The 107,140-nt window shown below is 40.9% G+C and overlaps 1 protein-coding gene across 3 annotated transcripts; it reads right to left on the bottom strand.

Moving 5' to 3' along the window:
* Positions 1–1,464: 1,464 nt before the first annotated feature.
* lzts2a (leucine zipper, putative tumor suppressor 2a) lies at positions 1,465–77,991 on the bottom strand. 3 transcript variants are annotated; one of them, XM_072677859.1, is made up of 6 exons: positions 77,783–77,991; positions 40,249–40,364; positions 7,675–8,199; positions 6,850–7,422; positions 6,177–6,446; positions 1,465–5,846 (listed from the first exon to the last, which is right to left on the bottom strand). In XM_072677859.1, exons 3-6 carry the CDS (start codon positions 8,170–8,172, stop codon positions 5,100–5,102), a joined length of 2,088 nt encoding a protein of 695 aa, XP_072533960.1. In that variant the 5' UTR covers positions 8,173–8,199; positions 40,249–40,364; positions 77,783–77,991; the 3' UTR covers positions 1,465–5,099. The 3 variants fall into 3 exon arrangements, with proteins under 3 accessions (XP_072533960.1, XP_072533961.1, XP_072533959.1); XM_072677860.1 differs by lacking the exon at positions 40,249–40,364; XM_072677858.1 differs by lacking the exons at positions 40,249–40,364; positions 77,783–77,991 and adding an exon at positions 26,738–26,978.
* Between the last annotated feature and the right edge of the window lie 29,149 nt (positions 77,992–107,140).

The raw sequence follows: 107,140 nt of genomic DNA, 5'->3' as shown, positions 1-107,140 counted from the left end.
CATTCAGATTAACTCTCTGTATTATGTCAAACTTGATGGCTTGATTTAGTGAATGTCAAGCAGATTATTACAAATCACAGCCTATTTCAATCTCTCTCTGTTTTTTGTCTCTTGAGCCAATGCTTTAAAGATGTGGTGAGCAGACTTGCACAAAACTATGCATACACAAGGCTTCATCCGCCTTGGTCTGTGAGTTTTTCCAAAACTGTACACTTAGGTCATTATGAGATTATGTTCATCTTTACAGAGTGCCTTAGCCTACATCTGTGCATTAACAGGGCAGTAGACCAACAGGATCTGAAATGCTCGCAGGGTGAAAACAGATACTGAGTTTTTCCACTTATAAACATGATTAGGCCCAACCATCATTCCGAGAGGGCGCATGTTTGGCAAATGCTTTCTCAGCTGATTTTATTACAGGGGTCCTGTGTGAGTATTCCATAATAAAAACACTGAATTATCACCATTTGTCTGAGTTCTTTCAGCAATTTTCACCATAAACATGTTCTCCATTTGAGTGATGAAAGAGAAAAACTCTTATGGGTCCACAAAGAACAATGTTAGTAACAGTGATGTGTAAGTGTGAATGTTTTATCGGTTAGACCCTTGAAAGGTTCTTACACTCATCTCTAGTACAAACATGATTCTTTATGGCACCAAAAGATGTTCTTCTTAAAAAGGTGCACGTATTTGTCACTGTATTATGTACAGCGAAATGTGTCCTCTGCATTAACCCATCTGTGGTAGTGAACACACACACACACACACACACACTCTAGTGAGTACACACACCAACTCCAGAGCAGAGAGGGTGAAGGGTCTTGCTCAAGGGCCCAACAGTGGCAGCTTGCCGAGCCCGGGAATCGAACCCACAACCCTGTTATTGATAGCCATACATAAAAAATATATATACATTTTTAGGAGTGTATATACATTATGACCACCCTCCCAATATGCAGGTGGTCCTCATGTGCCACCATCACAGCACACACTACCTCTGAAGGTGTCCTGTGGTATCTGATACCAAAACATTAGTAGCGGGTCGTCTAAGTACTGTATATTGCAAGCTGGAGCCGCCATCGATTGGATCTCTTATTCCAGCACATCCCACAGGTAATGCAGGTCTTGTAGTGTGAGCTGTTATGGTAGCACATGAGGACCAGCAACATTTCGAGAAGGTGGTCATAATGTATATAGAAATAAAGGTGCTACAGAAGGTTCTTTGAGTGATGCCATAGAAGAAGAACTTTCGTTCATAAAGAACCATGTTTGTAGATGTAGCGTAGTGTGCAACACCGCTTTCTCTGTGGCTGACTTGGGTTTAGGTACCTGGCTACATTCGCCAACCTGTTCAACACGGCCCAAATATAAGTCACTGAAAGAGCGTAAGCCGTACAGTTCCGGACGTTTTGGCTCATCCGTGTAAATACCAAGTAAACGTAATGAGCAGGAATCACTCTGACGTGACTTCTTGTTTGTTTTAATTAAAAACTGTTTCTTTACAAGAAATGTACAGCATGAAATATACATGAGTGACTACAAACACTGTGGACTGACAAAGAAAACAAAAACAGATGGAGAAAAGACAGATTAAAACAAATGTTACTTTGCTTTGGTCTATTCACAGTGGCTACACCTTTGAGATAGATACTTGTCTGCATATAGACTAGAGTATGTCGCTGTATACAATGTTAGGAATATTTACATGTGTTTTAGTCATGGTCATGACATACGAGTAGCGAAGGGGAGACTATAAAACACTGAGAATGAGGAAGGACTGCTTGTTGGTATATGAGAGGGTTAACAGTCTGAGCGGTCTGATCAGGATGAGAAAAGCACCTCTATTTCTCCTCATCCATTCTCAGAGCTTCTCTGTGTGAACTGAAATACAAGCCTTAGGCAGTATGGATGCAGGGCTACATTTAGATTGTGGTTCGCACAAGAATTCACTGAATGAAAGGTTTCACGGTAAGGGTACGACTGAAACCAAAAAAAAGAGCAGACCTGCAATTCAGAGTACACTAGCAGAACAAGGACAGTCTGATTAATACTGCTGGTCTGTTTGGCTTCAGACAGTTTCTGGAACAGAGACAATACCAACATTATAACCATGATGCAAGCGGAGCAGCTATGCTAGTGGTATAAAGGAGAGTCAGTTGCAATGAGCAGTAAGGTTCAGCACAATGACTGATTCAGCGCTATTATGAGTGACAAGAAAACTATTTTCATTTTTGAATATGAATGAGACATTACTATTAAATAACTAATAAAGATCATTTCCTTTTGCTAGATGGTTGCTATAGAGTTGCTAAGCGGTTGCTACAGTGTTGCTAGACAGTTGCTATGGTATCACATTACTTTATTACTATGACACAAAATCTGTAAAAAAAAACATTACTGTACATCCGATCAAAACGCTGTATGCAATCAGAATCAACAATCACAAACTGGAGCATCGTCAATATCTCAAAAAACACGTATTAGCTGGAAAAATTCGTCAGAGCAATAAGAAGGCACCAAAAAGAGCAGAAGAATATAAAGACAAGCAATCTGCAACTATATTGTTATCCGATGTCTATTTCATAATTACTGATACTCTGAAAAAAGAAAATCCTGGCCAAAACCAACATTCAAGACATATCTAACTGGAATTGACTTTGAAATGTTTGTTTTGTTTTGCTTTTTTAATACAGTTTTATTGTTAATAAAATATGCTTACATACGCTACATAAAATAAACTCGATCAGTACAGTATGTTGGCTATGGAAAATGCCTATGGCGTCTCACAGAGAAAGGCTGGTCATCCAAGACACTGCATTAAATATTTTATACTTAAAAAATACAACATTTTGATACTATCTGTGTTTTCTGTTTTCAGTATTGTTCTAATGATTTATGATGTGTTAGAATTTGATACTTTGAAAAGTTTCAGTGGCCAAAATTTGGGTGCGTTCCAAATCCTTATCTGGGTTAAGTCAGGTAATAGATGGCATGTGCTAAGATTTAAAAGTCGAAATTTCATGATGTAATGGCAAAAATCAGTAGAGCGTAATTTATAAATTACATGTAAAGTTTACATAACGACGCTGTAAAACTGTAAAAAGTCACTGTTAAGTACCTTATTGCTGATGGCAAATGATCCCTTCACTGGATTAGTGGATAAAGGATATGAGATACACATTTGTTAAACCCACAAAGTTACCTGTGTTACCACAAAATAGCTTGAGGTGCTATATATGTTCGTATGTGTGTGTATATATATATATATATAAAAATATACATAATTTATATATATTTTCAATATCCCATTCATATTTATTTAAAAGAATTTGTTCTGTAAAAACAAGTTATATCATGTATATATATATATATATATATATATATATATATATATATATATATATATATATATATATATCCCTTCTTTTGTGACCCCATTTTTGATTAGTATTTCAGAAACTGCAGTTGATATTTACGCATACCTATGCTACTAATGAAAGCAGTGGCTCTACCCATTGTGGGTGGAGTCCCTGTGCTGACTGGAGCGTTGTGTGACTTGTGTGATCTGTGTGTCTCCACAGAGACCACTATAAGTACAACCTCCAGAAAGAATGCTACTGTATCATGCACACATGCAATTCACTTGACATTGAGTGTGCACGGCAACAATTTGCACTATTCAGCATTACATAACGTTCTGAAGAAAAGACAGGCAAAAAATATCATTTGGCTGCATATTTTAAAGATTCTACTTAGAAAAATAGTACTTCTAGATAAAGTGATTAGTATCTGGGTGTGGAGGAACCAGTGAGCATTGAGAGAACATCTGTGCTGGGCCTCTATAAGACAACAGTCATTTATAGGACACCAGAACATTTTAGATGTTAGTGATGTCTTCTCCACTGGCGAGAAAAAGCACTAGAGTGTCCTGACATGACTTGCACTCTCATGCTAGGCAAAGCAACTGGGTTTCTCCTGGCTTGACCGTGCCACTCAAAGAGTTCCATGACATCAATATTAATGCTGGTACACAGAAGTCCATTAGTGCAGGTGCTCCTCTCCCATTAGTGCTGTAACTGTGCTATGAGTCCATTACATGATATGAAAGGCTGCAGATTCTGACTAAGAGCCAGGAGAGCAGAACAAGGACCATCATTTTGTTTTAGAACACTTGCTGGATATCTCCTGCAGAAACACCTCCGGTTCCCTCATTCGGCTGTTTCAACATCAACCTTTCTCTTAGCCTGAGTATGCGTGTATGAGCACGGCAACAGCAACAGCAACATACTGTTATTAATTTCTAAAATACTGTTAAATACTGAACACTGTCCAGTCTGTATTTTTTCTGTGCAGGAGCATGGTCTTTGTTTTTGCATTTGCTGTGGCGACTGATGCACCCATAAGTGAAGGTCACCAGTGTTTGGAAGCAATCTAAAGCCCCTTTCACACTTGCACTTTTACCTGGGATAGTAACGGTAATTCATTGGAAGGGGGTTGATTGTGGACACAAGCCAGAGCTGAAATTCTAGTAAACTAGATGTGATAATCCCAGTGAAGTGGATACATTATTGGGAAATACAGGGATGTTTAGATTTATGTTTAGATTAGTAAAGTGGAAAATTCCTGTGACAATTTAGTTTATCGGGAGTGTATTCCAGATTCCCGAGAAAAGCTGGAAAAATCTTACCCTGTGAGTAGCTGCTTCTGTGCCAAAGTAACTAAACATGACTAACAAAGCTAAACGTTTGTGATGCTTTTGTTTTAACAGATGAGTTTTCAGTAAATGTAAGAACTTCCACGCTAAGCATGTTGTATCTGGTTTACCCGGACTTCCATGGTAACAATGGCTGCATGTGCGCATCGATAGTGGGAAACCGAGTTTTGAGTGTGAAAGGGGCTTTATGGCAGGAAGGTCAAACTCAGGCCCTGGAGAGATTAGTGATTTCCCCCTTCTAACACTCTGTGTGCAATTCACAAAGGCCTTGCTAATTAGCTAATGAGTTGAATCAGGTGTTACAGGAGGTATAATGCTAATCTCTCCGGTGTCTGTCACCCCTGATCTTAGGGGTTGGTGCAAGTTTTGGATCACGCAAGATGTGCTAGATCTCTGTGGCTGTGATCTCCTCAAAGTGGATGTCACTGTTGCGCATGTCGAACTCCTCCATGTCCCTGTTCTCCAGCTCCAGACTCAGCTCCCTCATGACCCGCTCCAGCTCGCGGTTGCGCCGGTACATCTGGATGTAGTTCTGCTGCAGCTGTTTCTGGTAGCGGATCACCTTGTCCTTCTCCTCCTGCCACACGCGCCGCTCTTCGTCGAAGGCATCCAGCTGCTCCTGGCCGCGCCGCCTCTCAAACAGAAGTTCTGCGCGCAGTCTCTCCACCTGTTGGCGGACCGTGTGCAGTGCGTCGCTGCTTTGCCGCTGAGCCTTAGCCTCGTCGCTCTCATATGCCAGCAGCTGCTCCTCTCCATCCCGGAAGGCGGGGCTGCGGCCATGGCTCAGCGGGAGAGGCAGGCTCATGCACTGTCCCTTGGCAGAGGGCAGAGTGGCCTGGATAGCTCTCATCCTGCTTGACTCTTCCTCCAGGCGGCCCAGCTTCTCTCGCAGCAGCTCGGCCTCACTCTTGCGCCGCTGCAGCTCGTTCTCACACACCTCCAACTCCAGCGTGCGGGTTCGTGCCGCTGCGTGGGCCTCCTGGGAGCGCGCCTGGCTGGCCTGCAGCTCAGAGCGAGCCTCTCGCAGCTGGGCCTTCAGGGCAACGATCTCAGCAGCTTTCTGTCCCAGGTCTGCCTGGACATCCTTCAGCTGTTGCTTTAGCAAGGAAATCTCTCCAGACTTCTGACACACCTGAAGAAGCAAAGAGGAAAGAATGCGTCATTTTTTTAAAGACGAAAAACACCTCATGGACCTAGCTTGTAACATACAGTCCCTCCCTCAGTCAGTCACATTTGGCAGAGTGAAGAATCCTCACAAGGAATGATCTATATAACAAATGTTCATATCTCAAATCTTCATGATAGAAGTGATATTTCAGCAATTTTGAGAAGATGGTCTGTGGGGTGTTATGTAAGAGTGGTGCTTTGTGGTGTCCTTAGATGCTTCAGTGATACTGAAGGGGGACTTTTTACCTCATCATTTTCTTTTAACAGTTTTAAAGACATTTTAGTCTAGTCTTACCTCCCACTTAGTCTCTTCCAGTCGGGGGCCAAGCTGTGTCTGCTCCCTCTCAATGGAGGCACACCTCTTCTCCAGTGTCTCCCGCTCCTGCAGAAGCTGGGAAAAGTCCTCCTGCAGCTTCTTCTTCTCCTGCTGCAACTGGAAGACTTGCAGCTGCAGCACCTGCTGTGCCCGCTGTGCTTTCTGCTGCGCCTGCTTCATCTTAGATGCGCAGGTCTGCCTCAGCTCTTCCAGCTCCTGCTCACAACGCTTTTGCTTTTCCTCGTAGACCTACGCGTGCACACACACACAGATTATTTAATGTGGACCAACCTAGTAAATACAAACACTTGAGAAATATAATTTAAATAGGAAAATAAGAACTGCACGATTAATAGTCTGTACCACCCCTGGTCGAATGACAGATTACATATTTTGTTGATTTCTAAGTGAACTTAAAAACAAATCAATCAGCAAACAAATCATTTACAGAGAACCCACTTTTGGATATTTAGTTTGTTTTGCTTAAACCTTTTTGGCAACCCAAATCAAACCTCTTGCTCAAAGCCTTGGTTCACTCTGTTTTTGAATTCTGCTGATATTACTGTTCACAGTAACTTGTCACATGAATAATGTTGTTATCTGTTTGTACTCATTTCTTCTCAAGCTGCCTGATTTGATCACAGATCCTCACCTGGCATATGGCTGCCTCATTCTCATCCAAGTTGTCTCGGAGCTGCTGCAGTTCCAGATCTCTCTCTCTCAGCTTTTCTTCCAGGTCTCGGATCACACTCTCATACCCCTCTGGTGGGGCGGGTGACCTCCCACATGACCCACTGTCAGATAACGGCTGACCTCGCCCGCTCAGGGAGCCTGTGCTTTTGCTGGAGGAGGAACGGCCGCTATCTGAGTTGGAATGGCCGTGGCCACCACTGGCTCGCGTGGGCTCCGGGTGTCCAGATGTGCCATCGCTAGGGCCAAGGCTGTATCCTGTGCTGCTGTAGGTGGGCAGGCTGGAGAGAGAGTTTCGGCCTGAGTCTGACATGGTGCAAGACTGGCTGCTGCGAGCGTTGCGGCCGCCGCTGTACGAGTTGCGTTTCTCGGCACATACCAGCCCCGCTCCTCCCCCTGGCAGTAAAAGGTTGAGGCTGCCCTGGCTCTCAGACAGACTGCCCCCTGGCCGCGGGGAGAGGTACTGCACAGAGTTACGGTTCTTGGGCACTACAGGCTTGAAGGCGGTGGGCCGAATTACAACTTTCTCCATATTCTGTAATCAAAACAAGTCAAGCTTAAGCTGCTAATTCCGTTTCAGTGAGCACATTTTACAAACAGAACCTGACAATACCTAAAATACAGCCAATTTAGAATGTAGACTGAACGTAAATGTAATTCAGAATATACTTATGTAATTACATGATAACAGTACACTAAACTGCTAGTAATAACACTTCTAAAGACTACATTTGTATAGAAATGCTGTTATTTAAAGTCTTATGCTTAGAGAAGCACTGTAACTCACTTTCTCCAGTCTTCCAGAGACAGGGATGAGTTTGGGAGGAGGACCCCCGATGTTGCCGTTCATGGTGCGATTGTCCCGTGGTTCCTCGGTGTCACTGCACGGGCTGCACGCCGTCACATGGTTGTCGTTCCAGTCACCCACCAGCTCGTCACTCACGTAGCCATAATTGCCGTTGCCGGCAGCTATGAGGTTGGTGGACTTGTTGGATGTCAGGGTAGGCTGGTTGGTGAGGAGCTGCTCCTGAGAGCTGGCGCTGCGGAGTGTGCCATCTTGCTGCCTGAAGCAGCTGGTGGCAGGCGTGGACCTGCGGCACTTAGCGCTGAAGTCGCTGGCGGCACGGCAATGGCGCTCCTGGTAGGTGCGTCCTGAGATCAGGCTGCTGACGGAGCCCATGGCGCCCCCGGTGGGAACGGGAGGCGATACAGAGTGGCACTGCTGGATATCAACGCTGGACTTGGGGTGATCAGAGGGCACAGGCAGCGCCTGAACCAAAGCCATGGCGACCGTGCGCCCAACACACACACTCTGCAGAGAGAAAAGAAAGAGTTAGGAGTATGGCAGAAACAAACAATACTGTCTGAAGCTACCATAGGTCATATGGGTCCCACAGATGGGTATGAGCCCCGTCTACAAATATGTTCTTTCTGTTGTGAAAAAAACAAAACAAAAATAATTCTAATGCCTTTTGGCTGCAATTTAGAAGAATTGCTTTCAGGTTTCAGTTTAATTCTACTGAGTTGAACTATATTGGGAAGAAAGGAAGAACCACTCAGTCGTCCTGCACAAACAGGAATCTGCCCGCCATTTTTTAATCCATCTATGCAGTGAACACACACATGCACACACTAGTGAGCACATACACTGGGGAACAGTGAGCATATGTGCCCAGGGTGGTGGGTGTCCTAGTCCTAGCTACGGCACCCTGGGAGCATCCTGGGGTTGGGTGCCTTGTTCAAGGGCACTTCTGTTGCGTTCAGGTGACAAATGCTGCGTCTCTAACTTTCGGGCCACTCCGGCCCAACTTGTAGGTAGATATGGGTAACATGAAGATTTTGTATTGTTTCATTGTATGCGGTTCAGCAAATATTAATGAACAATCATGGTGATACTATGTTTTCAATCAGTCAGTACTACTGCATTATGCCGTTAAAACATTGTGGTACCAGGGCTGACCAAAGAATTAAAAATGTATCAAACCAACATTCATTCATTATTAATTGTGCTGGAATTACAGAACTACATTTTCAACCTCTTGGTGGCGCACTAGTCAGGTTAAGAACAGGAAACTTATCAGCATAAAATTGTTGGACAAATCATTTGTTTTACCCAAATGAATTTTTAGTATCATGTTATACTATTTGTCATGTCCCCCACCCCTAGTTGTACATAAGTAAACCTAGCCAGATATGAAACCATAATAAATAGCTACTATGCTACTGTATTAACTTGGAAGTGTTCTTTAAAGCCTACCCAAAAAAAAAAGTTGCTACGAAAAAACACATTTGTAGATGGCACATGATAGGTCAGCTAAGCTTAAGTAAGGGAACTATGCAGCACTAGAATATTATCATTAAAGTTACACAGTATAACAGCAGCAGATACAATATTTGCAAATAAATGCAAAACTTAAAAGTCTAATTAATGGTTTGGTACTGGAATGATGCCCAATAATTACAGTACAAACAATACCTTGGTGCTGTATTTTGTCCTGTATGCTCATTTTCTGATGCTGCAGGTTGAAAATATTAGCTGCAAGTTTTTCAGCTTTCAGCAGAGGACAGCAAAATTGATTCCCGTTATCAGCCTAGAACTTTCCATAATGACCACAGTGCCCTCATTCCACAACAGGATTTGTTTAGACAAATCAAAACAACAGAAAATCCATATGAAATTTTCAGCACTCAGCAGGGAACTCCACAGCCTGACACAGTGTCAGCTATATGACCGTGGCACAGTGTGAGAGGGTAGAAGCAGTGGCTGGGCAGCATGCAGCTTTCATTTAAGCTGCTGCTCCATGCTCCCAGCCATTTTGCCATGTGGAATAATCCAGGCAGTGAGGCCTGCAAAGAGCCTGCCAGTCCGATTAATTACACACACACACCCCCAGTGCTCTTCTAAACACACGCCCTCTGCACTTCAAAGAGCATTCCTCACTGTGACGGAGAGGAGGAACACATTGCACCACATCGCACCAAGAAAGATCAATCTCTAATGGCGCTCCTGCAGGCCAAGCTGCCACACCACCAGAGAGACAGATAGTCAGAGAAAGAGAGAGGGTGAGGGGGTTCTTTTATCTTGTCATATTCGTCTTTAAGAAAACATTCAATACTTTGTCTGTTCATCCCCTATCGTGACATGTAGTCATCTTTTACGTGTTTTGTAGGAAATGTGATGACAGTTTTTGTAAAAGTGTAAAAGATTTACAGTTCCCCTGTTTCTGCTGCAGAGACAGGTACATATAGCAGTGAAAAATATTAATAGTCTATTTTCTCTGACATCTATACACACACAGGCAAATAAATAGCACACTAAGAAACTCATCATAACACTCTCATTGCAACCAAATGACTGACAGTTACCAACAAGTGGAGCAGAAGGGCGTTTTAGTGCGATGCCACAATCCAACCTCCACATTTAACCAGTACAACACAACTTAACCTCCACATTTAACCAATACAACACAACTTAACCTCCACATTTAACCAGTACAACACAACTCAACCTCCACATTTAACCAGTACAACACAACTTAACCTCCACATTTAACCAGTACAACACAACTTAACCTCCACATTTAACCAATACAACACAACTTAACCTCCACATTTAACCAGTACAACACAACTTAACCTCCACATTTAACCAATACAACACAACTCAACCTCCACATTTAACCAATACAACACAACTTAACCTCCACATTTAACCAATACAACACAACTTAACCTCCACATTTAACCAGTACAACACAACTTAACCTCCACATTTAACCAGTACAACACAATTCAACCTCCACATTTAACCAATACAACACAACTTAACCTCCACATTTAACCAATACAACACAACTTAACCTCCACATTTAACCAGTACAACACAACTTAACCTCCACATTTAACCAGTACAACACAATCCAACCTCCACATTTAACCAGTACAACACAATCCAACCTCCACATTTAACCAATACAACACAACTTAACCTCCACATTTAACCAGTACAACACAATCCAACCTCCACATTTAACCAGTACAACACAACTTAACCTCCACATTTAACCAGTACAACACAATTCAACATACACATTTAACCAGTACAACACAACTTAACCTCCACATTTAACCAGTACAACACAACTTAACCTCCACATTTAACCAATACAACACAACTTAACCTCCACATTTAACCAATACAACACAACTCAACCTCCACATTTAACCAGTACAACACAACTTAACCTCCACATTTAACCAGTACAACACAATCCAACCTCCACATTTAACCAATACAACACAACTTAACCTCCACATTTAACCAATACAACACAATTCAACCTCCACATTTAACCAGTACAACACAATCCAACCTCCACATTTAACCAATACAACACAACTTAACCTCCACATTTAACCAGTACAACACAATTCAACCTCCACATTTAACCAGTACAACACAACTTAACCTCCACATTTAACCAATACAACACAACTCAACCTCCACATTTAACCAGTACAACACAACTTAACCTCCACATTTAACCAGTACAACACAATTCAACATACACATTTAACCAGTACAACACAACTTAACCTCCACATTTAACCAGTACAACACAATTCAACATACACATTTAACCAGTACAACACAACTTAACCTCCACATTTAACCAGTACAACACAACTTAACCTCCACATTTAACCAGTACAACACAACTTAACCTCCACATTTAACCAATACAACACAACTTAACCTCCACATTTAACCAATACAACACAACTCAACCTCCACATTTAACCAGTACAACACAACTTAACCTCCACATTTAACCAATACAACACAACTTAACCTCCACATTTAACCAATACAACACAACTCAACCTCCACATTTAACCAGTACAACACAATTCAACCTCCACATTTAACCAATACAACACAACGTAACCTCCACATTTAACCAGTACAACACAACTTAACCTCCACATTTAACCAGTACAACACAACTTAACCTCCACATTTAACCAGTACAACACAACTTAACCTCCACATTTAACCAATACAACACAACTCAACCTCCACATTTAACCAGTACAACACAACTTAACCTCCACATTTAACCAGTACAACACAATTCAACATACACATTTAACCAGTACAACACAACTTAACCTCCACATTTAATCAGTACAACACAATTCAACATACACATTTAATCAGTACAACACAATTCAACCTCCACATTTAACCAGTACAACAAAATTCAACCTCCACATTTAACCAGTGCAACAAAATTCAACCTCCACATTTAACCAGTACAACAAAATTCAACCTCCACATTTAACCAGTACAACACAACTCAACCTCCACATTTAACCAGTACAACACAATTCAACCTCCACATTTAACCAATACAACACAATTCAACACACACATTTAACCAGTACAACACAATTTAACCTCCACATTTAACCAGTACAACACAATTCAACACACACATTTAACCAGTACAACACAATTTAACCTCCACATTTAACCAGTGCAACAAAATTCAACCTCCACATTTAACCAGTACAACAAAATTCAACCTCCACATTTAACCAGTACAACACAATTCAACCTCCACATTTAACCAGTGCAACAAAATTCAACCTCCACATTTAACCAGTACAACAAAATTCAACCTCCACATTTAACCAGTACAACACAACTCAACCTCCACATTTAACCAGTACGACACAATTCAACACACACATTTAACCAGTACAACACAATTTAACCTCCACATTTAACCAGTGCAACAAAATTCAACCTCCACATTTAACCAGTACAACACAACTTAACCTCCACATTTAACCAGTACAACACAATTCAACATACACATTTAACCAGTACAACACAATTCAACCTCCACATTTAACCAGTACAACACAATTCAACCTCCACATTTAACCAGTGCAACAAAATTCAATCTCCACATTTGACCAGTACAACAAAATTCAATCTCCACATTTGACCAGTACAATGGAACAGGAGCAGTTGGGCACCTCAAGGTGCCTGAATGTTGTGGGAAGAGTAAGCACTCTCCCACCTTCCTTAAGGTCTGCTCTTGGGCTGAACTTGGTCCTGACCTAGAAGGGCCTGACCTGGCCATGACAGCAGTTGTTTTACTTGTAATTTTTTTAAGCAGAACGGCTTTTTAGGGTTAGTGTCACGTTCAATAGACAATCATTTATAGTCAACTTAGAGTTCAGATATTTAGTTGAATGTTAGTTGAATGTCAGGTGAGCATCTATGAAAACAACAACAAAAACAATAATTATATTGAGCATAATTCAATTTAGTACTGTCCAATCTGCTGAAGTCAAAGTGGCAGGTCTGGGGGTACTAGGAAATTGCTGCTTAGGATATGTGAGTACTGTGGCTATAACCCTTAAGGTAATAGCCACCTTGAATTCATCCCATTTGTCCCTCAGTAGCAGAATCACACAATCTGTGAAAATAACTAGATTTGTCTTGCATGTGAGTGTGGAAGAGTATCAGAGACTCTGACACTGGAAGAGTCATTCTCTTGCTTATAAGTGACAGTCAGGTACTAAAGACGTCTGTGTGATACATTAAGTGGTTTAGAAATGTAGAAGCTCAGTGTAATGTACGCATTGGTACATTCAACTAAAACAATAAAGTGTAAAAGAGCGAGAAAAAGTCAAAACAGAGAAGAAGAGGAAAAAGAGATAGAGAGTGATAGATCCTTATTAAAAAGAGGTTTCCAGGGCAGTCTTCTGCAGTGGTGCTTATACACACGGCTGCACCTCATTCTACACAGCACAGCAGCTCACTTCAACACCTCAACAACAAAGAAGGAGTAAGACAAGCAGTTCTTCCACTGCTCTTTTTGTTCAATACTGAAGGTGTAACATAGAAGTATAGGCCTAAATTATTAGGCCACTATGAGTGAAGGCTTCTGAAGTAAGATCTGTTAGCAGAGAGGTCACAAAAAGGTCCTAACTTTAAACTTTGTCCATCACTCAGTGACCCAGGTCTAAATTTCCCAGGCCACCATCATCATGGCTCATTTCACTCTCCTTCTACTCACATCCCCCTCACCTCAGTGTGCCCACACATCCAACCCTCAGCGCACCAATCCACCCACATGAAACCATGGAGAACCTGCTCAATTCCCCCTATCCATGACCCTTCATAACCTCCCTGTGTGGTTAGCTGTCCCAACCTGACACACAGCCTCAGAGCACCCTGCACCCCAACACCCCAACTGAAAACCCCCAACCCAAACACAACTCCTCAAGCCTGTGATAATAAGATTAAAGAGTCCTCACCCCACCCCCTCTTAACCCCCCCAAAAAAACCTTCTTTCTTGGCCAGCTCTAGTATTTGTCAGACCTCTAGTGTGTCTCAGACACTCTGTCCAAAGTTCATGGACCATGTAATGTTTAGTACACACTAAGGGATCATAACTATTGGAATTCTGCAAGTTGCCATGCTGCTGTATGCACTTTGATGCACCTCCATTTGTTTATGAAGCTACATACCATCATTATAGTGTTAGGTTATTTACAAGTATAGAATCTGAACCAAATTTTGATAGCTAGACAACTGGGTCAGAACATCTCCAAGACATCAGGCAGGTTTTGTGAGGTGTTTCCAGTATGCAGTGGTCAGTACCCACCAAAAGTGGTGCAAGGAAGGACAACTGGTGAACCAGTGAACAGGGTCAATGGCGCCCAAGGGTTACTGATGTGCATAGGGGTCGAAGGCTAGCCCACCTGGTTCAATTCCAAACTGTGGAACAAAAAATAATACTAGCTGTGTCTTGTGGAGTCCAAGTGCCCACAGATCACAGCTGTTTTGGTGGCATGAGGGGAACCTACACAATCTTATGTTATGGCTAATTGGCGTATAAGATTTATGTTTAGTGTTAGTAAATGAAGTAAACAAATAAAGAAGCCTATTTCTGATTTCCCTCCACCTATCCCTTGCACAAAAAAATGATGGTCTGGCAAATGTCAGTCTACTGGCCTTTTCCAATTAATGTAGGTGCTTCTTAGTTATGCTGAGTGACAAAACCCACCAGAACCCTCTGATAAGAATTCTCCATTGAATTCCCCAAACTACCGTAAACCTGTGTGTCCATCAGAGAAATCATCAAGCAAAACCAGGTCCTCCTCCAATAATATGAACACGTCACTTCACTCCCACAAGTGAACTCCTGTACAGTTCCACCCAGTGGGCTATCACTAGCCAAACAAAACAGACCAATTACCCCAGAACTTTAAATCTGCTCTTTCATCTCTTCTGTTGCGACCGCTGCGGCTGTCCGCTGCAGGTGTTTCTAATCAAATCCGCAGCAAGGGCTAGGGGCCGGCCACTGAAATCTCGTTATGATAAGTCTTAATAGCCCCAGTGCTGCCGGAAAGGATTAGCGGCGAGGCGTGAATCTCCTAGGAACCGCGGCATGTCTTGGTGGAGGCTGAGGGAGAATGGGTGGGAAATGCCAATGCTGTGCCTGGAACCCAGCGGAGCTCCAGATCACGGCGCAGAAATCCCCACAGCCCTAATCCCATTTGGGTGCAGACGCTTCTGCTGGGCCAGGATGTTTGATGTGTATTCAGATCCTGATCAAAGCCTCTTCCCATGGAAACGCTGGCCATGACAGTGTGCTGTCCCACAAATGCCCGCATTTGTTCTCTAAACAGCAGACTCGGGGCAAAGTGGACTCAGACAACCTCGTTTGTCCATACCGGTATGTTGTTTCGGGCGCTCATCTACATCAGTGACTTCATGAACATGAAGTACATGGTTCATACAAAGCACAACTTATTCAATACAATCAAATACTAATATCTCATTGTATTATTCTATTGACTGCATTAAAGCTGCATATTCTATCAACCACACAGTGGTAGAGAGTGCAAGCAGCATGACAAATCTTTTAACCACTGCTTATGAGCAGTAACACTCACAAATGCAGAAATGTGTACAAGAATAACTCAAGAACTTTATGATCAAATGAACCAAGCCTAATTATAATAGCCATTGATCCTACTTTACATAAAGTGATACTAATAACTGTGTATTTACATGTAATAATAATGCAACTCCTGGGGATATTCACTGTTACAGATGGATTAAAGTGGTAATTTCACATGTGCATCGCAGTACACACAAACTGTACTACTGTTATCCATCTGTAAGAGTGAATATCACAGCTTATATTGTTAATACATGTATTGTTAATGTGTAACTACACAGTTATTAGCAACACTTTATATAAGTGGGACCTAGCTTTTCACTGGAGCAGCAGAGTAAAGATGTTAAAGTGCTCTCTGAATTAAACTACACTGAACATGTCAGCTGTGTGTGCTCATGGCACAAGTCCATGACCTTCTGACCTCTTTTTAGCCTCCCAGCCCCCCACTCTTTCACTAATCCACTGTTCCTCAAAGTCCAACACCATCCACCATCCACACAGCCTGTCTTTATGTCCATGACCTTTTCCTCTCCCTACCAGTTCCTGTAATCATTCCATTTTCTTTCCTACTGCTACTAAAGTCCGCAAGCCCTTTTCCTTCCTGCAAAATCTTCTTTCACACCTGGCTGCTCATTTCCTGCCGCCCATGTCCTTCTACTGTCTTTACCATTTCCTATTCTTGCATTGTGCTGTTTTTAGACTGTCTGACTCCCCACCACCACTGCCACATACACACATGCGCAGCCTTCCGGTACTTTATGGTACTCACTTGTTCCCTTCATAATCCAAGTCCATTTTGTGTGCTAATGTTCCTCATACTCCCCACGGTTGGAAAGAGCAGGTGTATGGTGTAAATCAGTTGGAGAGGGAGATAGGAATCTGTGTCCTGCTCTGGTCACACTACACTAACTCCCCCCAGAGAGCTGTTACTGAAGGCCCAGCACTGCAGCTCTCCGCTGGGACACTTCCTGCCAGCTGCACCCCTATTGTCTCTCTCCATCAGATAGCTGCAATATCTAGGGAAAGTCTTGGAATGGTACACAAACATTCCTACTTTGGTTCAAATACAAAAACACAAACAGACGCACACACACAGACACACATAAAAGTATGCTGTCTTAAGTCTAAGCATCTGAACGTGCTAAAACAAGTCTTTGGTTTTGTCTTTAGGACAAAACAAAACAGCAATGCCTAGGATGCATGCAGAGCATGTGTGCATTGAGCAGATCTGTTTCAGAAATGAGGCTTCATTATTAGATTAGCTGTTACTCTTACTGCAGGAAATGTGCACAAGTATGCACACAAGACACAAAACAGTAGTTCCAGATACCATCAATCTGATGTCCTGTTTTGCTATCGAGTCAGTCGAAAATGTTGCTTCAGAGGGGAAAAAACATAATGAACTCAACCCAATTGCTCAACAGATCTAATCTGAAGTTGACAGTATTGGTTGGAAAGCTGAAAATCAGTGGTGTAAACAGTCCTCAATTTTAGTTCAGCAGTTTTACAAACCAGCTAACGCACTAATAAAACTACTGAAACCCCCAGAAGAATAGATCAATACCATCTAATCCTACCTTCCAACTGACTGTGTACCATGCCGCTCCTCGTTTGTGGTGTATTTTGTAATCTGCATTAAAATAATATAATATCTGTTGTTTGGACAAAGCAACTATCAGCGCTTCCTCCATGTTCACTCAAATAGCGCCATTGGTCGCGGATATAAGATTTGTGTATCAAAGTTCACCAAACTTGAACTCAATGTGAAAATCTGCAGGCAAATTTATTCACCTGTCATGGTGAATCTCTCTAAAATGCATGAAAGTTTGCATGTGAAAAATGTTTTGGACAAAACCCAGTGTGACTAAGGCAAAGGCCAAAAAATGTGAAGCAATGTAACCAGTAAAAGGTCCAAGTTAAGCACATGTATTTTCATCATACTTTCACACTTGTACAGTACTTTTACAGTAAATTCTCCTCTTCAAATATCTCACCTTAGAATGCTGGACAAAGGGTCAGCTATGCTTTCGTGCCCCTGAATCAGAGAGGTTAATGCAACATTTTGTAGCATTTTTATCTTAAAATAACAGCTTCAGAATCACGTTGATGCGTAATACTGTGCAACCCAAGGCATATTCATGTAAAATCATGTTATGTTACTATGTTACCGTGTCAGTCCACATACACTTTTAGTGATGGTTCTGTATCTCTCAAGTTGTCCAGAAATTAGTGGACCAGAGCATGGAATACCAAATTCTCGCATGAGGCTGATTTAATTAACTGCTTAACAGTTAAGGGCCCTCCTGTGGCAGCTCAGCAGACCTGGGAATCAAACCCACTACTCTATAACCAAAAAACAGTGTTATAACCACCAAGGGACCAGTCACTTGCTTACGAGATGCATGTACACATAGGCATGGCAAAAGTGTGAGAGAACGACCAATCTGTGGATTCTATGCTGTTCTGTGTTTTCTATTACCACATAACACACAGCTGGATGATCCATATGTTGGCTGAGCACAGAGAGTGTGTGTTCGTATTCAGAGCACTATTTGAATTAGTAAAAGCTTTTTACTGTTCTTTGAAATCAGAGGGGTGATACAGCGGAACTGACCTTTGAAGCATGCTACTGATACTGGGTTTTATTTTCCATAGAAGCACTTTGGGACACAAGAAAATAAATCACAGAATTTTTGGCTTCGTTAGATCATATTAGTTGCATATCAAAATAATCAGAACAGCAGCACTCATAAATCAGGTTATTGATGAAAACCCATTCATACAAGGCAGAGGCCTAAGTGGTTACATTAAAAATAACTCACTATAAGGGTTGCTAGGGTTTAAAAAAAAAAAAAGCACTGGATCGGTTTCAGGATTGATCGGTATCAGCGTTGTAAAAAGTCTAAAGTAAAAAGTTGCTCTGATAATGGTTCTGCTTGGTCCATAAATAAGCTATAGTACGTCAGAATAAAAGCTATACAACTGTGTGTCCTCTGTGTACGTGACTCTACAGTAAAGCTCTGCTCGGTGCAGTCTTCTGATACTCTTCCTGGAGAGGGTTTATACTGCAGAACAATAACTTTGAGAGGCTTGATCGACTTTGTGCTTCTGACTGCATTAAGATGCCACCTGTTCTGCACAGTGGGCCAATGAATCCATTAAGATAGGACAGTGTGTCCTAATGTGAGAGCGAGGTCAGCAGGGGGCCACACAGCTCTCAGCTCACACTCTCTGAATGCTGCCGGCACCATGACACACACACACACACACCAGCATTTGGAATGAGCTGAATTCAGATTGTAGCACTCAAACTGCTGTAAAGCTTTTGGGAGAGTTGAAGTGTTTAATAAAGTTTTGGCTAGAGTTCATGAAGTTGGCTGAAATTGTTTTTTTTTACGGGTCCTGCTCACTCCCAGCACACTGTAGATCACAACAAGGACTGAACGATATGAAACAGTACTAGTATTGAAGTTATAGTGCTAGATATGGCAACTGCACACACATTGCAGTATATTAACCCCTTAACACAGCAAGGCTTATTACACACTAAGGCGTATTACTCAGTACCTACAGGGACTTCTGTACAAACTACTGGGCTATTCTCTGGTAATAGAAGCTTGTAACACTTTCGGTCAGCCGGTAGGCTATAAGCTTTTTAAGGGGTAAAAAAAAAAACACTGTCTTGCACTTATTTCACCAAAACCAAGCTCACTTTTTGCATCCAATCAGAACAGTGGGATCTGAAAGCTACAACACAGCTGTCTGGTGGGCTAGGTTTGAACACAGCACAAGCTGAACCACTGTTTGCCACCAGTCTTTGCATATGATATAGTTTTGCAAAACATAATATCACATAACTTTGATATATCAATATTTTCTTACACCCCTTAACACCACCCTGACTATACTCACTATCCTCGAATGATACAGCGAATGAAACAGTTGAAAGTTAAGAGAGACGAGAGAGTATGCACCACCAATCATATCTAGATTATGAGCAAGAGCCGCATGGCAAGTATAACTTTACTAGAGGTGTGCTGATCAGAACTGAGCGGAAGCATAAAAAGAAGTTCATGAGAATGAGTGATACACCACTGCCTTCAATGAACCTGGAAAATCCCCACTGCTGCCTGGTGACGCGGCCAACTGAACCAAACACACACAGACACAGTGTCTCCTTTCAGCACAAGTGATCCTCACTCAGCAGTTGCATCTAGGATGATAACACTGAGAGAGCAGTAGTCATTACGTGTTTGTATGGTAAACAGTATTTATCTGGATACGTCTTCATCTGAATACAGAGAAGAGAGAAGGAATGAAGAAATGTGGAAAAAAGTTCAAACACTGGGTTTGATCATCAATCCAAGCTAAAGGGCAGAGTTGTGACTCACAAATTCCTTTAGTGTCCGCTCTCCCACAGAGCTAACAAAAACACACACACACACACACACACAAACTTCTCAAACTTTACTGAAACAGGCCCTAAAATTGATCCACACAAAGCACTGCCTAAAACAAAGAGCAATCTTCAGAGCAGAGGACCATAAAAGCCCTCTCCCTCTCTACACAAAGCTGCAGCTTCACCCCATCCCCCTACTGCCAGTCTCAACCCCTCACAGTTTCCCCTTCTCACCCTGCTAGTCCTGTACTGCTTTTGTTGAAGCGCTGGATTAAATTAAAAGCTGCAACATTGCCTGTAGAACAGGGGTAATTGGCTCACTAAGGGTTTTTTTTTTATCTTTGCCAACCTGTTGCTTTCGTCGGCTTTTGCTTACGGCTGTGTTTGGGGATGTTGCCATGGTACTCGAGGCCTACATGTGTGCAGCCTGGGGTGAAAGCTTAGTACTAGAAGAAAAGGGTGGGGGTGTACAAAAACAGAGCAAGTATGAGACAGAGAGAGAGAGTGAGAGCAACTACACAGTCTTATGCTAAACTTACAAGTTTGAGCACCCCTGCTCAAATGACACATTCAGTGGAATAAACCCTTACTTAAAAATGGCACTGTCCTGCAGATTTTACTTGATTATACACTTCCTATTTGTTTCATACTCCAACATACTGGATTAAAATGAAAAATTGGCCTTACTTTTGCAGGTCAACTGTAACATGACAACCTGTCATTTTGCTTTGTGGTGTCAAGATAAAAATAGATCTTGAAATATATATTTACCAAAAATACCAAGTCATTTTTGAACATTTCTATTGGTCCATTCATCACGGAAAAGTAGAAACACAAGGTTTATATAGAACGCTGCATTGGCTATACTAGCTATGACCTGGTCTGCTTGTATTTACAGCTTCATTTCAGTTCAAGGGGCTTCACAGAAGGTTGAATGACAAAACAGGGCAGCAGACATACATATAAATATGATCAAATGAGCATGAAAAAGCTAAAGTTATATAAAATATCAAGTTCATCAAAATAAAAAGGTAATTTACAGCCCTAGTAAACCCTAACCCTAACCCAAAGCCAATCATTTACATATAGCAGTCTTATATGCCTAGAGAGAGAGAGAGAGAGAGAGAGAGAGAGAGAGAGAGAGAGAGAGAGAGAGAATGTAAGTGTAAGGCATATAAGCATCCATTAAGTGATACAGAGAGGTTTGGACTTGGTAACGTAAAGAGGGAGAGAGAGAAGGAAAGAGAGAAAGAAAGATACAGAGAAAGGGGAAGAGTGAGTAATGTGAGTGTAAGGTATAAGCAGTGACCACTAAGGGATAAAGAGAGGTTGGAAAGTGGTCATATAAAAAGATAGCGAAGAGAGAGCGAAAGAGAGAGAGTGAGTAAGAGTGAGAGAGAGTAAGTGTAAGTGTAAGGCGCATAAACAGTGACCACATACAAGACATTAGATGCATGATGAAAGAACGGGGGAGTGAGAGAAAAAAGGAGAACAGGAGAGTCAGGGGTTGACAGGGGGGTCAGTCGGCTCTTTAGCATCTCAAAGCACACAAGTTCCACTCAGAGTGAAGCCGACGCTGGAGCTGCCACACAACTCTCTCACACACAATCAGCTTCTCCTCTCCCTGCCCCTGTCCCGAGCTCCACAGGCTACCATCCTCTGTCCCCCCGCCCCAAAACACAGCCGGCCACCACCACACGTCTCCAACGAGCTGCAGCGGGTGACGTCTCCGACACAATGCTGCCCAAGAGCTGCTGCCATCTGGGAAGACACTACCTGTCAATCAACAGCACACACAGTGTTTTCTGAACAGTGTACAGCGCTGCTGGGCCCCACTGGCACTGACCCAAACGCCAGGCCAATCTAGGCGTATGGCAGGGAGACATCTAGGAACTGCTGGAGTCTGTTCTATTCAAATGTAGCACTGAGGCTTTCTCTTTAACATTGCATAGATCAGTTTAAAATGAGACCCGAGAACCCTCGCCAACTGCCAACAGGTACTTGGAAGAAGGAGGGAAGTAAAGCTATAAAATGATTATAGAATGAAGAAAATTGCCAGCATGACAGACGTTTTTAACATAAAGCTGAACTGCACACACACACACACACACACACACACACACACACACACACACACACACACATACATACATATATATAGATATATATAAATATAATCACCAAGGTTTGACTGGTTGAATGAAATGCATGGAGTGGACCTAAGGAACTCCTCACAAAAAGACACCTGACTAGTCTGATATGTACACTTATCAGCCATAACTTTAAATCCACCTGCCTAATAAAGAGTAGGTCCCTCTTGTGCCATCACAACAAATCTGACCATTCAAAGCATGGTCTCCACAAGACTTCTGAAGGCTTCCTATGATATCTGGCATCAAATTCTTAAGGTCCTGTAAGTTGTGAGGTGGGGCCTGCATGGATCGCACTAGTGAGCCTTCGGAGCCCATGATCCAGTCAGATTCTTATGCTCGTCCATTTTAACTGCTTTTAACACTTCACCTTCAAAAACTGACTTTTCACTTGCTACCCTTCACAGATGCCACTGTAGATAAGATAATCAGTGTTCTTCACTTCACCACTCAGTGGTGATAATGTTATGTCTGATCGGTGTATATACTGGCCACAAACTCCTCTATTTTCACTAGGGAGTTTAACTCCCCACTGTGTGAATCTCTTACTTGGGACAGACATGGTTATTCAAACATCTATGGATGTGCTCATCCTAGTACATTCATGTACAAAAGGAGGCATCTGCAGTTTGGAGGAAGTAGATTGTTTGACTGACCTGCATAGGAAAAGTTCATTTAAAAAAATAAAGTGTAGTTAAAAAACGCCCATCCCTGCTTTTTAAGCAGTCTCTACTGCTGCAGTCATCAACTCCAGCCTGGAGGGCGGGAGTTCAGCACATTTAGAACTAATACACCAACTAAACCTAGTAATTAAGAGGCAAGTTAGATCAATAATCACTAAACTGTGCAGAACGTCTTCACAACTAGCCAAGCTTAGCCCCTTGTTATCCTCTGAATTTCTGCAGTGTTTGTGTACTGTGGGAGTATGCATGCGTGTGACAGGTCTCCAGACTGCAGCTCCTGAGTCAGCGGCTCTGCTAGAGCCATCGGCAGCCCTGGAGCGCCTGCGTCTCCTCCACTGCCTCCGGACGCCACAACAGGAATTTCCAACCGCTAATGATTATTTATCCCAGGCCAGCGGTCAGAGAGGCAGACACTGGGAACAGGAGAGGCCAGGAGAGGAGCTGTGGCCGCGCCACGCTAATGCCTCTCCAGCTCGCAACTGTTAAGAGTGGTCATTCTGCGGAGATGCCACTGATGGGAGGGTAATGAGGCAATGGAATGCTCTCTTTCAACAGAACGGTCTGGATGGGTCACTGAGCAGTATTTATGGCTGTATTAGATATCAGTTGCAATCAGCAAGAAGGAAAGAGAGAGAAAGGCCCGAATCCATCTATTACAAATACCAGAAAGACGGCATGATGCATGATGCTATTCAGCTGTGGTAGAACTTTATTATCTCTCCATTTGTACCTATTTTTTAGAGGATTAGGGAGTTCTACCTCTGGCACCAAAAAGTGACGCCATTTTTACATGATAATTTCCTCCCAGAACTGAAAATACGGTTACTCATTCAACGGCTAGTTAATTAGTTGATTGGCTGCAGCATCAAGTGTGTTTAGACTAGTGGTCTTCAAAAAATGTGCAGGGCAGTGCTACTCCGGGACCTGGATTGAGAATCATTAACATACAACATCAACAAAGGCAGAAAAATCAACTAACTAACTCTATAACTCTAATCTAACTCTATAAATGACCACACTTTCACAGTTTAATACTTTAATAATTTAATAATAATTCATATATTTGTTTCATAGTAGTTACTAAAAAATAAGTAACTAACAATACATATTAAGATTAATAACTGAATAGCATTTAAAAGTGGTCAATCTCTGGTCCCCAATCACTTCCAGACTTCAGTGGGGCCTGTGCAGGGCTGCTTCTTCATTACTTGTGGTCTTAATGCTACAACAGGCTGCATTCTATGCAATTCTGCCAATCTTAAATTTAGGTACATTAATAGATTGTAATTTTATTACTGCAATAAATGTTTATTACAATAATAATGAGTAGCAAATTTCAGCACCATCATGACTGTAAAGAGCTGAGTCTGGTGCGGTACCCATAAATATGAGCCGCAGCCCTTGAAAAAGTGGCATAGAGAAGAGGGCCGATCTCTTACATAACCAGCGCAGTCTGAGTTGAACTATGCCAGCATGAATATATCATTTGAAAAGTGAAGTATGCAGAAGCCACAAACAGCAGGAAAAAACACTTAAAACAGTATGGGTTTGGAGTTCGAAAACATGCAAATAGGAAACAGAGAGAAGAGCCAAAAAGGGCTGTGGACGATGGCCGCTTCGTCACTGCAGATTCCAGGCGAGCTCAGACAGAAAGGAAAAGTATGGCATGGAAAGTTCTGATTCAGCGTAGTCAGCTGAGCCCAGCCGGGGCCTAACGAGTTCCTCACACACACACAACTACTGCATTATATAAATACCTGGCACTGCTATCTCCAGCATGGAAATACTGAAAAGTGGAGAAGTGGCGAGAATAGAAGAGTATAGATTAGCACATAGAAGATCAGCAAAGAAAATGAGAAAAGATCAGCAAAGAGATCGGCCAAGTACAGCGTAGAAAAGCGACCAGCAAGGAGAAGAAAATCAGCAAGGAGAAGAGATTTAGAGAATACTAGTAAAGTGAAGAGACGATCAGAAAAGAGATGAGACAAGAAGAGGGTGAAACAAGAAGACAAGAGACAAGAAGAGAAGAGATCAACAATGAGTAGAGATGATCAGCAAAGAGGAGAGATCAGCCAAGAGATTATAAAAGAGAATATGAAAAGATCAACAGAGAGAATAATGGAGGATCCACAAGAGAAATCAGAAAAGAGGAGATAAAAAAAGAGCATGAGAAAAGATCAGCAAGGAGACTATCATCAAAAAGAATAATGGAAGATCCATAAGAGAGATCAGAAAAGAGAATATGAAAACACCAGCAAAGAGAAGATCAACAAAGACAAGAGATCAGCAAAGACAAGAGATCAGCAAAGACAATATGAAAAAATCAACAAAGCGTAGAAGAGACAAATAGACATGTCAGTGCAACCAACCAAAAGACTTCTGTCCACCTCCTCAAATGCAGCCCCACAGCTTCCCCCATGCACCAGCTCTATTGGCCAGAACTGTACCCAGCATGAAACATTTCAGTGCCCAATCAGAGTCTGATTCCTTTCAAATCCCTTTAAAACTTCCTTCAAAGCAAACTTCCTTAAAAAGACAAAAGGCAACACGAGTGCATAAGGGCACATTTCAAAAGCGTGCTCACATATGAGAATGATTTAACACATCTATTATTTTCCAGCTCAGTGACGCAAGCACCCCCCCCCACAGCCCCCCCCCCCCAGTGATCTCATCTGGTTAAAGCAGTGTTTGTGGGGTGCTGACTTCCAGTGACAGTCTAAGCTATTTTAGGCTTCCACCATACACAGGTCTACCATTGAGCTGAGTCAGACCACAAACTCCAGCCTTTAAGTCGCAGTAAACTCAGGAGGAACACAATGGAAACTTCATACCAATGTGCAACCACGTCAACAAACAAGGCTCGGGCCACCTGAAGAGGCCCATTTAACCCCTTGAACCCTACGTTCATGATTCAGTTATTAATCCAAATAAATCATTTGTTAAATGCTTGGCATATTTTTTTCCCACAGGGTTCTACTGTAGGATCTAGAAAACCTTTAATAATGAGTATAATGTAGTTATGAGAGTGAGTGTGCAAGGTTTAAAGGGTTAAAACATACAGACAGAAAGATGCCTCTCCTAATGCTGCTGTGGGACATTTTTATTGTTAGTAACTACTCTATCCTGCTCCTATAGTCTAAGTAATACAGCAGAAGGTTAATGACATTCCTAAAATCAGCTCTGCCCCAAAAGCCTCTGCTTGGTTGCCACAACCAAATGGCCCAGACTGAGTAAGTCCATTACCGCAGATTACTCCACTGAAAGGCCCGACACCACCAGCAGCCCTCAACATCACACACAAACACACTTACACACACACTCTACAGCTGCACACAAACACATCCTGAGTGCACAGTGTTTTAAGTCTTTGCCATGCATTCAATATAGCTTTGATTGGATCTGTCTATCTATCCATCACATCATAGGCCTCTGCATCACAGCTAGTCCTCTGTGCTCCTTTGCTGTATTGTGAAGACCCCACTTTGAAGCTCCTGCCTTCTTTATGTTCCCAAAGTTAATCATTCACTTCAAAGCACTCACAGCTTTGTGTTCAAAAGGAGCCATGGTAATCTGAACTCTGTGACTGTGTGAAAGTGTGTGTGTGTGTCGTATAGTATCTCACACATACCCATGGTGCTCCTCATGGCAGTTTCCTTGTGTCTCCGCTGTGTGTCCTGGAGGCAAACTAAGTCCACAAATCCCAGCCCGCTCATTCCACTCCTCAGCCTCACTCGCCCTGTCTCTTTCTCTCTGTCTCATGCACTCTCACACACACACTCTCTCTCTCTTCTTACATACACTCACTAACTCACACACATACACAGTCTCTCTGCTCCTCCTCCTACACTCCTCCTCCTCTGGTCAAACTTTCCTCTCTTTGCCCACTACGCCTGCTCTGAAGCCCCTTCCTCTCCTCCACCGTGTGTCTCTGTGTTAGCTCCGCCCCCTTCCTCCCTGCCCCCTCCTTCTCTCTTCTTGCTCTCTCACTCACTCTGCCTGCTGGCCCTCCCCTCTCTCCCTCAGACGCACACACACGCGCACACACACACACACACACACACACACACACACACACACACACACATCTAATCCTTTCTCATGCTGAGTTTCTCTCTCTGTCTCTCTCTCTCTCCCTCCATCTCCTATTCTTTTTGTGGAAAGTCAAAGACAGGACTGAAGAACCTCACATTCTGTTACAAATTGAATGCTCATCAGCTGCTATGATGTGACTGACTGGTAATCCCACCATGTTACCATACAACATCCCTGAGCAGTGTTCTCTGGAATGATGGTGCTCCATCCAATACTTTGGGATGAGTTGGGGATAATGTGGGGTGGTGATCATCCAACATTCTGATCTCACTAAAGCGCTTGACATTAGCTCTCCTCAGTAAATCTAGTAGAACTCTGGACAGTAGGGACAGTTACTTAAACAAAAGCAGGATGAAAGTTATCTGCCCTTTTTATTAAATTTGTGCTTTTTTTAGTTTTGCAAAATGTTCTCTTGTAAAATTTTGTCCAAACATTTCTGCTTTTCTGACATTTCTCTGTCCATTTATGAATTTTGTCTGTGTACTTTTTTCCAAATATTGTCTGTAGTTTTCTGCAGTTTGTTTGTGCAACAAAAATTAATCTACTTTTCTGAACTTTGTCTTTATGCTGCATGTTTGGCACCTCTAACTGTAGCATTTTCCAACTGTACACAGGCAGTAAATCTAATCATCACACACATTATCAAAGAGCGGTACAACAACTGAGATCAAAGCTTTGTGTGCAAATGCTGCGCAACATTCCTCTGAACCAGCTCCAAACTAAGCAGCACACGGGAAATGACTTTTCTTCAGAAGAGGTATGAAAAGGAGAGAACAGTATGTCCATGTGCACATTCTGATTTCGAAAGGGCCTCTGCTGTCCCCCCCTGTGCTGCCTGTAGACCCCCAACCCCCCCACCCCAAATTATTGCCCATCACCAAACCGAACAAAAGCCAGGAAGCATGGCATGCGGGGTCTAACCTGAGCAGAGAGCTGTAAAGCCAGGGAAATGCATGCATGGAAGCAGTAGGGAAGATAGAGAGAGAGAGAGAGAGAGAGAGAGAGAGAGGACTGAAAGGGAGAGTTAGAGAGAGAATAAAGGTAGAGGTAGGAGGCGAGAGAGAGCGAGAGGAACCGTTAGAAACAGACGAGTTTGAGTGATTAATGGACACTGGTGTCCTCCAGGGAAGTTATCATATGAACATGAACTGCACATTCACTCATCAGGGGGTTTAACTTGATACTGCATGCACACAGACACACACACAATATCTCTTTATTTTAACCCCTTAAACCCTAAAAACCTGTTAACTGGTCCATATGTCCCCCTCACTAACATTGCATGTCTTTGATATTTCAATATTTACTGACGCACAAGCATGGCAAAGATTTTCTCAGCAAACTGACTAAGGGTATCAAAACACCATATTCATTCAAAGTAGTTCTTACCATTTACAGACTTGCAGCTTTAAAGCTTAAATGGCCCTTTGCAATTTGGGGGATGTAAGTATAATAAGCCAAAACTGCTTTCCTAGCAGTTTAGGGGTTTTGTATTATAGCCTTGTTTTGGTAATGCTGGTTTGTCTTCTGAGTGAAGAGTCAACAGTGTTTGAGGTTCATGGTATATCACTTCCATGTACCAACCTCCAATTATACAACTATGCCATGCCACATTTAATGAGGTTGGATCCTGATGAGTTCTACCTTCCAGTTTAGCCCAAAGGGGATGTTAGTTGAGGTTAAAGTCAGGACTCTGTGGAAACCAGTCAAGTGTCTTCCACACCCAACACAGAATTTATTTACAGGCCTCTCTTAGTTTATACTGTCATACCGAAACAGAAAAGGGTCCTTCCCAAGCTGTGCCACAAAGTTAGAGGCACACAGTTCTCTAGAGAGGCAAAGAACAAGATGGTAGAGAAGGTGTCTGTAAATTGGTCCTCAGCCACCCCCAGATAATTTTGTTACAACCAAACTAGCATCAAATAGAGATACAGCAGCAAAGTGCACCATCTGAGGTTCCAGATGGTTGGTGTGGTGCAACAGATAACACCACTACCTGCCAGTGAGCTACTCACCATGTGGGAGACCAGGGTTTAATTCCTGGTCTGGGTGACTATGCTGTGCTACACCAATAAGAGTCCTTGGGCAAGACTCCTAACACTACATTGGACCACCTCTGTAACATGAGTAACCTTGTAAGTTGCTCTGAATAAAAAAACACCAACTAAATGCTGTAAATGTAAATAGTTCCAGGAACCTTTTTTCTTAGTTTTCTAGTAAAGCTTTAAAGTAATATTAGAAGCTCGTCCCACTGGTAATTATATAGTAGCCTAGATTACCATCAGGGAAAACGAACGCTATAGGATAAGGCTTTGTATTACTCACATGTGGTAATTCATAACTGTTGGATCATGATGATCAGACAGTTGAGGTAATAATAATTTTCACATTATTGTAAATATGCTAATTATTACGTAATATCACTTTAAAATGAACAGCTGGACAATAAGGCCCGAGCTTTTGTGGGGTTAAGAGCTGTAGAAGATGTGGGAATACTTGGGGATCATAATGAACAGGCCTGATTGCTTGATTGAGCATACAGGGGGGATGGGACAGAAGCACTGTGGAAGTTTCCCAGCCGCCCAGTTCCCCCCATTCAGCTCTCAGTCAGGGGCAGTGCAATCAAACGGAATGAAGCTGTTTCAGAGAAACTAATGATGGTGCTGGGGGACAACAGGCTGAGCCACACTCTAATCCAACACATACCGGACCATCTGATCGAGCTCACACACACACACACAAAGGGGAGCCCTCATAGTCGTCTAAAAAACACTTAACCCCTCATCTACTGACGAGGGGGGGTATGCAGGAATGAGAGGCACAAAGAGCTGAAGAGAGGAGAGGAGTGAAGTCCTAATGAGGTCCAAATCACACTGCACATGCTTTCCCTTTCATGACTTTCATTCAAACTGCAAAACTTTCCAGCTGGAGACGGCTTTGACTGACACAACTGCAAGAACATGCTGCAGAACAGGCTAACAGGCTTGAAAATACAGTGCACTTGGTGTAAATGATGGACAGTGTTCTGGTTTATGATCCAGAGCTCCAACAAGTTTGATTATAGACTAATCTTGATTTACCACCACCCCCCCCTGAGAGATATTACATAACCCCTCACAAGTTCAGAGATAAATAGCCTAGATCTCCAAAAGCTGTGTGTGTGTGTGTGTGTGTGAATTACTGAAACACCATCTGTGTCAGCCTCCTCATGTGGTGTGTGTGTGTTTTGCTGGTTCTGCACCATAGCCCTGCTACAGTAATCCACATTACTTAGTGTGATTTTCAATCATAGCTTTCTAAGAGCAGCTACCAGGCTTCCACTCACACACACCAATCATTAACAAAACCTTGCTCATTGTGTACTGAGATACTGGCACACTGTGGTACGGATTTTCACTTTAGTGATACTAAAACTGACCCCGTTTACACCTGGACACTTCACGCATATTGAGTATCAGGATAATATCTGGATAAGGCCGAGCCACATGAAAATGCATGTGTTAACAACCCGAAGATTCATTTAAAACAGATACAAATTCCATCACTTAAACCATTTCAGGAGCTGGTCTGAGACACATTTGAGCCATTTTATAGCAGTGTAAATGCTTCCGTCTCTCTAAGATGCGTTTGATCCCCAACATTCCTCCCAGTATAACCAAAACACCAGTAAGAATTTGCATATTTCATCCCACACAGCGATCGGAATCAGTCTGACCAACCGGAGACGTATCTGACAACCAAGTGTAAATGCATGAGGCTAAAATCAGCATACAATCCACATACTAGCGACCAGGTGTAAATGGGGTCTAATACATAACAACTCTTTATTTCAAAACAGCAGTGTTTAAATCACCAAGCACTTTGCTTTCAGCCTTTTCTGTTCTATTTTGAACACCCTTTTCGTGGTAACAGTAATGGGTAATATTTGTTAGGCATTTAGATTGGTTCTTACAGGCTTATCACAACACTTAATAAGTGTAGTATCAGAATACTTGATGTCAAAAGATATTAAGCAAAAAAAAATTATGACACTCATCTTTGTCTGAACACTAAATGTTTAAACACTAAATTAGCTTAAATTAGCCTAAATAACTAATTCCCTTTTATAATGTCTATATTTTATAGTATCATGTCATCAGTACAAAACTGGCAAAGGATGGCAAAATATAATACATAGCTTATCCAAATCCAAAAGTATAAAATATGTATTTTAAGTCTGTCCCATTGTTCTGGCCAACTCTGTTACCTCTGATATAAACTGCATAAATCTCTGCAAACGGTTCTAATCAAAAACATGTGACCCGCATTCAGTGATGTCACTTCCTCAGGCAGGAAACATGTGGAAGGCAGGGACATTACTTCAACTTGAACGCCCCCTGCGAGTCAGATTTCCTACTCGGCATGTCGGTAGAGCCTCACCAACCCTGAGTAAAAAATCCAAGATGGCCTCACCACACATCAACAGTAGGAAAAGCAGTGGTATTATTCAGTTTATTAGCACTTCTATCTATTTGTGTCTCACTAAGTCAGTCATACACACAGTACAGTCCAACTGCTATCTGTGGACGTGCTTCTATAATGTGTTATGTTATTAACTGGTAATGCTGCCAATGCCATCCAGGGACAATGCTAACAACGCTAAGAAGGGACATACAAAGTGTGACACATTTTGGTTAGATTCACCGTAAAACACGGATAAACAATAGGCCATCCAGTCGTGATGAACTCTGAAGTCTTTAGCTCACTGTTTTTTGGAAGAGTTTTGAAATAGTGCACGTGTGAGGTCATTCCCAGCTCCGACTTCCGAGGTAAACAGACCACAGTACAAGGACCGTAGTGACAGCTGAGGAGTGTGTGCTGCTTCTTTTGCTGCATATTCAAAAACATCAAAGCGGAAATAGAAGCTGATGAGTGCAGCAGCTGAATCACTCAAATACAAGGACCGAAAATACAGCTCTCCTTCCATCCAGTCTATATATGGGTTATGCCTGTAATAGCTCTCCTTGTAGCAATGCTCAGAATGCAGGTGACACGTTTGTGTACTTGTGTGGGATCTGTTCCTGGCCTTCCAAGAGTGGACAGTTGTAAATGTAAAAGCAGTGTCCATTTATACAGTACATTTAATACAAAACTGGTGGCATTCTCGCAGTTCTCCTGCGGCATCTTGTTTTCTGCCAGCATAACGGAAAGTGGAGTCATTGTACCTGCTGAGAGAAGAATAGAAGAATGAAGAGGCTCGTCTATTAGCACACGAGGAGCCCTGGGCTAATAGCACTTTGACTGTGTGAAAGAGGACTGTGTTAAAGAGGCTGAAACAGAGTCACAGCCCATGGCCCTGGCCCAGTCCAGCTGCTCATTCATGACCCAGGGTCACTAAAGCAAATATAGCACAGCCACCTAGCTTTCTTTAGAAAGAGCATCTTTAATGGACACCAAAATGCTACGTTGTCCAAAATGACACAAATGCAAAAACTAGCTTGATGTATTTTGACATAACTCATATCATAACTCATAACTCAAAATCAAAAACTATATAAAATAAAATATATACAGGTGTAGCCAGGTGTTGCAAACCTCTCTAAGCAACTGTCTACCACTGTGAAAATGAAAATAATTATTCTCACAACAATTTTTGACTGAAAAAGACCTTCAGGAAGATATAGCAGATTCTGGAGTGGTGGTGCACTGTTCTACTGTTCAGTGACACCTGCACAAATATGACCTTCCTGGAAGAGTCATTAGTAGAAAAGCTTTCCAGCATGCTCAACATTTTGGAAACAAGTCTGTGTTAGAAGTTAGAATTTTTTATTTTAAAATTAAATAATAAAAACATTTTGGCTGCAATGGGCAAAGCTATGTTTGTAGAAAAAAGGGTGCAGAATTCCATTAAAGAGAAGACCTTTACTGTTAACAGGGGGTGGATCGATCATGCTTTGAGCTTGTGTTGCAGCCTGTGGCACAGGACATTTCACTGGTAGAGGGGAAGTATGGAATCAATTAAATACCAGCAAAAGTCTGGTAGCAAACATCACACTGTAAAAAAGTAGAAGATGAAGAGGATCTACAGCAGGATAATGATCCACAATAAACTACTTCAAGTGGCGCAAGCTCACAGTTCCTTGACCTAAACATATTTTAAAAATCAGTGAATAGACCATAAAAGAGCAGTGCATGTAAATGGCCCAAAAATCTCACAGGACTAGAGGCCTTTTGCAAGGAAGAATGGGTGAAAATCCCCAAAATCAAAACTGGGAAAAACTCAACTTCAATGGCTACAAAAAGATGTAGCCATTGCTTACAAGCTGGGATACCTGCCAAAGAGAGTGTTACTAAGAACTGTGCATGGGGCCTAACCCTTTGCTTTAGGCCATTTTGCTTTTTTGTTATCTTGAAACTGCAAAAGATAGAAATGAAAACGTCTTGCCCTAAATATGAAAGAAATCTTGAAATGAAAAGAATCTTTAACGACAGAAATCAACCGAAAGTCACAGTCAACCCGAAACCTTTGGCTGAAAAGTTTCACCTTCATCTCATTACTTATTTCCAGTACCCTGTTCAGAGGCCAGCCATTAGCCATGGAGAGCGCATGGCAAAGGAGTCAGGAAAGAAAGGGAGGGGATGGAGGGAGAGAGGGAAAGAGCAGTCGAGGGTGGGGGAACAGAACGGAACGGAGAGATCACTGCAGCCGTCGAGCACAATGGAGGGAAACAGGTTGCAAATCACTCAAGACCACAACATCAGAATCGACTCTCTGCTTTATGGGACAGAGCAGTGAGGTAACACGTGGCACCTATTAAAACACACACACACCCGCACACACTCTGCTCTCTCTGTAAATCTTAGCAGGAGAATGGTGGGAGCGGGCAGTGTGTCAGAGACTGCTCTCTGCCCGCCTGCCCGCTTGCTTTCCATTAAGTCCCAGCATGCTCTGAGCTTTTGTTCCTCTGGCATTCAGTGAGGGCCAGTGCTGTTCTCCCAGCCAGCACCAGAAAAAGCAACAAGTACCACCAATGTGAAAAATGAAACAAAAAACAAACAAACAAAAACACAACAACAACAACTAAATAAATAAAATTAAAATCACCATTAAAATGTTTTTTAACAACGTTTTAAACAATGTTTCAAACTATTTGTGGAAAGAAGCTGTAGCAAAAAAACCCAGATGTGTCCAGAAGGATAAGTGGAGATGTAGGTGATTTTAAATGGCTAAGAACTGTAAGGCACTAAGAATGAAGTTATAATAAAAAAAGTCTAAATCAATTTTGGAATTGTTTGCAGATACCAATATCTGCCATTTTTCATTTGTGCATTATTCGCTCATGTCAGTGCTGATACCAGTACATAAACAGTGGTGCCACAGGGGGAAGGGGGGAAATCAGGAGAGTTTTAAGGGCCTGCAACTGACAGGGGTCCTAAAAATTGTATTAGAACTTTTTTATTGTAATAATAAACTATTAAACGCTCATCGTTTGCAGAATATATTAAAAAACGTTTGGCAACATGTAAACACCTAGTGCCTCAAATTGCCTGATTTGCTTTACATGAAATGGTTCATTCTGCCTTTCAAACAGGTGTGATTTGTAATTGCGAGCAGTGACTGTGAGTTGGGAGAGAAACGTTGTGTTGCACATAAAAGAAAACAGGTTACCAGAAATGCAAGGAAAGAAAACACAGACAGGAGAGTATGTGAGTGTTTACATTTCATTCCTCTTTTAGCAAGACCTTTAATCAAGGCAGGCAACATTTTTAGCAGCTATTCAGCCTAAATGAGTTTTCCCTGGGTGAGCAGCACTGTGTTGAACGACTTGTCAGTTGCCGTAATTGCAGGAGCTCAATGGGAATTTCTCTTCTTCCTCTTTGTCATTTTTGTATTACTGTTTTTTTTTTAAATGACTTAATTTCTTGTACATTTGGATGAAAGGTGTTCAAAAATAAAAATATTTCGGTATTTCGATTTTTTTACATTTCTGGCATTTAGCTGACATACCTAAGGGACTTACAAGGTTATTCTGATTACAGAGGTGGGCAAATGTAGTGTTAGTCTTGGCAAAGGAGTCTTATTGTTGTAGCGTAGCATAGTCACCCAGGCCATGACTCAAACCCCAGTTTTCCACATGGTGTGGCGCCTCACAGGCAGATAGTGGTGTTATCTGTCACGTCACACCAACCACTTAGATATTAGACATCTGAAGTTTTCACCTGAAAGTTCTTAAAGAATAAAATAACTATTTCTAGTGTATGGCCATGCAGCTAATCCACAGACACACAAATTCAACTAAATGGTGCTCACAGAGAGTATAAATAAACAGGTACATCTTTACAAGCATGCACAACGTTGCACTGTTCATGCATGGACCTGCTTGAGCTGCAATATGTAGCTGGGATACGAGTGTATTGTGGATAAAATACACTGCATTTACTGGTAACTTGGGGATATGTGTCATTTATGAGTAATAAAATGACAGGTCATCTTAGTCAGAGGGAATATGCCCCAGAGTGGAACAGCTGACCAAGTAGAGAGATGGATTTGGCTATGGCTAACCGGCAATGAGGAGTCTGGTCAGCTTGCTGTGTGCACAGTTCCATGGGAAAGCCCTTCCAAATGTCCAGCGGCTGTGAACACTGAGCCATGAAGAAAACATGGCATCACAGCACCCAATAAGAATAGAGTACACTATGAATACATGGTCACTGTGAACACTGGGCCATAGAGAAAACACAGCCGCCCAACAAACAATGAGAGAAGAATACAAAAGACTGGTGGCCTAGTGCTAAATTAAAGAAACAGTCCAGCACTTTTAACTGAACCTCAAGCTTCTGTAACTGGAGCATACAGTCAGACATCATGCATGATAGTTTTAACAAATTCCTATGTTTAGTACAAGAACAGAAAAAAACTCAAGACCCAAAACTAGTTTTACATGTCAGACTAATGAGTGACATCTGAGACTGGTGTGTTTTGTTGCTCACACTTCAGATTAAAGCCCTATAAAGTAGTCAATGGGTCATTTCTAGGCACCTCAGACAGTTTTTAAGTATTTATTAATACTTTTTTAATTGATAGTAATTCAAATAAAACTGACACTGGCGAAACTGCCAGTTGGCATGGTAGGCTGATATGGTCATGACCATAGAAGAACCATTTCTGCATCTCTAAACAACCAATTGTAAACGAGATGTGTAAAAAAGGGCATGTTTAAGGTTTAACCTAAACACTTGAAGGTTCTTTACTAATTGAAAGGTTCCTCACACTCTTCACGTCTCTTTTACAAACATAGAACCAAAAATGTTTCTTCTATGGCATCCCTCAAATGACCCTTGAGGTGAATTCAAGGCAACTACAGGATGCTAAGTTTTTTTGCGTGTTGTGCAGTTTTCTGATGAGATCTGAGGTATTTGTAACTACGGTTGGCACAAAACTCTGTTCCAGTTTTTGATTTCCACATATTGGTTCCTACTGATGCATTTTATGCCATAAATACTGTGCCAAATTACATTAGTGCCAAAAAATAAGACCAGTGTGTTGTGTAATTCAACAACAAAAACAACTGCAATACAAACAAATGAAAGAAATGCATGGCGACAATTCAGTTAACATTAGGGGTGTAACAATATTGTACCAAATCACAAATCACGGTACGGTGTCATGGTTCGGTGAACATGCAGAATACTCCCTACGTGCTATTAGGGTAAATACAGTAATTCCATGAGCGAACGTCCCATCCTTATAACTTAAGCTGTAAGCTGTTAGACTTGCATGGCATTGTGGGAATTGTAGTGGTTTAGGAGTATTGCTATGGTAACTGTAGTTTTGGTTGGTCCCCTTCCCCTCCTTCTCCACCTTCTCCCCAGGCTCTCTCACTCTCATTGTCGCATTTAGAGAGAGTGACTTTATTCTTTGTCTCTCACTGTTCTCACCTTTTGCTTTGAAATAACAATAAAAAAGTAAATGAAAAGTATTTTTACACAAGAATGGGCAATATGACGATATTTTATCGTATCAAGAAGTTTTCCAGTCAAATCGAGGATACGGTTAGTGCTTAATAAACACAGATCAGCTGCAGGTTTCCTTACCAACAGTGTAATTAGACTGGTTTAATTAGATGAAGTTCAGCAGATAAAAATCACTGTATTCAGTACGAGAGTCTCTGAATACTAGTTTAAAAGAATCTGTCCCTACTGATTTTTATAGTATGTAATTACATGTATTGTGATAAATATTGTGTATCATGAAAGAATTCTTTAAATATCATGATCTAGTATTTTTACCATATTGCCCAGCCCTAATTTCACACTTTTCACAGTGGATTGGACAAGGACAATGTGTGTGTGGAAACACACTGAACATATGAAAGTTTACACTTTACTGCTTTATTAACACACTACAGGCTGAATTAACCACTTCAGAGAGACTATATGGCACTAGATGGAACAAACCATAACTTGAACAACGTCTGTTTAAAGAAAAAGAAAGCAAACCATGAGGCTGAAACTGCAGTGCGAACCAAAAGTGACAGGCAAATAAGGTGGGCTGAAGTGCTGTTCTCTGGAGATACTGATACTTACAGAATGCCCCCTCAGCCAATCACATTATAAGACTGGATATAAGAATATTATAAACATTACAACAATATTATTCAAAGTAAAACTCTCAACATGGTTACTCAAATCAGATTGGGAGGCAATAAAACTGGACTAGGACTTTTCTACTTCTAATAGAAGTTCATAGAAAGTGTGTAATGGACATCACTGTTTGTGGTAGTCAACTGTTTGAGTATTCCCTTAATTGAAGGCTTGGAGTAAATGTCCAAACAGAGGAAGAGCTAGAGAGCTAGACAGAAAGAGTACCAGGCTAAATCTGAAGGAACAGAACAGCTGTGTTTGGGTGCATGTGAATGTAGATGGAGACTAGTGGGAGGAGCAACTGCCAAAAAGACCACACACACACTCACACACACACACACACACTCATACACTTCTGGGGAGCTACTGCCAATCATGTGCATGAACTGGGCACTCACAAACACTGGATAAAGCTGAAAGGGACAAAGCAATGATAGCTGGACAAGGATAAAGAGCAACCCCTTTGGCCAAGAGACCCAGGGTCTGTCTGTGTGATCCCGAAACAGGAGGAACTTGTTTCACATTGCAGCCCCATTTTTTTGATGTTTCTTGACCTTGACAAAACAAGAAATAACAGTTGCACTTCTGAATGACCCGAATGATCTGCCTCTTTGTGGCGGCTAAACAGTTTATGGTCTTTTTGTGTCCATCCAGCTCTAACGTTCTCAATCCAGCAAACCATATCTCAGCCCTGCCCCCTGTTAGAAACAACCATGTTCCTCAAATCCCTGACCTCTGACCTCTCAGCCCCTCCTGCACAGGCCTGGACCGCTCACACTACACTGCTGCTGTCACACGCTGCTCTGGTCATCCATCACCATCCTGACCCTGGAGGAAAATATACTTCAAAGAGCTTTATTTAAATTTTACAACGCGGGTCAGATCTGGCCTGCTGATTGGCACACATTCACAGCATTAATCACTGTCCGGAGCAGACCTGCTAATCAACCCTGACCGAAGCCTGGATGCCAGCAAAGCAGATACAATACCACTGTGCCAGCGGAACACATTACATTAAAGGGATAGTTTAGTGAAAATCTAATTTACACTTTATTTCTCAGAACCCAAATTCAAGTTAATCAGTCAAACGAGACTTGTTTGGTGCCAAAATCACTATATAAATAACCCAACAGTTAACACTGGAGTAATTAGTTGTAATTTGCAATTTTAATGTATCTGACAGTGAATGACATACTGTGGTTTGTAAAAATGGACAAATGCATGGACAAAGTTGAGGCCTAAGGAGACACTATATTGACAAAAGTATTAGGACACCTGCTCATTCATTTATACAAAGGTATATTAAAAAAGTGTTGATCCTGCTTTTGTTGGAGTAAATATCTCTACTGTCCATGAAGGCTTTCTAATAGATTTTGGAGCATTGTTGTGTGGATTTGATTGCATTCAGCAACAAGAGCGTTAGTGAGGTGAGAATGCCACCTCATCCCCAGCTCCCCAACTCATTACTTGGCATTAGGCAAGATGTCAATAGGTTCATGTTTATCTGCTCCAGAGAGTCCTACTCTATTGGCAATACGTCTCTATAGGCAATAGACAAGCTGTCTTTAATGTTAGCCAAAAAATGTAGTGTTAATGACCATAAAGCACTACAAAAACATAGTACTATGCACAAGAGCAAATATAAAATAAAGGACAAAACCAAAAAGGCAGGAAAGCAACCAGAGCAAGGTCTGACTGAAGGTCAAAAACAGGTCAACAACACAGTAGAGAACAAAAAGGACAGACTGGCAAGTGCTCAGGCTTAAATACACAGAGGCAAATGAGGCCCAGGTGAAACAAGTTAAAAACTCAGATGAACTGTTCGCTACTGGTTCAATAAGAGTATGTGGGAGGTGCTGGAATGTCCAAGTACTTTAATGGGAACTGGAGTTACCAGGTCTGACAGGGTTGGTGAGGGAACCAGGTCATGTCATGAAGACCAAAGCATTTACATACAGGCCTACATATCCTACAGCAGTTTTGCCCACCTATTTACATTAAAGAAGTGTACAGAGCAGTCAACACAGGGCAGCCAATCACAATAGACGTTAGCTATGTATACCAGTCTTAAAGGCACATTAACATTAACATTCTATCAATAACCTTTTTTTATTTTAAGGGGCATGTAAAATGAGGAACCATGTAAAAATGAAACAACTACTGTTAGTATGCAACCCACATAAACAATAATAAAGAAAGAAACATAGGCTCTTTAAGGCCTTTCTTTGTTTGAACAGTTTTTAATACTTTACACTGAGCTTATGAATAAATATGAAAAAAAGCTGTCTGCATGATGCATACACTCATGAATGAGTAGTTATATGGCTTATGAACTGCATGCAATGAATGCAGAACAATAATCTTACAAAGGCACATCAGTAAAAAGTAGGCAGTGTAGAGAACCGGTAAAGTTATTATCCTTACCTTGATTTACGGCCCAAACTTCAGCTCCTACTGGCTGAGGACACTCAGCAAAGGAGACTTTACACATCCCCAAAACTCCACTGCTGACTCAACCTCCTCTTCACACTCACACACACCTGCAGAAACACACATCCACACTGGAGGTTATCCCATGCTAATGCACATGCACATATTTGTGCTCTTTATTCAATGTCTAGATATGGATAGTCCTAACCTTAACCTCAGCAACCAAAACAGCAACAGTGTTTACCTGTTATTTCATAAATAATAAATAAATAAACATGGTCAGGACCACTGTGTTTGTTCAGCATAGTACTGTTTTTATCTGCCTTTTTTTATCAAATTTTTGCAGAGAGAGAGACCATGTGCAAACAGTGTATTCCAGCAATGAGGAATATCAAATGTCAAGGCCTATGACCGTGGAGATCAAAGCTGCAGAGCCACTCCCGTTCTTTTTGTCCTCGTGCGGTCTTGTAAACATGTGAACGCTACACCTCATACACCTGCTTGGCACTATTAGCTGCACAGCGGCAAGGTGAAAAGGCTGTAATTAGGTTACAGAGGCTGCGTGATGAGGTCATGGCCGGGAGAGGGCGTGTGTATGTGTGTGTATGTGTGCGCATGAGTGAATGTGTGTGTGTGTGTGTGTGTGTGAATCAGCCCTCCTGAGGTTCAACTCTTCCCTGAGGACACAGAGCAGGAGTTGGAGCGAAAACAGAGGGAGGGGTTGATGGGTAAAGACTCGTTTTGCCCAGTCTAAGCTGTTACAGCTTTAAGCTCCTCAGCACATCTGTTCTTCTGCCTGAGCAAGAGGAGAGGAGAAGCACACTGCCACCCACTGGACAAACACACAGTGCTCATCTTTAGCCCCTTTTGACATTTAGGACATGTATTTGTCCCACTCATCAATTCCTGGCTCTCAGATCTACATAACCACATTTAATAATACACCATAATACATATATTAAGTGGTGGCTTAATTAAGTAGAAGTCTTAAATATACCACAATATTTATTTACTATATTTGATTCAGTAATTACCAAATATTATTATGTAGCTATCAATAGAGACGTGTCTATATAAGAAGACTCTAAGGTTGAGCCTGTTTTCCTTTTGGAGCCATCATCATACTCTAATATCCAAAATGAATATTGCTTTGTTAAGTTTAATGCCCTGGAATGTCAAGGGCTCTTCTCAGATTATGAGGAGGTAATATACAAATGTTGCTAAGCACAAGCTAATACTTCTGTGTATTAAGCTATCAAGCACAGACAAGTGTGGTAGATGAGGGTGTTTTGTGATTAGTAGCCTACAGTTTAAACAGAAGATTGTATACAATGGTGTTAAGTGTACAGTTTAGTAGCCTGCATTCAATCTATGTAAATTCAATAGGCAGAAGTGTTAGCTTGTTTGTAGCTTTGATATAAGATGATTGCTATTTCAAAAGCTAAAGTAGTATGTATTCAGGAAGAGCCAATGAAATGTAGGGGACAATGTAAGACAAAATAATGTGCAGTTTCCCTTCAGTGCTCCTTCAGCTTCAGCAACTGTTTCCCATGTACAGCGCACAAACAGAGCCGAGTGAGCTAGCGAACCATGAGGAAGCATTCCCTGAATTTTACAAAAAGTGCACTGGAAAATGTAGGATATGGCATCTTCAAGGCTTTATAGGTTTTAGATGAAAGGTGTGTGTTGCAGCTGATTGCTGTTAATGGCCCTTTGTAGCTCTGCTACAATTGTCAATTTTAAAACTCCAAACCAGACACACACACACAAACACTCACAAGTATAACCCCATCAGTGTCAACCTGAAGCTGCCTCCAGTATATGCAGGAATAAGCACTTCAGCAGGGCAGCAGGAGTGACAGCTATGCTTTTATCAGTAAAAGTGCTGTGCAAAGCACATTAGGCCAATGCCTCTGTCTAAACCTGCTGCACATTCATCGGAAAATAAACACAGCCTGGTCGTGACTCTTTTTGGGTAAGCACCTTTGCATTGCGTGTTTGATCTGTTTTCTTGAGCAGTGGGGCTGCAGGGGTCTTTTGTGCTGCTTGTGCTTCTAAGGTAAATATGACCCACTCCTCCCACTCATCATTCAACCTGACACAGCAATCACCACAGACCTTTTGGCCTATAGCCTGAAAAACTGAGTTCAACTGAACTTTTCAACCATCACCTCTTCAAATGTTTGGAGTCAAGTTTTAGATTCAGTCTAGTACTGGGCAGTATACCAGTTCATTCAGAACCTAGAGAACTGCGGGTTCTTGAATACCTTGGCTTGAAGAATAACATATAGTGAAGTGATATCTAGGTGGTTTCTTGTGCAATAGAATGTTTGAGAAATATCTCTTTGAAAACTCTGGAATATTTTAGGTCAGTTTATAGAACCTTAAAATGCCCTGAAAAGGAAGCACTGGTAAAGTTTTTAGCATACACAATTTTGATGTGTTACAGTTTGTTCACATTCATGCAAACTGTGTCCTTCATATATTTTGCCAATTGTTGGAGCCAGGTTAACCCTATTTGTGGAATCTATCCTTCCCTCCACCTGTGCAATACTGCCAATGCCACTGATGGCTGCACATCCCCAAAGCCTGATAGATCCATTAGCATAAGAGCAATTTTCTCCAGGAATTTTTGTGGTCTACCAGATCTCATATTGACCGCCACAGTTTCCCAGAACTGCCATTTCCTAACAGTCTGTATAAAATTAAGCTGAAATGCTTGGCTACCTTCTTATAGCTTTCTTGTGCCCTGTGCATACTGATTACTTTCATTATCAGATCTCTGGACAGCTGCTGAGAGGAGCTGATGTTTGATGAGTACAACTGTGAAGAGTCAGGGAACTGCTAACGTTTGGAGGCATAGTGACATGCCTTAGGCCTGAGACCTTGTCAAAAAAGTCTTTGCAGCACTTAAGAAGGTCTCAGTGTTGGCACAAGCCAAACTGATGGTTAAGATTTCTGTATGTTATGATGGCGTAAAATAATGTGCTTGATTAGCTACTGAGGCTGTGTTTACGGCTCAATCTTTCACACAAGACTGTATAAAACCCATTTGGTTTCAGATGCACGGGTAATATGCTTCTAATTCTGTATGGCTTAAGAGCACATAGATTTCGAACAATGATAGGAAGCTAAGAAGGACAAGAATAGATTTAAGTAACTAGATACATGAAAAAAATCTGATTTGTAGATTTTAAATGATTGTGAAAGCTGTATAGCTTGAAGAATGTTAAAGAAATGTTAATAAGGATACTAATCCTGAGGCAAATGTCTTGGCAGGAAATGGCTATAAATAGATAATTACAGTAAGTTATTTATTATTTAATGTTTGCTAATTGTTGCTGTACCTGCAAATCTAAAATCTAAAAATACCTTCTTTAGTTCACAACACTTAAATCTTAAATCTATTAATATGAGTGGCTCTAGACTTCTGAACAATCGTGAGAGGAAGACAGCAGGAGCGTCTCTCAGTTTAACTCTGAGAACAGTCTCATCTGTTTTGTGCTCGCACCTCTGAAAGTGGGTCACATCTCCATGAGCCGCCCGACTGCAGCATACACACACACACACACACACACACACACACACACACACACACACACACACACACACACACAAATACATGCTACTGTGCTGACACACGTGGAGGAGAGAGAGGTCCACACGTGCCTGGTCCTGCCCTCAATCTACACACAGATAGAGAGGGAAAAAGACAGAGAGGGAGAGAGAGAGAGAGAGAGAGAGAGAGAGAGAGAGAGTCAAGAAAGGTGTTGGGGGGGGGGGGGGGCTGTTTTAGGAGAGAACAAATAAAGCCCGGACAATACAATCTACACACAGACGCTTGCACGCACACACACTCTCGCTTGTGTGACATTGGCTGTAAGTGTACTTTTCTAAATATTCACATGATCATACTTTTGCATAACAAAACAAACTTTGAAGAAAAATTACATTTGAGCATAGTACATTCATACATCAAATAGACAAAAGTTTTTGGACACCTGAACATTCACTGTTTCTTGTGAAATCAAGGGTAAATGAACAGTCTCTACTGTCCAGGAAAGGCTTCCTACTAGATTTTAGATCATCGTTGTAAGGATTTGATTGCAATTAAGGACAAGCGCATTAGTGGAGTCAGGATGTTGAATGATCACCACCCCACCTCATCCCCAACTCCCCAAATCAACCCCAAATTTCCAAATCAATCAAAATTATAGGATGGAGCACCATCATTTCAAAGAAACCAGTTTCACTGCTCCACAGCTCAATGCTGGGGGACCCCTCTGGCCCATGTCTGGCATTGGGTAGGTAAGTGTGTGGACTCAGAAGAGGCAGTGTGAATGGCAGCGTCAATCCAACTCAACGTTCATTAAAATGAACTGTTCAGACGAATGTATAGGTGACATTAAAAGATTGTGTGAACAAAAATAAATAAGTACATAATCAGACTTGGTGAATAAAACAGATTTTGGGCCACTTCACCTGCTGTGTGAATGTAACTTAACAGTCTCCAGTTCCTATGGCAAAAGATACTGGATTCCAGAACATTTGACTGTATTTCTATAGAGTACTTCAGGAGACATTCAAGATTTACTCAAGATATTGGCATCTCCTTTATCTTTTACTATGGAAGTCAATTTTATTAGTATAAGTATTTATTTTAGTAAGGGGTTAAACTAGAGACTCCAGGTAAATTGTGGCCATTAAGGGATGACCATGGTCAGCAACAATACTCAAATGGGCTGTGGCATTTAAGCAATGAGTAATTGGTATTAATAGACCCAAAGAAAATCTTCCCCATACCACCACCTAGACTGTTGACACAAGGCCGGTTGGGTCCACGGATTCCAGTGCCTAAGTGCCTATTCCTGACCATGTGTGTGAATCATTTGTGCGAAATCTTGATTCCTCAGACCAGGCTACATTTGTCCAGTCTTCAGCTGTCCAGTTTCGGTGAGCCTGTGTCCACTGCAGCCTCAGCTTTCTGTTCCTTGTTTTTTTATTGCACTAATTCTGAGCATACTCTATATAGTGCTGTGCTGAAAATCTCAGCAGTTATGGAAATACTCAAACCAGCACATTTGACAGCAAAATCACTGAGATCACATTTTCCCCTCATTCTGATGGTTGTCCTGAACATTATCTAAAACTACCTTTGATTGTCAATATTTAACTTAAGTTTTTGCTCTAATGTGGGGTCCGACTACTCTACCCACCTCAGCGACTGACAATAAATATAAAGCACACATACAGAGGCTTGAGGGCTCATCAAATCGGGCCACTCAGGTGCGGCGGAACACCCTGTTAAGAAATCAATCACAGCACTGCTGTCTGCAAACTGATCCAATACTGCCCATCGATTTTGCCATGACCTCACAGGCACCCAGCGAGACTCATTACATGCCAGTCCACTGGCACGTCCTCAGGCCTCTCGTCGCACTCCACTTACCGCAGCCACTTCCACTGAGCCGCTCTTATTTCTTCCTCCAAAGACACTCAGCTTCCTGCTGATAAGTAGAAAAGCGCTGTGGCAGAGAGAGACAGATCTGCCGGACTGCAAACACACAACACAGTAGCGTCTTTCAACTTCAACCACTGAACCAAGCACTCACCAGATCTCACCTGACCTAAATCTCAATCTGTCCCCTTCACCACTGCAGCCTTTTGCTCTTGTGCATGACCGTAGATGAAATGTGCAATTGACTCACAGTGGACGAGAGAGAGAGAGAATCAGATATAAACCACCTTTTACTCCGAAGACACTTCTCATATCTCACCCCTGCCTCCATCCATCACCCCTTCAAACAGCCACACTGGTCTCTCCACTCCCTCAGTCTTGTGATCTAGGCATCAGGTTATGCAGAAGGGCAACCAGGACACTAATCAGACATTCCATTACTGACTCCTACTGGCGTACTTTGACATTTTAGCTCAGTTAGGCATGCTTACTTTCTGAAGTTTGCTGTTGTCTACTTATGCTACACTAGTTAGGTAATAGCACCTTATAACACTAATAAGCATAATAAAAAAAATCTAAATTTCATCATATACTCACCTCAAACTACATTTCTCTAATCTTAACTATTAGAGGTACATCTAGGCCTGCCCCTTTTTTTCTGGCTGATATATTGTCCCAGAATTAACTGCGATAAGCAATATTATTGTCATTTTAAAAACATTTTATGTTGCTGAAACAATGAGAATACTACTATAATGCAATCACACCCTTTAAAGTGCAATGGGCTTTTGATCATTAAGAATATTCAGACGCTGGACTTTTTAATAATTTTTTTTATCATAAATAAATAAAACAATCTTTTTAAACTTTGCTCTCCAGTGACGGCACTTCAGATGTGTGAATCTGCTTGATGTATTACCACTGTCCTATAAAGATAGATAGGAGCGCATGAAGACTCTTGTTGGTGTACTGCTTGAAAAAATGGCATAAAAGAGTAACGCAGTTTAAACTTGTTGTTGATCTGCTGTTCCCGTATTGATGAATTGGTCATTGCGCACGCTGCACTTTTTTCTTCTAAAAAAGATGTGGCGGCTGACTATACATGCATCGGAGGAGACATGTGCTGGTCCTTACCCTTTTAGTGTCCCCCTAGCTACAAACAGGTGTGTTCACTGGCAGTACCACAATGGGAGAAAAAGGGGTAGAATTCGATTAACAAACAATTGGACACCAAACAAGAATTGCCTGACTGTCTACATTTGGAGTAAGGAGGAATAAATCATAGTAGATGTTTTGGCATACTACTGTGATAATTAATGATCTAAGAAAAATGAAGGCTCCCAAAAAATCTGATTACAAGAGTTTGGGGTGGGCTTCAAGTGATGGCAATTGAAGTGATGATGCTGATAATGACAGGTCAAAGCTATGGCATTGTCATTCATACTGACCTCTGCCCTGAGGACAAATCCTTTCTACTTTCTACCCTGGCTTACCCTGCTGAATGTGTAGAGTCAACTTTGTGTGTGTGTGTGTGTGTCTGAGTAGTAAAATTTGACTTGGAGGTCTTTCGGGTACAGGGACAGGATTGCAGATCCATGCCCATTTTAGCACAGAAAATCGGATTACCCTCCAGCTCACACAGCCGTGTCTGAGAGCGTGATGGCTTTAGCATTTTAATTTTCATAAAAGAGCCGACCGAGCGACCCGCTATGATCTCTACAGCACTACGATATTTCCATGGGACAGGTAACTCCCATGGGCATATCTAAACCCAACCCTCTTAACTCTACGTCCCTCCACCCTAATCCCCTTTTTTTGCATCTTCCTCCTTCTCTCTCTCTCCTCCTCTTTCTCTTTTCAACCTCTCATCACTCTTCCTCTTTACTCACCTGCTTTCCTCTGTTCACGTCTTTTTCTCTCACTCTCTCCCTCTGTCACCCTCTCCTCAATCTAATGAGTTGCACTCATCTCATTCTGTTGCTTTACATAAGTCCATTCCACTGTGATCTGACCACACTTTAAACCAGCATTTAGAGCTGGGCGATATGAAAAAACTTATATCACTGTATTTACAGACATTTATTATAATATACGTGTCATGTTGATAAAATGCACCAACAGCCTACAATTTTAAAAACTGCTATTCAAATACTCTCCCATAGTGAGTACCGTGATTTTCACTCAAAATATGCTGCACTCCACTGAATTAAATAAAACTGATTCCACTCTTTGTAATGAAACATGCAGATAATCAGTGCTCTTTTAGCACTATCACAATATCCACGATACACTTATAAAAGCATATTGTGTACCACTATGACAAAATTTATCACAATACAATAAAATATTGTCATATTGCCCAGCTCTACTGTCATTACTTTTTCAGTTATGATTAGTTTCTTGGCTGACGTCAAACCAAAGTCCAGTTAAACCAGTGGTCTGTCAGGATGCTGTGAGTGTGTGTTCAGGAAGGATTTAAAGGACCCATATCATAAAACACTGAACCCACCATCAAAATACAGAAATGTATTTTACGAGTTGCCATTGCTGCATATGAAGATTACATAAATCCCTGAGAGGACTACAACTGCAAACAATGATTTACTCCTAAACCAAACTAGCATCTGCTTCTTCCATTAAGGTGACATATGGTGGTCCTTCACATCCCATCTCCTTAATCCCTCTCTGTGTGTTTTACTAACAAACACTGACACACACACACAAATACCCATTTTACCTGAGACTATGTTTTATATATAGATGTCTTTGTCAGATTAATGCTGTCAGTCAACAGAAAAGACTGACAGCATTAATCTGACAAAGACATCTAATCTGTGTTACCATTAGTGTCAATAGTCTGATGTAGCAGGCCAAGAGAGAGTGCGCTGCTGCTTCCGTACAAGGCAAAAGAGCCCCCTTTATAAAGTGCTTTTAGAAAAAGAAGTAATACACCTGCATTTAAATTCCTTTAAAATGACACACATGCATTATGTTAAACATATCGATGTGTAGGGGTATGAACACAGCATAAAATGTAAATGTTTTTTTTTATGTTTTAAGCCAGGGGTGGGATTCTGGAGTCCAGCACAGTTTGCTGATTTGTTTGCTGAATCAGGAGTAAGCAAGTAAATCACCAAACTGTGGAGGAATCTGACCTGACCTCTGCTTTAAACAGACAACAGTACAGCCTCCACACTGCAGGGTTAGTTGGAATAGTGTTACAAGTAAGCTTCACAAAGAACACAGAGAGAAGGCCCAATTTATTTATTTATTTATTAGTCTAGAAGTGGTAGATATGGGTCAATATCCAAGAGAGACAATGAACACACACACACACACACACATATATATATATATATATATATATATATATATATATATATATATATATATATATACACACTTTTTTAACCTTGTTTTAGGTTGGATTATGGTCACAATATTCATTACTTCAGTGAAGGTTCTGAGGCTATAAGTTGATTTTTCCACACTATGTAGACATAACTGTTGTGACACCTGCTCATTCATTGTTTTGTCCAAAACAAGGGAATTTTGTTAAGAATCTACTGTCCAGGGAAGGATTTCCACTAGATTTGGGAGCATTGCTGTAAGGAATTGATTGCATTTAGTGACAAGAGCGTTAGTGAGGTCAGGATGTTGGATGATCACCACCCCACCTCACCCCCAACTCATGCCAAAAGAGCACCGAATGGAGCACCATCACTCCAGAGAGCATTTATTAGAAGAGGTGTCCATAAACTTTTGGACATATAGTGTACGCTGGTTATCATCCTTTATTCCTTCTGGATGTGGCAGAAATGAGGTCCATGATGGAGTTCATCAGAGGTTCTGTGGCGCATCCAGACTCAGCACAGCACTGAGAGACATCCAACACTTTACATCCAGCCAGGAGACGACTGCTGCTTCAGCACGACTACTCAGCACAAGCTGAGAGTTACATAACACACAACACCAACCAGGGCATTTTTCAAAGTTGCTATTAGCTGCTCACGCCTGAAGCTATTTATAAGTTCAGCGGTGGTGAAGACGCACCACAAATAGATCCGATTCCACTGTTTAGCTTTAGAATCTTCCAGATCATTATCAGGGCAGGTAAAATTCTTTGACTCTCCTCTTTTTATTATGCTGATAATGAGGTTTTCCAAGTAAAGTCATCTAGCTGCTTCCTGTCCTAGTTTCCTCTTCTTTTGTTGTGTGTGAAGAGATACATAAAACATGATTCGCTGCTTCTGGTTCTGACTTCTGTTCAAAGGGGATTTGGTTGGAGACCACGCTGAAACCAGGACAGACAACCCGGAGCAAACACACAATCATCACACTGACTGTGAGCGGAGGATGGCTTTTCAAGACTGATCGAAGAAAATGCAGTCAGCACAGCTCTGCAAATGCAGTCCTCCTGTAAACTCTCTGGATCTGCTTTTAAGAAGCAGAGGGAGAACTCAAAGGACAGCCAGTCTCTACTCAGGCCTGTGACAGCACTTCTGTTTCTTGCCACCAGGGGGAGAACTATTAAGGACAGAGCCGTGAGCTACTAAGACTCTTTTGATGCTTTCAGAGAGAGAGGTTTGGAGTAGAGGATGCAGTTTTACCTTCGTCTGGGTCAGATCTGTTTTGATCTTTGATTGTATGAATTACATTGTGACACATTTAATTATTTACATAACTACAAAACAAACTATTAAGTCATGTCAACACATGTCCCAATGTTTGTGGACACCCATTCTAATGAAAGCATTTAGGTACTTTAAGTTGCACCCATTGCTGACACAGATGTGCAAATGCACACACACATTCAGCTTGCCTAGTCCTTGCAGAGAAGTACTGCCAATACAATAGGACTCTCTGAAGCAGATAAACATGAACCTATTGACACCATGCCTAATGCCAGCCATCAGCTTAAAGGGGTTACTCCAACAAAAGCAGGATAAACTCTTTTAAATACTCTTGATTTCAGAAGAAACAATGAATGATGAGATTTCCCAATTCTTTTGTTCATATAGTGCATAACAAATGATCACCCTGGAAATGTGATAAATGCCCAATAATGAATAATGTTATTCCAGAGAACGCAGATTCCCTGCTCCACAGCTCAACATGCTTTAGGCATGGTGTCAATAGGTGCATGTTTATCTGCTCCAGAGACCTATTTTATTTGCAGTTCTTCTCTACGAGGAATTGACAAACTGAGTATATGACATCTGTATTAGCAGTGGGTTTAATTAAAGTAGCTGAATACATTCATTTACATTTACATTTAAGGCATTTAGCAGACGCTCTTATCCAGAGAGACTTACAAACATGCTTTCCTATTTACCCAAGAATAACCTCAGCTAGTTTGAATAGGCTAATAATTCAAAGACACCTCTAAATTTAGACACTAATAAACACAAGTCAGTAAGGAGACCACTCTGCTATTCGCCCAAGTATTCTCGGAAGAGGTGGGTCTTCAGTCTGCGTTTGAAGACAGCAAGCGACTCTACCGTTCAGACACCCAGGGGAAGCTCGTTCCACCACTTTGGTGCCAGGACAAAAAAAAAAACCTGGACGCTTGTCTTCTGTGGATTTTGAGGGATGGCGGGTTGAGCCGAGCCATACTTGAAGCTCAAAGGGGTGTCCACAAACATTTGGACATATAGTGTAGCACAAGTAACCAGTCTTATATGTGCTGATAATGATAAAATCTTGGTAAACAGAGTCCTGTTTGCCTTGTATCTCTCTTTGCCAAGGCAAAAACCTGACTGTATAACTACATAATAACCCAGTGTCAAAAACAACGTCATGGTAAGTTTTAAAGACATGAAACGCTGCAGACGTCTGGTTCTGGTTCATTATGTTTGTCTAGAATGACACATGTCTCATCAAACCATTTATAAAGAATGTTGACACCTTTCTAATGGAATCACCTTTCTGGAGCTTTTACAACCTGCTTTTTTGTTTTATCTCTAGACAGTTTGGGCAGTAAAGTACAGGTGGTAGCCGCAACGCCTGAGCCAGCCAGTGCAGAGAGGAAAAAGGATGCAGGGTCAAGGAGGCCTGTCAGTTTCGCCCCTGCAGGGCCCCCGAGGCTTTCACACACACATCCCTTTTAGCTGCCCTCCAACATCTTGTTTTGTGCTGCGTTGCGGGTGCTTTACTTTGTGTGTGTGTATGTGTGTGTATGAGTGTGAGAGAGTGAGAGAGGGGGTATGGAGAAAGGAAAGCTGCTTTGTTATGCATACCCTGAGACACTCGGCTCATTTTTCTCTCCGGCTCCTGCGCGCTGGATCGAGGCACTTTTTTTTTTTTTTCAAGTCTTGGAATGTGAGAGACCCGGAGAGAGCAGCTGCTGATGGCGTCCCTGCCTGCCAGGCAGCCCTCAACTCATTCTCCCTCTCTTGCTCTCTCTTTTCTCAAACTCTCTGTCTTTTAAGCTCATTCCTTCACCCTCTCAAAGTTTACCCCTCCTCCCTTTCCCCCCTCTCAAACTCAACTCAAAGGTAGGGGAAGTGAGCTTCATACAGCTGCCAGTTGCCTCAGGGTAAAAACAGACAGCACAGAACTGAAAAGAGTTGGTAACATGCAATTGTAGCATCATCACAGCCCGACAGCAGAAATCAGACGCGCTGTGTACTTCAGTTTCTGAAGTGTGTCATCAGAACTTGTTAACGGCCTGTCAGAGCACCTAAAATAGCACAGGTTATAGTTACAACCAATGCAGTTAGCACTGTGAACAGCTGAGACTACTCAGAGCATGCATAACATGTTAATGACATTAACTTTATAGCTTGTAGCTTTGTGCAACTACACTGTGCAAACTTTGGATACTAAACATGACCTGGTTAAAGACAAGACAAGTTAAAATCAAGGTTTTGTGCTAATGTATAACTAGTGTCACAAAGTAGCTAGCATTATTGTACAGGTGGATTCTTTCCCTCTTTTTGAGTTTTAGCAGGTCTATAGGAATAGGTTTGTGTATCCCTCTGTTATGAGCTCAGAGAATATGTGTGTAGGCCAGGGCTTGGTAATTAATCGAAAATGAATCAAAACCAACATTCAGAACCTCTAATCGACATCACTGGCAAGTCAACCAAAGAATAAAATACACGGTTGACAAAGTATTAAAATAGTATTAAAATATTAAATAAAAGTATTAAAATACTTTTAACTAGAAAGACAAGAGATAGCTAGTAATATAATGATAGAAATGGCAGAAAATGATACAAGCAAAAATAAGTAAAACAAAGACTAAAATTAAAGTATTAAGTAAAAAAAAATATTAACTGTTAATAAAATTTAATGGAAACTAAAACTGTTCAGTAATAAAATGTAGTGATCAAAATAATAAAGAAAAATAATAAGAGTAATAGAAAATAAAAGTAAAGTAAATAAGACCATGACATGGTTTAAATGTTACATTTTTTACATTTCTGTAATTTTATTTTATTCTGTTCGTACATTCTTCACTGTGTGCGTTTATATACTTTCCTTTAAAAAAAAAAAAGTTCTGCATGTGTGGTCATGTGACTCTGTGACATGGAGGCAACATGGAGAAGAACTCAAAGACCAAGCAAACTGAAGAACTGAAGAGCTTGTATAACCATTCATTGATCGCAATCCAGGTAAAATGTTCAATTAACCATGATACTGAATTGAGGTCATATTGCCCTGCACTATGCCGCAGGACTATGCTTAAAGACAAAAAGTCTTGCTTTCTCAAGAGTAAATTACACACTGATGCCCAAACATTGTGCTGACAATCAGACACGATTACCTTTTTAAACATGCCAATGGCAACGAGGAAGAGTGAGACCGAGAAAGAAGCCGAAAAGATTCCACTAGACCGAAAACAGACAAAAATGTTGCTGAACAGGCAAAGTGAAGTGCAGTTCAGGCTCTCGTGGTGTGTCCTGCACCCTACTGCACAGCAAGCTTGTTCCAGAGCAGCCTGCCAACACTGAACAATCGAAGCCTTGTAGAATCCGCTGCCAGGTTAGTGAATCGTCCAGCCCCTTCTCAGCTGTCCAACAGGTAATGACTTAATGTGCATCGGACTAGAGGCCCAGCCTTACAGGTCTCTGACTGAGAACTGAGGCCAAGACTGGCCAGGCTTCACCACTCTGACTGAGAAAGCTGGCTCAGGGTCGTGAAATAAAATCCTCACCAAAATCTGTTGATCTGAGCTCTCTGTTGACATTCATGAACCCCATGTCCTGGACCTTTCCTGTCTTTCCACTGCAAGGGCATTTTCCCATAGCCCTAAACAAGTCTTCGGGTCCTGGATGAGGTTGGCTAACCCAGAGGAGGAATTGCATTTTCTAACCCTAGAGACCCATCCTGCTGAAACTGCAGAGAAAACACTCCAATGAACCCAAGAAACAAAAACCTTATGCAACAATTTCTTTTATTCTATACAAGCACAGAACACTGAGCGCACACTCAGCAAACGTCTGACTGTCTCAAAGGACTCTAAGAGAGCACACTTGATACTTCGTCTTTTTGAAGACTGGAAAAACAGTGACTTTGTCCAATGTCAACATATTTAAACACCTAAACCAAAGAAAGACCTTCAAATAAACTGTGGAGTATTGTATGCACAGTATGTCACTAAAACAAATGATCTGTATAAATAAATAACACTGGACGCCTGCAGCAACAATGTAGGCTAAAGTTTCCAAAGAAGAATGCAGGGGAGTCCACAGTCACCGACTACTAGCTGCAACCAACTCTCATACGCACCACAAACAGAACTGGTCAAAAATGCTCTTAAACATTAATGGTGCTTTGAGTGATATTATAGAAGAACTACTTTTAGTACCATAAAGAGCCGTGTTTGTAATAAAGATGTGTGAGTGTAAAGGGCTGGGGAATTCATCAAAAATGAAACAAACCGACATTCAGAACCTCAATTTGATGCAATCTTGCCCATGATCAATTATTGTTTGTACTTTCCTCACTGTGTGTGTTCATGCACTGTCACCTTAAAAACCTTCTACTGTATGTGTCCCATTCAATCTGAAACAGGGAGAACTCTTGAGCCACTTCAGCAGTTTATATAATCGTTCATTAATCATAAAGGAAGTAAAACGTTCAAGAATTAGAATGATCAAACTAGTGTGAAGAACTTTTACATTGGCAAGTCAACCAACGAATCAAACACGTGATTGATAAAGTATTCAAACAGGTTTAAAAATGAAAACTTTTAACTAGAAAGACAAGGGATAGCTAATAGGATAATGAAAGACATGACACAAAAAAAGTAAATAAGTAAAACAATTAAAGTAAAAAAAGTAAAACAAAATGGAATGGAAACTAAAATTGATCAGATAATAAAAATAAAAGAAAATCGTTAAAAACACTACATTACTATAACCTTTACATCAAGGTTTTTTTAAGTTTACAAACATGGTTCTTCTATGGCATCACTCAAAAAACATATTGTAGCACCTTTATTTTGAACAGTGTGGACCCAGACACTGTAGCCATGTCTTCATCTCGTTCAGCTTTGTGCTCAAAGGACCTCCAATAACAGCCATGTATATTAAAAAAACAGGTGTTACGATTCAATATATTGCTTTATACTGTGATGCTGTAAGCAAGATGATATAATACTAATATAATATATAATACTATATACTGTATAATACTATATAGTATACACAATATATAAAATAAGATAATAATAATAAGCATAGATAATATAATAGATAATAAGCATCTCATATACTATAATCATTTTAATCAATTTTAGGAATTCCCAGAAAGCAAAGATGGTAGTCACCCACACCATTATATGCAGAAAATCTAGGGTTGCACAAAATAATGGTTCAGCATTGCCGTCGCAATGTGTGCATGCAGAACAATCGCAAAGCAGGTTGTGCAATATTAAATCATACAGATCATGCTCCAACATGCTTGATACAACAGGAAAATTCCCACTGTTCCCATTTTCCTAGTATCAGTTATTTTACTCTCTTGCTCTCTCTCTCTCTCCTCGTTTTCTGTTTTGCTATGGTGCTCAGGGCAGCGAACAAACAAACTGATGAAGTCATCTGACTGGGTCTCCTCAGGGAGGCCTTCTGTTACCTAATAAAGTATGAAAAAAGAAGCAGTGTGTGTATGTGTGTGCATGTGTGTGCACGTGTGTGCACCAGTGTGTTCCAGAGGGACCTATTTAATAGCCAGTGGCCAATGTACAGCACTCCTTTCATGCATGAAGACCTATAAGGGTTTGCACGTCAGAGTGTGAGAGGCGTGTGCAGCGCATGCTCTAATAAGCCGAAGGCCTGCATTGCTGTTCACCATCATGACAACACAGCTGAAATCCCAATTACCTCAGCATCAGGCCTGCACAGCCACACATAGCGCAGAGCTGTGACCAGGCAATAATACATAGTAAAAACAATACTGTGTGATAAATAGTGCTGTATACCTTATGAGTAAATATTGGCCCGTGTTGGCCTGTGACGCGATGCCGTTATGCAACCAAAACAGCTCTGGCCAGTCAAGGAATGGACACAGAACACATTGCAAGCATTAACTACTGACATAATTTAAATTACATGATGGATCAACAGAAATGGTCCAAAACTACCGAAATCTATTTACATTGACTTCCAGTTAAGATAATCTCCTGTAAAGTTGCCATTTTGGAGATATGATAATTTTGTGTAACAGTGGAGATGTACACATCATTACACCACTGACAGGTGAAGTGAAAAACATTGATCATCTTCATCCACAGGGGCATCTGTGGGATAGATTAGGCCGTATGTGTACAGTCAGTTCTTTAAGGTGAGGTGTTAAAAGCAGGACAAATGGGCAAGCGTAAAGATCTGAGACCCTTTGACCAAGAACCAAACGTTGCTGGCTAAACGACTCGGTCAGAACATCTCTAAAACATCAGGCAGGTCTTGTGTTTTTTTTTCTTGTATGCAGTGGTCAGTAGTACTTATCAAAAGTACTCCAAGAAAAGAAACATCTGTGATCCAGCAACAGGGTCATAGGCACCTAAAGCTCACTGATGCGATCCCCAAAGGACCCACCCCACAACTAACAGGACGTAAAGAATCTGCTGCTAACATCTTGGCGCCAAAATACAATGGGACACCTACAGAGACCTCCATGCCTCGAATGGCTCAATATTAGGCAATATTTGGTGTTAATGTTATGGCTCATCTGTGTGTATGTATACACCTCATCGCTCATATTTAAATAGTTGTAGGTTTTATTTATTTACATTACATTCAGCTTCATTTCCAACACATCTTCATTTCCCTTACAGCTTCCTAGGATTTTACTCATTATTTGAATCCTACACAGTTGGAGCACTGGACCCAGCACAGCAGTGGTCCAGCTCCGTGCTGGACACACAGACGGTCTGTGACCATCCCGCAGTGACGCAGGATCAGCACTCAGGTTTGCGTGACAGAGTGTGTTTATTTAATGGCAGAACGGAACAGAGGGATGGATATTAAATGGAACATGGATATTAGGTTAATGTGTGTGTGTGAGAGAGAGAGAGAAAGAGAGAGAGAGAGAGAGAGAGAGAGAGAGAGAGAGAGAAAGAGATAGAGACAAAGAGACAATTCAGAGGAAATTCACCAAGGTGTCATCACACCTCACACACATGAATTGGTCTATGAAATGTACTTATCACAGTACATTGTGCATTCATGTGTATGTGTGTGTGTGTGTGTAAGAATGTACGCTAGGGTCCATATGGAGATGTGATGGAGTCTGACAGGGGTGCAATGCTTCACTGAGGCAGACAGGCCAGTCCAACAGCAGGCTACTCTCCGGCTAGAAATCTCTCTCTCTCTCCATCCCTCTTTCTCTTCAACCCGTCTCTATCCAGTCTGCTGGCTTCTGTTTTTACGCTCATCCAAAACACCACAAGCAAAACCCACAATGAATAAATAAACTAAACGGACGCAAAGGATTAAAAATGAATCAGACGTACAAAAAAAAACAAAAAAAAAAACAAGACTCATAATCAGAGTCGCTTCAGTCCAGATTGCATGCATAAGCGGGGCACTGGGGGATGTTATGTAACTGATTCTAATCCCTTTTGCTACGCAGCACAGAATCAGGAGAGGATGCTTCACCGAGCCAGACCAGGCCACTATTATCCCAACCCACAGCCATCCGTCACAATCATGGCCAACCGGCTGTGCATCTACAGGAGGCAGCAAACAGGCTTCAATCAGATGTACACACACACACACATACAGTTCCATGCCTCATAGAGGCTGTTTACACCTTACATTACCATGTGTTTTACATCCCGCAGTTCTGCTCTATGTCCAAATGATTGTGGACACCCCCTCTAATGGATGAGCAATAAATGAAATAGGTCGTGCTGCTTGCCATCAGCAGCTGGAGTCAGAGAGAGCAAAATTGGCCTTGCTTTCTCAGAAGTGGGTTGATGGCACTTCCTCCCCACATCATTCCTAGTGTGATGTTGATCAGCACAGGCGTCTGTTAGCTGTTGTATCAGAGCTGGGGAACCTTGTTTTTCTCTGAGCGCGCTGGCTGCCTTGCAATGCTGCATTAGCTGCAGTTTAAAAAGAGGAGGAGGCTGAGTGAATGTGTAGGGGTCACCTTCCTAGTGTTGGGGGCATGGTTAATAATTGGGGGAGCTAACATGAACAGAAATTGAGTAATTGGCCGTGCCAATTAGGTAGAAAATGGGTTAAAATAAGAATCCCAAATGAAGTTTGGGCACTGAAGTTTAGAATCTGCAGAATTTTGTTTTTCAGGGAGTTATAACGCCTTCAGTCAGGAGCAGGAAAACCATTTCCACTCTGTCCTAATGGAATATTCTACAATATACATTTATGACCTTGTCAATCATGGCATTACAGTCTTATGCAGCTTGGTGAGCCACGCTAGAGCTGCCATATAGTGGGTTCACATGTGGCTTCTCTCCTCAGTGTTCTAGTTTATAACAGGAATCTAAACGTAATAAGATCCCACTTTCTAAATCCTCCTTATGTAAGACTTCAAAACCAAACAAGGACAGGCAGCAACCACATCTCAAATCTGCATGGAACAAACCCACATCCTGCGGTTTGTGTTTGCGTGTGTGTGTGTCCTAATTCACTTCTCTGGGAAAACGTGGAATAAACCAGAAGCTTGTTTCGGCCAAAACACTACATTATTTTACAGAGAGGGGCAAAATTAATCGAGTCACCCCAACTCATTACTGGCACACACACACACCCACACCACTGCAGCACCACAGCACCGCTTAATGGTTCTCACTAATTTGGTGCCAGTGCACCCTGATACTTTGCAGACGGGTCTCCACACACACACACACATACACACTATAAAAGTGCCACTTTGGTTGGCAGCACTCCCAGGCACGGCTGTCCTGTTTTGTTCTCCAGTCTGAAGCTGCCACTACAGTGACAGACGATGTGACGCTCAATTAAACCCCGACCCACTTCTGCACAAATCCCCTTTAGACAGGTTAAGTCAGGTTAAAGTTCACACATTAAGAGGAAACAGCAGCACTTTAGGCTCAGAGAGAGGATGTTGTCAATGAAATCATACTGTGATGACAGTGTGCTGTTATATAAGCAGTTGCAGCAAAGTTAAGCATATTCCTTTAAACTATGTTTTTTGGTGTCAAGCCATAGAAGACTTGTTAGGAGCCTTGCATTGAAAGGTTCTTTAGGCAATCAAAAGTGGTTCTGCTATAGCACCACTCCAAAGAACTGCTTGCATTCTAGTGTAGGCCAAATGTACCAGAGGAAAGCTACTATAGATGTCCAGAGTTTTTTTATAAACCACATTTGGTTCCCCAAATTTAGAGGTTTTTTTTTGAGAACCTCCATTAAAATGTTCTTAGAGGGAATCAAATGTGCTTCTTTCACTGTATCACTCCCAAGACCTCGCACTTGAGCATAGGCCAGGAACGCTACTGTAGAGTTTTTCTTAAAGAATACATACAACATTTTTTTTAAATCTTCCATTTAAAAGATTTTTAAGGGAATTAATAGTGGTTATTGTATAGTATCACTCCAGAAAACATCTTACACTCTAACATAGGCCAGATAACCCAGAGGAAAGCTACTGTAGAAGTCCAGAGTTGTTCAATGTTTTTGGTGTGTTATAGGAGTTTGGGAGGTGGTACCTTTTGGTTACCAGAAGTTGAGCTTTTGTTTTTTTCTGTCTTACGTTGTCTCACTCCAAAGAACCAGTGTTGTTAATTGTTTTTGATGTGATGCCATAGAAAAACCACTGGTTTGGTTCCCTGATGTTGAAAAAAACCTAAATCAAAAGTGGTTCTTTTGTGGCTCAAAAAACATCTTGCACTCCAGCAAAGGCCAGAAGTAAAGCTACTGGCAACTGAAGAAGTCCAGAGTTGTTTAATGTTTTTGTGGTGATTCCATAGAAGAACCACTTATGGTTCCCTGAAGTTTAAGGTTTTTTAAGGACCCTTTAAAATGTTCTCCAAAAAACACCTTGCACTCTAGAATAGGCTTGTTACATTTACTTTCTATAAATGCACTAATATGGGAACTGTGGTCTGACATTGATATCTGAACATTCCCATGTAGCGTGTTACAAATGCAGTAAAATGAAATACAGTTATTTCAGTGCAGTAACCCAACATAACCATCATTCTGCTTTTCCAGAGTACAGTAACCTATGATTAATAATCACCTACAACAGGTTCAGAACGTCTGACCTTCTCTATTTTATTCAATATAAAGAATAAAATGTCTAAAATGTCACACAAAAATAACCAATTGACCCTCACACACACAATTACAAACACACACACACACACACACACACACAAACTAATACACAGGCCAACTTACAATTTTTCATTTTACATTTCTGCTGATCAGTCACATCCTGGATTCTTTAACTTAGACCACTGGACCCTCCCTCTGTCTTCATCAGAGTCACACCATCCATCTCCAGAACATTCACACATAAACACACACTCATGCACACACACAAGGCCTTGCTTTTGGCAGACATAGAAGCCCTCAGCAGAACAGCAGCATCATCCAAAACCCATCATTCAAAACATTCAGAGGAGCCAGAATGTCCTAAAAGCAGCAGAAAAGAAAAAAAACTACAAGTGATGTTCAGAACATGACAACACCGCTGCCTTGGAAAGCTGCTTAACACTTCTCTGTTTAGCATTACAAACATCTGCACTGCAGCCTTGTGACACACAGCTCCGGACCTGTGAACTCTCAATTTCACAGAAACTCCAGCGCTGTAGATCTAATCTCCTGGAAGTGTCAGAGCAATATCTGGACGAGGCGAGTATAATTACATAAATGTGGTTTAGCAGCGGAGAGCAAGGCATGTGTGTTTGGTTCTTGCAGAGCTAGAACTGAACCTCAGAGCTCCCAGGCCAAGCTGCAAAGCCAGCAGCCAAAAACTCAATTCCTCCTCATCTGCCTCCACAGCTAAAGAGCAACAGGGAGAGAGAGAGAGAAAGAGGAGGGAGGTGGGGGGTGGCCAAAAACCGAAGCGCGAGAGAGGAAAGAAAACCCCCAACAATTTCCATTTTACCACATTCTTCATCTACCCACAAGTACAGTGAAATGTTATCAATGCGTAAAACGTCATAATTCACAGAGACAGTTTACTGGAATAATTTTTTTTCACTGAAGGCCCTTTTCTCCGTTTCTACAACTTAAACAGATAGATAGATGGATGGATGAATGGATGGAAAGTTAGTTACTTTACTGATCCTAAAGAAAATTTAGCAGCCAGTAGCACTTACACAATACAGCACAGTAATACAATATAATAATAAGGGTGGTACAGTATTAAAAAAGTAGTTCAGACACAGCAAAAAAAACTATAGATGATACCATCAACTATCAACACATCTATCTCCCTTATTACAGTGAGACATGAATAAACTATTAACTATTATAAGTTATAAAATATTCCCTATAAATAAAAAATACCACGACCTATAGATAAATATCTCACTACTAATACGCTACTGGTATATAGTGGTATTGGTATACATAGATAAGTAGATTTACACAGTCTGATTCATAAGTTTTTGGACAGTGTCATTTTTTGTAATGCCTCTGTTCACCACCTCAGTGGATTTGAAATCAAGCAAGATGTGACTCAAGTGTAAAAAATGGTTTAATAAAATGTAGCATTAACCATTTAGGAATTGCAGCAGTCTCCAGAATCTCAAAAGTGTCACTGAATATTATCAGAAGGTATCGCCCTATACACTATACACAATTCAGCCTGCTGCTTCGATCAGACTTCACACTGTCAATAAACACGTTTGCCTCCACACTCGTCAACAGACGATGCGGTATGCTTCAAATCATGAGCCCTTCCACTCCTTCTCCATACTCTTCTCTTTCCATCTTTCTGGTCTGATGTTTTCTAGCAAAGTTTAAACTGGCCTTTCAGTTTTTGGGTGTTACAAGTGGTTTGTGTTTTCAGGTAAACTCTTTTTTTTATTTTCACTCACAAAGAAACTGACTGAAGACCTTTACAATGAAACGCCTACCTCCCTCAAGAGTGTTTTTCACTCAACCAGATGTTGTGAAGGGGGTTTCTACACAGAGGAAAGAATTTTGTGACCATCTAGCATACTTTAGTTGTTTTCCTAGTTCTTCTAAGTCTTTCAGTATTGCTGAGCTCACTAGTATGTTCCTTTTTTTTTTAGGAAATGTACCAAATTGTTGTATTGGCCACTCTAATAGGTTTGTATAGTTGTTTTCAGCCTAATGATGGCCTCCTTCACTTGCATTGCCACTTTGGACTACATATTAAGAGTTCTTCATAAACAGCTACCAAATGCAAATTCAACATTTGCAACTCCAAACATGTTTTTTCCTTAAACAGTCATTACATAACGAAAGGGTAAGCCTGGGCATCAAACTGCTGATCAGTCAACTGTCCAATTACTTTTAAGCCTGTGAAAATATAAGGACCACTACAAAAAAGGCTGCAATGGCTAAACAGGTAATGCCTTATTTTTGTAAAACACTTCCAATTATAGCTGCTGCAAGTCTACACCTGAATCTACTTCTGGAATTGGTCCAGCCATATTATATGTCCAAATGTTTGTGAACACCCCTTCTAATGAATGCATTTAACTATTTTAAATTACACTCATTGCTGACACAGATGTGAAGATGCTTGTCTAGTCCATGTAGAGATGTACTGCCAATAGAATAATAGGGGAGCTGGGGATGATGAGTGGTGACCAGCCAACATCCTGACCTCACTAGCACGTTTTGTCCATATAGAGTACCTTCATTTTAAATCCATTGTGCTGGATGCTGTCCAAATACTGACTGCAGACAGACAGATGGATAGACAGAGGGAAAAGGGAGAGACAAGAACTAAAAAAGAGAGAAAGGAAAAGAGAGAGAACAGAGGGAACGAGGGTTGCTGAGGGTTAGCTGGTAAAGGGAAGTGGGGGGTGGGGTCAGGCTACAGCACTGCAGACCATCTGGCAGAAACATCCACTAAACTAACCTCTACACACATACACACACGCACAGCTCCAACGACCTTCTTCTTAAACATGTTACACAGTATTGTAGTGGGGTAGAGGTCATTATGGTCACTATGACATGAGTGGTCACTGTGACAAAAGCACCATTTTGCTGCTAAGGTGAGTCTCACTGCCCCCTCTGATCTGGTTAGTTCATGTACTCTTCCATATCCTCATCAGATCTTCTACTGATTAACCTCTGCAGTGATAAACTGCTCTAGGCTACAACAGTTTAACATATAGCACTTAACTTCTGCATCTCCTGTATGGTGTTTTGTAACCCCTGGCTGGGTTTACTATTTCTCTTTTACTGCAGTGTTAATAGCTTAATGAATTAGTACCACTTATTGATTGCATTATTGGCCAAATAATAAATCTGGTTAATGGTTTAGCTCTGCACTTCCTGCTTTTGTAAAATAATTAGTGGTGCACAAGCTCTCTTTTTCACTGAGAATGTTTACAAGCTTAACACATTACCATCTCGTCAACATTAAAATCAACATTCATTTGTTGGGCTTAAATGAAGAGTTAACTTCTGACCTGACATCTGTCAGCATTGTTATACTTTACAGAATTGGGCTATATGAGCTGTGTTCTGTAGGTCAGGAAAAACAGCAACCTGCACTCAGGCCTCGTCACGATGAATACCTTATTGGCATTTTGAGTAGCGCCCCCTTGTGCCGCCACAGCAGATCTGACCATTCGAGGCATGGACGCCCCAAGACCTCTGACGATATCCTGTGATATCTGGCACCAAGACATTAGCAGCAGGTCCTTTAAGTTATGAGGTGGGGCCTCCATAAATCAATGAGCCTTTGGCACCCATGACTCTGTTTCTGATTCACCGGCTTTTTTTTCTTGGGCTACTTTTGGTAGGTACTGACCACTGTACACTGGGAACACTCCACAAGACCCGAGACGTTGCTGCCACTATTTGAAGATACCACTGTAGATAAAAACAACCTGTTAGTGGTGCTTATGTTATGGCTCATTGGTACAAATCTCGAGTAATAGTTAATGTTGTTACTTTGCACTTTTTGTAAACAAAGGTTGTACAGTATGTTTTCATTTATAGGTCAGTTTAATATTAAGTGCAATCCAATGTGTCAACAGATCATTTTAACTGTGTATGTGTGTGTGTATGTGTGTGTGTGTTTTATTTTAATTTATATTTTATTAATTAATTTAAACTATTTAAACTCTGAATATTCATATAAATAAAAGGTTTATTGCGCTTTAGGGACGTTCTTGCATTACTACGGCTTAAACTGACAACACTTGTTTAACACGATTATTTCAGGGACATAAAAACGGCTACTTACAGTAAGTGTTCTACAATGATACTGAGATCTCAATAAACACAAGGGATGTCCCGATCCAGGTAAATTTGAATGAATTTGGTATCTTTAATTTTTTAAGCTGGTCTAGTTCAGAGGCTTTGTTTTTACTGCTACCGCAGAGCCTCCTCTGAGCTCCATTAAAGGACATTATTCACTTTCCCAGCAGTGAGAAGGTAACAAAACAGTTTAAATGTCTGGAATATATTACAGTGAAACCTAATGGCTAATGACAGTGCTTGTACTGCATTTAAGCCAGAAAGTGATTTTACTTCGGGTAGTAATTAGCAGCATATCTGACCTAAATTTTGTGGCGGTATTATCAATAATAATCAATAAGATTCAATCGGTTGATACTCTGTATTAAGGTACTAATTCCTAGTTCCTCATTTCTATTTATGCATTAAATATTTGCCTTAATTTGAACAAAATGTTAACATGTTAACAAATGAATCTAATGCTTACCTCCACTGACCAGACTTTCTTTAATACCTCTGCTGAAGAGCCTGTTTGTACTGTATGAGCAAAATGAGTCCATATAATGGAAAACCACATTTTCCTTGCTCCTGCAAAACAGTCTGATGCTGTATGTAAACATGTACCACTCATTCTCCAGTCCATACAGTCCATTGCTAGAAACAGCTGATTTGAATTTGAAGCTGTTTTTGTGATGCAACATTTACATACATCTATTCAGTCTACATTTGACTTTCAAAATGTGCCACCGACAGGTCGGGCTTGAGAGGACCATTTAAGAGAAGCTCTCAATTCACTTTCATTTATTTCTAGGTGTCTTCAATTCAAAATAAAGGCACTTCTGAGCTAGCATTGATTACCATTTGGTCCTTCTGACTTTCTGTCATTTGATCCACAAGCCTGACCATCACTTTATAGCTTTAAAATAAAATGTGACAAACATGAGACTTACACAAAAATGTCTGAAGTAGAAGACCCTTACTAACATAACACATGCAACAACAAAAAGATATGTAAGTTCAATAAAAATTATCAAATAAGGGTGCTACAAAGGGTTCGTTGAGTGATGCCATAGCAGAACCACTTTTGGTTGCCTAAAGAACCAGATTAGTAACAGTGAGTGCAAAGAACCTTTAAACTGGTAAAGAACCTTCACATATCCTTAAACCTTTAAAAAATGGTTCATCCTACAAAAAAGTTATTCTACGGCATCACTTAAAACCCCTTTGTAGCACCTGTATTTTGAAGAACGTACTGTTAATGGTTTCATCACTCTTTAAACAGGGCTAACTACAGGCTGGAAAACTGATGTTTTAAAATACATTGTTTCTTTTTTACTTTTACATTGTTTGGTACAAAACCCAAAAGTTAGAATTAGGGATGTGCGATGTGGATGTGCGAGACAAAACTACTAACACTGTACTGATGTCACCAAAACACCAACATAAAGAATCTGCAGCCTGCAAGACCGCAATGTCTACGTTTATTCTGCTGTGCAAAAGCATTGTGCACAATAAGCAGACACACCTAGCTGTAGCAAACACAGCAGCTGTGCAGAATAGAAACACAATGGCCTGGCTTGTTTGTTCAAGCACATTTGTCCAAAAAGACAGTATAGGTCTTTTCTGGCTGCACACAATGCCTCGTGTGCGCCAGAGGAATGTAAGAAAAATGTGAGCATTTAAGGGCCCTGGCATTGTAAGGCACTCATTACACATAAATACTGCCAAGCGGCTGTTACATCAGTCAGAGCATCCCCTCTGAATACAGGTCTGTTAGAGATGGAGATGCAGCCCTGTGGGCAGAGGCCTGGTCTGTGCTATTATAACAGAGTACACTGAAAGCCCTGTTCATCTTGAAGACTGCCTCTGCCCTGGGAGAAAATAACGGCCTTGACATTGTGACCCTGTTCCATTACCTTGTTAAACATCCACTGTGGCTTATGTGTCAGTGCGGCTGTCTCACGACATGTGAAGGTCAACAGGGTCAACGGCTTCGTCCACGCTCTTCCACACACTACACCGGCCTTGGGGCTTCAGCGTGAGTAGACGCTGCGTTCACACAAATCAGTTTCATGCTGTGCTGCAAAGCCTGTCACCCCCAGCCTCAGGTTTCATTAGCACACACAGTTAATGCCTGTGACCAGCAGTGGTGGAAAAGAGGGTCTGGGAGGAGTGTTGAGAGCGAGGCACTGTGCTGTTTCAGTGTGAACGCTAATCCCCCCTCAAGACAGTCAGACAATCTCAGCTGGGAGGCATGCCTGAGAGAGCGTCGTCACGCCTCAGCTTGGCCGAACGCAGCATAAGCCCTGAGATCAGACAGCTAGCTCAGTCCCAGTGCTTCTATTACAGCACCCTCCGAGAGGATGGCTTGTTCTTACACTTGTCCTTAGTGATGGAAGGATACAAACTTTTTCTTTTTTCAATACCCGTATTAAAACAGGCCTGGACAGGGGACTATGTAATCACCAGTAACCCAATGAACGCTTTAAAGGGAAATATACACTATGTGGACAAATGTATTGGGACACCTGCTCCTTCTTTGTTTATTTTAAAATCAAGGGAATTAAAAAGAGTTTATCCTGCTTTTATTGGAGTAATTATCTATACTGTCCATGGAAGGTTTTGTACTAGATTTTAGAGCATTGCTCTAAGAATCTGATTGCATTCAGCGACAAGAGCATTAGTGAGGTCAGGACCTTAACTCATCCCACAAGTATTGGATGAAGCACCATCATTCCAGTGAACACAGTTTCAGTGTTCCACAGCTCAATGCTTGAGGGTTTATACCCCTCTAGTCCACGCCTAGCATTTGGCATGGTGCCAATATGGCAATTCTGCTCCACAGGGACTAGATAAGCTGTGCATGTGTGTATTTGCACATCTGTGTCAGCAACTTAGTAGCTGAATGCATTCATTAGAAGGGGTGTCCACAAACATTTGGACATACAGTGCAGCTGAATAAGAAAACATGAAGTCATAGAGAAGATTTTAACCAGATTACTAAGTGATATTAAAGGATGTGTACATGTTATATTGACTGGGGAATTACTCTGGATAAGCACTTAGGCTATACTGTGCCCAAATAGTGATTTCAGCACTTAACATGGCCGGCTACTGTTGCCATCACATTGCCAGCCTTACTTTAAGTTAAGCTCCCACAAAATATGACTTATATTTAGCTAACTATCTGTTGCTCTTACATTAACATAAAACTTTGTGTGTTTACTTTGATTATTATATGACCTGCTTCACTTCACTTTACGCTGAATTATGTGGAATTCTTTTATAGACTAGATGTGTTACAGACTAGGGTTACTACAGATATCTATCAGATATCTAATCCAGTATTTTCTCCTTGTATCTGTAAAACCAAACAAAAGTTCAACAACAGTTGATTACAATTATTCCACTCAACAGACTGATTTCGGATGTAATTCAGAGTATAAAGGCACCCTGGAGGATGGAGTAATGCTAGACGCCAGCCGTATTTAAAATTGAGCTGCAGATTTCGGAGGGATTTAGTCTCCAGCATGACCACACACTGTGTGCTGCATTAAAACTATGTTTAAATACATTCTGCATTAGTCACGGATCTGCATGTTTAAATCCTGTTCCCTGATGTCCAGTATTCAGCAGAATACTCAGCGCCTTGCTAGGAGCAATTTAGTATTTATAAACTTGTTTAAACAATAAAGTTTTACTTAAAGATCGGTTTAAGTTCATAAATCTGCCGTTGACATTAAGGAAGAGTCATTTTCTATCATGTTAACCTCTTAGACATGCATACAAAGAATAGAATAATCATAGTTCTCATGTATCATAGGTTAAATGTCAAATTAGCCACCTGTGATGATCATAATAGTGTTTTTATTAAAAACATCATGATCTGACTAAAAATAGGAATGTTACTGCACATTTAGCCAGCCATATATGCTTAATTTTATGTGCCGGTTAAAACGGACCTAACCGGCTGTTAATCCACCAGCCATGCTCTCCTTTTCAGCCTTTCTAACCACTGTGGACTCTTCATGTGGTCTTCATAGTGGCAGCCACTATGGCTTTTATGCCAGGGCACGACGACAGGCCAGAGAAACAGCTGAGGAACCATGTGGCTATAAACATCCAAGCAAAGCTCAGCACTTCAGCTAGACCTCCACTCCTGCAACTCACTGGACAGCCGCCTGGGAACTTGGCCTTCCCCGTCCACATTCCTCTCCTCTACAAATGTTTATTCTCCTAATTATAGGGCAGCAGAGGACACACTTAAGCTGAAAGGCAGGCAACACTTACAAACACATACAGGTCAGGAACGTGGCTGCGGCCCAGACATGTGTTTAAAGAGTCAGGGAGAGAATGGACGCGTCAGTAACACACTGGACAGCAGCTCTTAATCAGAGCCAGTCAGGGGCCTTTAGCACTTAGCACTTAGCCCATAGCACAACATGTGCCACTTCAGGAGGGGACAGATCAGAAAGAGAAAGTGACTAGGAGTTGCAAACCTGCAGGGGTGTTACACAGTCCCCTGGCCTTCCAATCAAGAGGAAAACCCCCATGCTTCTTCACGAATATGAGCCGTAAATCAAGACTAGCACAAACCTGACACTCTTTCCATAATGTTTCCCTTTCCGAGTGGAGTGTAGGCCCGCTGTGCCCTTTGACAGGCTAGATTCCTGCGTAATGAAAAGCAGGCCATGCCTCAGATGCCTAGCAGTGGTCGTCCCTCTTTGCGCCTCAGTATTACAGCCTACAATGTGGAGACATCACTGACACACTACAGTTACATGCTCTCAAAATAATGTCTATTAGAATTGGCTAACAAAATCTGTTTTAAACTTTATTAATGCATTCTCTATATCCTCTGTATCTGTATCCATAAACTACAAAGTGTAGAAAAGTAAATGTGTGGGAAAATGAGGCATAAGAAACACACAGACAGCAGTCTGTGTAGCAGTACAGTCATTTCAAATGAGTCAAAAGGTTTAACAATTACAGAAATGAAAGGGTTGTAATTAGGGATGTCCTTATCTGACCATGTGGAGCGAGATTGGGGTTGATCCAGGTATATTTTAATGAATCAGGTATTGGCTACAACAATCCCAATCCAGTTCCTAGTCTTATTTTAACCACAGTGTTTCTCAAGCACTATTTATGGTCATTATTCTCAGCCAGCAGAACTGAGGAGCGTTCTCAGAAGACAATATAAGCCTTTTTGTTTTTAAACTAGCACTGAAGACCACATTCAAAACTAATGTTAACATACACACGCTATAGAAACCCAAATCAGCTAGGAGCTGGGAGCTAAATGGTCTGGGAGCTAAATAGTTAGACTGGCTTATAAGATATTAAACACACTACAAAATAGTCCTTTTTTTAAAAGGCTGCTGCTAAATTAAATAAATTTCTCCAGAACATCTCACTATAAAAAAAAAAACATTACTAAAAATAAAGACATACTGATACTCAGTAAATTATTCAATTTAATCCGAGATGCCTAGAGATTTCCCACCCCTACAAATGAATAATAATAATAAAGCCTGTTCTCTACAATACATTTGGTTTTGCTCGTAAATGTCAGAAAGCTGTAAAGTCATAATTCCTTACAATAGAATTGTATGACTTACTGATTGTATGGTTCTTAGTTGGACTGTGTGCATGTAACTATGGCTAAAGGGTTCATGTTAGTTTTTATTCCACAGTCAAACAAGATCTCATCTTCGGAGTAGGAGACCACCCAGTCTGTCTTTGTTACTGCAGCATGTTTGCCCACTGAGCTTCCATTTGTCCCCGATCCCATTTGCTCAAGAAGGAGTGTGAAAGTGACCTCTAGAACTAAAAACCTCATGGCTGATCTAATCTCAGCAATACATTGTCTTCTACAAAAGCCATTTTAACTTTATCACTGTGCATGAACCAAAAGGGTAGCATATGTTCAAAGTCAAGACCTGACCTGTTTATAAGTATTCAGAAATCAGGGCCAAGTACCCTAAAAGGCAAAGAAAGCAGAGGACAGGGTACAAGTGTTTTAAGAAAACTGTCCAAGGAAATTTGGACATATATGTATTTGAGATAACGCAAAGGTCATGAACTGGGAGGCTCCATTAGCCAGGCAATGCACAGCCCTGCTCCAGTTTGTATCTCTGTCTAAACTTTATCTATGAAATGAATTAGGGCAGAAACATCTCAGCACAGCTCAGAGCACATTGATTTTTTCCAAGATATAAATGGATTCCCCTCTTCTCCCCACTATGATAAAGACTCTGGCACAAACACACGCATACAGAAGGCCTGAAGCCTGGGAACACTTACACTATCTGAGTTCCGATCGCAAAGGAAATAACATTATAAATTTCAAATCACAGGCAATATTGGACGTGCTGATACACACGACTTCATTACTACTGTTCACATTCAAAGCTACATTTTATAAATAATGAAACAATCCCTCGGTTTCAGGGGGAAGAACTCCACTTCTCTCACACAGCTTTTGAACTTCTTTTCATCTAGTCACCATATGGGAAGTTCATTTCTAACTAAACAAGGAATGTCTATCTGCTATTTCTCTCTGAATGTGACTAATTGACATAAAAGCCTTCTTTTGCAGCGACCGTCAGTAGGCAGGACAGGCTTTACAGAATGTCAACAGAAAACCCTTTTCAATCTAGTCACAACCTAATGAACTGATATTCAACCTAATGAACTATAACTCTGAACTATAAAGCTTTTGTCAAAATGTCATGGTCTTCAGTGCATTACTGTTTAAAATCCCACTTTAACATCTGGCACATTTTTGGGACGTGGGAAAAAAATGGATTAGCTGAGGGAAACCTGCACAGACACAGCGAGAACACACTAAACTCAGACAGTGATTGGAGAGAGGATTGAGCAGCTGTGTAGCACACACTACCTGTGGACCTTGTCGCCCGAATGATGATTATTTTCCCCAACAAAGTAGCTTTTCAGAAATGTAGGCCCTCAAAGAGGTAGGAAATATGTCATTAATATGTTCTAAATACTTTAAGAACTTTTCACAGTTCATCTGACATGTAATAAGTTGAAATGGACAAATAAAAAGAAAAATAGTACCACATATTACCAAATATTGCACCACACTGCACTAAATCTACTTAACCAAGACTACTTATTCTCTCTTTGTATTGAAACATATAGTTTAGAGTGACCACAATGTCCTCTTTCCCAGGACATAGTCTACATTGTGCTAGTTAAGGTTAGTATGACATAATTTAAGGTCATTTTTTTACGAAAACTTAAATTAAATCTAGCTTTGCATGTTTTGTGTTTTACTGAACAGCATGCAATACAGTGCTGTACCAGTTTCCCTACACATGCTCCTTACTCGAACAAACACTGTTAGCTTGAACGATCAGGTTGATGTCAATAATTGCTCCTTCAGCTGGTCTAATCCTCCTCTTCCTGCACAGACGACCTAGATCTGTAATTGAGTCCCCTCTCTTGGTATGACAGGGACTCTTCCAACCACTCCACATTAGATTCTAAAAACGCCTTCAGGAGATATGACAGTGAAACATATTCATGTCATATGATCTCCTTTACCATCATAAAATAGTCAAATAATTTAAAGAGAAGGATAAGGCAAGTAGTAATCATGTATAAGCCACTAGCTTACTCTCTCCTCACAGAGTAACACACTTACCGAGCAGCAGTGTAGTGCATAACATAATTTAAATACTGGCCAGCCGCTTTAACTAATGCTCACATCAATATCACCAGAATGGAAAAAATCATGATCTCAGTGATTTGATCCTCTGGTATTTTTAGCACAACAGTTAACTCTAGAGATGACTCAGAATGGGTGCCATAATAAAGTCCAGTGAGCAGCAGTTCTGCAGACACAAACACCTTGTTGATGAGAGACATCAATAGAGAATGGCCAGACTGGTTCAAGCTGACAGAAAGGCTACTCTCTATAGTTGTGGTGAGCAGCAGAAGACCAGATCTCAAAGTCTGCGAAAGCACACAAATAGTATAGTCAGAATTAAGTGCCAAAAGCCTGAATCCATGGACCCAACCCACAGTCCAGGCTGGTGGAGGTGGTTAAAGGTCTGGAGAATGTTTCTTGATGCACTTCAAGCCTATTTATACTAATCAATCTTAGCTTAAATCCCACAGCTTATTTGAGTACTGTTGCTGATCATGTGCTTTCCTCTATGTCCACAATTGACCCATCTTCTAATGGCTAGTTCCAGCATGATAATGCCTCATGTCATAAAGCAAAAGCCATCTCAAACTGGTTTCATGAACACGACAATAAGTTCAATGTTCTTCAGTGGCCTTCCCAGTCAGTGGTAGAGTGATGTGGAAGAACAGGAGATAAGCAGGATGAAAGAACTTCTGAAAATCTGCAGGAACGGTGTGTTGCAATCATGTCAATATGGACCAGACTCAAATGGCAAATAGAGGGTCTACCCAATATTATTACAGTGTTCTTAATAAAGCGCTCGGTAAACGTATTGCTTAATCAAAAAGAAAAACATTCATCCAATTAAACATTAAATGAGCCATGAGTAGACAGAGCATGTGTGTGTGGAGAAATAGGGGAACTTCATCACTGGGGAAACACACATTCAAAATGCTGCAGATGCACTGTTCGCCCCAGGAATATTGTGATATTAAATCACTGATGTAAATCTATAGAGACAACTGTGGAAAACACAGTGACACGGTCAGCAAGTAATGTCTTGCAGATGCAGCAGAGACAGGCCATATTGCGGAACAAGAACAAACAGGACTTCTTTGTGTACTGGCACGATAAAATCTGAATTTATTAAATCAATTATGTATTAATTACAGATGTGTTTGGCTTGAATTGCACTAGAGCTACAAGGCAAATATAGCCAACATGCTTATGTGGGGCTTACATGGGTGGAATGGGTGGAATGTGAGATAGTTGGGTTTCAGATGGGCTTGAGAGGGTTTGTACATGCGCTGTTACTAGGACCCAGCTGGGCTTCTCAAATAAGCCCCATAGCTTAGTATTAGCTGTTATCACTGTGCTAACCTCACATGCTGTTAATTAATCTCAAATAATATTTAAGATATTTAAGATATCAGATTTGTACAATTGTATGATATGCATATCATATAAATCAGTAAAAGACTTTTTGTACCACCACAGGGGGCTGCTACTGTGGTAAATGTCACTAGGCATAGGCCAAATTTGGGGTCAGGAAAACAGTGTAAACTTCTGTGCCAAACCACTACTTTAAAGCCACTCTCTGTACGTCTAACCCATCCCTGTTTTTGATTTGCATTCCACTGTATTCAATACACATGGTATTTCCTCCAGAAGACCATGAGCTGCAGAGATCATGCACTTTACAACCAGCGAACACTGCCCGGAAACAACATTCCGGCATGCAAAATACAGTAACGTTAGCCTGACTATGTATGTGTGCATCAGGGCAGGGACACAGCAGCTGGGTCTCGCATTCATGTGCTCATAAAACAGCTTCACAGTCTCTACAGTAAATCTGCAGCACAGTAAAAGTGACTTAAACTACTGAGAATGCAGGCGTATTAAGACTGTCCACCCCCTCTCTGTTTCACACACCATTTAAAGCCCCGCTAAAGCATGTTTGATGGATCTATATGTGTGTCTAGAGGGATGCTGCTCTTGCAGTGTGAACTTTTCTTAAGGAGGGCAGTCACAGGCTTAGTCTAATACTTCATCCTCTGTTGCAGTAAGAGAGAGAGAGCGCTCAGACAGAACAGGCATCCCCAAGCAGACTCCTGTGATAAGGGACATTGCGTGTGCTGTTAATACATTCCTGCAGAACTTTTCTTCTGCTTTGTTGATATAATGCAGCATTCCTTAGCTGAGGGTGGTGAACGCGGCAGGTAAAGTGGGTCAGAGTTAAGCCAGGATATTCCCACGAAAGGAGAAGAGGGGCCTTAAAGCAATGGGATGCAATGGGATCTTCCCTGCAACCAATCAAATGCTTGAGTCAAACAATGAGTTTTATCATCTAATGCCTACTCATAAAAAGCTAAATAAACCCCTACATGTTCAGCATTGTAGCAACCAGTGATCATCAGGCAGTCCAGCAGTCGGGAATTCTAATTATACTGAGACCCTGTTTACACTTCATGTGACTAGTATCTGGAGCGTATCCTGTAAAATTTTATACACGTTTACACTCTAGTCAAATGCGCCTCCAGGTAGTCAGACTGAAATCTGCTGTGTGGGACGCAAAATGCAAATTCACTTGACACACTGCACATATTACTGGTGTGTTTTTGTTGTACTGGGAGGCGTTTCGGTTGTCAAATGACCTCCTGGAGTGGTTTAAGTAATCTGATTTGCATCCTAGGTTTATTTAATCTCGCATTTGTATGCAGTTTTTACATAGATATCATCCTGATACTCAAGACACATTAAGTGATCAGGTGTAAACAGGGGCAGAGGGTCTTGTGGGTTTTGTGGCTCAACATTGCCATCTTGAAAATGAATGCAGTAATAGGGCAGTGATGATAAGAGCCATAGAGGAGTCTATACATCCACATAATCAATACACTTTACCAGTAAAAGCATAAACTAAAAACACTTATCGTCAGTGCTGGGAAAACACACTGCTACATATAGATAACAGTGCCCTTAAATGACTTTTAGAAGTTGTTAAAGTGGAGGATTGTTTGGATTATTCATTCTGTGGGTGGAGCGTCTGAGACTGCAACTAATCGTCACGTAAGAGCCATGATCCCAGTGTCAATTAAGCTCCACTAGTAATAAATCAAACACTTGAAGTCACGGCAGAGACTATCATTTTTCCCCTTGTCACACCACATCCTGCTGACTGAGCAGTGGGTGATAGATAATGATCCCCCTAGTGAGAATAATTGCTGCAATTTGGAGAAGAGGCTCAGTGAACACACAGTCTAAAAGTATTTGGACATTTCCATCGATACTGGTTGAAACATATAGAATTTACTTATCTTACACTGTTAAAAGTGTACTCTGTGCTTCTTAAAGGCAGTGGGAAAACAACTAGAATGGAATATGGTACAATATTTCCCCTAACTAAAGGTGCTGAAACTTTACCTTTGAGGATACCACCCTGTGACACCTCTGAGAGTGTTTACAATGGACCAAACATAATTGCATAATTGGTTGCTCAGCTGTTTTTTGTCCAGCTGAGAGTTTTTGCGTCTGTTGCCACTGTCACTCAAGCTACACTATATGGACTACACTATATGTGCCGGGACTCCTGCTCATTCATTGTTTTCCCAAAAGCAAAAGCAGGACTTTTTCTACTGTCTAGGGAAGACTTTCCACTAGATCACGGAGCACCGCAGTCTGAATTTGATTGCATTCGTCAAGCTCGTTAGTGAGTTCAGGATGTTGGATGATCACCACCCCCCCCCCCCAACTCCTCAACTCATCTTTCACTCAGTATTGGATGGAGCACTGTCATTCCAGAGTTCCACTGCTCCACAGCTCAATGCAAAGGGGACTTTATACCCCTCTAGCCCATGCCTGGCATTAGACACACTCCCAACAGGAGTTAAGAGAGTTTTATTCTATTGGTAGTTTCTACTTTACTGAGACTAGACAAGCTGTGTGAGTGTGTCAGTCGTCTGTGGAACATAAAGTAGCTGAATGCATTCGTTAAAAGCGGTGTCCACAAATATTGGGACACATGGTGTATAATGAAGACTATATATCTATATACTATAAAATCAGAAATTTCAATCGTTAAGTAACAAGAATGTAGGTGACCTTAGCTTTAGCAAACAGCAAGCATTAAAAAGTACATAACATGACAGCAGAGTTCAGTACAAAGCCATCTGGACAGAGCAGGCCAAAATAAACCTTTATCACAGAGATTGAAGGTGGAGGTAAAGGAACCACTCTCAATCTAAAACCACCTCATGTGTGAAACAGGGTTACATGGCTACCAGTGGAACTGCCTCACTGGTCTTCACTGATGAGGTGACTGCAGACAGCAGCAGCAGCAGCAGCAGCAGCAGCAGCAGCAGGCTAGAACACAACTTTTCACTTTTCAGAAGCACACTGACCTCAAACAAAGTCCTGTGGTGCTGCTTGTGGCCAAAAGATGAAACATTCTTAAGGGCAGTCTTGTGACCTGAGCCCCACGGAGCATACACTTAACTTACTGAATGCAACACTGCACGCAAAAAGCCGACTGACCTGACCTGTCTGTGGGTCTCAAACTTCAGGTAATCTCTGAGTGCACAGTCCTACATATGACAGATCTTAAAAATCACGCTCAGTCACTTATGGGTCTCAGTAATGGGATGGGGTGGGGTGGGGGGGGGCCTGTATAAAAGGGTTGTGACCCCTATATGGCTCTTCAATAGAGATGTAAATCTCTTCTAATTAAAACTGGCATCTTCATACCCAAGTCCAGTGTTCTGGAGTGGAGCCAAAACAATAAAACTTGTCGTTATTCAAAGAGTGCAGTGTTTGCTGTTTGCTGGCTCAGCGTTGATTAACAGGTTACAGAGGAAACAATCCAGGCCGAATAGTATAAGTGTGAAACAGGGCACAGGAGGCACCGCTGACCGCTGTGATGAAGTGACAAGAATACAGTAGGAGTACTGTACTAAAAACAGCAAGGACTGTAATGTTCTCCTATTCCACAAAGTACCATAAATGTGACTTTAAAAAACTACAAAGACTTTAACATAAAAAATAAACACTGGGAGTCTCCACGTTCAGGGTAATTATGGCTTTCTTAGTCCATTCTCACAGCTAAATATGCACCCAAACTAAGCTATGAATAAGCAGGATAGATATAGACTATACAACCAGACAACAGAGAGAGAGAGGGGGGGGGGCTGCTCTGGAAGACCTAACTGTCCTCACTATTTTAGCCCATCTTATTTAACATTAAAATCTTTGTTTATGAAAATAAATCCCTGCTCTGTGCAGTCACAGCGGCACGGCAGGGTAACGGCGCCGGGGCTGTGAACGACAAAGCTGGTTCAGTGTTTAGTAAAGACAGCATTACTTTCCTGATGCTGGAAAAGCTGAAATTAGGCTCAGTCCAAACACTCGCACCTAAAACAGCAGTTTACCTGAACAAAGTAGGGTTTGTCTGTAGGGCTGCACAAACCGAGCAGCTCACTTTTAAAAGAGAGAGAAGAAAAGCAGAGAAAAGGAAACAGTTTCCACCACAAATCTTCAGCACACTCTTTAAACTCGGAGGAAAAGTTCAGCGAATCTGAGGACACTCACACAACACGGCGCGGAGCACTTCTCTTCCACAGGGGCCCTGAGGGACACCCTGTCGTCCTGCCCGAGCTTCTCTGCGTTCCCACTTCTCCAGCGCTTCTCTAATTCACTCCTGAGTGTTCAGTGTAGCGACGGACAGCTGCTCATCTCTGACAGTGCAGAAGCTCGCAGTCCCGGGAAAACGCGAGAAAATACCTCACATCTCAACACACACACACACACACTCACACACTCACACAGCCTCCTCCACACATCACCCCCACAGCTCACACTCGCTTCATTCTTGCCTCGCGCAAAAAAGCGTCATTTTTTTCCCCACCCGAATTGCGACTAGCCCCGCCCAGTCTTATAGGATTGGCTGGTATTTTCCTGCTTCCTGCGCTGGGGTTGGTTGATAGGGTTCCTCCTTCGGCGCTGGGATTGGCTAGAAGCTTTACCTTCTCCTCCTGTGATTTGTTGGCTGTGTACCGTTTTCTGCGCGATGATTGGCTGAGAAGATGCAGTTTCTTTCGCTGTGATTGGCTAGTACCGTCAATGGTTGGCACTCACACCGCCTACCGTTGTGAGTGTAATTTTCTGGCCAATGTCCTCCCCTGGGGGGCGGGGTTTGACTGAATGCGGGTGGGTTAAACCCCCACCTCTGAGCAGATCTGCTAGCGGAGTCTCGTGCTCTCGTTGGGTCTCCAGAGCTGATCCAGAGCGACAGATTTAAGGGGGAAGGAAGTGAAGGATAAAGGGTGTTCAGCAGACGATCTATTCTATATGTTTTATTTTATTCGAAATAATACTTTATACTAGAGGTGTTACCGTTCAGTTTTGTGATGTTAATGTTTGTGAAGGTTAAATGGAAACTAATATGGCTTTGAGGTTCTAAGAAGTGCTCTATGGATGTGTAGATGTTCATGATTGTGGCCCCTTTGCTACAGAGAGCACATTCACCAAAGCGTTTATATCCCACAAATGTAATATGTGGCGAGAAGTGAGACTGTCATACTAATACAGTCAGAAATCAGACATAAACACATTTGATGTACACTCTGTGAAAAATGTGGCGATATTAGACAGAGCTACACTCTTATTTTATAATTTCTTATCAAAGTTGACCATTATATGTAATGTTGATAATGGAAAAAGTGGTAAATCTGATGTACAAAAATCTCTATCAGGTCTGTTTTGCCTTGCATGGCTCTGTGTGCACTTTTCCACCATTAATGGATTTTAAAAAATTTATTTTAGGCCCAAAACCTTTTCATAAAACTAGGGTAAATGTAACCAGCCTGAGCAAAAACTGTATGATGATTTTTTGGTTTTCCATTCACCACCACTGTGAACAATTCTGACTCAATCAGTTTGATATAACAGATGTCTTTTCTGTATTATGCAGAAATGTAGAAAAATCAGTGGAATTCCCCTGCGAATAGAATTTCTTTTTCTTGCTCTGACAAATCTTTGCCATCTCATGTTTCATTTCTATGCCCAGCAGCCTCTGAAGAAAAGACAAATATGTGCAAGATGAGATTACCCCATATTTTCTGCAGACGTTCTGCTTGCTGACACCTGTGGCATGGAAAATAATGATTTCTGTAACACAATCTGTCTCCTGCCTAAATAAACCTGAGTCACTGCCAACGGCATTAAGTCATCTGTGAAATATGACACATCTTTGAGTGTGAATGGTTCAGGCCTGAGACACCACACACACCATTGCACAAAGAGCAGACCATTACCGATTGGTAAATGAGAGCTGCAGTGACTCTTCTTTCCCTCACATTCTTTGATTTAGCCATTTGCCCCTAATTCATTCATGTTTAATGGGCTTTTATATAGAATAGGTGTGTCCCATTTGTCTTTTCAGCAATATGCCTGCATAAATATAAAATTTCCAATAAACTGCTTCTTCAATTCTTGCATTGTCATCTTGTTCATTAGATACAGGACACCAGAGGAAACAGAGGTGTTCTGCAGGGTTAAAATATAATGAGGGAGCACATGAGAACTCCTGTGCTGCTGCAGCAGCAGCATCTGTGCATGTCCATTAAGTCATCTAAATGCTAGGTGATAGTTCATTGGAAAGCACACTTTTCTGGTGCATTCATTTCCTGCTGTATTTACAAGAACACAGAGCATGCTTTGGTGTGGGCAGTGCTGTATATTACTCCAACAAGCTAGAGTTAAACTAACTCTTGTCAATGTTGTGTTTTTGTCGCATATCAATGTGCCATTCATCTTTGAACAATGTTTCATTGATTTTTCCACTGCTTTCTTCCTAGACTTATAGCCAATTCACAGTGAGGCAGTAGATCTCTCCGCTGTACCACATCAGCAGCAGCACTCTGGAAGAGAGAAGGCCAGTACACATCAATGGGAGTGTATGCTAGACATTACCAATGCAGCCTTTAGAGCACAACAATAAGTGTGTGACTGTAATCTGACACCCCAACAGGGGCCTTGCTCTCCTCCTCCAGTGAACAAAATTGCCCATTGACCTATTCATGCTCTGCCCACCAGCAAATCCTTTTGTAACAACCTTTGCAGCGATGGACAAGCATGGCATAATCCCACTCAATGTAATGAGAAATTATAGCACACTCATTCCTTGGAGTCACCACATTACATCAAGTTATAAATGACACTTAGCTGTCATTAGTTTGTTGCTGTAGCTAATCTAAACAAGGCAGATCTGGAAAAGTCATTGACAATTTTGCCACAGGGTAATATTGGCTTAATCTACTTGACCTTACACACACACACCTGATCAGGTCAATGAATATTGTTGCTGCCACACAAAAACCTCATCTCCAAAACAGTAACTTTACAGGAGAAGGAAACAACCATCTTGAAACCAACCAACAAAGTCAAAGAAAATGTAATTTATCTGTTTATCGCTTTTTACAACTGGTGTTGTAAACAGAATAGTCATTAGTAAAAAAACAAAAAAACAAACCCCCAAAGACCCCCAGTGAGCAGCAAAAGCCAACAGTGGCAAGGAAGAAACCTTGAGAGGAACTAAGACTCACAAGGGGGACCCATCCTCCTCTGATCTGAACTACTTAAAAAATATTGCTAAAAGTCACAGAACCAACAAGACTATTTTACTGCTCAGGTGTGCAATATAATCATAATATAACATTATAAAAGTCACTGTCTGGCACATATTGCTGCATGTAAATTAGTAATTAAAAATGATTCATTATTAGAGTGTTTTTGAATCGATACAGTACTGCAAAACAAATTATACTTTAATGTAGAATATTTTATTACACCCCTAAAATCATAGCTGTCCTTTACAGGATGTCAATGTTAAAATATTTTATTCAAGTCATTGTGGATCATTTCTATTGGCCTATCCATCATTAAATCCTACCAATGTAAATGGGGGTTAATAAATTTATTTATTTCAAGTCATTTAGGAGCATTTTACCAAAGTCAAAGTTGTAAAATAATGTAAAGAACAACTGCGAGATTCACATTGTGTCAAAAAGTGAAAAACAGCAACAAAATGGACATCCAAGATTTTTGTTTGACAGCAACAACATGTGGATGTTAAGTTATTGTTATATTTGCTACCTGCCAAGCTCAACATGCTGACGTTTAGCTGTAATTCGAGTGTATTTACATTAAAATCAGCAAAACTGTGTAGGAATTACAATCCTTTTCACACATATTACCCATCTTAAAAGTATTTAGACTGGAATGAACTGCTTAGCTGCTCTATGGTTAGGTATGTGTTGTTTGCTTATTATTGTACTTCCAAGCAAGCAGATCAAAAAGTATATTTTATGTGTGGCATTTAAATTTGAAATATATTTATATACAAGACCTGTCACAGCCAATAAAGCAAGTCATCATTAGACTGAAAAATAAAAATATAAACCAGAAAGCACACACTGACAAGCTCAGAATCATGAAAAGTGCCAGAAGACAATGGAAAACAAATGTGGCAGATGACAGAAGAATTCTTCAACTAGTGAACAGCTGACCAGATTGAGCAGATTAAGAACACCCTCTAGGAGGTAGGCATATCTGTATCAAAGCCAACAATCAAGAGAAGAATTCAACACAGTATATTCTCCAACAGTTTACCACGCGACATAAACCACCGGTAAGCCTCAAAAAACAGCATGACTGGATCAAAGTAAGCCAAACAAACAACTAAAAGGCCTGTACAGTTTGGGAACAACAAATTATGGTCAGATGAGACAAAGAATGTGTATCAGACTGGAAGAGAAGACTGTGGAGTAGAAAAGAAACTACTCTTGATCCAAAGCTACTACATCATTTGAGTGAAAATGGTTGTAAATCCTCCACTGTCCATCCAATATATCCTTCAAATCTAAAGCTGAAAGACTGCACTATGAGGTCATTACAGTCCTGACAGGACAAGAAACACCATACATACAGCTTGTCCACAAGTTGCTACTAAAGAGCACATTAGCAAATGCAGACCACTCCCTGGAATGAGCTAGGGTGGAAAGGCAAACTCAGAGAATATCTGGACTGGAGTTCTGGGTGCCTTTGATGTCATGCTGGAAGTCTTAGACTCAGCTCTACGGCACATTCTTAATGAGGTGCCTCCTCCGGGGAAGGAGAGCATTTAGAGCCCCAAAGCAATATCTTTAGAATCAATGTTTGATAAAACCATGAATAGCACGGTGTACATGACATATCATGAATGACAGGTTCACAGTATTGTTGACGGGTGAATTGTGTACAGTTGTAGAGATGTTAAGACATGACCTTATCTGTAATAGGAATATGTTTGATGGTGTAGCGTGGCTCTACTGTGGCTTGAGTAATAGCATGAGAAAAGCTGTAGGGGCCTCAGCAGGGGGACTCCAAAGGGCAACAAAAATGTCACATCATTTATGAAGGTCATGTAATATCCAAAGGCCTGAATAATGCTAAACATAGCCATTAGGGAAATCCCGAAGGGCTGGTTAAAGCCTAAGTGTAAAATCTGGACTCAACTTGATTTATAATGTTTTAAAAATTTAGACCCATTACATTCGTTCACCATTAATACCGAGCAACTAAAACAACACTGTGTGTCATTGATGCCTGGGTGCCCAGGCTGCTTGTCTGGACCTATGAGCTGTTCATTTTTTTTAGATTTATATGAACAAATCACCTTCACAACATCACCTCTCAAACTGTTGATAGAAATGTCAGTTAATTCCACTCCATCATGCCTCCAGCATCAACTTAAATCATTAAAAAGAAGGCCTCTGAACTCATATTTGCCAAGACTGATGTCATGTGACTCAACTAGACGCTCAGCTTCAGAGCAACACAGCAGACCTGGAGGCGAGGGCATCATTTGCATATTTCAAAAATCATTAAAATCAGTGGAGTGCACCACAGCATAAACACATTGTCAGACATACTGTATGGTACTGCAGTGTACTGTATGCCCTCTCAGAAAAGACTGAGCCCTTTGTCCTCTGACTGCTGCTCCAGGCCTGTGTGTGTGTGTATATATATATATAAAGAATTGGGCCATTGAAACAGTCTTTTCTGATCCATGTTGTATTGCATTATTAATTACTGCCCAATCTCATCATTAGTAATTGCTGTGCTTGATTAATATACTGTACATGAAAAGTAAATCCAGTAGTGATTTCATCATCATCATTCCCCACAGATGCACAGAGCTCTGTTTATTTTCCCTGCCTCAAGTGGAGATCAGTGGGAGCTGAGCTGCATGCATGTATTTATCTACACCATCGTTGGCATGAGGTCAGATACAGTAATTGGACAAGCTGAGAACTGGCTATTGACCCCTTTTTCTAGCTGAGAAATACTGGATCAGAGCGCTGGTGTAACAGGGTTCTTAGTAAGCATGAACTAATAATGCTATTGAAAATTGTTTGAGTAATTATGACTTTCATCATCAAACACAACACCTTTCACACAGGAAATATGTAAAGACAAACATAAACTTTTTAATCCCTTAACATAGCAAGGCTTATTACACACTAAAGTGTACTCAGTAACTACAGGGAATTCTGTAGAAACTGGTGAGGCTATTCTTACACAATAAAAGTTTGTAATAACACTTTTGGCCCACCAGCGGGCCATAGACTGTTTAAGGGGTTAAACTGTATAAAAAAAGTTATAGTAGTTTTTGAGTAGTAAGTATTAGGACTAACAACATTAATAGTCCGACAGGTTAGATGAATGGTTCAGCCAAAACAGCCTTGTCAGCAAGATTGGGTTGGTTTGTGAGTTTGATTGGAAAGCTGATTAGATTGACCTGCAAAGCAACCAATCACAGACCACATAGCATGACGTGTCTGCAATGGCAAAAAATAAATAAATAAATAAATAAATAAGTAGCCAATGGCTTAAATTTAGGAGTCATTTTTACATTTACATGTACAGCATTTGGCTGATGCTCGTCTTACCCTAGGTACTGGGGTAGTGTGGTGTCTTTGCCCAGCCAATGAGTCGAACTTCAGTCTGCCACAGTGGTGTTGTCATCCACTACCCTACACCAACCCCTACTATTTTTAAATACAGAGTGGGAATGTTTTGCAGCTCGCTGTCTGTATCTCCTTCTAAAAGCCTCAGTGGTGCACAGAGATGATCATTGCTTGCTACTTAAAAAAAAAAGTGTGTTTACCATCGGACTGATAAAACCAATGAACCTAAGGCCAGAGCCAGTTTAAATTCTCTATGAGGGATAGGATTCTAAGAGCTGTGCCAATTCTAGTATGCTGTTTACATCAGAGAGTCTGTAACGTCTGTGAGCAGATGCCTGAAGCTGAATTTTACTGCACTGCAGTGCAGACCTCCCAGCTCAAACCACACCTTTTGCCACTATATTAGCCCTTATTATCAGGCTTCTAATAAAGTGACATTTTTACTGTAGTAATGCTATTTTGTGAATGACTAAAAATAGTAGTTGTTCCATCACTAGCTAGTTAGCTAGCTAGCAGAAAAATACCTTTAAGGCGTGAATAATAATAATAATAATAATAATAATAATAATAATAATAATAGTGGACTAAAATAGATGCCGCTGGCTTCCACAGCCAAGCCTAGTTCTTAAAACATATCATTACAATCAGCACCACTCAAGGCACTGCATAATATCTTCATCTCTCCTTCTAATGTCATTCTATAACCTCGTTCACCTTCAGTATCTTCAGTCTCTGAAAACAAACCTGCCTCTAAAGAGGGCGAGCAGCGGAGTCTATGAACCTCCTCCAAATGGGACAGGAAATCTGAGCTACCTCAATGCTCAGGACAGCACAGTCAGCAGGGAAAGAGAGAGAGAGAAAGAAAATGAGAAGAGGGGGAGAGAGATGAGAAACAAAAACATCTGAGAAAGAGAGAGAGAAAGAAAGAGGAGACAAGCATTAAAAAATGATGTCAGTTTGTCATATGTTTTGGTGCACAGATGAATTCAAAACATCTATGGTTCTTCTTGTTTATCTGCGTGCTTATATACGCAGCCAATGGCAGCTGAACAAAAAGCAGATTTCCAGCATCCATAGCAGCCATGATGCAACTGACCAAAATGAATGGGAAACATCTTTGCAGAAGGCATTCTTAAATATGTCCCTCCTCACAATGTGCCCGCTTCCTCTTCATCTCAGTAGATTTATAATGACTGTGCATGGGCCGGTGACTGGAGTGAACATAAATTCTGAGAAAACGCATTCCGAGGACACAACCGCTTCATTACTGATTTGTCTAGCTTTAGTTTTTGCTTAGAGATGACTGCGGTGAGTGTGCCTGAAAATGAAAACTGCTTTAACCGAGATATTACAGAAACAAATAGTAGCCATGACACACAATACCCCTGATATATTACAGACATGTTGAGAAAAAGGCCAGACAGGCCTAATCCTTTCATGGCTAACATCAAAAATACGTTGAAACTTTGGCCTTGTTCATTCAATTCAGAGTAAAATGTATGAACATGGAAAAAAGAGTGTTTCTGTGTGCTGTTATGGGTTCTATTACTATATAAACTAGGTACAATGCTTCCCTTATTGGTGGATGCACCGTAATAGTTTAGAGTAATAACATAATTCACATTAAAAAAGGCATTGTTGTATCATTGTTGTTTCACCAGAAAAAGAGCACGTTTTTAGCAAGCATTTATTTGCCTGCTCAAGACAGTGGTTTGTAACATTCAAACTAGATACGGTTAGATAATGTCCTTTACAATGAAAATGTAAGTGACAGCATTGAGAAATCACATTATTTAAAAAAAGTATAAAGACCCCCAGCATTGAGCTGTGGAGCAGGGGAACTGTGTTTCTCTGGAAAGTTAGTGTGACAATGAATCACTGAATGCAATCAAATCCTCACAGCAATGCTCCAAGATCTAGTAGAAACAGTCAAGACAGTTGCTCATATAGAGTATCTTTAAGACATGAGAATCTGCAGCAGAATCTTACACAATATTTCTTTATTACACTTGAATAGGAATGAGGTTGGAAAATTGCTGGGTAGTTTTTTTACCCTGTTTGGGTCATTGTGCTAGGTAATTTCTGGTAATTTTTTTGTATAGTCCATCTGCTTGTTTACTATGTCACAGTGATAACCCAACCAACAGCACCTAAAAAAGTCAGTTAGAACATTTAACAGCACTTGAGGAAGCTGATTAAAACAGAGAATCGGTATGAATCTAGTAAACGTCAAGGAAATATAGTCATTTTACTACTTACAGTTTAGTTAAACTAATCAATATATGTTTAACCCATCCATGCAGTGAACACACACACATATATTCACTAGTGAGCAAACACACACAATGACAGTGAGCACATGTGCCTGAAGCGGTGGGCAGCCATTGCTGCAGTACCTGGGGAGCAGAGAGGGTTAAGGCCCTTGCTCAAGGGCCCATCAGTGGCAGATTGCCAATGCCAGGTATCAATCCTACAACCCTGTCATCAATAGCCTGGTACTCTAACTGCTGAGTCACCACTGCCCCGTTGTCTTACTGGAGGGTTACTCATGTAGTTTATAGCTGAAAATGTCATTATTTTTAAGTAGATGTTAATGTTAAACTGAGTACTACTTTTATTGTAGTTGACTAAAAATAGCCTACTAGCTCAGGTAATTAGCTGACCTAGCTAACCAAACAAACTTCTACTAGATTCAAGTGCATCACTACGTTTTAAATGTTTGGTATGTTACTCTGGATAATTTGGGTAAGGTGTTGTTTAAGATGCAAACCTGCCAGTTTATCTGTGGTAAGTTGAGACAAAAGCCTAAATATTAATATTATTAATATTAATAATTAATTTAAAAAAAATGAACAGTGTGTTAAAGTAACCATATATTAGTGAAACTGTTATGGGCCAGTCTGTTGGGGAAATCATACAGATCACCAATAGATGAGAAAAGACATTTGTCATCCCACCCAGCACTTTTTGCTTAAAGGACATTGAAAAAACACCTGTACTATTCACTGAAACTATGTTTCATTGTGGTTAAAATTAGAAGATGAAAAGACTTTGTGGTTGATGAACTTATTTCCTGCATTTGTTAAAAGTGAAAGTTGTAAATGTGATTTTTTTAAGTGTTTTTTTTAACATTATTTAATGTTTTTTTAATGACATAGTGCCGGGTTGGGATACAAACAAAACCCAGTGCCAGCAAACCCAGTGCCAGTCAGAGTGCCCAGTGCCAGTCACAGTGCCAAAGTAGAAAACAGTTTACAATTTTTTTTTCTTCCCCAAAAATGTTTTGAATGACAAAAAAATATTTTCTGCAATTTTCTATAGTTTCAATAACACCGATCATTCAGTATGTGTATGTATGTGGTAAACACTTAATCACAGCTGCTATTAATAATGTTGAAATCAACAGTTATAATACATCAAAGCAGTTTATATTTGATGCAGCATTAAAAGGGCAGAAAAACAAAACAGAATGAAAAAAACATCCCCCCCAAAAAAATTAAAAATCCAAATTCAGCGTTAGCCTTCAGAAAAAGGATGAAGTTAGCTAACAGGTAGCTCGCTGATTTGTTAAAATACAATTACCAAATAAAGGCCGACAACTTCACTTGCTGTTCGTTGAAGTGATTTATGTCATGATTATTATCGAAAAATCCATGTATGTTTAAATCTGGCATTAATGCCATAATAATAAAATCACAGAATCAAATGATCCTGGATTAAATTAACTTTTAAGATTTGTTCGAACACTATAATGGATGCTTGTGGACTGAAAGAACACTTATCAGCCCATTTCTTTTAATGTTTGTTTTCTTTCATGTACCAGTGCCAATGACTTAATACTTTGCCTGTCTGGCCATAGGATTGAGGCTGCTAGCAGCTATAAATCAGTAGGGTATTCTCATTTTATGCTTAGAATTTGTATTCTCCACCAGTCAAATTAAAAATGCTGCTTTCATCCATTACGGAAGGGCAAAACACCCGGCTTTGTTGCTTTCATCTATGCTAGGTCATTTAATCCCAGTGTATGTTCAGCGCTGGGTGCTGTTTTTAACCTGAGTTTGAATTTTTTTTTTTTTAGTGTAGAAATCCCCTCAAGATTATAATTATTCCATCATCTGACTTCAAAGGAAATGCAAATATCAGGCATGTTAATGAGAATTAGCTTGCTCAAACATGGCTAGCAAGGCACTTTAATTACTTTGGCTGTTCTGAAGGACTATGTCCTGGTATGGCTGCACATGGACACTAAATAGGATTATGCGCTTGCGTATAGTGATGGTTTTCCAGTATGACTTGCTCCAGTGTGACAGTGGAGTGGAAGCAGTAGGCAGCACACAGAGTGGTTAGCCATAGCAGATTAGCTCTGAGAAGCTCACTGTGAAGTGCAGCCATTGTGGAGCTAATAGAAGTGCTTTTTCAGCTCACAAGACTAGTCTGGCTGGGCCCCCCATCCGCTAAGTACTAACACAAAAGCGTCTATGCTTTCCAGGATGCTGAGTGTGTGCCTGTGTCTTAGGCTAACTGAGTCTTTCAAGCACTGATGGACTAGCTGATTATCCCATTGCTGTCCAACTGCATGGAGATAATCCATCAGGAGAAAACCACTCTTACCTAGCACAGAATGATCTTCCATTAGACCACCATTAAACTCTTCTGTATTACCTGCTTTCTCTCCTAATGCTTTCTTTCATTCAAAACTGATAGCAATACTTTCAATGCTAAAACATTTTGCTATGTGTGACTTTAGGTACTCTGAGCCAAAAAAACCTGTCTCAATACTATACAGACTTCTTGTTAAGAGTTTAGATTGGGACACCCATGTAATAGTGCATGTGGTGGCGCAGTGAAATTCTCATTACAGTGCATCACATAAACAATAGATTGTGTAACATGTGTATTAGGTGTAAGGGATGTCAGAACTGGAACCTGTTTAACTTTTTAACTTTTTAAATACACATTATGCAAGAATTGGTATTTCTTGTTCCTGGGTTTCCCCTACAGTTGACAAGTGTAATTGACGGTTTGAGCCACCACCAAAGGACACACTTTACACATGCATTTCTGGACAAGCTGAGATATTCAACCCCGTCACTGAAAGTGAATGTGGTAACAGTAATATCACAGAATTTTACACATATATGACTTTCAGCATTACACAGTTCTCACAAATGTTGTCCTGATTGCTTCACCAAAGTTACAAAGTGGAGTAACCGGTGTGTCAAACCCAAAGTGAGACTACACAGGTGCTATTCAAATTTTACAAGTCAACATGATTTTCAAGCCGTTATTTTGAGGCAAAAATCCAACATAATGCTGCTTTAATGTTTCAGATCGACTTAAATACAAGAATAGTAATGTAAGCAATGGCTTCAAAAACAGACTTGAGTATGTGCATAAGGGAGACAACATGCAAAGTGCTGAATCTTTGTAAAAGAGCGAGTGTGTTATTTTTGTAGAGCGCTTCTCTTCTTTGTGTAGACGCGTGTGTATATTTTTGAGCTGCATGTGTGTGTTCTGTTACGTAAGTGCTCCCTGCAGTGCAGCAGGCTGAGAAAAGCAGTGTGAGATGACTGATAGGTGAAGGCACAAACAGGATCAGAGACTGTTGTAAACGCACACACACACACACACACACACACACATACGGATGGCACATACTCATATCTCTCAGACCCACACCACCAGTCAAGGACAGGTCAGCTGAGCTGGACACACTCATCTGCAGGCTCTTTACAGAGCTGAAGCCCTTTAAGTGGGATTGAAAACCATGAGCAATCTAGCAGAGGCTAAAGGCAGCTGTAGTGTAAAAGGCATCGATCTAAAGTGGTGGTTTAATGAATGATTAGAAGGCATTCTAATAATATTGGGCGAAATATGTAGTGCCAGTTATTCCTATATTGCTGGTATATACTGGTCACTCCATCTACAGAAGTTCAAAGTCTTGGGGTAGTTGATGATCAGTTATCGTTCTTATGTTGCAAATCTGACCCGGTCATGCAGATTTCTTCTGTACAACATCTGGAGAATTTGACTCTTCCTCTCTAGAGAGGCCACCCAGGTGCTTGTTCAGTCTATTGTTGCTTCAAGACTGGATTACTGCAACTGGATTCTCTGCACATGATCAGGTCCCTGTAATTAATCCAGAATGCAGCGGCACGGGTTGTGTTCAACATTTCTAAGTTCAGCCATGTAACTCCTCTGCTGCGTTCTCTTCACTGGCTTCCTGTAACTGCCCCCATCAGATTCAAAACCCTGAAGCTGGCCTACAAAGCCAAGAATGGACCAGCCCCTCCATACTTGATGGCAATGGTCAAAAGCATATCAGTACCAAGAGCCCTTCGAGCTTCCAGAATGGCTTGGCTTGACCCACCATCCTTTAAGATCCACTGAAGACAAGCATCCAGGCTTTTTTCTGTCCTGGCTCTGAAGAGGTGGAAGGAACTTTCGCTGGGTGGCCAATGCGCTCACTGTCTTCTAATGCTGACTGACATGAAGACCCACATCTTCCAAGAGTATTTGGGTGAAGTGTAATGTTGAGGTATTATGTTCTCTACTCTGACTTTTGTATTTCGCAGTATCTAATCTAAGGTATTTTTGGAACCTAGTCTATTCAAACTAGCTAAGGGTATTTCCTGAGTAAACAGTAAAGCACTAAATCGCTCTGGAGAAGAGCGTCTGCTAAAAGCCTTCAATGCAAATGTAAATGTCATTATCTGTCAGGGGCTAAAAGTAAAAATGGGAGACATAATAAATTAATGATATAATAACAAAGTGGTGTTATTAAATAATGACATTTTGAGCAACATGACTGAAGCCCCTCCTCCCAATCTAATGTCCTACAGATCCCACCTCTACCTTGTTCATGTGTCTACAACAAAGTCTTCACCCAGTCATTTCCCCTTTTACCCTGTCATCTATCATTCCTGGCTCCACATATCAGATGGGGGACTGGCTTCAAGTTTCATGATTAAAAAAAAAAAAGCATTATTGAATTACAAATTTAACACCCTTACCATCACAGCTTCCCTAACACATTCCAGCAGAAACTCTGACCTCTGGGAGGCCATTGACCATTTAACTGGACAGAGAGGAGAAGGTCACCATGCCTTAATGAAATCGGTGATATACAGATTTCACTCTGCTCCCAGAGGAAGCTGCTGATAGGAAGGCTTCTCAAAAGCCCTTAAAGTAAGTGCAATGGAGAAAGAAAAAATAATGAAGACACACAAAGAGGAGATAACGATGCACTGTGGGGGGAGGACAGGTTTATGTTTAACTACAGAGGAGGAGATATGATCTAAATTGAAGAAATAGGACACAATGAGTCTTCCTCTATGATCCCATTTAGAGTAACTGAGGGGAGGGACGGTGGGTAGAACAAGAGAGAGATAGAAAGATAAAAAGAGAGAGACACACACACACACATTATGCAACAGCACTGCTAAGTTTCAGCAACTTAGTTTCTGCAATTTCCTTCAGGATTAAGTTCTTTCTTATGATCTGTCTTTCTGTCTGTCTGTCTGTCTGTCTACTCCGCCAGCTCTGTGCCAACCATATGTCACTAACTTCCCATAGCAGTGGGATGAGGATAACAGAGTTTGAAAGGCCCTGACCTCACCCTCTGGAGAGTTCACACTGACATCACAGTCATGTAAACTGTGCTGAGGGGCTTGAGCTGATACATGCAAGCTTAACATCGCATTTAACAGCTGTCAATCCCTGTCTGAGTTTGCGCTGTTGTGGAGGGGACATGAATACACTTACCTTAACACCTGTTTTTGAGCACATGCCAATATAACAGTGTGTATGTGTGTGCATAGCAAAACCACTAGTGTAAAATCAATCCTGTAAGTGTTCATTTTATATATACTGGCTAAAGTTAATGTAACTCTGGTGTAGTGTTGATCTAGTTCTTCTAGATCTAGGTAGTGTTAGAAGAGACTCTGAACAGAGTTGTTTTAACACACCATTTGTCAGTTATATCTCCTGGAGAGTTAATAAACACTCACGCAGTGTTGATCCTATCTTACTGAGTGTTACTTACTGTGACCTCTGTGTGCGTTAACTTTTACAGTGTTTATATAATCCATGCTGTAATTTTACTAATTTAGGAGTAGTTGCTTCTACTTACTTACATCAAATGAACCTAGCCAGTTCATCCTACAAATGTTTGAAAACAAGCAGTCACACTAAAATGAAGAATATGTTAGGCCATCCATGGGGAGGTAGCCTGGGGAGAGTGACAGCACAATAATGATCAATGAGAGAGGGAAAGACACATCCAGCATACATTTAGGTGGCACCAGAAGCCAATGGGAAAGGTGTGGCAAAACAGTGTGGGAGGAGCTTACACTCATCATCAACACCTGCTTCTGTCATCTTGTTGGCAGAGAAACTTACAGCCCCTATTTTTTTATTGTGGTGGTAGGAATTAGGAACTACAAATTAATATGCCTACAACACAAATATAACCATATTTATTTGCTATCCAAAATTTATATTATGTGTAATTGTCTCCCTGGCAGAGTAAGACAGTGTTGAGTCCAAAAAATATATTTTGTATTTTGTTAAATTAGGGACAATGTTTGCTGTACTAGAGTCTCTTTACCTTGTATATTTAAAGAAAACTTGACTTGACTTCTTTAAATCATTGTAAAGCATTATTTTAAGTATTAATTGAAATATTTGTAACTATTTATTTAATTATAACAGCTTCCTATGAAGTAGCCTTTTAAGACAGTAAACTCTGGTTTCTCAGCACCTCTGACCTCTCCAAATGATGTTTATATCTTGATTTCCTTATGCAGAAAATTTGAACAACATTAAATTAAAAGAAATATATATATCAATGTGGTATAGTTTGTCCTTCTGTCATTTGAAGTTCCAAAAAATGTCGATGTAAAGACATGTTCTTTGTGAACTGAATAGGAAGTATAATGGATAATTATAAATAATAATAATTATGAATAATTATGGTCAGTGGTTCCACACAACTGAAATGTGTTTGTTGTCAAACCAACTCAAAGTAGCAATTTTCATCCAAACCAATTAAACTACAAAGTAACTTCAAATGATGCTTTCTCACACATAGAAACAAATACATTGAGCACACTGACTTAGCTTTACCTGTGCTTTCTCATTTAAGCCAAACATCTTAAATTATAATATAATAGAATATTAATAAACTGCATATTAACCACTGCTCTCTTTACAAATGCTGATTGCATAACTCTACATTATGCACAGAACACTGAGGCATTCAATCAGTACAAACCCACACTCGGCAGTGGAGAACACAGAAACTGGGTCTCACAGCTTTCAAAACAGAGACAACTTAACCAAGTGTCACACAGAACATGCTAGCATATCTAAGATAAGGTCGCCTGGGAGGAATGCTTACACAATGATGGTGAGTGAGGGGGAAAAACACACCTAGTTTCAAATAGCTGGAGTCAGGAGCCAATGGAAAAGAATTTTACTAATCAGAGTTGTACTGTCCAAACATAAGGCATGTAAATTCATCACCAGGGCTGGAAATGCACTTCCTTAACACCATCAGGGGCTAATGAAATTAGTTGCTGGTGTGAAAGCAAACACATTATACTGTGTCTACAAGAGATAGCTCATTTATTTGGGTAAACACTAAGCCTTCATGTTTAGATGCCAAAACGTAATCGATGTGTGTGAAACAAGCATTGTTCTATATGTAAAACCAACAGCCACTCAATTATTAATAATTCTACTTCTGCTCAAGTGTATTTGTGAAAAAAGTACTCTACTTTAAATGTAGTTCCATTTTAACCATTCACATTTCATTTTTAATCCATTTTACAAAGCAGGATTTTTCAGCCAGCTAAGACAGCCCAAAAGTGAAGACTGTCCTATAGGAGCAAACTAGACCCTGAGCTTAAGTTATCTGGCTAAACTGAAAAGTCCTGCTTTGCACCCTTGTCTGCCAAAAGATCCTGAAAAAAAGAGAGGAAAAAGAGGAAAAGAACCTAATGCTTATTGAAGTTCTAAAACTCATTCTACATTTATCCGACTCTTCTTTTGTACTGCTGTTTGGTACTCTGCAACCTTACAAAGATGAAGGCACTGGTTATGTTTGCGACAATTGCCACAAATAATCATTTGAATGTTTAAATAATTCTCCACCCACATTATAAAACCTGCTTTCTTAATTAAATGTTTAAGTTAACATAAATTCTGTAGAAATGTAGAGTTTGACACATTGAGTTAAAATCAGAAGTTAAATCATCTGCATTCCAAAGCCTGGGTTGCAGCTGAGGTAGGGCAGGCCCTCAGTAGGACTGTCCTATGACCTATTGGTCACACAAATGGAACAGTATAACCAGGCAGCATGGTGACATAAACAGAAAGGTCCAGATCCACAATTTTTTATTTCTACACAGAAAATAACTAGAATTATAAAAATGCACATTTTTAAACAAACGCTACCATTTTCATGGTGCTGATTTGTGTTTTTTCCTCACATTGTATTTGCACAGAGAACTGTGGGTGACTGAAGGCCAGGAAAGATACATCAGTTGCATCCTCCAAATCGCTCAGACCGTACGCTGCATTTCTGGGCTGTACTTTAAGTGTTCATAGCGACTGAGAAATTCCGTCTATCTCAGCTACAGCCTAGGTTTTGTCATGCAGGTACTAATTGCAGTGAACTGATTTTTTAATGAAATATTGGGACCTTTGGGATGTGTCTTATGTTTGGGCAGAAAAAAACTCACACATTTCCCATTGGTTCCTGGCACCATCTACTTGCATCCTGGGCATGTCTTTCCCCCCAACTCACTATTAGTGTGTAGTCATTCCTCCACAGGTTACCCTTCATTGTGTTTTCTTGTGTTCTGTATTGTGTTGTATCTGTGGGACCTAAATGCTTAAGGTTGTAAATGAAAGTCTCCAATTGTTTTACATGCTGATGAATGTGGCATCACTATAACTAGATTCAAGCACCAGTTTTAAGATTTTTGTTTGAGCAATGTCAATAAACAAATAGTATTGCTTACACAGTAAATTAACTTCATTTATATGACACTTGATTTATATGACACTTAACAAGAGTGTTGTTTGTAAATTTCTTAAGTGAAGGGGTCTTTTGATTAGTTCAATTTACTTGCATACTTCTTCTCAGTGAGGGAAGAAACCGCATCCATACAACTCAATTATGTTAATATTGAGAGGTGCCATTATTCAATGTTTTCAGGCAATGAGTTATCTCTGTTTTTTACTTAACTTAAACAGTGTGGTTAAACAGGTTCTTCATGATGGTGAACTACATGTAGATGGACTTTAAAGAACCTTTTAAAAATGCTTAATGTGTTAAAAAAACACCAAAAATGAGTATTACTCATTTGAAGCTTGCATTTTAGCAAAATATATAAAGTTTTGCTAAGCGTGTTACCTTCCTCTGTGTACCTGTGCGCAGAAATATACAAAGGTTAAGGTCAAGCCCAGTGAAATCATGTGAACGTCTGCTCTGCAACATCTGCCCTTTAATATCCAAACGTTACAAGGACATAGAAGGACCATAAATCATTCGTGCAGCCAACTGCCTTGACGTCATGTTCATGAACGGCCCACCCATAAGAGTCAGAATAACACAACACAAGGCACTGAGAAACCAGTGAATTGAGGTCAGGGTGAGAAACCCTGCTCCAGCATATAGAAGGAATGCTAACCTGCAGAGGAGCTAGTTTGATTGGGGAAAATGAAGGACAGTGGATTTGTCCCCTCAGCTCATTCAAGCAGGATTAGAGAGAGTGGCTGAAATTATGTGCAAGGACACAGCATCATGGGGTGATGTAACGCTGGAAGTGGGCTAAGCACTTCAGCCAGCCATTCCTGCTGTAGAGCTGAGCCCTGAGCCATGCTGCTGGCCAGCAGGCCTTTTCTGAGCTCAGCAGCAGCAGCTAGTCCAGCAGCTGTGGAAATGTTATGCTTGGCCACCACAGCGGGAACGGTGAAGCAAGACCTGGGTGATGCACGGATGCATGTGCAAACACAGGCAGCACACCCTAGAACACTCCACTCTTCCAACTTGGACCACAGGCTGGCCAGCTGCTCATTTGCACTGTTAAGTAACTGGAATTCTGAAACCTTTGCTTTCTTAGGACATATTTTTAAGTATGCTTATTACATGCTTATTAGACTTGAGTCTGAACAATACCTTTGCTCTCATAAAAATAAAGATGCTACAATGGGTTCCTTGAGAAATGCCATAGAAGAACCATTTTTGATTCCATTAAAAAAACACTTTTGTATGTATGTGTGAAAAGCCTTTTTAAAGTTTAAAGAAGTGGATGTAAAGGTTCTTCACACTTTCATCTCTTGTCACAGAGTCTTCTCACATCACCACCATCATCTATAGCATAACTAAAAGAACCCTTTGTAGCACCTAAAAATTGGGAGTGTAAGTCCACTATATTGTACATACATTGTAATCCACTTACATTGTACATTTGTACATTACAACTTGTTGCCACAAAGTTAAACAAAGCTTAAATTGTGTGTGTTTAAATGTACTTAAAATACTAAACACTGTAGAAACAAATAAAATACTGCATACTAGATTAGAACAACTATGAGTCTAAAAAATACAGTTGACTCTTTTGAGCTAAAAACCCAAAGGTGACTTTCACTGACTATTGACATGCTGGGTAACGACTACACGTTGATGGTATTTTGGTATTTGGTATTTGGTAAGTGTGTTTTGTAAAGCTTGCATAGGCCACAACCAATGACCACCAACTAAGCTCAATTATTATAAGTTGATTCAACTCAAAGATCTGGAAAATGACCAGAAATATTCACCTAACCCAAATTTGTTGGGTGATATGTGGGGTATATGCTACAGTTATCGAGTTCCCAGATCCACATTCCGTTCACTGTCTATAAGGAGTTTGCTGTGTTTCCCCACCCCACCTCCCCCCCACCATGTATGAGTGTGTAAGTGACTGCATTGGACTGGTGCCCTTTCCAGAGGGTATTCCTGCCTTGCACCCAATGATTCTGGGTATGCTTTGGACCTACCGTGATAGAAGGATGGGAAGCTACACACTCACATGCTGAGTGCAGGTCAATGCTCAGTGGTATTTTGCGACCGACTTGCAAAACACCACCATTGTCAAAGTGACAGAAATGTGGTAAATGGGGCTTTGCCTTTTAGTCACTGAGAATATTTAAGGTCTTTGGAGGACACTGAGGAGAAGCAAGTGCAGCAAACACATTTCATCATCATGGACCAGACCCAGGGCATGCGAGGATAACCCTACTTCCAAACACTCTTTTCACTCTTCTCTTCTGGGTTAACTCCCAAAAGTTTAAATGTGAGAAGAGAGCCCCTCTTCTGGGCATCCAACTGCAGAAAAGTTGTAGGTCTTCTGAGGACAACTTGAGTAAAAGTGAGAAGTTCTGCCCACACAACAGCAATCGTCACAAAGTCCTTGAAATGTGTGGGTGCGCCGCTCACATGGTGACCTTTCCACAGCCATAGCCTTGGCTTTGCAAAGAGGTTGCAAAATATGCACTCCTCAGCAGCGGGCACCTTCAGTCTCTTCCAGGGACCTTCGATGCAATCCCAACCTCAACCATCCGTTTGGCCTCCTGGCCTCCTGGTCTCTTCCTCACTGACATATCACCTAGACCCAATACACCCAGGTGCTCCCAGGTGCTCCTTTATGCAGTCTTCTCAAAGTGTTTGCAGCTTGGACTGTTGTCCCCACTGTTTCCTTGGTCTCCATGGTCTGCCACATTGTCGATGCCCTCAGGGCCTTCAGGGATCCACCAACCAGCACTTGCGCTGCCTGTTCAGTTTCTGCAGCACCAGCAGCTTTGATGCTGCAGGTTGCTCTTTATGCTGGCACAGGGTCACGGGACAGACTGGCGAGGTTACCTCTCTTCATACACCACCAGTACAGCAACCGCTCTACACTCACTTTGGGACTGGTTGGCACATTGTCTTTCTAGGCTGTCGCATAGCACTGTGCTGTTCACCATGGTATCTTTCTGCTGAGGATAAGTTATGTCCTCTCTGCTTCAACAAAGGTTGCATAGATGTTTGCCAGCACAGTGAGTTGTATGTGCCACCTTAACTCCTTGGGCAGCAGCACGTTTAGGAAGAACTCCAACACTTGCTCTTCTCAGCCTTGTCAAATGTTGGATATGCACGCTGAACCATTATGCTCAGTTACATCACCAGTATTTCTTTACACTTTATGGCTATCCCACCCGATAAGTAGCACTCACACCATGTCTCACCAGGTGTGCCTTTCCCCCCTCACTCATCATCAATGTGTAGTCATTCACCATTGGTTATCTTTCCCTACGTGATTGCTTGCAGTTTTTATTGTGTTCTACTTGCTTGGTTTCAATTTTGAAGGCTTTAATGGCAAGTTGCCTCTTTATCTGACACTGGCTGTGGTGTTGCTATTGTTGCATGCGTGTTATGGTGCCTGCTGATATAGAGGATTGCTAGTATTATGCCATCTGCACATGTGAAGAAGGATGTTGTTAATATGTTAATTATTAGAATATTGATGTCTGTTCAGGCTTAGTTGGACAAAAACAAGTCAAACTACATCAGCATTGTTGATTTAGATAGATATGTTTCAAAAGCTTAATTTTAGAGTAATTTAATGAGCTTAGTTGGTTTGGCCCGAATTTGTGTTTTTGTCATGCAAGGGTTTTGTGCAGTGCCGAAAAGATATTTTCATGCTGAAGAAACACAATTTTATTGTGTAGAACTACTTAGTCAAGTCAAGTCAAGTCAAATTTATTTGTATAGCGCTTTTTACAACTGTTGTCGTCACAAAGCAGCTTTACATAATTAGTACTTAATAAAGAACAGAGACAGAGAAGAAAGAAGGAATAACATGAAGCGTCAAAGACCCCCGTGAGCAAGCCAACGGCGACAGTGGCAAGGAAAAACTCCCTCAGAGCTGGAGGAAGAAACCTTGGGAGGAACCAAGGCTCACAAGGGGGACCCATCCTCCTCTGGCCAGACTGTTTTAAACATTAATGATAAAAATTACCAAAGCAGATACAACAGAAAGTTAATAGTGGCAATATTAATAGTGTCAGAACCATAATAGTGTCAGAACTTACCATAATTAATTTACCAAACTGACCATGAAGTTATTCTAAAGGTTGTTTTTTTTAATGTGAGAAAAATGTTGTCTTTGCAAATTGTCCCAATACAGCTCTTTGTTAAACAGAAATGTTCTAAAGTTGCTATGATTAATTCAGGGTTCTATTTTAGCTCTTCTCGTTTGGAGTCCTCTGAATTGCAAGGTCATTAAGTGTGCCATGTTTTTTACTGAAAAAACAGGCTTAGACTCAGCACTCATCCAGATACTAATGCAAAGCTATGAACTGATGTGACATCTTGGGAGATCTACTCTTAGGAGGGGATAGGAGGAAAGAAGCCAAAGATGTTGAAGAAAAAAGTACATTGTTATGCGGTGTGTAACAGACATGCAGACTAGACTGTCATGGGTGCAGTCTCCATTAAGTAGTATGAAATGAAATCTGACATCAGATCGGCAAAAGAACCAATCAGAGTTAGCAGCAATACCTGTAACTAACCACACAATGGCTCCTTTAGGAGCAATCATACTTTTTCTTAACATTTAACTTTTATCATTATTTATTATTATTATTTTGTATCAACAGATTGTGTTTTTGTACTCTAAGCAAAATGAGTGAGAAACTATCAAACAGAACATAAAAGAGGTTTATGGTATATACACTACGGCACACTTAAGAGGAGTGTTAATTAATAGGCAGAGCGAGGGTGGGAGCTTGGAGTTAGTCGTTGGTGAGGAGGCGCAGGATGGTGCAGTGGACTGCAGCAGCACTCTGGCCGTTGCGCTGATGAGAAGAGACAGGGGCAGAGGCTTGAGAGCATCTGTTTATAGAGCCTCCTCCTCTTCACCCTTCATGCCCTTCCGCCTGAGCACCCCGCCCAAGCCCAGCCAGCGCAGAGCTCTCACCAGCCCCCTTACACTCCACACAGTAGGGAGCCCGCATCACCACCTCTGACTCAAACACACTTTAAAAATGGATGGACTTTCAGCTGTCTGACTCCCTTTCTCTCTCTTTCAATAAAAAAAACAGAAAAAAGTATACTTCAGACTTCAGTAAATACGGTCAGAAATTGTGGTCAAAAACACACATGCAATGACCACTAATATAGTATCTGGGTCTGTCTGGGTATATACACGGATATACTAAGTAGGTCTCACTTGTGCACCCACAACAGATCTGACCATACATGGACTCCACAAGACCTCTGAAGGTGTCCTGTGGTATCTGGCACCAAGACATAGCAGCAGATCCTGTAAGTTACAAGGTGGTGCTTCTATGAATTGCATCATTGAGCCTTAGGTGCCCATGACCCTAAGGTTGCTGGCTCACTGGGTGTCTTTCCTTGGACCACTTTAAGTAGGTACTGACCACTGCATACCAGAAAACCGCAAAAGACCTGCCTGATGTTTTGGAGATGTTCTGACTTAGTCGTCTAGCCATCACAATTTGGTTCTTGCCCATGGGTCTCAGATCCTTACACTTTTTATCAATTTGTCCTGCTTTTAACACATCTCCTTCAAGAACTGAAGTGTATACAGTGTGTGATACTATCTCTCTCTCTCTCTCTCTCTCTCATATATATATATATATATATATATATATATATATATATATATATATATATATATATATAATGTTGAAATTGCTATTTCAAGGAAAAATTGCTAATGTTGCTTTAAATGATAAATTATGCAGGTCCTACATCAGCTCTTCTGAAGCTCTTAGGATCATAAGTTCTAAGAATCATACATTCCTCTAAAGCTTAAGGATGTGAACTTTAAGGATGTAATATGAATTGCTTCTCCTCCTAGAGCTTCATTAGCTCTTTGTGTGCTGTTCCTGAATTCTCCCCATTTTTAAACACAGTGTAACAGAAAGGTGTCTCCAGGGAGGAGGTGAAAAACATAGTAATTAGGAGGTGAGAAAGGCATTGATCGATGTCACCACAAATCCTTGAGGCGGGGAACTGGGAGGGCGGGGGACTGGGAGGGTGAGGGGAGGGGTGCTTGGTTGGAGGTGGTGGTGGTGGTGAAGTTGCACAAAAGCAGAGGTTTTTGTTAAGAAAAGTCAGAGTTAGGATGACTAGGAGGCATGGCGGTGTCAACTCCTCTTTCCATTAGAAAACTGCAAAAGCAAAAACAACAACTCAGCTATTCATGTGTAACTAAAAGGACACGTGGGTGAATGAATAAAGCATTAGTCTGGCCTTGTTTGGGAAGTCTGCAGCATGAGATATAATCGGAAGACTTGCTATTATTACAATAGTGCAGAGGCTGAAGCTTCCCTTAGGGAAAATCCATGGGCTTCTTCCTTCTTCTATAAACAACAAAAACACTGAAGCTATTTTACAGTAAATGGCACACAGTTCAGAACGCTGTTCCAACTGGAGGTTCCACATTTATAGTAACAGACAGCATCAGAGACCTCGTAAAAGTGCAATCACCACCTCACCAGAGTAAACATCAGTCAGTATTATTCATTTAAATCTTGACTAAAAACAAGATTTCTAATCTCAAGGCAAGGTTACCTTTAACCACTGACACTGTGTGTAACTTCTGAAATCTGGGGCAAATTATGCTACTAAAAGAAAGCAACCAAGGAGTTCTCCACTGCCATCCCAGAACAACAGCATTTAGCCCTAAAAAAAGAAATACAAACCCTACAAGAAAATCAAGTAACAGTGCAGACATGTATGTTTGTGTCATTTCACGCCGACGCCCGTCCTTGTTGGAAGGTCTGTCTCATTATAGTAAATTCCCATTTCCGTAGACCTCCTAGGTTAAAGGGGATTAGTGAATAATAATTATCTACAAATGCTCAACTACTGCAGGGTGGCCTGCAGCTACAGCAGTGCATCCTAAATTAGATTTCAACCCTGAAACACACAAAGACAACGGAAGAGGAGACCAGGCAAAAGACAGGCGTTTAACTGGGGTGGAAAAGGGTTGCAAGAGTAATGCGACAATATCTGACTATGCCAGTTGTGCCACTTTCCTTGTGTGAACATTTTACAGTGATAGGAGTGATAGAAATTCTCCAAATTTACTAGTAAAAGTACTAAAAGTACTAGTACTAAATAACAATTTGTTACATTAGCTTTTATCAAACGTTAGAAATGCTGTCTCCTGTAAGGTTGAGAGCCATGTTTTTCTTTGGACAGTATGAAAGTGGATACTAGGGGTTTAAAGGAATAGTTTGGCTGCAGCTGTTCAGTCTGGACAAGTCTGGTGTTTGAGATTTGTTTCTTTAGTTTTGCACTGGAGCAGAAGGGCAAATGTAGTTAACATGTAGCCATCCGTTCTGCCTGGTCCATTTTTGTAAAAGTATGTCACACAGATTATAGCAGTAGCAGTAATCTTGAAGACTGAATTTTATCTGTACTTTTGAATCAATGTAGTTTGACCAAAGTGTGAAATGATTTAGATCTCCTTCCTAGTGCTAGATGGTGAGGTATTTTTCCATTACATTTTAGCAACATAAGACTTAGATAGGATAGATCCAGTGAAAAGTAGTTGCAAAGTATGAATCTCTTGGGGGTGGGGGGGTATGTTTGCAATGCCAGTATTGCTCTGACTGGATTGTTAGCCTAAAGCAAAGTTTTCAGACCCCCTGGAAGCCCATAGTACTGTCTGCAGACCCAGATTAACACATGAAGCGAAAGCCGGGAAGGGTGACCTACCAAACTGGAACAAAGGGAAAGTACTAGCCTTTTTTTACTGTTAAGACTTTAGAAAGTCAACCCTAGGAAAGCAACCAGGGACAAGACTATAAACTAACCCAGCTACAATCTGTCCATACTTTATCAGCACCTCCAGCATACCATGCTGAGGGGACACAGCAAGAGGACAGCTATCTGATGTCCAGCATATGTATGTTCTACATATTTCACATTTAAATTAATAAGCACAGACAGTAAAAAAATGCTGTGTTTGAGTATCTTGTGTATCCGAGTTTTTAGGCTACAACAGTGTAGAATAAGAAAAAGGGAAAATCAGAGATTCCAGCAGTTTGGCTTAAAATATGTAAAGCATTGTGAATCCAGATGGCTCACCTCAGAAAGCTGCGGAGCTGCAAACCCATAAATCTCACTACATTTCTAAGAGGAGTGTTGAAGGTGAGATAGCGTGATCTGGAACTGCCCTGGGAAGAGTATTTCATGATTTGTACAAGATAGTTGAACAGTGAATGGAATCTGTTCATGAATTCATGTTAGACTTGCTAAAATGGTCTCTTGATGTCATGACTTTAAGTGAATGAATAAGTAAAATGAATCTTCATGAAAAAAACACAATCTCTAAGATTAAATGTCCCAAACAGCCTTGAGACTTAGTGTAATATACTTCAAAAAAAAAAAAACACTAAAGCAGGCGAGGGACCCAATCCCATGTCAGGGAGGATTAGGTTTTAGCTGAAAGAACTTTTGCGTGTAAAGTCAACCACTGCATGTGCTTAGGGTGGGTCTCCATGAGAAGAGTTCAAGGGGCCAAATTCCACAGATCCAGGCACATTGAACTCCACTGGAAGTGGAAGGAAACTGGAAGTGTGATTGGAATCCCACAATTACCTCGAAATGGTGGGAAAGAATTGGCATGGAGTAGCATGAAGGGAAAACAGGAGTTTCTGCTCCCTGTCTATTTCCACAGTGTTAACCACAGTGTTAACTGACTCTGTGCAGCTTATGTAATCAGCAGTGAGCAATCCTATAATACATTAAAGTCTTCTCACAGATACAAATTAATTGAAGCAGTCTAGCTTTCCTTATTTAGGTCTTACCTCAGAGGATATGTCTGAGACAGTGATGTTTGGCATTATGCTGGATTTGTCTCAAACACAGATGAAAAAACATGTAGCTCCATAGTTTATATTTAACAGTTTTTGCAGTTGCGATTTTGCTTGATTGCACTCATATTCTGCATTGTGCATGAGTGTGGATGACTGAATGTGCTGTACAAATAATGATTCAGTGAGGCTGAGGGTGATAGGGTTGCCAAGCCTCAAGCATTGGCCCTGAGACTTAAAGAATTGGCCAGGGTCTCCTGGAATTATAAAAATGAAAGCCTTCAGATCAGTGTCAGCTGCTATCTGGAAAAATCCCACACATCAGTTTTGTGACTAGTTGTTGCCACCACTGTCATCAGCTCACACGCATCCACTACTCAGAAAGCCTGGACTTCCTCATCAACTCCAGTTCAAAATCCAAGATGGCCACACTGCACATTAACAGTAATAAAAGCAGTATTATTATACAGTTAATTAACACTGCTGTCTATTTGTGTCTCATCAAATTACTCAGTACTGTTCAACCTTCACCTGTGACCGTCTTTCTAAGATGTCTGGAGGCGCAAAATAGTGCATAATGGGTTATCAACTGGTCTGGCTAACAGTGCTAACATGGGACATATTTTGGTATTTTGGATTGTCAAACATTTGTTAAAATAGCGTACAATTATGTATAATTGGAACACTGTCAATTCATTCTTAACGTCATTCTATGACTCTGACATCCAAGTTCCAAGATAAATGGAATGCAGCATTAGTCTCTCCACAAATTGCAAAAATGACAGGTGCTTTAGGTCCAGTCAGAAACTCAGACAATCATTAAAAGGGCAATTACGATGGCAGATATGTGTAAACTTCACAGGTATACAGGTATACAGGTACAGGTAGAAACAGCATAATTATAGTCTTCTAAGATCACATGACCATGTGTTATGCAAACAACTGGGTTCTTAGAAAATACAGCTCACTAGAAACTCCTGTGGTAATTTTTATATGCATCTAGATGCAAGAGCTTTATAACTGAGAGGTTCATTACAGACGTCCCCCTGAGGATTGATTAGTCAAATTGAAATAGGTCTTTGGTGTGTGTTTACTTCTGCTTCTTGTATTTCTGTCTGTGAAGTTGATGTCAGTGTGCATGTGTGTATATACTACCATGATCCATATTAAAACACTGTCTTTTTGGGGTCCATTATACATTCACATATACATACACTACATTCACTTGCATGTGGAGGAAAAATGGCAAACAGCAGGAGTGATTCCAGTGCAGCTGTTCCTGCTTTTCCTCAACCTTTTCTCTCTTTCTTCATCTCTCCCAGTCAAATCTCGAGGACTTTCATCAGAAACGAAAACAAACTGGCTTCAATCGCTGCACACTCCAAAGGCAGCCCTGCTTTGAGTGGGGTTGATTTGGGCCATATGGAAATACTGAGCTGTGTCATTCCCCTATCCTGCCCAGCCTGGCTCTAAGCAGCTCCAGCTCACATCCATCACGTCCAGCACTTTGTGGTTTTCACTTTTAGCTTTTAGCCCTTTCTGGAGTCCAACACGGCAAGGTCTACTCCAGAGCTAAAGGCTGGCGTTAGAGGCCCCACTGTGAACACTTTTTAATGCTACCTAACATTCCAGACCTCTAAGCCTATTCTCCATGAGACTCTTTGCACAAACACTATGGAGTCTGCAAGTCTGGATCAGGTTGGATGAATGGGATTTTAATCAAGCGATAGAGACAAAGCTCAATGACCACTTACCCTAACCTCTCCACTCTGCAAAACTCATCTTCAGACAATGCACAAGCAAATGTGATACGTCTGCACATGGCCATACAGGCAGTCGACCCAAGATGATGAGTGCACAAAGTCTGTGTCTGTAGAGACTAGACATAATGCATAAACAAATACAAGCAGACGAGCATGTTCCACCTCTGGCATAAGCACCTGCATTGTCCCTGACTGTCTGCCAAGACTTTAGTTAGATTCAGTGCAGTCATTAGTGGGGCCCAGGCTCTACTCTGTTCAGCACAGAAAAAAAGAGCTATTGTGGTGGCGACAGAGATAACAATCCAGCAAGCATAAAACTTCTGATCCAGCCAGAACATACTGAAGCCCTCTGGTGTTCCACATATGCCAAAACAGCTACACTTTAGCCTTTAGAAGAAAGATAAGTTCTTAGAAGCAATATGCAAAGGTCACCACTGAAATAAAATGTCAAGCTCAAAATATTTGACCTTTAAATAACCATGGCAGAGGTACTCACTGATCCACTCTGTCTGCTCATGGTCTCTGATGTTTAAGGAGACCTGGTGCTTCAGGGACAGACATATGGGAAACCCATTTAAGGCTATAGGGGTCAATAGTGTTTCTGACTGGGGCAAATAAATCAGTGACACTGCAAGTCCTTGTGATAATCATTAGCTTGTTAAATCAATAAGCCACTCTAATGTATCTTTATGAGTCTGTAATAAGATCATTAAGGACATTACCTAATCTGCGTAAGCATCATTTTACTGTGATACATGTTATATCAGAAGAGCATGTTGTAAATGGTTAAAAGGGAATTCCACCTATTTTTATATAAATCCTACATAACTTAATTACTCAGTTTTTTACAGTGATGATAGGATGACTGCTCTGGTGACAAAGTGGTGCATCGGTTGCTCTGTATCACTCATCAAAGTCATTGTTCCCTTCTGGCATCAATGGCGCACCACTGTTGTGCTATTGGCAGGCACTCAATGTCTGAGAAGTCCATTTTCTGTACATCTGTCACTATAGCGGTACACCTTTCCTATGGCAGCCAGAGGGGAGTTTGCGAGTGGTACAGAGCAATCGAGGCACCACTGCGGACCAGTTAGCCTCTATAATGAACACCCTTTATCGCCTAATACAGTCCATGCCACAGCATTTCCATAGTGCCATCCAAGCAAAGGGGAGTATTTTACAGCACTTTGTATATACTGAAGCTGTCTGTAATGAATGTATTAAAAACAAAACACATTTTAAGGCAAGTTTTTATATTTAAAAACATATTTGTAACCATTTTATGAAATTAT

Source organism: Salminus brasiliensis, chromosome 4 (assembly GCF_030463535.1).
Source record: "Salminus brasiliensis chromosome 4, fSalBra1.hap2, whole genome shotgun sequence".
NCBI lineage: Eukaryota > Metazoa > Chordata > Actinopteri > Characiformes > Bryconidae > Salminus > Salminus brasiliensis.
This window is presented reverse-complemented; position numbering and strand designations above follow the sequence as displayed.

Coding starts and splice junctions, on each gene's coding strand:
- lzts2a (XM_072677859.1), bottom strand. CDS start 8,172: ATGGCTTTGGTTCAGGCGCTGCCTGTGCCCTCTGATCACCCCAAGTCC. Junction 7,423..7,674: donor TCTCTGGAAGACTGGAGAAA/GTGAGTTACAGT, acceptor TTTTGATTACAG/AATATGGAGAAAGTTGTAAT. Junction 6,447..6,849: donor ATGAGGCAGCCATATGCCAG/GTGAGGATCTGT, acceptor GTGCACGCGTAG/GTCTACGAGGAAAAGCAAAA.